The sequence below is a fragment of the Akebia trifoliata genome, chromosome 14, assembly GCF_017979445.1.
Source record: "Akebia trifoliata isolate Shusen 1 chromosome 14, ASM1797944v1, whole genome shotgun sequence".
Taxonomy (NCBI): domain Eukaryota; kingdom Viridiplantae; phylum Streptophyta; class Magnoliopsida; order Ranunculales; family Lardizabalaceae; genus Akebia; species Akebia trifoliata.
This window is the reverse complement of record NC_141388.1, coordinates 7,044,740-7,188,918: the sequence shown is the minus strand read 5'-3', so window position 1 is coordinate 7,188,918 and position 144,179 is coordinate 7,044,740. Positions and strand designations below refer to the sequence as shown.

The following is a 144,179-nucleotide window of genomic DNA, read 5'->3' as shown; positions in this document are numbered from 1 at the left end:
GTAATGATCTTGACTAAGCGATCCCTAAGCCTGCACAAGAACCAGAAAGACAGAAAAACATTAAACTAAGATCTAAAAATACAACAATGACAACTGCAACAACAAGCCTTATCCCAAAGATTTTGAGTTGGCTAAATGAATCTTGCCCCTCCGTTCAACTTTGTCCATAGTCAAGATCTTTTACGACCTTCAACTTGAATATTTCTTCAAACCGGTATTGTAATCAGACTTTATTGAAATACACAAACTAGATCTAAAAGTAACGAACAAATATTTAGGAATTTCTTGGTTTACACTACATTGTCTGTCCCAAGACTGGAAAAACGAGCATCGTGTCAAGGGTAGCAAACGGTGTAAAAAATCTTCCACCTCATACAGTTTATGCTAAAGCATTTATCCAAGGCGACACTGCAGTAGAGCTTGATTGAAGTAGTAGGCAAGGGTTGGCTGGGGCGGTAAGCGAAGACGTTGCTCTGGACAGAAGTGAATGGAGGAACAAGATCCATTCAGTTGACCCCAAATCTGTGCAATGAGGCTTCAACGATGATGATGATTACTTTTTCAACCAAACGGATTTATGCTATTTCCATGGTGCCCCGTTTTTCTTCTCTCAATTGTTAGAGGATTATTTTAGAAAATTTTGGAAGGTATAGAAGTTTTACACCAACTGTAATCTAGAGGTAAACCTCTTTAATACGGGCTTGGGACTGAATGTAATTGTCATCGTCATCAAAGCCTTATCCTAAAGGTTTGGGGTTGGCTAGAGACCAACAATGTAGTGTAAAACAAATACTAGAGGGCCGGAAATACTCCGAAGAGATCATTTTGTGAGCTTGGTTCAACTATACATAACGATGGATAGATTGTGGAGGACATTGTCAATAGAATTAGACATGGATAGCTAAAGCGGAGGTTTGCTTCTGAGTGCTACGTGACTGACACATACAAATTAAATTAGAAGGAAAATTTTGTAAGACGGGAATACGACTGGCTATGCTTTAAGGAGCTGAATGTTCGGCAATCAAGAAACGACATGTTCATAGATTGAGCATAGCAAAGACGTGACGCTAAGCCGGATCAGTGGAAAAAACTAAGAACGACAAAAGTATAAATGAATGCATTTATGAAAATGTAAAGACTAGCTCCAATAGGGTGAGAAACTAAGAAAAAAAGGGTTCTTTTAACCAAGGGAAGGTTGATTCAGATGATTTGGTCATTTGCAACAAAAGTCAATTACAGTCATAGAAAATTAGCAAGTTAAGGTTCTGAAAAAAAAAAACAAAGACCACAGATTGAGGTAATAAGAATGGACATGAACACCTTTAAGTATTAAAAGACATGGTCTCAGACAAAATTGTATGGAGGAAAAGACTCATTGAACTAACCCTAAATTTTAGGGATAAGACTTTGATTATGGCTTCTTCAATATAAGGAGGGGGGTCCTCTCATCTACACCAGCTTACTAATAAAAAAAGACTTCGGTGATGGTGATGGTGATGAGGAATTATTTAAGGAAATGTTGCTTATTGGTACGGTGATCTAGTAATGTTGAGCATCACAATTTCTTTTGTATGTGTGGAGCATGTGTCTCATCATATTCCAAAGATTTGGTGTCAGCTAAACGAATCATATTCCTCTATTTAATTCTATCCAAAGTAGTGCCTTCCTTTATCAAAAATGTGTTCATACTCATTTTTCACAATCCCAATCTATATTATCTTGGGTCTTCCTCTCGCCTTGTTACCTTCAACTTGCATGTGTCTAAAGAAATAAAATGCAGAAAAAGTACTATCTGTATAACGAAATTTTCATGGAACATTCAAGTAGGAATGATCATACTGACCGGGGAATATTCAAGCCATTTGGCACCATATTTACAATATAAAGCGGATCAAGATTACCAACCGTGTGCTCCAGTAACATGCCTACCTGTAAATTGCTCGAAACATGAACAAACATTTAAGTTGGTAATAAATACTAAACAGAAGCATGTACTTTCATATTTACATGTACATATACAGATAGGTGTACATGTAAAATGTACTTCAATCCACAAATCACATCTATTACATACCATTTCAGGTTTGTGAAGACACTGTTTAATTAGTTCTTGCCAAAGTTCATCGTCATGTTGCATACTCACGAATTCAATAGCCTGTATATCGTCAAAATGTGTTACCCGTCAATTTCAAGCTAAAAGATGCATCTAGAGATGAAAATAGCACTGTGATAAGAGTAAAATTGAGAGCTCGACTAGGAAAACCTTTCAAAATCAGATCAGCTGAAGCAGATTAAGTATACCTCTTCTATATCCTCTAACTTATTTATTATAACAGCAAGCGCTTGTTTTGAATTACCCATCCTTCCAAGGATGAAGACTTGTTCTCTCAAAAGATTTCCTCCAACACAAATTTCATATGCCTGAGAGACAATACCAAAGACATTTTTAGGTATTCATAAATGGTCCAACTGAGTTCTGTCCTAACACTACATGGTCATAGCACAAACCTTCTCAAGTTGATAATGCTGACTGCTACGAAGAAAAGGAAGAAGCATTTTGGGATCATAGACCGCATAGAGCTCCACCTATCACAGTAAAATAAACAATAGACAGTCATTAGGCAAAAGCTAACAAAATCTTATACATACGAAAACACATCTGCATTGAATTGAGAATGAATAAGAAGTGTTGAAAAAAACTAGCAGGAGGTTCTAAGAAGACAAAAGCTAACAAAATCCTATCCATCTGAAAGGCTAACATCTGTGATATAAAAGTATTACAAAGAAGGAACCCTAGAACAGATCCTGTAAATACCAACAAAGGGTTCTTATCAGCTCTGAAACACTGAAAAACGATAAAACCAACTAATTGTTGAGATCTGAGTAGCAGGGACATGGCACTCTTTCGTTTGTTCCATACCAAAAATGTACCAATACGGATACTCCACGTATTATTTTAATGATTTTCTATAATAATAAAAAAATGGCTTTTGGAAGATAGTTGGTGTAATCCATCCTCCATACATTAATTTATTCAGTTGTCAAATATAGGGGAAAGCAACGAAAAAAAAAAGTGCATGCAAGATACTTAAATTACGTTTCCATACCTGTTTTTTAAATAAGTAGTACATAGGGCATATCCCCATTTTGGTATTCATATATATTTTTCATTAAGGGGTGCCCAGTGAACTACAGTTTTATGAATTTACATTTTTTACCTTTCTTTTGAAATTTATACAAATGATCAACAAATACCCTTTTTGGAAGACATAATTCAATACCAAAACAGTTCTATACCCAATATGCTAAATATTTTTTAAAAAGAGTACGGCATGGTAATTTTGCCATCTTTCTTGCCTATTTTGGTAAGACACCCTTAAATATAACCATGGTTTTATATAAGAATTCCGGTTTTATCAAGTCACACAAGCATGCAAGAGCACACACAAATATTGGTAAGGAGTAAGCTTACGAAGAATACGATCATCTTCCTTTCTTCTATAAACAGCCAAAGAGAGACGAAAATAGAGGAGGCAATTTATTTATTAATATTATTTTGAACCTTTTTATTGGGACCGAGATGCAATGTTGATTCACAGGGTCGAGAATCAATAAAATTCAATATTAGAACCCTTTTTGGCTATTTATAGAAAGAATCATTGGTGGAATAAATTCCAATGTACCGGTTTGAATTGGATCGCTATACAGACCAATGCTTATCAATGCATCAAAAATAACCAAAACCATAAGCAGCTTTTCTGCATTTGGAACAAACTTGATTGCTATCTTACAATATCTCTTCTCAACAGTGATATTTTTCAGTCGATACATTCCGAATAGGAACCATGACTATGTCTTTGTTCATGATTCACTGGGGTCCTCGATGAGAAGTAAAAGGGTAATGATGGACGAATAATTCCACATCTACATAAGCCTTATTTGACTCTGGAAACAGGATAGGCCAGAAAGTTCAAACTAAGTGATTCACAATAAAGTGGAAGTATTTTTCAAAACTGGAATTGTGTGTGTATACCTGGAAAACACACATGATCATAGTTGTCAAAATCAGGGCCTAGGCACCAAAGCAGCCGCCTAGCCTACTCAGGCGCCCAACGCTTAAAGTGGGATTTTTTAAAAAATCTTTTTTTTTTCTTTAGTCTTTTCAGGAAAAAAAAAAAAAAAAAACCATGGTCTAGGAAGTCTTATTAGATTTTTTTAAACATAGGGATGTCTAAAATATTCAACAAAACTTTGAGGACTTTATAAAAAAAATCTTTTTAGTATTTATATTTCTAAGAATTCTCAAAGTTGAAAGCTAGGGCCCACTTTCAAGTAGAGGAGGGAGATGACGACGGCGATGATGGTGGTGGTGACAATGCCCCGGTCAATTGGAGGGATGAGGACACTATTGACTTCAGATTAGAGGATTTTTGTTAATTTAGTTGATATCTATGAAGACTAAATTGAAGATACTCTATTTACATATTTTTCTTAATTATTACTTTGATGGATTTTAAATTGCAATGTTAGGTTGACTTGTTGGGCTATGGGTTTTAATTGATTATTGACTTGCAAGTTTGCTAATTAGTTGATGTTATCTTGGCAATTGCATACTTTTCATTATTTTTTTTCCTATTTCTTATTTTTTATATTATTTTTAATAAATCTAAAAAAAATATACTGTTCTTTTTTTTTTTTTGTCGCCTAGGCCCCACTTAGTGCTTTTAACAACCTTGCACACGATCCTAGAGAAAGTGTCACACATACTGTCTAACACGTACCTGCATGTCATGGAAGTCCTTTCCAGCGTGTGGGTTAATTTCAAATAGTGAATGCAGATATAAGTGCAAGAAATATCTTGAATCACACTGTTTACTGGCACCCAAAAGTTGTGAAACTACTTCAGATGGAGTAATTAAATCTCTCTGCTGGATCAGTAAAGAAACTGCTCGTTTACAATCCAATATCATCAGTTGGGCAGCCTGCATAATAGGGGCATACATAATAGGATAAATAGTTAGGTAGTTAGAATAATGGAAAATAATGAAATATGAAGTCCGAAAATGACGTAGATTAAGGTAATAAGAGAAGATTTGAAAAGGCAAGCTGCGAAAGAAAATATAGATCTAGATAGAATTGAATGGAAAAAATAGATTCATACTGCTGAGCCCAAATAGTTGGGAATTGGGATAAAGCATTTTAAGTGATGATCATGAATATGAAAATACAAAAAATGAAGCGAAGAGGATATGATAAAAATGAACTAAATTTGGAGATAATCCCAAAAATTAAAAACACACTAATTGTCTCTAAATTTCAATTAAAAAATCCATGTATTCCTAAGAGGACTTTGACCAATATTAATATTGTTGAATACATGGGTAAATGGTTTTCTGAACGTCCATTTTTTTAAGTTGAAAAAGACCAAAATGCTTTAAAGATATAATTGTCTGAGTGTTTATAACTTTTTTTCTTCTTTTGGCAAGTTGCTCTCTAAAACTGTAAAATGAAAGTATAATGACAGCATTAAGTTGAACTTTTACCAATGATGATTGTTTTTTTTTCTTTCTTATGTGTCAACTCCTTTTCAAAAAAATATGTCCACCTCCATTTCAATCTTTAATATTGCACCTCTCCTTAAGCCAAATTTATCATCCGGAATGTTTTTCAAATCTCATTACAATTTCCAGAAACCTTTAAAAATGATAATCATACCATTATACTTTGCAAGGTTTTAATTTTTTTTTTAAAAGTAGACATGAAAAGTTTGTATCCCCTAGATACAATGTGAAACACAAACATGCATCTTTGACACCAGGATTGAAATCCGTATCAACTCAGAATTTCTTGATCGAGACATCTTAATCCTAGTAGTGAGTGGAAAAAGATATTGGAGGAATTTCATGAGTTTGTCTAGAATTGTCCCAGTTTTTCTCAGTGTATTGGTCTAGACAATCTTGGTTTTTCCACTAACCAAGGTAATGCCAAAAGATGAGATTTTAAACCACATTGGCACATAAAGGAAATCCACACTATGTGTGTCAGTCCTTACAGATATTCATATTGACATAAGATTTCTCCAACAGAGGATAACTAGGTCAACATTTTTCCTTCCCCCCCCCCCCCCCCCCCAATTACTATATTTGAAAGAACAGTAGCATGAGAATTTTCACCTTATATGGCATTACCATACCTTATCATGAACTGCATCATGCAAGTTGTACTTTTCGATGAAGTCGAATATCTCAGGCTTCATGAGCTGAAAAGTAAAAGAAACCAATTCAAATAAAAGCATGGGAAGGTGACCCAACTTCCACTTTTGAAGCCATAGGCTGAAAAAATGTGTTTATGCACGTGTGTGTGTGTCTGAGTGTGTGCATGTCTGTAGAGTACTTACATCAGCATACAAGGCTAGGGCTTTCTCATATTGTCCATTGATTATATATAATTCAGCCAGAGCCTATCATGGAAAACAGAATATCATTAATTTGAAAAAATACCATCCATGTGAATAAAAAACAATAATTGACAGTATTTAACCCAACCTCTTTGAGTGTATCAGTGATAGATGAAGTATTAAGCTGAGGCTCTATTGCTGAGATGACAGGCAAGGAAGAATATATCACTGATGGCCAAGATTTAACAGCTGACAAGAGATCCTTGTGGAAAGACGGATTTGTTGCCAAAGCTACAAGAGCAACCTGGAGCAGGTAAAATAATACTCGCAAAATTAAGAACAAAATCCTAAATAAAACAATCTTAGAGAAAATTCTCAATATTGAGCAAAGTTTTCAGACTCTTTGATCTCTGATTACAGACCTCATAAGCCGTGTCACGCAGCCTTGGATTTTCAGTTGGTATATATGGAACTAGTACCGGAAGTTGGCGGAGATGGGCAAAGTGGAAAACCCATCTGTACAAAAACCCAGTTATTAACAAGACAAGTACAGAGAAATCATAACTAACATCTAAGGATGCTTGTTTACCTCTCCCATGCAGCAGCAGATCCACGCAACAATTTGGGACACAAAGATGCAGCTTCAACATATTTCCTTTCCAAAATCAAATGATCTAGGTATCTTGATCCCACCTTAACATAAAAAGGAAAAGAAGCAGATTGAATGAAAAACTTTAGGGGAAGTACATTACGTTACTTTAAATGAGATTAAAATGGTAACATTTCTGGAGTTATCAGAGAGGTTAACAGGAAAAACAGTATCTCTGGTACCTCAAAATCAAGTAGATGAAATTTACATCGTAACCAACAAAATTGAACTTGCAAAATACCAATGGTTCACATTTTGGTGTCAGAAGTTGGAATCTGAAATAATCTGGGATCATAAAGCTGAACAGTGGAAATACTTATTCTGGAAAATAAAAAATTTCCTACCGACGATATGGTCTTGAGAACTCTTCTGTTAGGATTGGGCTTGGATTGCCACATTAACTATTACATTGAGGTCGGATGGATAAACTAACTTTATTTCAGTTACTAAATAAATTAAATCCCGCATACTTCAAGAAGAATTAAGTTAATTACTTTATTTCAGTCATTAGATCAAACATTAACAATGTCTCTGCTTAGTACACAGCAAATTTTTTGCAAATGCAAAAGATTTCCTGAAACACTTTTACGAGTGCTTTGCAAAGTTTTGCATTGCACATGAACCACCTAAATTCTTAAGAAATTTCAGAATGGTTTGTAGCACAATAAGTGCCCTGAACCAATTGCAATCGTTACCCTGTGCATTCTCTCGTCTTTCTCTCAATAGTTATAAAAAATCAAGCCTTTTTTCGATCAAGATTAATTAAATGATTACAATCACAATAATATTATAATAATAAACAATGATAATTATTATTGAGTTGAACTAATGATAACAATAGTAGTAACAATAATAGTGGCTATTGGTTCAAGAAATATGACATCCAAAAACTAATTTTGATGAATACCCTTTTGTCATATTAGCTGATTGTGATGGCATCAAAGATGACATCAGATACATCTATCAGTGGTTGGAATGACATTGGCCATTGGTTCAAGGAACATTTCTCACAACAGATCATTTTACATCACGTCAAGCTAAGAATTCTAAATTGGAAAAGATGAGCATTACAAACCAGATAAACATTACAAACATACAAAAGAGGCTATCGTATTCTTTTATTTAAAAAACCAGATGAAAACTTAAGGTACCTCATCAAGAAGCTCAGTCCGTCCCTGTCCTGCTTCAACCGCAGCTAAGGCTTTTTCATGCCATCCATGTTGAAGAAGCCATGAAATATGATCTTCCGCATCCCTAACAATCAGAAATACATTAGGTTCCACTACCAAACAAACTATGTTTCAATGAAAATAGCTCTAAGAAAACAACCAACCACAACATCACAAACTTTTCTCAACCTAATAAACATCATCACCTTCAAGCCATACTGGATTATGAACTGTATCATGGGTTATGAATGTATGTTTGTCCATAAATATTAAATTGCATGGTTACAGAAGAACATTGTATTCTAAACAAATTGATGAAATTATTGAGGGATATAATGTATGAACAAAAAATATTAACTTATCGAGGTTTAAGCAATATAATTAGTTGTCCGTTTCTTATTTATAGGTAGGGCTGGTCAATTTCTTCTTTATTTTACATGCCACACCAGATACCACCTTCTTAGTATTTTCTTAGGGAGTATCACTCCTTAAGATCAATAAAACAATGACAGTGGAGTTAGACGTGGCTTTTTTATCATAATAGTTGTTGTCATAGGCTGATCCGTCTTACAACCAGACCAAACATCGAATATCCTGACAGTGTCATCCCACCAAAGATTAATATAGAAACCATGGTTAAAAGCTATAGAACAACAAAGTTTCATTTTGAAACAATTAAGACTAACCTGGGCTTTGCAATGACTACATCCTTTGGAGATACTATGTAGTACAAAGGTTCGTCACCAGCGGCCCATTGTCCACCGGCATAGCTGCTCCCTGCATTCAAATGCATAAGCATTGATGCCATGTAAAGGTGCAACTCGCTGCACACTTAAACTATAATGGTTCAATAAGAAAATCAAGTAGAAAATTGAGATACCTGAGAAAGGAGCGTGAGCAAGGGAGTAATCCTTTGCCTTGTAATGCTCAAAGCCATGTACTGGAAGAGCATCAGTTGCAAGTTCATCATTTTTCCATGTGACAATACGTACTTCTGGCCTCTGTGCTGTACCCTGCACACGAATATTTGTAAATACTAAGAATAGCTAACTGGTGCTATAACTTTCTCCTTTTTCCATAAGAACAGCCACTATACCATAGTTATTTTTAATGTACCATGGCAATAGAAAATAGTAGCCTTCTTCTGCTGTGGTTCTAGTCCACAAAACAAATTAAGATCAAGAAACAAATTGATAGGTAATAGAAAGGAATTGTCCAGGACTTCAGGGAAAGAGAAATGGGTGCCTGGCATTATATTGAATCATGAACAGGCCAACAAGACTTCATATTAGGGGGAGGGACCAAATTGCTTTCCCTAGGGCTGGCAATGGATATCCACCTGCCCGACTCATCTGACCCGAATTATTTGGGTATGAGTACATTTTTTTATTTAACTAAGAATTCGGGTAAAATTATCTGTAATTATTTTATCCGATTTTTTTAGGGTCAGATATGGATATGCGTCGTATCCGATCCGAATATCCATTTATCCGAGTTAAAAATGGTAAATTCACAGTAAGGTATGTATATAACCCAAAATTAAGGTTCATCCATCCTCTTCACAATGAAGTATATATATCCTACTCGGATATCCACTTGAAATTTGGGTATGAGCCAGAGACGGATACCCTTTAAAAAGTTGGGGAATCAGATACAGATATTCTTAACAAAATCGGATAAAAAAATCGGATACAGGTATATGCTTCATTTAACCCACACCTGACCCATTGCCAACCCTAAATGGAGGTTGCAAAACTAAAGTGTGCAGGGAATGCATCCGTTATCTGCTTTTTTTGTAAGCCAGAATTGTACAAAGTATTATGTATAGAATGTCTGTGTTCTATAATTAAACCTGCATAGTAGTTTTGTTACGAGGCAAGCTGAGTCATTAGCAGTTGGAAAATCAGATATAGAAGAAGTTTCAGTACTTCAATTAATATTAAAATACATTTGAGGGAGAGAAGATACCTGGCGCGATGGAACAGTACTACTAAATTCTTTCTCTCCATCCTCTTTCTGAGGAATATAAGCAAGTACAACCAAAGCATCACCATAGGGAGCAATTCCAGAAATGAAATAGCTGGTTTGAAAAGATGCTACAATATCCACTTGTTTTGTACTGGACACAGCCACAGGTACATGAATTGGTGTACCATTCGCTCCTTTATAATGATTTCCTCTGATTGCAGCAATTTTTACAGATGTTCCCCATCCAATAACCAAGAGGGTATCGTCCTAAATGTGTTAAGAAGACACTTAGAATGCATTCTAGCAAACAAAAAATGCTAAATATTTTACAAACATATCTGTAAAAAAAAAAGAAGAAAAAAATATTTAACTAACCTGCCAAACTAAGTGAGGGAGCAAAAGCTCGGGGCGTGGGCTTCCTCGTGGTCTCTCAATAAATGTGATTCGCTGATCGGTAGCTGTATCATAAACTTTGACACCTGCATCATTAGCCCAAGCAATGAGACTTGTTCTCCACTTCACAGCATGTACTGGACCTTCACCAGAGTGTAAAACCTATAGAAAGACATATCTGAGTCATTCAGGCAACATAATAAATTGCTTGGGGTCTCTGTTTTCCTCCACCAGAAGAAATGAGCACTCAGAAAACTAAGTCAAACCTGGTCACGATATCCTAACCATTTCTTCGAGTTCAGAAACAAATGACCTGCCAAACCCCCGGCAACAAATCTTCGTGACGATTTTCTTGAATAATCTGGGTCTAGAGCAATGGTCTTCATGGGCCGATGATACTCAAACTTCATTTTCTCATCAGTAAAAAGGCTGTTTATTACTACATATCCATCATCTGAGCAGCTCCCTATATATTCACCTTCTATGTCAAAGCTAAGGTCATTAACAGTAGCAGTGTGAGCAGCAAATTCCTTAACCTGTAAGTGAAACACAGCCATCAGCTTTGCTGAAGCTTAAACTACTTTTACATACTTCATCTCAGGTTCCAAAAAAAGCACTACAAACTGTCTGGAGCCAAATTGAAAACCTTCCTCTGGAACCCTTAGAAAATGTCATCTACGCAACCTAATAAATTTTAACATTGAATAGAATAATACCATTGCCAAATAGATGGGTTAAACAAGTTATACTACTTGACTGTATTTTTGGCCAAAACTTTTCCATCCTATCTTTCCTCTCATCATTTTATCAGATATCATATTCTAAATCCAAACCCATGTTGATAAATTGCAATTGAGATGCTCCTTCTGTCATTCTTCTTACTCTATCTTCAATTAAAGCAGCAATTGTACAACTATTTTTTCAGGTCTCATGAGAAGTATTAGGTGGTCTTACTTTTATGATTCATAGAGAATTGTTACGAACACAATCAAAACACCAAAAATACCTAGGTGTTAGTAATGCGGAAAGTTAAGCACATATCTCTTTCGAGTTTTAACATGCCACCATGCACCGCAGCTGACATCTGCAATGACTCTAGTACCCTTCTTTCTAGTGCCCTAGGTTCCCTTTTCCCAGGTTGCCCCTTTCTACTAGCATCCCCAATGCCCAATTTGTGGTGGTTTTCACTCTAATCCCTTCTTTTTTTGGGCCCCCAAGCAGCCCTTTCCCCAATTGCTCCTTCCAAGGTTTGAACTGAAGATGTAGTGTTGGTTCTGATACCAAATGACATGAACCCAACCAATACACCAAAAATTACCTAGGGGCTAGTAGTGCAGAAAGTTAAGCCCATATCTCTTTGGGGTTGAAACAAGAATTCTTCCAAGCTTTTTACTCACTTTAACCGAGTTTGGGTGATTCTCAGCCAAAATATTAATATAAAAGAAAAAGGAATATTAATAACAACAAAGAGTTCTGGATCAACCGTTTACATTTCCATAATTCTAGAAGAGACGATCAATTTGGATCCAAATGAAACAGGTTTCAAGCAGAACCAAAGTAGTGCCTTGGTGGTTTGTAGTGTTTAACTCAACTGCGGACTCTTTGTCTTTAATTGCTTAATTTTCTGATTTCAGAATTCTCAATAAGGGCAAAAAAAAAAAAAAAAAAACAACCAACCAACAACCAAACTCTTTCCTTGACAATTGAAAACATACAAATTTTCATTAATATTAGAACACCTGAATCAATAGCAAACGTAAATTTATGCAGAACTAACTGAAGAAACAAAGATCTTTCAATCTAACATATTTTTGCGCTAATATTCTACACAATTGATCAAATAAATGGATCAAAGAGCTGAAAATTGGAGCAATTAAGCAATCTAAATCAAAGATGAACTAAAAAAACCTGATTTCCAAGAAAATCGAGGATGTGCACGGTTCCATCGTGGGTTCCAAGAGCGATCATCCGCTCTGCAACAGCGATACAAGAGGAAGCATCGTTGGAAAGAAGAGAAGGAACGCTACCTCCCATTCTCTGATACTTGAGCCTCGGCTCATCTTCTTCTTCTTCATCTTCTTCGGCTTCGCCTTCGCCTTCGTCTTCTTCTTCTTCATCTCTTTCATCATCTCCTTCAACACCGTTCTCTGATGAACTATGCGCCATTAACGCTAGCTTCTCCTTCTTCTGGTTATTGTTCTTCGATTCGAAGAAGAAGAAGAAGTAGAGAGAAAGAATAATTTACAAGATCTGATGTTTGTCGACTCTTCGGACTTTTTTGGTTTGTTTTATGGCTTCGAGGATCAGACTCGTTTGATGCTATTGGCTTCTCAGGTCTCATTGATTGCTTTTAAACTAATTATTTGCAACAAAACAAAGGTTTAACCACATTAATGTAGAATACGAGATCTGGAAAATAAAAAATGGAAAATGCTCCAATGACAAAAAGCATTTACTGCGATTCTCACAACTCTGACATGGGACGTGCAGATAAACATAGATGTCTTTCCTCGCGATACGAGTAAAACCCATCTACGGTTATGTATGCATGTCCACGTCAGAATTGTGAGAATCACAGTAAATACTGTGTCACCCCAGCACTACTCAAATAAGTTAATTAATTGTTTTATACAAATTAAAAGTTTATTTTGTAATTAATTTATCAAAAAAGTCTTAGATCGGTTGGAGCATGATTTAACTTGAAATAAATTTAAAAAATTAAATTACGTTTCTTATTTTTATAAAAATATGAGAATATATACTAATAAGATTTATTTATTAAATAAACATATAACTTATATGAATTATATTATTTTAATTATATGAATTATTTAAGCCAGACTAATTTTATTACAAAATCCACATTTTTTGGAGCTGGTTCGCCCACTTAGTGATTGGTTTGCTAGTTCAAGTAAATCCAAAGAAATTATCATCGATGACCACATGTAGGGAAACTCACACATGTGATTCTGGTCGAGATTTCCTTTGATATCTAATTGCTTCTCATCGTTGGCGCACAATAGTTATAGCCCATTTATTTCGGAATAATTTTTTAGAGATAATTTAGGCTATGTTTGATGATACTTATAAAGTCTGGAAGCTAGAAATTAGACTTCATAAGTTTAATCCAATGTTCCCTCCATCGTTGATTCAAAAATTTTAAATTTCGATTTTAAAATCTGAAATGAAACAAGCAGAAATAAAACTTTTGAAGTCTGAATCTTGAAGGTAGACCACATTCATTCATTCAAACTTCAGAAGTGTTAATGAAAATCACACTTAATTTTATTCTTAATACAATTTTTATTGACCTAAATAAAACAAATGACAAAATACCTACATAGCAATATATAAAAAAAATACAAACTACATAAAGAACTAATTTGTTAGATATTTGAAAAAAAAGTAACTACAAATGGATACATTTTTTTACAAATTAATGTTAGTGTAAATAAAAATGAGATGGAAGGGTTCACAATTACAATTGGTCAATACCATCTAGAAGGAATTAAACTTGATTCCATATTTATTTACTCTAATTATAAACATAGTAATCACCCACATTTAAAAAAGGAGTCGTGTTGGAGTAACATTAAAATGTACATTGCAGGGGACATTTTTGATGTGGATGTGTGTCAGAACCATTATGCTTTTCTTCAGATAAAAAAAATGCATATCCTAGTGTATGTTATTTGTAAATGACACGTTATTAGTTTGTGGACCAAAGAAGTGATCAACACAAAATTAGAACTAGGGGTAGAAAATCAAAGAACTATGAAGAAAAAATAAATAAAAATAGAATCAATATCGAGTAAAAATAGAATCAATATCAAGTATCTTTGGTGTAAATTTAGTTTTGACACTAAAAGATAGAATATCCAGTAAAAATTGATTATTTAAAAAGAGAGCTACTATTGACACACCAATTTTTGTTACTGCCACGCCAATATTCCTATGTAAATCACTAGAGAATTGCACACAATTGGTGTGGTGTTAACAAAAGTTGGCATGACAATTCCTAAGGAAAATTTTCTTGAGATGACAATAATATTAACTGCATTTTATGGAGCTGGATTTTGAGTGGTCAAAATGCATCATGTTAATTAATTGAGCATAATAAATGAAGATATTGAGATGAATAAGTGAAAATGTTGAGAAAAGTTTACATTTGAACACATTTGAAAAAAAAGGGTACAAGTAACTATGGTATATAATTATGGGTCAAGATACCTTGACTCCTAAGAATGACTCAGGAAAAAAACATATGATCCCAATCCTTAAATTGTAAAATACAATGATTGAGATTTATCCTGAAGATAAATATCTCCGAGATTTATGTTATCAAGATAATCATAAATCTCAACCATTGGATTTTGTATTTAAAGGGTTTGGATCTTGTGTTTTTTTTCATGAGTCATTACCAGCAATCATCGGATCCCAACCCTATAATAATAATAAATAAATAAAACATAAGGTCAACTAAAAATATTTGAGCATGGTCAATGAAAGGTTGAAGAAGTATTCAAGTTAAAGGCCAAAAAGGATAAGAAAAAAAAAAACTCATAAGAACACTTATAAATATAAAGATCAACACAATTAATAATAGAAGATGAGCTCTAAACAATGAAATGTAAAATCAAGAACCCGAACCTTTATAAAAAAAAATCTGACTAGTCTTACTAAGTAAGATTTCAACTAATTAAGAGTCGTCATGGCATAAAAAAACAGGATCCAATCCTACAGAGTTGCAGAGGACGAAATTCTATTTGCTTTGAAAAATAAATCCAAACTAAAAATTATTGTCAAATTTTAATTTTAATTTTAAAAATTAAATTCAGAAGATATGTGGAAGGTAAGTAGCCAACCTTTTCGAAAACCTTGGATCAAGCTCTTTTTTTTATTATTTTGAATTTGTTCCTAGAAATCTTAAGGGGTGTGGTGCTGGATTGCCAAATGTGGTAATCCATTTGAGTAAAACTTAAAATCTTACTCAGTTAGTAAGAAAAGTGTTTTTCTTTTGAAAATACTGATGGAATTGAGTTAAGAATCTGGATGTGACAACCGATGGTTGTTTAATACAAAAGTCCAAGAGATATAACATAATTTGGCCATCTTTTTACGGAAGACGTTCCACCACGCACTGACACCGCCTTTAATTTTTAAAAAGTAGGTTGCACGGTCCAGAATTTGAAAAGTTTGAATAACGGAGTAGTAGACTTCATGGGCCAACCCTCTCCCTTTAGTGCCGCGTGTACAAAACATATCATAGGTAAGCTAAACTAACCATGGCTTTGTGTTGGTTTGGACACAGTGCACGTTGAAGGGATTAGTCCTAGGATTTGACTGATGCGGTATGGTCGCATTAAAGTAAGACTGTCGATGGGATGTTTATTACAGGTGCAATTTCGTACCATTTAAATTTAGAGCCGAATCAAATCCATAGCTTTGTGGGTGGTTTGCTTCAATTTTTGAAATAAATTTGTATAGAATGGAATCAAATCAAGAATCGAATCCCCATGCAATATATATATATATATATATATGGGGGGCGTTCGCTCGCTAACGGATTGGCGAACTGTTTGGCAAACTTTTGTGGATCGTTAGATATAACGAGATCTGACGGACACAATTATATCTCGCACGATCGGTTTAAGTTATAAAATTATGAATTTATTTACACCGCCGTCCCTCAATTTATCACTATTCTGTGCTTCCTCCCTCTTCTCTTTAAACCGAGAGAACGAAATAACAGATCTGTCAAACCCTCTTTCTCACTGAAACCTTCTCTCTCATTCACTCTCGCTCTCTAGCTGCCTCTCTCTCACTCTCTCTCATTCTTTCTCGCTCTCGCTCTCGCCTTAAACCCTCGCTGAAACCCTCTGTCACTCTCTCATTCTCTCTCGCACGAAGACAAACGGCTGTTATTCCTCCTTGCAACTCCATTTCACGAACACGAACACGAACGGCTTGTTGCAACTCCATCTCACGAACACGAACGGCTGCAACATCGCTGCAAATCTCTTTGTAGTTGAAAGAACTGTAAGTTTTTTTTTTTTTTTTTTTGGAATTTTCTCAAACACTGTTATGAAATTATTCTGTGAACATGAATAATTTATTCATTCATGAAGGAAAAAAATCTGGAATTATTTATTGTGATATGATTTTCGATTTTATTTATTGTGATTTGATTTCCGATTTTATGAAGACAAAAAATCAGGAATTATTTTTTTCTGATTTAATTTTTTTGGGTTATTTATTTTCTAACTAATGAGAAGTGTTCATGTTGAGTTGTATTTTGAATTGGATTTCTATTTTAATAGGATAATTTGTGTGTGATATAGTGTTGGTATGTGTTGTTATTAGGGTGTCATGAGATGGTGTCTTGAGGCTTGATGAGTGGTAAATGGGTATGTTAGGTGTTTGATAATATGCCAAGACCAAGTAAATTACTGTTTTGTTTTGGGTATTGTTTTAAAGTTGAAAAGCTTTGGTGGTTTTTGGGTGTTGGGTTACTAATGATTTAATTAATTGCTAGGTAGGTTAATGATGGTGATGATATTATATTTTGGCTCTATTATTAATAGTTATGTTCGAGGGTTTAGTTTCAATTGTTTTAAGTTTCTATAATCTATAAGATTGGGTGTCGGATTTCGGATTCAGTATTGGTAAGTGATTCTTCTAATTCTAGTTGGATTCGTTAAATTGAATGGTTAGTTAGAGTCACTATAGTGAGGGTTAGTGTGAGGAAGGTTTGTCGTTAGACTTCATAATTATAGATTATTCTATGGTGTTTTAGTTGCTTAAAAACTTTGGTTGAGTTGAGTTAATGGTGAAGAATGAATATTATTGTGCATAGTGGGAATGTGTGATGAAAGAGAAAAACAATAGCTAAAAATTTGATATGAGGTTTGGTATTGTATTTCGTCAAAAAATAAAAATAAAAATGTAAGTAATTATATTTTATTTTAGGGTTCTGTAGATTTTAATTTGTTTTTAAAGTTGGTTAAATATGTTGGAAATGTAAGAACTTGCAAGAAATTAATGACTTCTTTTATACGATTATTTCATTCATAAACACTATGAATTTTGATTTAATATGTGTATGATTTACATAATTTAAATCATACATAGAATTACTTGTGTATGATCTTTTACGGTTTTGAATCTCATTTCATATATGATGATCAGATATAAAAGTTGATGTGATATGTATAGAATATTATTTGAAGTTGTGGAATTTTGATTTGATCAACTGAGATAAAATATCGGCCTATGGTTGTTAAAAGGACGGTAAACATTCCCTTGAATGAAAGACAGTTCAAAATGCTTCCTTTTTTTTAAGAACGATCTTGGCTTGAACAAGGGCGTAACGTGGGTGAGCATGTTATTCCATTGGCAAGGAATTTCAACAATATGAATATGGATGTTGAGTCTGGCAGCAATACTATGGTACATAACCTTCCGTTTGCATTGTTATTAAAATTCCATGGAAGCACCATTATGTCAATCTTTTTGCCACTTATGTTCTCTCTCTTTTAAATTTTTTTTATGCCATTATACAACCTCATTACTTGTGCAATCGTTCTGCTGTTGAATCAGGATATGGCTGGTGTTGAAATGAAAGCAACAACCAGCGTAGCCAGAGAGATTGGAAAGGGTAATCAATCAAAACCTTTAAGAGAAGAAACATGCAAGTACATCACAAACAAAGAAGAACTTGGGAAAAAATATGCAGCCGTAAGAGAACAGCTAGGTAGACAAGCATCCAATATCAAGTCGACAGAGAAGAATATAGCCCCTGCCACAGCCTCTTTGCTTAATGCAGGCGACTCTCAGAACCACAATACTAGGGGTTGGGAAGGTTTTACACTTTTCATTCTCTTATTTCCATACTGAAAATACGTTTACTTGCATTCATAATGAATTTTCAACTGATTTATGTTATGATACTTTTCGGCAGGTGTTCTTGGAATATATTGATACGTATAAGGCTTCCAAGGTGTGGGCAGGGCAGAATGGAAGAAGCATGTTAGTATGTTTTACTGCTGGTGTAAATGCTCAAAATGATCAAGAGATTGTTGAGGATCTTCAGTCGTTGCTTGTCTCACCTTTGCTTAAGAGAATAGGAAATGTGGCACTTCAAATGGAGGATAATCAAGTAGAGAATTAATTTCCACTAATATTGATTTCTATGCCTTTGTAAGAATGATTTTTTTTACCTATTTTAAATGTCTGATGATATTACATCTCATGAATGCAGATGAAGATTGTTTTCGACTGCTTTTATGAGATTTCATCTCAAATCGACAAAGAGGGTTGTGAGCACTACGCGATTCAAATGAATTAGTCTCAATTTCATTTTATAGGAGTTTCTATGAACCAAGAGCCACACGATACTATTTGCGAGGTTTCAAATTCTGGTATCCTAACTTGGTGACTATGTTTATTTTAAGCCTTGCCATTTTAAGTCTTGTATCCTAACTTGGTGATTCTGTTTAGTAATACCTTACTTAGTTTGATAAATTATTTGTAGGGGTTGCTACTGGTCCAGATCAATGTATAGAACTTGATAATCATGAGGTTCCTACTATGTATTTTCATTAATTAGGAATAAACAAATTGAATAATAAGGGGATTGTATTTGTTGAATTTGTTATTCAGTTTTATCTTTGCTTCTTTGATTTTCATAAATAAAACAATTATATTTGAATGATTTTCAAAGTGCATGGAGATCACGGGAGTTAACTTATTCGATCATATTTAGTGTACTGGACTTGGAATTTCAAATGGTGATAATATTCGAGTGTTTGGTGAAAAGGTTCCAAATGGTGATAATATTAGAGTATTTGGTGAAATTGAATATACGAGGCATTTGTTTTCTTCATGAGCTGAAACAAATGGGTACATTTTCATCCTATAATCTCATAATTTTGGTCTTCCTTAGTGTTCACAAAAATGAATCCGAGGCTTTTGAGATCAACGGGAAGCTATAACCCATCCCTTCTTCATGAGCTGAAACAAATGAGTACATTTTCATCCTATAATCTCATAATCTTGGTCTTCCTTAGTGTTCACAAAAATGAATTCGAGGCTTTTGAGATCAACGGGAAGCTATAACCCATCCCTTCTTCATGAGCTGAAACAAATGAGTACATTTCATCCTATAATCTCATAATCTTGGTCTTCCTTAGTGTTCACAAAAATGAATCCAAGGTTTTTGAGATCAACGGGAAGCTATAACCCATCCCCAAACGATGTGTCAAATGCAACCCAATCATCCAAGTCATTTGCCACTAAGTCCAATTCCATACCCAAGTGGATATGAACACACTTGACGTTGAATGGAAAAGCAGGCGTTCAGACCCACAAACTTTTGGTACAAGTGTGTATGATTAATGGCTGCAAGATAAAGAAACTAAGTGAAGTTCTTATCATACAAAGGCAATGGTCCATTAATATAACACAAATGAGTTTATACTCATCGATATAGCATGAACACGTTCATCAAACCTACGCTTGTTTATTAGCAAAAATGCAGACTTTCATTCAAATAAAGAAAAATTAGAATTTGTTACTATAAAGATCAACAATGAGGAAATCATAATTTGCAGCTAGTTGTGACAAATGTCTGTGCTCAACTCCTATTGCGACCTCATAATACAAGTCATTGATGATGGATTTTCCTATATATCAAACTTCAACGGAGTCCGGGTCAAAACCAATGGGCCATTGTAGAAAAAAGTTGGTGCAGATCCTGTGTAAACCAAGCGCCTATTGTGGGACACATATTGGTATATAATGCCATATAGGCACTGCTTGAGGCCCATGACATTGAATGTTTCAATGAACTTCATATCGGTGACCCTGGCTTTGACACTGACAAACTGCTGGTACTCCTCCAATATAGAAGATAGAAAAAATCGCCGATCTTTCCCATTCTCTGCCTCATCAAATCAGAGTTTTGTAAACCTGTCATATTGGAAAGAAACAAGGATGTCACATCTAGTTATTTGTTACTATAGCTAAAAACTTAAAAGATACCATACAACATAACAAACGTGAAATTATGTCCAAGAGTAAGTTATGGCTAGGGAAATTAAAGCAAATAAATCACCATGAAGATGATAGGGGGTGGGAATAGAACATGTAAACGTACACATTCTTAATGGTCTGTCCATACCAAAATGTACCTCAAAAGGAGCATGTAACAATTGATATTTCTATAAAACAGAAATAAAATTGCACACATCTTGTTACTGCAGTAGATGCAAAATGTTTAACTATGATAGATCTACGAATCTGTGATATATTTACACACTCAGTTTTAATGTTTTGCTTACACACACAGTTGATTCTAGAAAATTTGGTTACATTGACTCATTAAAGCCCAAACAGTACAAGATAACTGCATCAGCTTTCCATGAACTCTGAGCTTTGGAAATTACTGTTTTTGAACAACCTTGGATGCCATAAGGTGAGCCCAAGGAAGGACCCTTAGTAAGGGTGAAATCCTTACTTAGTAAGGCTAGTCAGATTCATATATTAATAGAAATATTGGAGAACTAGGAAGGTAGAATAAAAAGTTAAACTATGGGGACATCATCCTTGCCCAAAAAAAAAAAAAAAACAGGTAATGAATCATCCCCATGTGAGCCCAATGGCCATGTGTGAACATAGACGTCTATGTACTTTTATTTAATAAGGAAATCTAAAGATTGTTATAATATTCTTAAAAGGTTGTGGTTATGTACACCATGTGCATCAGAGATATATATCCTTGTGAGAATTGTAATTCTCTGTGAAGTAATAATAAATTCATTAGAATAAAACAGATTTTATTTAAATAAAAAATTAATTAGAGATTCGCCAGTACGCGTTAGCACACCACACCGCCCAACTCAACACGCATGTGTGTGTGTGTGTGGGAATAATGAGATGACTCAATGGAGCATGGTTCCCCCCATGGTGGAACAACTTGGATGTCCCGTGTTATAGACTAATGAAAAATGACCTAAATGGCTCTCACATTCTCCCATTCTCTTTCATCACACATTCCCACTATGCACAATAATATTCATTATTCACCATTAACTCAACTCAACCAAAGTTTTTAAGCAACTAAAACACCATAGAATAATCTATAATTATGAAGTCTAACGACAAACCTTCCTCACACTAACCCTCACTATAGTGACTCTAACTAACCATTCAATTTAACGAATCCAACTAGAATTAGAAGAATCACTTACCAACACTGAATCCGAAGTCCGACACCCATCTTATAGATTATAGAAACTTAAAACAATTGAAACTAAACCCTCGAACATAACTATTAATAATAGAGCCAAAATATAATATCATCACCATCATTAACCTACCTAGCAATTAATTAAATCATTAGTAACCCAACACCCAAAAAACACCAAAGCTTTTCAACTTTAAAACAATACCCAAAACAAAACAGTAATTTACTTGGTCTTGGCATATTATCAAACACCTAACATACCCATTTACCACTCATAACCCAACACCCAAAAACCACCAAAACTTTTCAACTTTAAAACAATACCAATACAAAACAGTAATTTACTTGGTGTTGGCATATTATCAAACACCTAACATACCCATTTACCACTCATCAAGCCTCAAGACACCATCTCATGACACCCTAATAACAACACATACCAACACTATATCACACACAAATTATCCTATTAAAATAGAAACCCAATTCAAAATACAACTCAACATGAACACTTCTCATTAGCTAGAAAATAAATAACCCAAAAAAATTAAATCAGAAAAAAAACCCTAAATAATTCCTGATTTTTTGTCTTCATAAAATCGGAAATCAAATCACAATAAATAAAATCAGAAATCATATCACAATAAATAATTCCGGATTTTTTTCCTTCATGAATGAATAAATTATTCATGTTCACAGAATAATTTCATAATAGAGTTTGAGAAAATTCCAAAAAAAAAAAAAAAAAACTTACAGTTCTTTCAACTACAAAGAGATTTGCAGCGATGTTGCAGCCGTTCGTGTTCGTCTTCGTGAAATGGAGTTGCAAAGAGGAATAACAGCCGCTTGTCTTCGTGTGAGAGAGAATGAGAGAGTGAGAGAGGGTTTCAGCGAGGGTTTAAGGCGAGAGCGAGAGCGAGAAAGAATGAGAGAGAGTGAGAGAGAGGCAGCTAGAGAGCGAGAGCGAGAGGGAGAGTGAATGAGAGAGAAGGTTTCAGTGAGAAAGAGGGTTTGACAGATCTGTTATTTCGTTCTCTCGGTTTAAAGAGAAGAGGGAGGAAGCACAGAATAGTGATAAATTGAGGGACGGCGGTGTAAATAAACTCATAATTTTATAACTTAAACCGATCGTGCGAGATATAATTGTGTCCGTCAGATCTCGTTATATCTAACGATCCACAAAAGTTTGCCAAACAGTTCGCCAATCCGTTAGCCAGCGAACGCCCCCCTATATATATAGGAGTGGTTCGACAGCCCTAAAGTTTGCCAAACATGGTGTCACACATTTTTTGAAAATTACTTTTGATGGGATTACAAATTTTGGAATAGGCTGTTTTTTTGTGAGAATGATCTCTACAGTGAAGAGATCATCCTCACAAAAAATCAGCTCATTTTGAAATTTTTAACCCAAGTTTACAAGTTGAAGAATCATGGACTATTCAATTTTTATAAATCACTTTTGATGGGGTTAGAAGTTTTGGAATAGGCTGATTTTTGGTGAGGATAATCTCCTCATCATAGAGATCATCCTCACAAAAAATCAACTCATTCCAAAGCTTGATGTTTTGACAAATGTGTGGCATCACGTTTGACAAACTTTGGGGTTGCTGAACAGCTCCCTATATATATGGGAGATGGTTTGAGGGACATCTTTGAAAACATATTAGAAACCCATGAACCTTATTCATTGAATTTTGAGAAACAAACGGTTGAGATGCGTTGTGACGTCAATTCCAATTTACAAAACGAATTTTAGAATTTTTCAAAAAACTCCCTCATTTTTATTTTAACTCTCTCTCTCTCTCTCTCTCTCTCTCTCTCTCTCTCTTTCTGTTGATGTTTATCTCAATAGAATTTTATTTCCTTCAAATGACTGAAAACCCACTCCATCGCTCCATCGTTTCCTTCTCTTCTCTCTCGTTCGACTGAAATCACAGGAAATAGAACGAAAACTCAACCCTTCACGCTCTCTCCTTCTCTCTCTCTCTCGATTCCTTCAAACCCTATAAATCCATTAAAGCTTATTCTTCATCTTCTCCTTCTTCTCTGCAATCTAACGAAGATCTCCCACCAACTACAAACAAAAACCTACAATATTTATTTACCTAATCCAAATCATAAAAATGACCTGACCTCAAGCTAATAATTTTTAAATGATGCATATTATTGCGATAAATACGACCTTACAACAAGGTGAACATGACCTTACAACAAAATCAATTCCATCTTAAACTAAAATTTTATAGAAAATATTTGAGGACAATTGATTGCAAGTAGGAAAATATGAAAATTAGGCGATCGAATCCATGTTAACCCGATTAAAAAACTCAAGGTCATTAGCCTATTTCGTCGACTCCTCCTAATCAATTTCTCAAATAGGTTTGGCCTCATTGTTTGACTCCCCTGTCGATTTCTATATGAGGTTCGACCCCCCTATCAATCGCTTTATGAGTTTTGGCCTCATTGTCCGACTCCTCTTTGTATTCTCTCAAGATAGCCAGCCTCATTGTCCAACCCCCTACAATTTGTCACTATGAAATTCGACCTCACCCCCTATTTATCACACAATGAGGTTCGGCCACTTTGGGCAAACCCTATTGTTTATTATAAAAGTTGGACCACTCCGTGTACCCTCCTTATTGAATCCTTTAAGTATTTGAATCCCTTAGCCAAACCTTTCTATTACTTCTTAATAGTAGCACAATCTTCTTGGTCAAACCTAATGTTCAATCTCTCAAGTTGATTTGAACCTTTAAGCCAATGATCAATCACAATGAAACAACTCCCAAAAGAGTTGCAGCTACATTACTTGACTAAGTTAACTAAAAAATTGATCAGTCAACAAGTTAAGCTAGTTATAAATTTATGGTCACTCCATGTGTACATTGTAGGTACCGTGAGAAGTGGGTTTCATTGTCATCAAATCATCATTGGCTTTTATTATCATAAATGTTAAAAAATATAGGTGAGTGGTTATAACTGAATTTACTATCCCAATTAAAAAGCCCATTCTATAAATAGGGAGGTTCCTTTCACCCAAACTTAAGGCACAAGCCACAAAGAAATCTAGTGTTTTTATTTTATTTTTCTTACTCTCTAATTATCAAGTACTAACATAGAAGACAAAAAAAAAAAAAAAACAAGGTTCTTTGAAGAAGACAACCAGAGTATACATTTATTGCAATTCGAAGTTCGAGGATTAATGAACCCATTATTACACATTTCTTAATGCATTGAAAATCTAAAAAAATCCCCCTCGTTTTTCATTTCAAAGATCGGGTAAGATAGGATTGCCAATTGATTCGCAACTGATATGAAATACAACCATTTTAATCCAATTGTTACAATTCTAGATCAAGGATTTGGGTTATGATAAAGATCCAATTGGATGAGAATTCCATTTCAAAACTTACAAAATCGATTTTGGATCAATCATCTCATATTCCTATAGGTTACTTATCTTGTAATGCATTTAAAATATATAAATGATGTACGTTTATATTTTGAATCATTGTATATATTATATGTATTTAAATCAAATTGGACTGATTAAAAAATATTGATTCTTGGATCGGATCCAAAACAATACATATCATATTGGATTGTGCCCAGGCTTAAAATAGTGCAATTGATCAGGTTGAACGAGGTTTTGGTCTAATAAAGTTTTTATTGGATCAACACCAATTCAGTACAATTTTGATCCAAACCAGGTCCCTAGACAATCCTAAGATAATCTTGGGAGAATAATGTTGGGACTTTTACACTTAAGCATGCCCTGATGAGAAAATAGCCAGTCTTCCCTCCATAAACAAAAGGGCATATTGTTGTGTTTAAAGGAAATCACACATAAAAGTAAATGAAAAAAATGGAAAATGTTGAATTAACTTCCTTTGACATTGCGCTCAACATTGTCCTGATATGGTAGTAGACGGGAAAAATTATATTAATGATTTTTGTTCATTGGCACGCCAACACAATGTTGAAGGAAGTCAATTTAGAACGACTCCGTAGAAATTATTATTTTACCTTGAGAATGTGAATGAAATTAACAAAATAAAAAGTTTTTTTTAATAATAATAATATTATTATTTTATCTTTTATAGGGTTGTCATCATTCAACGATATTTTCATAAATATCCGAGGCTCAAAAAGTTAAATAGAAAAATTGAAGATGAGGGAAATTTTGATCAGTGTGAAATGGGTACCCATTGACACCCCTATTTTGGATCTACACAAAGATTGAAATATAACAAAATTGAAAAAAATAAATTAAGTTTAGGTGAGAGTTTTCTCAACTTGGTGGGGGAGAGCATGTAAATGCCGGCCCAAGGAAAGATGAAAATTCAAATAAAGGATTGAGAACGTGATTGGTGATCTTTTTCCCTTGTGCATCCCCAAGAAAAAATCTATGATTCTATTTTATTGCCACGCTAGTCACGTATAGACCGCTTATGTCTTGCGGCGTCGATTTATTAAAGTTCAAAAAAAAAATTATATTTTAAACATCTTAAATAATTTTTAAAAAAATTAAATATAATTACAAAACTTAGATTCGAGTTTTTATCCAATTCAACGAGCTTCAAATTGACTTGGCCAAGTTTCTGAGCTGATTCAACAAGTTTCTTTAAATGAACAATCAACTTGAAATTAAATGTGTTGAGTGAGTTGAGTCGCCACTTTTAAAATCTCGGTTCAGATTGTAGAACTGTCCGAATTTAAAAAATTTGAAATTAAGTTTAACTTTTTAATAATTTTCATATTTAATTTTAAAAAAGTAAAATTACTTTAGAAAAAAATAATTTAAAATAGTTATAAATAGTACAATAGTAAATTTATGACCATTTTACTTGGCCTAATTTTTTTATATTTATGATTCTACTTTGTTTTATTGCAAAACAAAAATTATATATATATATATACAATTTAAAATATTAATTAAAGAGTGATTCTTGAGGATTATACAGTGAAAAGATTATTTTTATAATAAACTAAAACATCTTAAATCTTTTTCTCCGGGATACGGAGAATTATGATGAATGCACGCGGTTGGTACGCGAATGACGTTGCGTGCAGGGACACAGAAGTGACAGAACCATCTTTTTCTTCGGGATAGACAAGAAAAAGATCTTCGGCACATCTAGCTGTTACAATTTTATTATAAAAGCAACCTAACTTTATTAATCATGCTACCATGACTTACTTGGTAAGATTTCAAACCTTACTAAGGTTCATTTGACCCCATATGGATAATCAAATTAGCAATCCAACAAATACAGACTTCTAGGTTTCATAAAAAAAACTTGGATTTAAAAAAAATTTCCAAAAAAGTAGCACTTTTTGAACTTGATCGTAGGTGTTCAAAATGGATGGACACCGACCTCTCAAATTTAAAACTAAGTTTTGATGGTGAAAACAAATATATTTTTTTCAAAATTTTTCTCCAATTTCTTAGAATTTTTTTCTGAATAACATAGTAACATCAGATCGCATTTTTGGATGCCACGAATTGATGCCGTTAGATTCGACTCCAAGGTATGTTAAGTACCAAATTAATATCATAAATTTGACTTAAGATCTGTTAAGTACCCAATTAATATGATAAATTTGACTTTTATGACGTGGATTCAACTCCACCTCTGTGACAAACTTGATAAAATGAGGTTTGGTGAGTAAAAAACTTGTCGCTGTCAGAATTTCAAGAGAGTTTTTATAATAAAAATGCAACAATTGGGTTTGTCCCCTCTAAATCTCTTAAAAACATGGATTTAAGATGGGCATATTTTTGGAATATGATCCGGTATAATATTAGAAAATATCATATTAATCTCTATTTTTTTTAAAGATATCTTTGACCTTATAATTTGGTATAATTCCATTTTGATCTCTTAATATTGTGATAATTACACTTTCCTTTCCATTCATTATTGACTGGTTAAAATTTAGATGTTAGTTTATTATTTTCATTTTGACCCCCTAATATTTTTATAATTATACTTTTCTTCCCCTTTAGTGACCGGGTTAAAATTTAGAGTTCATTATTTTCCCCTCTTATTTTATGTTATTTTCATTAGAAAATACAAATTGTAAAATAATAATTAAAACAAATTGTGGGCTTTAGCCTGTCAAATTTTCTTGTCAAAATTTTAAGTTTTCATATAGTGAATAGACCAACCCTCCCCTCTTCATTTAGAGATGGGTGTACAAAACAAAACACATGTAAGTTAAACTAACTATGGCTTTAATCCTGAGGGGTTGGCTCAATGGCAATTTTGGATTGATAAGCAATTCCAGTGAGTACGCACCCTCACTTAGTTGGTGCATGTGATGTGGGGGCATTACATGTGCCCCGAGACTAGTTTTTGGATAAGACCATGGTTTATGGATTGGACAAAATCCAGACACGGGTCCGATCTCCTATCTACAGGGATACCCCGTCATTAAAATAAATAAATAAAGGAAGAAAAAGCTATGGCTTTGACACTACCTCAAAAATGTTAAAATTCGTTATTATTGTAGCGTTAAATTCGGCGGCCCAAGACCACCGTTTATTTTTTACTGGCCCAAAACTCAATTTTAAGCCCAAGAATAAATTTCGACAGCCTTGGCCCAACGAACCACCGATTTTTTTTTTCTTTTAACAAAATAAAAAAAGACCTTTTAACGTCTTAATAGTCTTCCTTCTCATTTCAGAGGAAAATCAGATCGAAGAAAATTGCAGACGAATCAGATCTCTCACACTCACCACGTCCCTCAATCTCCCATTTCGGATCGATCGAGAGCACCGAACGAGATATATCTCTCTCTGTAACTAAGAAAGCTTTTCTGCTATTTTAATGGTGGCTTCTCTTTTGCTCTGGAATTCATCCATGGAGAACAAAGTGGAAGAATCAAAGCGGATAACTGAGAAAAAAGGTTTGGAAGAGAGGATTACGAAAGTAGAGACTACGAAGTCAAGAGGGAGAAAGAGCAGTAAAACCTCACAGAAGAAACTTCCCCAGAGAGGATTAGGTGTTGCTCAGCTGGAGCGATTAAGATTACAAGAAAGGTTGAAGAAGATGCCAGAGGTCGATCAAGTTCAAACAGCTCAGAATCTCTATCCTCGGTTCCAGTTCTTCCCATTTTTAGATCCGAAGAACGAAGTTTTAGATTCGTTCGCAAGGTTCGCTCTTGTGAACTATGGTCAGCCAAGCTCGCATTCGCAATTTTTTGGATTTCAGCCGTATAATGGATTTGCAGGTGGGGTTACCGGTTGCTCCGGTGGAAATTCGTTGTTTCCAGGTCAGTTTCAGGTGGATCGATTACGGATCACGTCTCAAGAGCTCTCTTCAACCCAAAATATCCATTGTTTGTCCGATCGTTGCGATATCTGTCTTAAGGTAAGAATTAGGGTTTCGGAACAAAACATTGTCTTTCTTCCTTTCAATCTTTCTGTTATTAATTTTTTTTATGTTGTTTTCATGTATAGAAGAAGCATATCAATGGCTAGAATTCAGGTTTTAATGGAGGGAAAACCCAATATACGGAGAAGATGATGCCCATTGACTGTGATTTTCTCGGATTGAATCTTGGACGAAACAGCAACGTTGATGGATTTAAAGGTGTTAGGCGTGCTTGTCATTCTAGATTGACTGTTGATGAGGTAAATTTTCAATCTCTCTCTCTCTCTCTCTAAATTTCTGAGATTGTTAATGGAAATTAATGGCAGGAAGTGGAAGTAGTAGCAGTTCATAGAAAGGGAAAGTCTGTGGGTGGCAGTAGTGTGTTAATGGAGTACGAATTCTTCCCTCACAAAGGTATTAGTAGCAGCTCTTTTAACAATGAATCCTCCATTACAGAAGCAGGAGGAGCAGCATATGCTGCAATCATGGGTGAAGCTTCTTCTTCATCATCTAATACTAATTTGATTGATTTGTCTCTCAAGCTTTCTTGTTAGAAACTTAAGAGAGGTAGAAATTAAAGAAACTTACCTATATGCTTTCAGTTTTTTTTGTTCTTGCTTGAGTTAATCCAACTGAACCAAATCCAAAACACACTTTTGGTCTGCTGCATGGGTACTCTGTTCCAATAATGTGGATATCCCTGTAGTACTCTATTATTGTTCTGCTGCATGGGTACTCTGTTCCAACAACTTGCATTTGAGTAACTAAGTTGGATCTTTCAACTTTGACTGCAATTTACTCTTAATTGGTCTAGTAAGGTCATTTATTGATTGGCATATGGTTTAAAGTTTTGGTTTGTGTTGGAATGTATTGTATTATTTCTATAGCTTAGTATTGGTTTAAGTCTCAAATTAGAATAAAAATTTAAGTACCCATTTGAGAATTGAAACCAATGCTTATCCTTAATTTTTAACGGTATTAGAAGTCCAACATCATTAGTTCATAATTTTAAGGGTGTCTCGTCCCTGAATCTCCGTAAAATTTCTCTACTATTTACTTACAAAAATTTATTGACATTGTACTTGAGCTGTATTGTTTGTATGATGAGAGATTTATGGCTTATTGCGGACTGCTAATATTGTTGTATCATTGACATTGTAAGCTAAATGTTATCGAAGTCATGTTCATGAGGACTGCTAATATTTTTGGCTTATTGCGTTTTGTTATTGTATTTTACTCCTATTTTTAGTACTTATGTTATTAAATCTGTAAATGTTGCTTTGGCAGATTCATTGATTCTCTATTTTCAATTCTTTCATGATGGTTATCTTCCTCACTGGCTTGGTATCAATGATATTGATGCAAACACTTAGAAATGACTATGCAAAATATGCTCGAGAACATGATGATCTGGAGACATTGGTGACACTCCGCTTTTGTTTCAATTTTTTTATTTAAATTATTTGTTGTTCATTTTGTCGGAAACTCGCAATAAATGGGTGATTATTTTCAACAAATTGTCAGGAAAGAGATGTAAGTGAAAAGTCTGGTTGGAAACTTGTACATGGGGATGTTTTTCGTCGTCCTTGCAATTTGGTTGGCTAGGTCTCCACAGAAGAGAGATGTCCTTTTTTATTTTCTTTTAGAAGTGTCATTGCCTATATAAATATTAATTTCTATGCTTTAATAGTTTGAATTCATGGGGAAAAAATTCCCAAAACAGGAGAACATTCATTTTAGAGAAATTCACAATTGAAGCACATTTTAAGGTTTGTGCCATCACTGTCAGTGTGGTTGGGGACATATGCAGGGCATTGGAGGAGGTGTTGCCTTACTGTGGTTGGTTCCCACTCATTTCATTCTTTCCTCCAACACTACGAGCACTGCCACCAACACCACCACCACACCAACTCCCCCAACACTCTCCTTTGACCTACTCCAACAGCACTTATCTTCCAAAGATTTTCCCTAAAGTTGATGAAGAAAATCATTTTTCCTAGGAAAGATGACTCTTTCTAATTTCTTGTGTTATTTGAACATTAGGTAATAATAATTTGTTCTTTTGTTTGGCTAAGTGTGGTTGTTAATTAGCCGATAAGTGATAACAGAGAATAGCAACAGTAACTAGACTGAAATTTATATAAACTAGTAAATTAGCATCCCTCTTGTTGTTTCTTGTGTGTAGAGATTATTAGTTGAGCTAGTGTATTTACTCAGCTTACCTACTAAAAAAAAAGGTTAATTAGCATTTTTATTTTCCTAATGGGTCATTTTTATTCTTGTTTCCAAACAGCCATAGATATTTACTTTGAGTTTGCTTGGGCTTACTCCACTTGTTGAAAGAGTATGCTTTCTCACTGAGTAAGTCTTCATTTATGTTTTTATTTTTTGCTAATCAAGCAAAGAATTGTATGTTTAAATATAAATTTTGATTTTTTTTAATGGATTTTTGTTTAATTTTCTGTTACTTTTGCAGACAACTTGCGTATTATACTGGTCCAACAGGTATTTTCTACCAACACACACTCTCTCTCTCTCTCTCTCTTATTTTGGAAATTGAAATGGTGATTTATAATTCTTTGAATTTGAAGTTGGGAAGCTTCTTAATGCAACATGTGGTAATGCAACAGAGCTAATAATAGCATTATTTGCTCTATATGATAGAAAAGTTGATGTGGTGAAGTACTCTCTCTTGGGTTCCATCATATCAAACCTTCTTCTTGTTCTTGGGACATCTCTCTTTTGTGGAGGCCTAGCCAACCTCAAAAAAGAACAAAAATATGATAGAGTAAGACCCATCACTAATCAATTCATCACAGTTAAACCCAATTCATAGTTGTTTGTAATTTCATCACATGTCTTTATTGATTTAACAGAAGCAAGCCGACGTAAATTCACAACTCCTATTGCTCGGCTTGTTGTGCCACTTGCTGGCATTGATGTTCAGATACACAACTATTATGGCCAATGAGACTATCAGCTCCACTCTCCTGTTTTCGAGGGGAAGTAGCATCGTCTTGTTGATTGTGTACATAGCTTATCTCTTCTTCCAATTGAAGACACATCGAATATATTTCTCTCTTTGTAGGTGGTGGGGAATCTAAGAGGACACTTAGACTATTCCTTTGCATCGGCATGACACCCAGATGGGCAGATCCTTGCCAACGGAAATCAGGACACTACATGCAGGTTGTGGGACATAAGGAATCTATCGCAATCCCTGGATGTACTTAATGGAAGAATGGGTGCAATAAGAGGCATTAAGTTCACTTCAGATGGCAGGTTTATGGCCATGGCCGAACTAGCAGACTTTGTTCACATCTATGATACACAGTCTGGGTATAGCCAAAGACAGGAGATTGATCTTTTTGGGGAGATTGCAGGGATATCATCTGCCCAGACACTGAGGCTCTTTTTGTTGGAGTGGCAGGTCGTACCTAAGGAAGCCTATTGGAATTTAACAAGCGTCATCGTAACCAATGTCTGGACTCCATATTCTGACTAAACGCTTCCTTTTTATATCAACCTTGTAATACTAATACAGGATATAAATAGATGTACATGTTCGCTAAGGTTGCAACCTGCCATATGTAGGATTGAGGCCTGAATGTGTTTTGTGGTTGGTTGAAATTAGAGGTGTTATTTTTTGGACTTCCAGATTGGGCGAGTCCTAGTTGGGGACCAAATATTTTTTTTTAAAAAGAATATCCTATAGCGACGGTCGCCGACCGTAGTTAAAGGCTTAATATAAATTTTTTTAATAAAATACCCTATAGTGACGGCCAATAGTGGCTGTCGCTATAAGTACATATTTGCGACGGAGTTTTCATCTATAGCGACGGTCAGCGACCGTCGCTATATCTCTAAATTCTATGATTTTTAACCGCCGAATATTTTTTCGACAAGGTCAAATTCGATAGACCAATTCGACGGTCAAGACTGTCGAATGATCCCATAATTCGACGGTTTTGGACCGTCGAATTTTGAAAATTTTCACGTAGTGTGAGTTGGTTTGGACACGGTGCATAATGAAGGGTGTGATTTGGGGGCATTGCATGTTCCTCGGGACTAGTCCTTGGACAAGACCATGGTCTACAGACTGGGCAAAGCCCAGATATGGGCCAGGCCCCTATTAACAAGAACACCTGATTATAGAAAAATAAAACTATGGCTTTGGGTTGGTTTGGGCACAGTGCACACTGAAGTGATTGATCCAAGGATTGGTTATTTTGCTCAGGAAGATCACAGACTCCTCAGTGCGTGCCAAGCATGATAGTTTTGTAATTGACAAGGGTAGTTTTGTAAATTAGGAATGCATTCAATACACGTGGGTACATGTGGTTGGTGGATTCCAGATTCCTATAAGCAATTTTTTTTTTCTTGATCAAAGTATACTCTGTCGATGGGATTAAAGTTACAAGTCTCGTTGGTTAGAGCTTTGAATAACTAATAATGCATATTATTGCAGTGAACATTATTTTACATCAAAATTAATTCCATCTTAAATTAAAAAATTTATAGAAAATATTTGCTGATGATTGATTGCTTTGCAACTAGGAAAATGTTGAAATTAGAAGATAGTTTTTCATTTTGAAGATGAGGTAATCTAGGGTTGCCAATGGATTCGGAATTGATGCAGTGAAATCCAATTGTTACAATTCCAGATCAAGGATAGGCCCAATTTGATGAGAACTCCATTTCAAAACTTACAAAATTGGTTTTTGATCAATCATCTCCTAACCCTAAATGATGTACGTTTATATTTCATTTATATATATATATATATATATATATATATATATATATATATATATAGAGAGAGAGAGAGAGAGAGAGAGAGAGAGAGAGAGAGAGAGAGAGTAGCGTTCAATGGCCAACAGTTTGGCAAACACATTTTTCAAAACATGGGTTAGAGGTCTTGGAATGGGCTGATTTTTGGTGAGGAGATCATCATCACCAAAAATCAGCCCATTCCAAAACTTCTAACCCCATCAAAAATGGTTTACAAAAAATGGACGGTCCACGATTTTTCAACTTGTAAACTGGGGCTAGAAGTTTTGGAATGAGCTGATTTTTGGTGAGGATGATCTCCTCACCGTAGAGATCATCCTCACCAAAAATCAGCCCATTCCAAGACCTCTAACCCATGTTTTGAAAAAGTGTTTGCCAAACTGTTGGCCATTGAACGGGACCCATATATATATATATCGTGATAATTTGACTATCCCACGTGGCATACTCAATTGACTACTCTGACATGACAAGTTCGAGAATTGTAGATATATGCTTCTCGGGATACACTTTTTTATGGGAAAGTGCAGCTGTGTATCCCAAGGAGCGCAGATCTACGATTCTTAAACTTGTCACGTCAGGGTAGTCAATTGAGTTTGCCACGTGGGGTAGTCAGATTATCATGTATATTATACATATTTTAATCAAATTGGATGAGATAATAATTGATTCAAAAATATTGATTTTTGGATCGGATCCAAAACAATACATATCATATTGGATTGTGTCTTAGCTTAAAATGGTGTGACTGATCAGGTTGAACTGGGTTTGGATCTAATAAATTATTTATTGAGTAATTGGGGTTTAGGAGAGTCAATGGGTCACTTCCTAAGACACTTAGAATCATAACCATTATATTTTTTTGGTTTTTGATTCTTGACGATTCTGATATCAAAATAAATGGAACTAGTAGAAGCACTTAAAAACCGGGCAACCCTTGATTCCAATTCTCAAGAATGGAATGAAAAAAAAAAAAAGTATTTCAAATCATTATAAAAAAAAAAAAAACTTTTTTCAAACAAATTAACATATTGTTTATAAAATTATTAACTTCGTTAGCTTTCTTATTTTTATTTTTTATGATATTAACTTAGTTATAATTTGTTCTACAAAAAAATATAAGTTAATGATTTTTATTAAAAATAAAAACTTATTTTCTATAAAAGAAATAAATTTTTAGAAGAGATAACTCATTTTAATTTTGATATCCATAGTTTATATGAAAAAATTGAAGAATTTTATATAACATGCATTAATTTTAAAATGAAATAATACCTTAAGTCATCTTAATTATTATTTTTTAAATAATTAAATATAATCACACAACTTAGATCGAGTTCTTATCCAATTCAATGAGCTTCAAATTGACTCGGCCAAGTTTCTTAGCTGATTCAAGAAGTTTTTTTTTGGAAGATAAGCTGGGGGTTAGGCAGACCCCGACCAGCTAAATTAAAATAATAAAGAACATTACATTCTCAAGAAAGGTTGCCCAGAGGCATCCCTCTCAATAATTTTACTCAAATCCCTAGACAGAGGGGAGGACCATTGAATTATATCAGAAGACAACATAAATGAAGCTAGGTGATCAGCAGCTCGGTTGGCCTCTCTGTAGGTGTGTTCGTAATTATGCCATTGGAACTTGATTGCTATGGTTTTGATAGTATGCACTATGTCTTTGACCCTCCAAGGGACCTCCCACTTGCCTAATAAGCAATTTATGGCAATGAGAGAGTCGGCAGTAATGATGAGCCTCTGCAGGTTCAAATTGATCGCCATTTGCACCCCTTCTTTAATGGCTTGGAGCTCGTGGTGGAGAACCGATACCCCCTGCCCTCTTCCAACCATGACTCTGATTACTCTCCCTGTGTGGTCTCTAAGAACAGCTCCAAAACCTCCTATGTTGCCTCGGAGAGATCCATCTGTGTTTAGCCTATGAACTCCAATTGGAGGTGGATTCCAGTAGCAAGTCGAGAAGGCTGGAAGGGTAAGTCTTACATTGATGCCCCATCCCTCTACAATATGTCTGTTGATGTCGCTATCTCCCATGGTTATGTTTAGGCCATCTATTCTTCTCCTTGTGTCCTCGAGAATCATGTTACTTAAGCTTCTACTATCCATACTTGTATTGTTAAAAATTCTTCTACACCTCTCCTTCCATATGTGGTAGACAAAACCAGCAAATAAGGCTTTCTTGATTTGAGATGAAGTGTTGCTACCTCGGCAGTGGTCCATCATCCATTGGACTTCGTCATCCCAAGAACCAATTTGCTTCACTATGAGAACTTTGGCTAAGACAAGGTGCCAAACGTCTCTGCTTAATTGGCAGCCAAAGAAGAGATGGTTGATGTTTTCCCTGTCAGTATTGCAGAATATACATGTAGAACAATCAACTATGTTTCTGTTTCTCAGCCAATCTTTGGTTTTCAACGCATTGTTAAGGGCTAGCCAAAAAAGAATTTGTGTCTTGGGGCAGCAATTCTACCTATGAGCAGGCTGGTCCATGCGGGTTGATAGTCATCAGCGTAGCAGCATTCAAAGGCACTCTTGATAGAGAAAGTACCATTGGTAGTGCCAGTCCACACTACTGAATCATAACCTTCATTCCTTAAGCTTATTTGCTGCAGTTCGTGTAAATTAAAAGCCCTCAAAGATGTAGCTAGTCTTGTTTGCTGATACCGTTGGTAGTGTTGACGCCATTGCCCATTGTCTATCAAAGCTGAAACCATAGCTTCACTGTGCATAGTTGAGTCATACCTTAGCTCTTGAGGGAACCATTGGAAGAGAATACCTTGGTGGTGCCAAGGTTCATGCCACAAGGAGGTGTCGTTGCCATTAGCAATGGAGTGTTTAATAATGGAGGAGGCTAGGAATCGAGCTTTAAGAATCTTACGCCATGCCCAAGATGCTTCCCTCGGACACTCCATGGTCCAAAAGTGCTTTGTCCTCACCTTGAATTTTTGTATCCACTTGACCCAAAGGTTATCCTTGTTAGCTGCTATCATCCAAACTAATCTTAAAATGGTTGATTGGTTCCATTGCTTCATGTCTTTAAGCCCGAGCCCTCCTTCTTTTGTGGGCTTACACACTCTCTGCCAACTAACACAGTGCATTGCTGAAGTCTTGTTAGTCCCAGCCCAAAGAAATTTAGCACACATCGAGTTTACTTTCTTAGTTATCTTGGTGGGGATGATGAAGGTACTGGACCAGTAGATATGGATGCTGTTGAGCACAGATCTGATCAACTCCACTCTCCCCGCAAACGATAAGAATCTTCCTTTCCAAGACTTGATTCTAGCACCCAATTTATCCAGTATAGGCTCACAATCTTGGCTTCGAAGTCTCGAAGAGATGAGGGGCAGCCCCAGGTACTTGACAGGCAGGCTGCCTTCGGAACATTGAAGGTTAGCCTTGATAGAAGCTTTTAATTGCCCATGCACAACAGCGAAAAAGAGAGTGCTCTTAGTGGAATTCATCTGCAGCCCAGAGTAATTATTAAACTCCTCTAAGGTTTCCCTGATAGCTTTTGCTGATTTCATATTACCTTTGGCGAATATCATCAAGTCATCGGCAAACATAAGGTGGGTGATGGTGGGTTCATTACAGAGGGGGTGCAGATCAATCTTCTTGTTCCTTGCCTGATTCTTTAGGAGGATAGACAGCACCTCCATCATGAGAACAAATAGATAAGAGGATAAAGGGTCTCCCTGTCTCAAGCCTCTTTTCCCTTCAAAGTAACCTTTCAGGCCACCATTAATACTCACAGAGAATTTAGGAGTGGAAATGCACATAAGAATCCAGTCTACAAAAGTTTCAGGGAACCCCATTTTAGAGAGACAGTCTTGCAAGGCTCTCCAGTTTAAGCTATCAAACGCTTTCCTTAAATCAACTTTCATTGCAAACCTGGGACACCCTTTATTTCTATGGTAATTTCTGATGATTTCATGGCTTAGAAGGATATTGTCAGCGATTCTCCTACCCTGAATGAAGGCTGATTGGCAGGGGCTAATCATCTTATGGGCAACTTTCTGAATTCTGTTTGCAAAAACTTTGGCAATACACTTGTATGTAACATTGCAGCAAGAAATGGGCCTGTACTGGTCGAGGTTGATAGGCATTTCGACTTTAGGAATTAAGGTGATAGCTGTTGCATTGACTTCATTGAGCAGCTTCTTACTTCTGAAACAACTACTAATTGCCTTAGTGAAGTCTTGACCCACCAAATGCCAGGTTTTTTTAAAGAACCCCGTTGTGAATCCGTCAGGTCCAGGGGCTTTGTTCTCATCCATTTGGAAGATAGCATGTTTTATTTCCTCCTCAGAAATATCAATGCCTAACATTAGCACATCTTCATAGTTCAGCCTGTTCTTAACCTCAGAAAGATCAATATGGGAGAAGTCTCTTTCAGTTTCATAAGCATTCCCAAGAAGATTTTTGAAGAAGTCTATTGCTGATTTCTCAATGTCCTCTTCATCTGTAACAATTCTACCACAGTCAAGTTGAAGGCATTGAATACGGTTCCTAGCCCTTCTGCTCTTAACTGACTGGTGAAAGAAGGCAGTATTTGAGTCCCCTAGTTGAAGCCAATTGATTCTAGATTTTTGTCTTAGAATTGCCTCTTCACATCTAATCAGGTTGGAATATTCTCCAGCAACCATTCTCTCCTTCTCAGCTAGGTGTTTGCAAAGGGGAGCTTCTTGTAGTGCAATCTGAGTTTCTTCAAGAGTCTTTTTCAGCCTGGATGTATCCGTAGATAAATTCCCAAACTTAAGCCTACTCCAAGTCTTGAGTCTACCTTTGACCTCTTTGAGCTTTTGGGTAAGTCTAAACATTGGAGTACCATAGGTTTTTACATTCCATGCTTGCTGCACCACACCAAAAAAACTAGGATCATCAGCCCAAAAATTGAAGAATTTAAAGGTTTTACCTTTGGGGATGAGAGGATCTTTTAGAGACACCACTATCGGACAGTGGTCAGAAATCCCAGGAGCACGAAAGGCAACTTCAATATCATTGAATTCGTTAATCCACTCAGCATTCCCCATAGCTCTATCAAGTTTGGATACTATTCTGCCTTCAATCTGCTTGTTGTTCCAGGTGTATTTGTTGCCAATTGCTTTCAGGTCATTCAAGCAAGCAAGCATCAAACACACAGTTTTGGAAGTCCTCAATCGCTCTCTTGGCTGTTCTAAGTCCTCCAATCTTTTCTTTGTTAGAGAGGATAACATTGAAATCCCCACAGACTAGCCAAGGGGCTGTCATTTGCATAGATATCTGCCGCAGGTCGTCCCAAAGGATTCTTCTCTCAGTTGGATTATTCTTAGCATATACCACAGAAAAGAAAAATGATCTCTCATTTTTTGGATCCACAAAAACATGCATTAGCTGGGAAGTGATCTGGATGACCCTGACTTTAACCACTTCTTCATCCCATATGCACCAAATCCTCCCACTGTCTTCTCTGATTCAAGAAGTTGCTTTAAATTAACAATCAAATTGAAATTAAATGAGTTGAGTGAGTTGAGTGGCAGCTTTTAAAATCTTGATTCAGATTGTAGAACCGACTGAATTTAAAACATTTGAAATTAAGTTTAAAATTTTAATAATTAATTTTTTAAAAGAACAATTACTTTAGAAAAACATAATTTAAAATAGTTATAAATATTTATCTCCAATTCAAGCATAAAAACCAGGATGTATCCATATATATTAAATTTATGACCATTATATTTAGCATAATTTTTTTTACGAGATTCTCATTGTAATCGATTTACATCACATTTTATATGATAAATAATGTTCATATTTAGGTCAAAGATTCTACTTTATTTTATGGCCGAATAAAAATTAGGGTGATTTAGACATACCTCCCTATGTTTTGAAAATGATGACATGCATCTCTTGACCTCAGTCTTTTAAATAGACTAAAGAAAAAAAGATTCAAATGACCTCATTTTTAATCTCTTGTCAAAAATCCAGATTTTTCTTCTTCAAAATCAATTATTTTCAAGCTCTTCAACCTCCAAGATAATTTTAATCTATTCAACCTTATTTTCATCCGTCATGTTCTATTTTACCTTTTTTTGTAAAATATCATAAATTTTTCTATCTAAAATTTCATTATTTTATACTTATTGAAAAATTGTATCTTACTTCTATACTTGAATGTTGAAGATTTGAAGTAAATATGATTTTAAGATAGATGACGAGAGTTAAATTTTTTCATCTAAAGAAGTTGAAGATCACTAGTTTTTTGACTAGAGATAAAACATATCATATGTTTTGAAAAATAATAGAAAATATCGTAATAAAATAAAACATCTCAAATTTATAAGAGAAAAATGGAAAATGTTTGAATAAACTAAAACAACTCAAATTTGTGAAGAATAATGAATAAACAAAAACATCAAATATTTCATATTTGTTGTCAAATTTATGTTTATTTATTTTTATTATTCCTATCGAAATAAAATTTGAATGTATATTCTGAATCATGCTCGAATTAATCATTCGTAATGTTCGAATTCTTCTACTTCTAGGGCTTTCCACATTGCTGATGTGGAGTTGTGTATAAAACATATAAATATTTCCTCGAGATACCAGTGGCTATTTTGTATAATCTTTCTCGTCAGTACAGTGTGAAGGGCAATACGCTCCCAGTAACTCTTTAGATATTTTCCGTTGTAAAATCTGACACGTCACTACGATTTTAATGCATTAATTAGTGTGGGGTCCACTTAAGGATAAGCCAAATAGACAGAATTATTCGGACTCATTGGTGATAATTTGATTAATTTCGTTATAAATATCCTTATCAAATCGAAATAGGATTTAGAGTAGTAGTAGTTTATTCCAAATTAACTTCGTATGAGTAAAAAGCGGGAGGGAACTGCCACGTGGCTTGCTTTTGCAGTAAAAGTTCCGAATTATTCTCTTATCTTAGATAATCGGAATTACCCTCTAAGTCGAACTTATAAAAGATATATTTTTTATTTATAGTTAAATTTCTAAACCCCTCTAATAGTATTCTTCTCTTCCCTCTAACTCCAGACGTTCTTCTCATCTCTCTCATCCCACTCGACGTTCGATAAAGTTCCAATTCCTTCAAGTATTTTTTTTTTTTAAAGTTTAAAAATAATCAATCAACCACCAATCATGGCTGCCACTTCCTCATTAACGAGGGAGGAAGAACGATTAAAGTTTCCTCCTGGTTACAGGTTTGCTCCTCAAGACGAGGAGCTTATCGATTCCTATCTCTTCAAGAAAGTCATGAAAGAAACGTTACCTCTCAATAAAATCCAAGAAGTCAATTTGTACAAGTATAATCCTGATGATCTTGCAGGTCTCTACAATTTTTTTTTTTTTTGGGTTCTTTCTTGTTATTTTGGGTTCTTTCCTGTTATTTGAGTTTTCATGTTTTTATGATTGAGAGTTACTGTTGCCATGCCAATTCTTATATAAATCATCAAAAGAATTGGTGTGGCAATAGTAATTTTCTTTATGATTATGATGGGTTCTGATTCTGTGGGTTTTTGTATAAAAATATATATCTTGAGCTTTGCTACAGTGACTCGAACATTCGAAGTAGGACTAAGTTTGCAGAGAATCATCAAAAAAAAGCAAGCGTACATGGTTTTCTGCAAACTCAAGTACACTATCAAGTCACTATTGTTGTATGATGGGTTCTTGTTATTATCAGCTTTTCTCTTAGTTCCTTCTTGTATTAAACAAGATATGTCTGTTAAAAAAAAAAAAAAATCTTTTAAAGATCTGTTTTTGTTATTATTTGCTTAAGCTTTTCAATAAAATTATATTGATTCTGTGGGTTCTTGTATAAAAATATATATCTTGAGCTTTGCTACAGTGACTCGAACATTCGAAGTAGTACTAAGTTTGCAGAGAATCATAAATAAATAAATAAAAAAAACAAAAAAGCAAGCGTACATGGTTTTCTGCAAACTCAAGTACACTATCAAGAATTCACTATTGTTGTACGATGGGTTCTTGTTATTATCAGCTTTTCTCTTAGTTCCTTCTTGTATTTAACAAGATATGTCTGTTAAAATAAAAAAATAAAAAATCTTTTAAAGATCTGTTTTTGTTATTATTTTCTTAAGCTTTTCATGTTTATATATTTATCGATTGACAGTAATATTTAAGGAATATGGAGAGAAAGATTGGTATTTCTTCACTCCAAGAGATCGAAAATATAAGAATGGAAAACGTCCGAATCGTGCCGCGGGAACCGGATTTTGGAAGGCTACTGGAGCAGATAAAATAATTCATAGTAAAAAAAAGGGATGTATTGTTGGATACAGAAAAACATTGGTGTTCTATAATGGAAAATCCCCCAAAGGCGAAAAGACTAATTGGATCATGCAGGAGTACAGAATACATAATCCGCCTCCCACTCATAGGACTTCGCTCGATGATATGAAGGTGTCTTCTTCTTCTTCTTATTTTTTTTGTTGGGTTAATTCCCTAATAATTACAAAAAGTTTTCGGTATTTCCAAAATTTTGCTAATGTTAACACAACTACCAGGTAATGTCGACAATCCCCCCCCTCTTTTTTTTTATTTTCTTGTAATAAATTTTTAACTAAATTGCTAAAGTTTGATTTAATTTTTTTTTTTTCTTTGATTGTTACAGTTGGATGATTGGGTCTTATGTAAAATATATAAGAAAATTTCAAAAAAAGATGAGAAAAATGAAGAATTGTACCCACAACTAGAGTTAGCAGTGGAGGAACCCCATGATACTTACGCAATTGATAACTATCTTGCTAGTTCTGAGATTGAGGAGGCCAACAATGCCATTGTTGTTTATGATGAATCCGCTGCTTTTGAGTTTCACCATGATCATCACAATGCCACCGGTGATTCAGTGAATCCAGTTGCTGTTAATAAATCTGCTCCCACTGCTTCTGAGATTGACTATGATCATCACAATGCTGCCGCCTTGACAACACAGAATCTCGTTGCTGTTAATCAATATGCTCCTTCAACTTGTGAGATGAAATCTATGACACATCAGAATACTAATTGTGATTCAATGGGGGTGATGGTGAACAATGATGTTGGTCTTAATGAATTTGCTACCGATGATGCCAATTATTATCCACTCTCGTTGGATGGGTTTGATAATAATATTCTTGGAGATTATTGTCCATCAATGGATGACCTCATGAACATCCATTCTTTTGGCTTAGAAGACCTTGATGATAAATTTTGGGATATTGGTAAGATACCAAAGCTACAAGATGATGATCCTACCCCCAAACCGCCATGTTTGCCATAGTGAGTTGGCGTTAATTGGTAAAAAATTGAGTGGTGAATTCTCTTGCTTTCCATTAATCTTAGGGTTTTTATTTTTATTTTTTATATATTTTTTATTTCACCATAAACAATAATGCATGGCTTATCCCAATTCTGAGTGCATGTTTTGGTTTGGTAAATAATTTTGTTGTGATTCTTCTTATTGTTTAATCATCCCCACACTGTACAAATATTTGCCAAAACAAATTATACCATTTTTTTTTATAGAGTTGAATTGGGTTGAAGTTTTAATCAATTCTGAATAAATCTAAATAATATAAATTTTGTTTGGAAATAATATTTCACCATATTTTTGAAATTTTCAATTCTTGATAACCCTAACTTATATAGGCTAGGCTTTCGCGGAAAAAAGATCTTTTTTCCATGAAGGTGAGGATGATTGTGGGGGTGATTCAAATCTCAGTGAGCATTGCAGACTCACTGCTGCCACTAGTTCATCATGTCCATGAAGTAAACTAGGAAATAATTTTCAGCAATCCAACCCTCATATCTAAAACTACGACACTCTTCAGCATCTTCAAAATCCTCTACTTAATCATCCAATCAGAAAGAGTTGAGTTGAGATGCCATGAAACTTTATGTAACCCGAAGAGTTGATAGGATTGTAGTTGCTGGAAAGAGTTAATATGCCAAGAAACTGTAAGGGTTGTGCAGCAGTTGTCTATGATAGTGGACAGAGATGAAGTAGAAGAATTACGATTATATTGGTGATACTTCATCAACCAGTCTCAACTCAATAAAATAATTGGGTGAAAATAGTGATTTGGAATAGTTAACGTTACCGTAGATAATAGGGATGGACAACACAATGGATTGGTTTTATCAAACAGTTACCGTAGGGATATCGTAGTTAGGGAAATGTTCAGCACCCACTATTTGTCCTATATGGGTAAAAAGTTTTGGAACGGGCTGATTTGGTGAGGATGATGTCTATGATAAAGAGATCATTTTCACTAAAAAATTAGTTCATTCTGAAACTTTTAACCTCATCAAAAATAGTTTATAAAATAAAGGACAATTCACGATTCTTTAATTTTTAAATATAGGATTAAAAATTTCAGAATGCGTTGATTTTTGGTGAGAATGATCTTTATGTGGATTGATTTTTGATGAAGATGATCTTCTCATCATAAAGATCATTCTCACCAAATATAAACTCATTCCAAAACTTCTAACCCATGTAAGACAAAAGAAATAGGACAAATAGTAGAATGTTGTAAAGGCTGTAGCAATTGTCTATGATAACCGGCCGAAGAATTACAATTATAATGGTAATACTTCATCGACCAATCTCATCTTAGTAAAAATAATTTGGTAAAAATAGTGGCAATGTATTGGTTTGGTACATATCCCACTCAATAAAATAATTTGGTGAACTAGTGATTTGGAATAGTAAACGTGACTCTCGATGATAGGGCTGGAAATTGATTGATTTGGATTAATGTGATACCGAATCTGTTAACTGTAATGGGTAATTGTCTATGATAATGATGAGAAAGATAATTAATTTATGGATTATTTATTACCTATATAAAAAGAGAATTGTTTGGCACAACTTTTTCTCTTAATTAAAATACCCTTCATTAGAAACAAATTTCTTTTATATCCTATTAAAAACCTCATCGTGTTCTTTAACTCTGCACCTTTTCTTCTGGAACTCATTAAAAATTATATTATCTAATATTTATCTTCAATGCGCATTGATGTGTCATCAGTTCCTTTTATATCCAGACTAGTACGTTACGAAGCGCCTCCGAAACTGCACCAGTCATTGTCGATCGTTATCTTTTCTTGTATATTTTGTTTTTGGGTTAGTTGGGAAGATCAGTTTTGATCTGGGTTTTTTATATTTGATTTCTGCTTATTCTTTATAAAAATATTAAAATAAATCCTACTAACAGATCTAGCTACGTTTAAGTCTTCCATCTTCTTAATTAATAGATCTACCAAATAATTTTATTTTTCATTTTTTATACTTATATTTTATTTTATATATTTTTATTTTCCTTGAGTTTAGGTTGGAAATGCAGGAGGAGAGGAGATAAGTGGAAATCGATGTCAAAAGCTGTTAAGTAAATAATTATTAGAAAAGTAGATGAAGTAGTTTTAAGCATCATTTCCTATTAATCTGTTTTTGTTTTTTAATTTGTACAAATAATAACGATTCATTTTCTATATTTTTTGCAAAAAAAAAAAAAAAAAAAAATCAGGAGAAACCTCCTTATTTGGCAAAGGTTGAGAAAAGAAAAGCTGAATACAACAAGAACTTGCAGGCTTCTTAAAAAAATGGTAATTTTATTTATTTATTTTTTAAATTAAAGTACTTATTTTTCTGAAATTAAGCTAAGAAAAATCCAATTACCTTTTTTTATAAGAATTCATCTAAGAGATTGAAGAGCTTAAAGATGATTGATTTTTAGAAGAAGTTTTTGACGGTTTTTGACTAAAAGTAGAAGATGAGGTCATTGTATGAAAGTCATACAAACAAGACCATCGTCAAGAGAGGGCCATATCATCAATTTGATTGGTTATTTACTTCCTCCTCATCACCAATACCTTTATTGCATTTTGAATTAGTTAGTATAATAATATAATATAATTCTAAATCTTTTTCTTATAAGGAGTAATCTAATAAGAAGAAAATCGAGTAATGTCCTCATTAAACTTTTTTGGGCATTTTAGATACCCTTGAATTTATGTTTAAATTTGAGATACCCCTACATTTTAAACTATTGACATGCCCCGTTTGACCCTGTTGTCCCCACTCCTTCATCTTCCTCCAATTTTTGCCTCCTCTCCCTCCAATTAATTATAAGTTTGCCCCCACTAAAAGAAAATCGTGGCTCCACCCCTGGTCCCGTGAGAACATCCCAATACACTAACCAACAAGTAATTACATATAGTTCATACATTTTTTTTTAAATTTGTGCTCATTTTTTTTTTATTTTCTAAACTTTCTGCAATGCATCTTGTATATTAAAGAAAATGCCTCAATAATCGTTGAGCCAAGTACAATTTTTCACTTGTAATGTAAAGAAGGATTGCTGGTATTTATGGGAAAAAATCAATTGGATTTGATGACAATCCACATAACATATACATGGGAACCCATGTATATGAAAACATTCAAGTTGTGGTATCACTATAGATCTTTCTTGTTTATTAAAAGAGATTCTATTAAAATAAATTGATTAATGTTTGATATGGGAAAATGATTGGGGCCTTCTGCACTTTCATTAAAAGACCAAAATCAGTAGCAATGTCACCAACTTTGCAGGGATTTCTTATTGAATTTTTTCCAACACTCACGAATTTTTTTTATCGTGTTTCTGATTACGAGACATTTGTTGGGAATGCCTTGATTATATGTATGCGAATGTTCTGTTTCATCAAATCCTTAAAGCACTTTAAATTCTCTCTTTTGAACATCCAATAATCATATGATAGTTATTGTGGGGTTTTGGTCGAAATGGAACCCCCCCCCCCCCCCCCCCCCCGGTGTGTGCGCACACACAGACACACACACAAAACACAATATGAACGAACCAAATGCCTACGACATTGGAGTAAACCACTAGACGTGCCGCATGGAAATGACCTAGAGTTGATTGTTGAGGATGTTTGTGTAGTTTTTATGCTTTGTTGAGTAAAAAATTTACTTCAAAAAATAAATGATCTCCCTCGGAAAAATTCATGATTGTTGCCAACTAACATGGATCACTTATTTCTTTTATTTTAAAGCTTGAGTCGAAGAAACTTTTTAAATGCATGTTCTATGGAAGTTGTTTATTTCCATCGTCAAGTGCTAAGATGGTGATCGATATTTACAGATTAATCTTTTTTTCTTTACTTTTGTGAAATATTTTTTTAAATTATTATAATTTAAAATTTATATAATATAATAATTATATGTTAGTCCACATGCAAGCCACGTGCACTTTACTAGAGAGATTTATCTGGCAGACCTGTATGTTATAATTTTACTACAAAAACGCCCGTACTTCATCAAATTTGTTACTTGAGCAAACCTTATTTTACAAATCAAATTAGCATGACTAACTTAGTAAAAGTTGAAATCTTACTAAGAAATGTTACTAAGGGTCATTGATCCATATGGATTATCAAATTGGCAATCCAACACTACAACTTTCTGGCATAATGTGAAAAAAAACTTATATTTGACAGCCCCAAGGCCATAGAATTTCATAAAATTTGATAGACCAAAGCGTCAAATTTTTCATTGTCAAATTTTTTTTTTTGACAAACCAAAACCATTAAATTAATGGAGGATGGGAGACATTTGATTACTCTAAGCTGTCAAATTGAGGATCATAAAAAATTTCAACACTCACAAACTGTCAAAATTCATTTTCTAAAATTTGTGGGCTTTGGCCCGTCGAATTTTCTTGTCAAAAATTCAGTTTTCACATTGTAGATTTCATGGAAAAACTTAGATTCAAAAGGAAAAAAATTAATTAAAAAAAAAAAAAATCATTTTTGAGCTTGATCAAAGATGTTGGAAATGAATGACTACTATACTCTCAAATTTAAAATTCAAGGGTAAATAATTTTTTTTTTTTTCAAAGTAGTTTTTTCAAACTTCTTAGAATTTGTTTCATTTATAAACTTGTGGCATCACATCATGTTTTTTTTTTTTTTTTTTATATGAGAGAAGTTGACGCGGTTATGAATTTTATATGAGAGAAGTTGGCGTGGTTATGAATTTTATGATGCGGATCCCCATTCCGGGTTTGCCCAGTAACAAACGTGATGAAGTGATGTGTTGGAGGACGTGGTTCAACTGATGGGTATGGAGAAGAGAATGAAACTGAGCCAACAAAGAAGGAGAAAAGAAACCCTAGCTTTCTATTTTTCTTTGAAAGAGAAAAGAAGATGGATATTGATAAATTTGGGGTCCAACTCAAAAATAGGCCATAAGTGAAAAGGCCCAGGATCTTGTGAGGAGAGAGTCAAGGCAATTTATGTTTGATGTGGGACTATACTCAACAGATATAATAACTTTGAACATAAAGTCGTGATGATATGACCCCTCCCCTAACATGAAATCGATTTATGATTCTATGTATCCTGAAGCAAATACTCTATGATTCTTTGACGATGGGAGTGTATGTTAGAGGAGGGCATCAGAAAATCAACACACTTGAACATATTATATGAATAATGATTTTCTAACTAGAAAGTCTTCAATCGCTCTATACTTGATTGACGTATTACGGACTTGGAACCATACACTTGCTTCTTTAGGATACACAAATGCACATCTTTTATGGGGATTTGCATCGATGTATCTTGAGGAAACAGTTCTATGATCCGTGTCACTAACCTATCAGCCGAGCATTGATTGAGTGAGGTCTTTCTAATTAGAATATCAACACTCATGTTATATTGATAGGTCTTGTTAACGTGTGCCTTAAGTCACACGTTTAAGTGTAATAAATACACTTTTGAAATTAAATATTGTACCAAAAGTACCCTTAAAATTTTACATTTGACCGAAATACAAAAGATTCCAATTTCTAAAGTGTATTTATTGCACTTCAACGTGTGCCTAAAAAATTCCCAATTACATTAGCTTCTTTTTTTTCACTAAATAGCTTCTCTTCCTTCTGAATCTGTACCATCTGTTTGCCTTCTTCATAGCTATTACTATCTGTTCGAGTGAGGCGACATCTATAATCAGATTTTTGAATTCAATCCGCACGGCCAATTCACAATGCAAGGTCCTTGAGAACCAACCAAATCATCCCATCTCTATCTACAGCTAATAGAGAGAACATGGTGCATCCCCTAATTTTAATTTTAGAGTCTACCAATAGGAGAAGGAAATATTTAATGTATTTTAGAAACACTCCCCTATAAAATTGGTGATATGCAAATGCAAGATTATGTTTACCCCTTGACAGTAAGTCAACATTTTTTTTTTCCATGACGATTCAAAGTGAAGTTTTGAAAAGAAAAATAGTCAAAATTTCAATGTTAAATTGTCAAAAATCCTTGACTTATGGTCAAAGGATAAGTTTAATCTGGCATTTTCCAAGGGGGTAAACCTAACATCGTTAATTTTATCGAGATGTTTCTAAAATATCCACATATTTATATATATAGTATCAAGATCCTTAGACAAATAAAATTACAATGCATTTTGACTTATATGGGCAAAAAGGTTCAGAATGGGTTGATTTTTTGTGAGGATGATCTCTATGGTGGGGAGATCATCCTTGCCAAAAATCAGCATATTCTTAAACTTCTAACCCTATTTTTACAAGTTAAAGAATTCTGAACCGTCCACTTTTTATAAATCACTTTTAATGGGATTAGAAATTATCCTTTAACTTACCTTTTGTTAAAGGTAACATAAAAAAACCAATCCTTCAACTTACCTTTAGTTGTCCTTCTATGTTTTGCCAATTGTTCGCTTTCCAAGCCAAGGAAAACTTGGGTTAGTTTCATATGATAAGTGCTTGATGGTGAAATTGATTATGTTTGATTGATATAAAGGATCTGTATAGTAACTATATCAAACCAAGTATGCAATCATGCTATAGCTAAAATTTAAGTTCACATTAGATGTGTATGAGAGAGAGAGAGAGAGAGAGAGAGAGAGAGAGAGAGAGTGTGTGTGTGTGTGTTTTTTGTGTTAGGGTGGTTCCTTTTGTTCCCAACTTAATGTGTGAAAGATATTTGCTTAACGAAGAAGACTATGCTAGCTAATTCTTATCAATGATGATTACCCAAATTAGAAATACTTAATCTTGAAAAAAACGAACTCTTCATTTAATTTTATATAGGAAGGATGAATGAATTTTAATCTTTCATTCAATTCTTTCTAAAGGCACACTTTTTATTAAAACAAACGTCTCTACATTTGTTCAGGAGCAAATCTTCTTACAACGTGAAAAAAACTTATATTTTACAGTCTAAGACCATCAAATTTCATAAAATTCAATGGGTCAAGATGTCAAATTTTTTTTTTTATAGACCAAAACCATCAAATTAATGGAGGATGAGAGAAATTTGATGGCTCTAAGTAATCAAATTGGGTACATAAAAAATTTCAATAATCATGAACCATCCAACTTTGATTTCTAAAATTTATGGGCTTTTAACCCATCAAATTTGCTTGTCAAGTTTTTCCGTTTTCACATACTATCTATAGTATGAATATCCTGTAATTTCCTACCTTAGATTTTAACTCATATATAAGAATTTGTTGGAAGGAAACTTAAAACTTTTATCATGTTAAGATCATGGAGGAGATCAGATTTAAAATAAATAAAAAAGTTGAATTTTTTTTTAAAACATGTTCAAGACTTTGAAGATGGATGGTCCCTGAACTTTGAAATTTTAACGACGAAATCATTGTGCCTATTTGATATGACGTTTCTTCAAATGTCAAAATCCACTACAGATAACTACAAGGGAAAAGTATTATAGAGGATCCGGTCCCCATTTGTTCTCAATACTCTAATCTACATATCTTTTTTGAACTTTACTTTTGCCAATGAGAGTGAAGGGTGGTAGGTCTCCCTAACCTCTTTAGCTTGTTTCGATTATAATGTCTATTAATCCTCCAATGTGTGGTTTATGCGTTTCTTTTATCCTTTGAGGTATAACCTTATGAAGTCGGTAAAGTCGGTTGATGTTGACTTTAATTCCTCTCCGCGATATGGTCAACAAAAATAGTTTTTACTCATTGACTTTTTAGTCACTAGATCTAGACTAGACTAGGATCGATCAAATACATTATTAGCCTTGCGTGTATTGAAGGCATTTCCAATTTACAAAACTACCCACGTTAGGTTCCACATGTCACGCACGAGAAACTGTGAAATCTGTGAGAAAAACGTTTCTCCTTGAGACATCCCATCCTTGACCTAGGTCTTCACATTCAAGATTAAGTAAATGATCTAAATGCCCTTTTCAATTACTAACAAAAAAAATCACTTGATGAGTTTTTCTCTAGACAAATTATCTTCGACCTCTTTTTAAGATTACGAATTTGCTGTTGAGAAAGTTTTGTGTGTAAGCTGATGAATATTTGGTAGGGCTTGATAATCTGACTACCCCACGTGGCATATTTAATCAACTCTTCTAATGTGACAAATTTGGGAACTGTAGATTTGTGCATTTGGAGATATACATTTTTATGGAGAATGTAAGTTTGTATCTTGAGACGTACAGATATACAATTCTTAAACTTGCTACATTAGGAGAGTCGATTGAGTGTATCATGTGAGATAGTCAAATTATCATGATTCTATTTAGTATGATGCTATGGGTATTGAAAAAACAAGTGTGATTGGTTGTCGACGAGAATTTCTAAGTTGTTAGGAGTTTTGATTGGAAAATACTGGAGTGACACTAAAATTAACATTGTTCCATGCATTGCTGACCTGGATGTGTGTACGTAACCATAACTTCTTTAATACACATGGCATCATATCATTGGTTCATCAACTTAACGTATACATTTCTTAACAGTAAATTCGTACTATTTTTTACTCTCAAATTTTAACCATAAGATTCCGTTTTCTTCAACCTTCAAATCTTAAGAAAAATATATAATTTTTAAAAAAATGGATTTTTACAAAACATTGAAGACTATGAATTATTTAGAAGTTACCAACATGAAGATAATAGATTCTCTAGAAATTATAAATAAGGGTATTTAAGTCACTTCACATTAGTCTACCTAACTAAGCATAAATCAAGGCGCATGTCATCTGATTGAAAACACAAGGGAATATCACTCGTATTGATGAAGTGACTTCAAGATTGTATCTAATAGTGCACATCTTAACCTCAAAGTGTAGAAATTATAAATATTTTTCATCGAGATACGAGTAAAAAATATCTATGATTCCTACACATTTTCAAATCAGGGCGTGGGATTTGAGGTCCAATCTTGGGGTCACTCCAGCACGGACTCTAAAATTAAATACAAAACACCATAAAAATAAATAAATGATCGACAAATCAATTGTCTCTATCTTTTAATTTAATTTTTCAATGGAACCCACTCTTTTAATATGATTTGAGAATAACATTAATTTCCTCTTTGACTGGGAAAGGTAGGCGCTACTGTAAGGACGGTGGCACTTCATGTATATTGCTTCCTCCAACACAAGATGGTGCCAACACACCATATGGTTGATGGTCTGATCAACGTCTGTGATCATCCTAATTGTCTACTCCCCAGTTGTTAATTAGAAAGTCTAATATGTAAATGCATTAATTATGTTTAATGCACACATAATAAGTTTTCCTTTTCAATTTGAAAATTGATAAATATTATTTATTAAAAAAATGATCAAATAGGTAAAATAACTATATTTCTTAGATAATGCTGAAGTAACATTAAAATGTACATCATCGGGGATATTTCTGACGTGAATGTGTCAAAACCATAAATGTTTTTATTGAGATTTCATTCGTATCTCAATGAACATCGTTTATGGTTTTGATACACATCCATGTTAGAAATGTTCCTCACGATGTACATTTCAATGTTACTCCCACAGAACTCATATTTCTTGTATGCGGAGCATTTAAAGGCCTTAAAGAGAATCAAACATTGTGCCAAATGTTTTTCACTATATTAGTTAGAAGTTTCAGAATATGCTGATTTTTTGTGGGAGTGATCTCTGTGATGAGTAGATTATTCTCATAAAAAATCAGCCAATTTTTAAATTTTCAATTTACAAGTTAAAGAATTGTGAATCGTCAATTATTTGTAAACCACTTTTGATGGGGTTAACAGTTTTAGAATAGATAGGTTTTTTGTGAGGATGTATACTAGATCTATAGAAAATTTGTTTTTTGTTTTTTTTCCTCTTACCACAACTGATTATTTGATGGAGAGCCTCAACCATCTTGAGTAAAACTATTTATTTAATAATAAAATATCATTGTAGAAATATTCAAAAAGCTTTATGTCAATTTATTTTGAAAAAAAAATCTAAAGTAAGACAAAAGCATTTAAAGAAAGAATATTCTTAATTTCAAATAATGTTTGATGCACTCCATCTAGCATTTGGTTGAGATGATAGGGAAAATTATGAGGCTAATATTTTCCATGAAGAAGATAAGAGATATTTGTGTTATTCTCTGGAGTATTGATTTCTTATGGAAAGAGAGAATAAGTTTGAAATAATTTCTGATTTTCAAATTAAATGTAATAGAAAAATTTATCTAAAATTAATGGTTGAGGCATGTACAGAGTACTACTTTAAAACGAAATTCGTCACTACTACAGTACTACAGTTTATAGGCATTCGTTCTTTAGAATACAATAACCTACGTTTCTAAGAGAATATTCTAATTGGAACGTAACTTTGAACTTGACAAAGTTATGTGTTCTCACAACGAAGAATAAAAGTATATTGAAAACTCTCTTTTATCAATTTTAAAGTTATTAGAAGTATAACTATTTAAGAATTGCAAATTTATTATTCTCCTACTTGATGTGGAACTAAAATTACGTAAGGCAAAAAATCAATATTAACAACTAAAACTTAAAGCAATAAAGATAAAAACATAAAGTATAAAACATAAAATATAAAGAAAAGTTGAGATTGATTTACCCTATAGTTTAAAGATTGGTTTACCCTATGTTTTAAACCTATTTAATATTAATGGGTTTTCAAATTCAACCCTATACATTTTAATAATTTGTTGCTAGACTTATGAATGATTTGCATCATGTGAAATTACTAAATAAAATTCAAAAGGTATTGCAAGCTTTTTAATTTTATTCAATCCCTACTCTTTGATCTTCTTTTGGAGTAATGTTGTGTGGAGTTTTTGAATATCACATGGTCGCACCGATAAATATATTCTAGTAATCAAGTCAATTTGTAATTAACAAAATTTCAAATTGAAATAGAGTAACTTATGTATCTTTGCCTTCGTTAATTATCTATTTATGTTCTTGGGGTCTCTTGTTGAACGGTGCATATTTGTGTGAGTGAAATAGCATAGTAATGTAGACATGGTGTCAGCATGGGAGCTTCACATGCCTCATAATTAATCTATACTATCATTCAGTCATGTTCCAACGTGGGATTTGCATTTGACAACCCACATGAGATGGGCTCACATGATTTTTTATTTTATTTTAAGAGAATAGGCTTGCCACCATTTTCATTTAAGGCTCCCAATCCCTATATGCTTTCTTTATAAAATGGAATGTCGTGTACATGGCACATTTTGGTTGGAATTTTAAACACATTAGACATCTAACCAAGTCATTTTTTACGTGGCACACATCTCCACAATGTATTTGATCTTCAATAAAAATATGTCATGTAGACAACATATGTGCTATAGTAATAGGACATGGCTGTGGATCGCGACTCTAGAGCAAAGTGGGGATATAACAAATGGTCCAATCCCAATATAATGATCATTGGACCCACATTAACTGCCACATGTGGTGCTGCCTATGCTACTTACTCTTGCCTGGAACAATGGATAACCATTTCCAACATTTTGTGGATTATAATTATCTTCTATAATCACAGAGAACCCTACATTTAATTGGTCCCACTAAAGTAGATCAATGGACCATTTTTGTGGATCATAATTATCTTCTATAATCAATGATCACCATACATCTAATGGGTCCCACTAAAGTAGATCAATGGACCATTAGACTAAATGTCTGACTATGAAAACGAGTCAAACATCTGGTGGCCAAGATCCAACAAGAGACAAATGATCGACGATCACATGTGCCGCTGTTCATGGGAATAAGACCGCGCTTTTGATAGTAAAACTAATCGCAAGTACAATATCTCATAGGTGGGTCCCACACGTAATCCCAACAAAGAATTGGTCACGCGACAACAACAGCTGCGTTTGAGACGCTTTTTGGTAGGCCGCTACAAAATTTTGAGGAAACCCACTTTGTTATATGACACGTGGCGTTTAAAAAATTTATTTCACGTTTTAAATATCAGCCGTATTGGAAATGCCACGTGTAATAAAAGAGGAGATGTGGCTTCAAAAATTTGAAGCAGCCTACCCGCTTCAAAGTTTTTTCTGCAGAGTATCAGGTTCGAGGTTGCCGTCTTCTTCCCATGAAAATAAGCTTAACCAAATTTCACACTTAAATGACGATATTACCCTTCATTTGGTTTCTTGAATATTCAAGTACCCCTGCCGACTTTAATATGTAAAATTTATTAAATTTCAGGGGCAATTATTATTAAATCAATTGAGCGATTAAATCAGATGAGAGAGAGAGAGAGAAGAAACCGAATCAGATTCATTCATGTCGAACCACTCAGCTCTGTTCCAACTCTCACAGTTCGAGGAGTCTCTCTTCTGGCGTTCGTCGCTAACATGCGCTTCTCCCGCTATTAGCACCACCCGAAGCTTTTCTTGATTTGCTATCTTTCGATCGAAAGAAAGATATACAACTAGATGGGAAGAAATTCGAAGAATCCGGAAACTAAATCTCCAGTAGAAGAAAATAGCGATCTAGGGTTTAAGTCGATTCGAGATAGATTCCCGTTCAAACGAAATCCTCACACTGAGAACCAGAAAGATCACGGCGAAAATGGAGATCGTAGGCCCGATCGGCAATGGCGGAGTCGATCTCACCATAGTAGAGGCGTTCGCAAGGGTTTTTCATTCAAAGGAACGTATTTCTTCTACATCGCTGTTATCTTATCTATCATGGTATTCATCTTGGCTTCGATAGGGTTGCAGAACTCAATGCCAGGAAGAGAAAACGGGAGATCTTTTCGCGAAGGATTGAAGTTTGGAGGTTCTCTGAAATTCATGCCTGTTAGATTATGGACGAGATTCGCGAAACAGGGAGGTCTTGATCGGTTGCGGGCGGAGGGAAAAATCGCTATTCGATCACCAAGATTGGCTATTGTGAGTGTTCTTTTTTTACTTAATTCACCAAAATTGGCGATTCTGTTAATTGTTTGTATTAGCTATTCTTGTAAAAATTGGATCCGATTGAAAATTGAAATTATTTGAATTTGATTCGTGAAATGTTTTAGGCGGAAGTGAATTTTACTTTGCCAATTTATGGTTCTTTGTTGATTTACATATCAGATCTTAGGGAACACAAAGAAAGATCCATCGACATTGATGCTGTTTACTGTGCTGAAGAGTCTACATGGACTTGGGTATGTGCTTAAGGTGAGTGGCTCTTAGGAGCAGATGTTGCGAGTAGTGTTGATTTTCTAATATAGTCCATTGTGTTGGCATTCCATATTTAACAAATAGCCATGATTTGTGAATTTTGGAATATATGTTAATATAACCCTAAAAATGGAATAAATATTGGTATGTCAAATTGTTTGTGAGCTTTGTGCTGTTTATGTGCAATGCCGATTTATTCAATGCATATTTTATAATTTTTAATCCTTTATGAATTTATGAATTTGATTTGTTATGAGCTAAACATATTCTCATCATTTTGAAACATGATATGAGTATCTGGTTAATTTTTGATAGATTTTAGTGCCACACCAACTTTTGCTAATGCCACCCCAATTCATATGTAAATCACCAAAGAATTAGCACGCATCTTGGGGTGGCGTTCGCGGAAGTTGGTGTGGCAATAGAAACTCTCTCTCTCTCTCTCTCTCTCTCTCTATTATTATTATTATTATTATTATTATTTTTTCTGTGATTACTCTTTTTCCCTTTATATTGGTATCGATATATATTGACTTTTAAAGACAATTGAGGTTGGTGTGGCAATACAAACTCTCTAATTTTTTTTTTTTTTCTGTCATTACTCTTTTTCCCTTTATATTGGTATCTATATATATTGGCTTTATCATGAACACATTTGAACCTTTTAATGATAGGACAATATATGATTATTTTAACCCCTTTAATGAATTGTATTATCTTTTGACCAATTTCCCTCGTAATATGAGATGGTAGTGCTAGTTCACATGTCCACGTGGGAGGTTCTCTCCTTCTTAATGAGACATTGAATATAAATAGATCAACCTTTCTTCCTTATATGATTTCTTCAACCCTCTTCTTTCATTTCTTCAGCAATATTATGATATTTTTTATTTCCAATACTATCAATTTTGTGTGATTGTTGTTCTGGTGCTATCTCAATTGATGTCTGGCAAGTCAAGGGGGTAGACTCAAGTAACTTATTACCATAAAAGGAAATAACTATGCTACAAGGGTGGAATCTACCTTCAAGGGACAATACTTCCAACAAGTGCTTCGGTCTGCAATTCCAATAAATGTATACGCTTAACTCATTCAAACTATTTTCTGCACAGATTACCTCCTCTCTTGTTTGGGACACACCTAGAAACTTCCATTGTCTTAGAACCAACTATGGTGATTCTAGTTACAATTCCAACGTGCATGCCATGTGATAGATTGGCACTCTTTTTTTTTCTACCCACCAAATTAATTTTCTAGGGAGCTTATTATATGTTTATGTCATTCAATAAAATTCGTGTACATTTTTATCCCTTTTTCCCTCAAAACTTCTCTTGCAATTGACCTAGTAAAAAAAGATACTCTTGGTAGTTGACCTCCTTTGATGTAGCCAACTTGGTTATTTGATGTTTTGTTTCTTTTCTTAATCATTTATCCACCACTATCCCACAATTTCACATTTTCCTTATAAGCTTTATCCCACTTTAATTTTGACAACTTTGCTCATCTATTTTGTTCTTCTGAATAGGTACCATAGTGCTTATCCATCCATTAGGCATTTTCATAGTCTCAAAAATCTTGTTAAATAACTTAACCAACAAAATTGACCATGTTTTTAGATGCACTAAGTAAATAACATAAAAAGATATCAAAGAAGGCAACAAGAATTGGATGCTTGTAAACCTTTAAGCCACACCTCGAGGCATAAGCGCCTCACACTTGTGAAAACTATACAATTAGTTTCTCCTATGCACTTCCAAACCTAAATTAGAATATCATTTGGCCCACAGACACACACGCACGCGCGTGGACACACACACACACACTCATATATATATATATAGGGTAGTGTTCTTTTGACAAAATCCTAGACAACATTTTAGACAAAGTTTTGTCTTATATGGCTAAAAAGTTTCGAAATGGATTGATTTTTTGTGAGGATGATCTCCATAGTCAGTAGATTATTCTCACAAAAAATCAGCCAATTCTGAAACTTCTAACTCCCATGAAAAGTGGTTACAAACTAACGGTAAAAATTGACGGTTCACGATTCTTCATCTTATAAACTAGGGTTAGAAATTTCTGAATTGGCTGATTTTTTTTGAGGATGATTTTCTCACCATAGAGATCACCCTCATAAAAAAATCAGCCCATTCTGAAATTTTTAGCCCATCTAAGATAAAATGCTTTGTCTAGAATGTTGTCTAGGATTTTGTCAAAAGAACACCACCCATATATATATATATATATTTCTCTATCACAAGCCAGCTGCTGGACTGGTCAAGTTACCTAGGCCACCGCCCTGCTATATGCAAATATTATAGAATGATAGATAGATTTACTTGGATCATGAGCAATTACATGATAACATTCTGCGTATCTTCTAGTAGTTTGTAGTATATGTGAATTGTGCGCAGTCTTCTAGGATTACTTTACACATACTACATAACTATTCTAGGTGGGTTCTCTCAAGTATACACTTTTTTTTACTAATGCTTCTACAGATATATGCAGCAGAGGATGGTGAGGCACATTCGTTGTGGGAACAAATAGGTCAACTTTCCATTTTAAGCCCCAATAGCACTGGACATGTTGATTGGTCAATGTAGGTTTCACATGTGATTTATTTCATATTTTTTTGTTCTTTTGCTGATATATTTGCTAATTTAGAGAATTTTTTTACAATCCAACCTTTTTCAAGGTACATATCATATTTTCTTATGATGCCTTTCTCATTGTGGCTTTGGCCTTTCTTTATGCTTTATTCACTTATTGAAGTTATGCAATATGTGAATACCTTTTGCGGAGATGCTTATTTTTAGTTAATATAGATGTCTCATTCTGTTTTTTATTTCTTACAGTTTTGAAGGTATTATTGTGAACTCTCTTGAAGCAAAGGAATCCATTCCAAGGTATGCTTTGCTTGATTTAATATTAGTTTACTCATTTGCGCTCCCTTGTATGTGATGGCTTAAGAGCGTTCTTCTGACTGATCCAAATGGTGGGGCTGAGGCTCTGTTGATGATGATTATTCTGAGTTGTTCTTTCCTTCATCGTAGGATCATGAGATACAAACAAATTGGCAAATTAACTTTAAAGCTATAAAATGGCTTATCTATTTTTAAAAGTAGAGAAGCATTACATGAATTATTCTTTAGGTGAGTTGAGGAAGAAAATTGGTTTCTATGAAATTTAATTCAGAGTTAAATGTTATCATCAACATTCATGTCCTATCCTAATACTTTCGGTGGGTGCAAGGATCCGTTTGGGGCATCCTCCATTATTATGTATGCTTCAAACCATTTCTCAATACCTTGACCCATGCCATTTTCATCTTTCACTTCCTAGTTTTTAGAGCCGTAGATCTACACCACTGTGGTCCTCAATCCTCACTGGTGCTATTGGTTCGCTTTCACTGCACGTAACCAACCATCTTAAGGGACTCCCTTTTAGGTAATTGGGGGGATATTAACCAAGTTGAAAGGTTGCAAAATGTCATGAATTTTGTCTTAATTACTAACAAGTCCTTAAACTTTCCTAAGGGGATTAGAATCCAATACCATTCTAGATTATCCATTGTTGATTGTGCCTGTGTGCCATGTAATGGCTGCATAACCATCAATACCTATTTTCAAATATTCACCAAAACGTTAGGTTAGGGCATTAAGCTCTAATGTCTCTCAATTGAGCCCTCTTGTTTTACTCAGCATTAAAAAGGTCCATCACTGTTTTATCCTCCTGTATTGGGATCCATTTTCAAGAGTATATTTTTTGTATTGTACACTTCTTGGGGATATATAGAGAATGCTCATGCAATTGAGTAGGCCTGTAGCTTGGATGTGGGTATTTTTAACAAATATAGTTTTTAGTTGTTCATGGCTCATTTAAGAAGAGAGACGCATTTCAGTCCTTTTCATATTCAATACAAGGTCCAGCAAGGTGGTGTTATAGTTAGTTTGTTGGATGTATGGAACTCCATTCACAAGCTTTTTGTAGTTTTTTATGTTCTTTCCAATAAATTTCGTTAGCTATCAGAAGTATGAAAGAAGAACATGCATCTGAAAAATTTGGTTAAGTGTTGTTTTATTCACAAATGATTGTAGGGAGATTTCTTTCACCATTTCTGAATACTGCTTTGCTTTACTTCCTTTATACATTGCTTTATTTTGAATGCATGCCCCCACATTATGGGGATTCCCTTGCACTTTGATGTCTTGCATTGATTTGGCTTGGGCCTGGTTATTTCATAATGGACTCTTTCCATGACCCTTAATAGCCATTCTACATCTTTTTTCGGACATTAATGTTGGCCTGTGTCTTATGGCGTATTTTTATGCTATGGTTAGTGAGTTTTATATGGTATGCAGCCTTATGCAGGAGCCTTTTTGTTCCATACCGCTTATATGGATAGTTCAGGAAGATATCCTTGCAAAACGCCTTCCAATGTATCTGGAGATGGGCTGGGAACATCTTATTGTAGAGTGGAGAAGTGCTTTTAGAAGGGCTGATGTTGTTGTGTTTCCAGATTTCTCTTTGCCGGTAGATCCCCTTCTTATAAATTGTGTTGATTATATAAACATATGTTGCTAACTTCGATTTAAGAAGCTTATCAGACAATCTAAATCTCTGATGCATTTGTCAATTCATTTACTGCTGCTTCCTTTGTCAGATGTTATATAGTGTGCTTGATACTGGAAATTTCTTCGTAATCCCTGGCTCCCCAGTGGATGTTTGGGGTGCAGAACACTATATTAAGTCCCATTCCAAATACCAGCTAAGGACGGACAATGGACTCGGTAAAGATGATCTGGTGGTTTTGGTTATTGGAAGCTCTCTCTTCTACGACAACCTATCGTTGGACTATGTTGTGGCCATGCATGCCATGGGACCTCTGCTGTTGAGATTTACAAGAAGCAGGAAGGTGGAAGGATCATTTAAATTTATCTTCTTATGTGGGAACTCCACGGATGGATATGATGATGCTTTGCAGGTATTCAACCACTGATTGATGCATTGGATGCTTTATACTTTTCTCCTGTGTGTACGGCATTAAATTGTTCCTGCCTTCTCCATCCTTCTTTGTAATTGGCTTTGTACTGGAATTTAAAGGTTGACAAATAACATCTGTACCACAAGAAAGCTTTCAAACATCTTTTCATGGATTATTGAATGGTCCAAGCATCTCAATGGATCAATAGTCTTACATTAAGATGGAATTGAATCTATTATCTATGAAAAGAGCAATTGGTATATTTTATTTGTAAAGGTGATTTCGGTTGGTGTGGTTTTATTTTGCATGAAGGCTCCTCAATTCATATACTGTTCATCTCCATAGGTAATTTCACCATCAAGGGTAGTTCAGTGGTAAATTGGTATGGGTTAGCAAGTAACTTTTGTGATACCTTTTCCTGTAAAGGGTCACCTTCTGATGTTGTCAAGTAAATAGGTTTTCATCAGAACGGTTGATGCCTCATTCAACCCATTAATAATCCATATTGATTTCCTCATTTCAGTGGAGGTAGTTGAGTAGTCATAGGTGTAGGAGATACACAGAAAAACAGAGGTAGAAACCTACTTTTTTCTTAGAAACTATAACCATCTAGATATCCACACTTGAATGTGAGCCTACGTACGTTTTAGACTGAATCTCATATAAGAACAGTCATGTTACACTTCCTTGCCTCTAATCCAAGACACCAGCTTGATACTAGAACTCATTTACTGAATTGGTTGTATAGTTAAGCTCATGGATGACTTCCACTGTCAGGATCGCGATAGTAATATATATGCATTAATGATTTATGAACTTAATGAAATCCATCATTTAAAATGTTGTACCCATGTTGGCTGAGAGATTCCATCCATGAGTGGACATGTCATGCTAATATGATGAGCATGTTAATCAACCATCTATCCCAAAAGGTCCGACACGTTAGGAAAGGGGCGCACAAATGAATGTAACAGGAAATTGGGCTAAATAGGGGTACGATGATGTGTAACACCCGGGAGCAGGCGAATCCCGCACTCAACACCCCTCTCACTCAAAGGTTGAAAAGAATCAAACATGCCCACTTTCCAAACTTTTATAGCCTAATAATCTTCCAAACTTCCACTTTGTGTTCCAATAACTTTTGTAATCTATCACTAATTACTGTTTATTCTGCTCTCTTTGTTATAGGTCTTATTTTTTATATTGTACACATACTTTGGTTGGAATTCTTCACAATAATTGCCTGCTCCAATACAGTGGCACATTGATTCCAATTTAAATTTTTGCTAGATTCTCTTGATCCTCCTATTGCTTATTCTCTGATGTGTAATATGTGAATGGTGCAGGTAGTTGGTTCACGTCTAGGTCTTCCTCGTGGTTCTTTAATGCACCAGGGTCTGGATGGTGATGTGGACAGTGTTTTATTGATGGCTGATATTGTAATTCATGGATCTTTCCAAAATGAACAAGGTTTTCCTCCCCTATTGGTCCGGGCCATGTCCTTCGAAATTCCTGTCATTGCACCTGATTTGCCTATCATAAAGAAATACGTGAGTTTATTCTGGGGTACCTTATTCTTGTAAACCTTTTGTCTAAAGCATATATGGTATTTTGCACTATGTTCCTTATTTTCGTAACACAATTATGACATTACAGGTTGTGGATGGAGTCCATGGATTAATTTTCCGAAAGCGTGATCCAGACATGCTGGTGAGAGCTTTCTCACTTTTAGTGACAAATAGTAAACTTTCTAAATTTGCTCACCTGGTTGCTTCCTCTGGAAAGTTGCTTGCTAAGAACATGATGGCATCAGAATGTGTATCTGGTTATGCAAATCTTCTAGAAAATGTTATCCATTTTCCATCAGATGTTGTGCTACCTGGTCCTATTTCTGAGCTTCAGCAACGCACATGGGATTGGAATTTGTTCCGAAAGGAGATGGAGCCGAGAGAGAACGAAATTCCCAACTTTGATCAGGACAGTAGTCATATGAGAAAATCCAGTGTTGTATATTCCCTAGAGGAAGGATTTGCCACCCTCAACAATGTGAGGAACACTACTGAGGATGAAACTGATATTTTGACTCAGGAAAACCCAACCGAGTTAGATTGGAAAATTTTGAGTGAAATTGAAAATTCTGAAGATTTTGAGAGGCGTGAAACAGAGGAGGTATGGTATTTTTCTGGTATAATTATCTTTTTAAAAATCTTATCTTCTAACAACACTTTAATAGAATATCATTCCATGACTGCAGCTAGAAGAAAGGATGGAGAAACCCTCAGATTCGTGGGATGAGATATATCGTAATGCTCGAAAATCTGAAAAACTTAAATTTGAAGTAAATGAAAGAGATGAAGGAGAGCTTGAGAGGACTGGCCAGCCATTATGTATTTATGAGATATATGCTGGAGCTGGTGCCTGGCCATTTTTACACCATGGTTCTCTGTACCGTGGGCTAAGTCTTGTGAGTTTCCTTAAGTTAGTTTCTATAAATCATTCCTTTCACCAATTCTTCTATTTTCTTGTTCTCTTTTTTAAGTTTTTGGACAACTCTTACAGCTAGATTTCAATTATAGTTCTCCAAAAATGGAGCTTATCTGAGTCTCTATTTCTACATCATGCTTTATGTTTGGATTTATATTAAAATGTCGTTCTTCAGCTTCCCAATATTTAGGATGTTATTCTGATTGTTATTTGTTTGCTCTTAATTGTTTCAACCATCATGGTTTTTGACCTTGTCGTTTCCTTGTTGCTTATATTTTACAATTTGCCGGTCCAGATAAAACTTAGGCTGAAGTAGTTGTTCTCTCTGTTTGCGGGTTGCTTGTGTATATGGAGATGAAACATTCATTTTTGGGTTCGTGTCATTGTCATTTGTAACAGATTAATTATCACATTTTCCTCTTTTTTTCCTATTAACTCACCGTTCTTGTAGTCCTCCTATGTGTTCAATATTGCCTGCAACAATTCACAAGCCCTGGGACTTAGACTTCAATCTGGTCATTGGCTGTCATTTCTTTCGGTTTAGTACTTGCTGATAAGATGCTGTGTTCAAACTTTCTAATTTAGCTTCCGTTGTAAGCATTTGAAAACAAATATCCCTTATACAAAGACCCTCCTCCCTCTTATTTGATGTAAAATGAGGTTATTACAATTGCCTAAACTGCGTGGAAAAATGCTAGTTACTGTAATTGAACTTGTGTGTTCATTTTCTCATAATCAAAGCCTTTTATTTATGTAAAATGAGCTTATTACAATTGACTAAACTGTGTGGAAAATGTTAGTCACTGTAATTGATCTTGTATGTTCATTTTCTTACAATCAAACCTTCTTACCATCAGTCAACAAGAGTGAGAAGATCAAAATCAGATGATGTGGATGCAGTTGGTCGGCTTCCGCTCCTGAATAACACATACTATAGAGATCTCCTTTGCGAGCTTGGGGGCATGTTTTCTATTGCAAATAGAGTGGATAACATTCACAAAATACCTTGGATCGGGTTTCAGTCATGGCATGCTGCTGGAAGGAAGGTATGTCTTGTTTTGGAGATTTTCTTTTATTTTGGCACAACCGTAGGTTGAGTGTTTTAGTTAATCAGAAACATTAAACAAATGAGAAAGAGAAGAAGAAATAGATTAAGTTGTAATGGTTTGCATTGCTTGAGCAAGATATGTTTTTTTATTATTATGTGGAATTACAAGTTCATGGTATCTTCTTTTCTCCCTTTTCCTTACTTTGATCAGATGGCTTGATTTTCTTATCAATATCTTGTTGATGGCTATTGTTATTTAAACTCCTTACCTAATATCCTGTCTTAGCATTTGGGGAAAGTTGCAATTTGCAATGCAATGATTCCTTGCACATAGTTTCCTAGGTCTGTAGGTTACACATAGGTTATAACAACTTTGCCTAGACAAATAGCACACAAGCTTTCGACAAATTGTCCATTATGAAAATCCCTAATGATTCAAACACTTGGGCATGTTAATACAGAAGTAGGCTAAAGTAGCAATTTATGGATTTCTTTTCTTCTTTTTTCTTGTTTCTTCATTTATAAAATTTATATTTATCAAAAAAAAAAGAAAAAAAAGAAAATGTCAATGATAAAGTTCCCCCCCTTAAAACAGGTTTCTTTATCTATTAAAGCTGAAACAGCTCTGGAAGAAACTATACAGGCAGAAACTGAAGGAGATATTATCTACTATTGGGCTCGGTTGGATCTAGACAATGGAGTTGCAGGAGGCAATGATATTCTTACATTTTGGTCACTGTGTGATATTTTAAATGGTGGTCGCTGCAGGTAGGTTTTCTACAACATCAGAATGAATCACATCCTTGCATGTGATTCGTGTTCACGTGTTGGATTGGGTTTTGTGTTTTGACTCTGGTTGATTTGCTCCATGCGTCAATATGGTTCTTATTTGATAATGACTTGCATATAAAATTTAAATTATAGACAAATAAAATTTTATATGTTCATAAAAAAGGGTATTCTTTCTTTGTCCAACCTTACCTAATGTCTTGTCTTAGTGGACCGAAAGGGTTGTGTAGTTAATGAACTACATCACTTGCAAAATTTTCTAAACCCTCTTTGAGGGTATAAAATGACAGATATTCAACCAATAAAAAAATTGTCTTCAGAGATATTCTTGTACCATAACAATGCAATTTTCCTGAAGGTTATAGTGGAGTGCAACTTTCCACAATATTTGTAGGATCTCCAATTATAACAATTCTTTCATTCTAAATATATATATATATATATGGGTCCCGTTCGGCACCCTAAGTTTTACCACACACTTTAACAAACGTGTTTTGTCCTACATGGGTTAGAAGTTTTGGAATGGGCTGATTTTTGGTGAGGATGATCTCTATGGTGAGGAGATCATCCTCACCAAAAATCAGCTCATTCCAAAACTTCTAACCCCATCAAAAATGATTTACAAAAATGGACGGTCCACGATTTTTCAACTTGTAAACATGGGGCTAAACATTTCGGAATGGGCTGATTTTTGGGGAGGATGATCTTCTAATCATAGAGATCATCCTCACCAAAAATCAGCCCATTCCAAAACTTCTAACCATGTAGGACAAAAAACGTTTGTTAAAATGTGTGGTAAAACTTAGGGTGCTGAACATTTCCCTATATATATATATATATATTTGGGGGGGAAAGACACCTTATATTTAAATGCATGCAGAACTGTTTTTGGGGATGCTTTCCGCCGGATGTATGGTTTATCACCAGAAATAGAAGCTCTCCCTCCTATGCCCGAGGATGGCGGTCACTGGTCTGCACTGCATAGTTGGGTGATGCCAACACCGTCCTTTTTAGAATTTGTAATGTTTTCGAGGTAAGAGTGGAGATAACTTCAACCATGACTCTCATGTCTCTCGAGTATTGTTTGAAATTTTTCGATTGATATCTTCCATTACTGTATCACAGGATGTTTGCTGATTCACTTGATAGCTTGAACAATGAATCGAACAACACTAATACATGTTTGCTAGGATCTTCAGAGCTAGAGGTAAGCTACTTGTGCTCATGTAGACTCCAATTTTTAGGTTTTGGATTTGATTGTTGAGATTTAGGGCTTTATGTTTGTCATTGTTTTGTGATATTCAGAAAAAGCACTGTTACTGCCGGATGTTGGAACTCCTGGTCAATGTCTGGGCTTACCACAGTGCTCGAAGGATGGTTTACATAGACCCAAGATCTGGAACACTCAAGGAGCAGCACCCAGTCGAGCAACGCAAGGGGTTCATGTGGGTGAAGTTTTTCAACTTCACATTGTTAAAGAGTATGGATGAGGATCTGGCAGAAGCAGCAGATGACAACGACCATCCAAGGGAGGGATGGCTTTGGCCCTTCACTGGGGAAGTTTATTGGCAAGGGATTTATGAGAGGGAGAGAGAGGAGAGATATAGACAGAAGATGGATAAGAAGAGGAAGACAAAGGAAAAATTATTTGAAAGGCATAAACATGGGTACAAGCAAAGAACCATTGGAGGATAGAACGCTGAAATAGACAACACAGAGAGGTCTAACACCTAACCATCAAACTTTTCTTTTCTTACTCCCGAACCCATAAGTCATATATAATCAACCAATCAAGAGACGAAGAAGAAGCTCATACAGATTTGAGGAGAGAAAAACCATTTTTCTAACAGCACCACGACAGTTCACATTTACTGAAGCCTGGTTCGCATTCTTTCATTTCTACCTGAATTTGTTTCCATTGGAGTGGAGAGGAGACATAAAAGGAGTGCGGCTGGCAAACAATTGGTTATTTCGAGTGACTTCGAACGCCACATAGGTATTGAAGGGTCGATAAAAATTTACATGCACGCTAATTAACATTCATTGGTTTTTTTTTTTTTTTTTAACTATTCAAATACATTGTTTAGTGGGAATCTGTATTCTTTTTTCCTCATTGTAAATTCAGTCAACAATTTTAGAGGCAATGCCAATGAGAATGTGAGTCGTTGTTGATGGTTGGGTTGTTTCTTCATTCCATGCATAGTTGCAATGATTTCAGGGTGATCCCATAAGTGTTGGTCGTGGGGCTCCTATGATAATCAGCCCAATTTCCCAAGAAATTGTTATACTCGATTTTTCTCTTTTTTATTATGGCAAGTAACTTTATTTTCATTCCCTAAGGAAAAGAAAAAGAAAAAGAAATTTTCTATGGGATGACACGCTCCCTTCTAGTTTTTGACCCAGCTCGTCTTCTTTGCGAACTAAACGTAAATGACCCCCAACTTCCTATATGGAATTTACTTCTATGAACTGGGTTCGTTCTAGAGTGGTGAACCGTGAACCTGAATTTTAACTAAGTCGACTGACAAACCAGATAACATAGGTCCTCAACTTTCTGTGGTCAGTTTTATATTCAATCTATTTTCTTGTTAAATTTTTTCTAATAGCAAAATTCTCTGAATTTTTCAAAAAATTAGTAAAATTCTCCAAATTAAGGGTAAGTTGATTAATTTGGCGTATTGATGAATTAATTGACGATCCCTCGAGTAATCATGGAATATGAAATATTTTTACCTTTTACCTCTAAAATTTTAGTTTTATTTTTTAATTTTTAACATTCAAACATCAAGAAGAAGATAGGATTTAGAAAGAAGTTGAAGATGATAAATTTTGATAATAAATCCGATAAAATATTTTGTATAATCTTCGAAATTTTCTCAAGTTTTTAATGAAATTTTCTCGAATTTATCTGAATTAACGGAATAATTATTGATTTCGAACTTTGTTGCTATACTCTATATCACTGTTCACGCTTTTATATATTGAGGTTGAAGAAAAATTTGAAACTCTTGGCTCTATCACTGTTCATCCTTTTCAGATTTCATGTTTCAGGGCTTGTGAATATTTGCGTGACTCTTAAAGATTACACTAAAAAAGTCAGCTTGATGGAGGATTTCCAACCATTGAAAATATCTACAAAGCTTATGCTGAAAAAATTACTTCAACTAATGACAAGTGACTGAGTTCTGGTGCGTAAGTCCATTTCAAATTACTGACTGACTGACTTGGATGTGCGTACGGAACCATATATATTTTTTTTCACCTTGTGTATCACGAAACACAGGACAGGATAAAAACGTAATGTCATCATCCCCACGACAAAATGCATCGTGGAACACCTTTCAATCAGCTTGATGGATTTGATGATTACTAATCATTCGATTTGAGTTTTTTAAAAAAAATGATTTCTAACAAAGATTTTATCATTTTTGGGCAAACAAATCAAACTACTTGATTTCACCAATTAGTAAAAAACTTGATGGGTTTGATGGTCTAAAATGTATTCCAGATGGCTTTTTGTGATAGGGTAACATCAAGATTTTGTATCAACCTAATATACTCGATAATAAATCTTTGTATCAAGTAATATCTATAAACAGTACTTAGTAGATGTAGATGAAGCAAAGTATACTTAGTTTGAACACCAATTAACATTTTGAGGTCTTTGGGTAGCCAACGCTCAACAGTGTATCTCACTCGAAGCACAATTCCCATTTACACTTTGATCAAATCATCAAAACTAAACACACGTTTTGAAAAGTCGGAGAAGCTGTAATTTATATATACTTTTTCTAAAACAAATAAATTCTAACAAAATCTATTGAAGAGTACCCAAATTTATAGGTGTCAGATCTGAATCTCTGGAACTAAAACTTATTCTCAAATTATCCCAATTAAGAATCAAGATTGCAGTATCTATGCTATGCTTTTCCCCTGTAAACAATATAACCCCAGTTAGGCTCAAGAGTCAAAATGCACAAGTAGCTTACTATTATTATTATTATTATTAATTGGTCTGTTTGTTCTTTGATTTTCGATCTCCTCCTAGTTGATGTTGATTAGATTCCTTGATTGTGTGGTTGCTCTTGCAAACACACTTCAACCAGCAAGTCAGTCTAAATTTCAATAGAGTTTAGGGGAGTTTTCAATTAAGATTGTCCACTTTTGCCTTCTTTGATTATTTATTTATAGATTTTCAAATTCTTGGTTTTATCAGATGATGTCTTGATTATCACTCTTGAAGATGTTGACACGTATTACCTTTCAAGGTGTGTCCTTAATCATTTTGCACATGTGATTGTTCTTTTGGAGGATGCACCCACTCGGCTTAAACTCAGAATTTAATTTGTAATTGGCTTTATAATCGATTCAAAAGGTAAGTTGATAAAATTTTTGCTATTATGGAGAGTTGGCCAATCAACAAATGTTCTGAACTAGGTAAAATTCATTCTTTCTCCCACTACTATTATTATTATTATTATTATTATTATTATTAGCTCATGAATAGGACTTCTGCCGTTTTATTCAATTTTTCGCTGATCGAGATGCCAAACATACTAGCCATCAATCACGCTCAAGAAAATTAAGGTCAATCGACTGATACTAGGTCATTAAACCTCACCTCTTCACAGTTGCTGCTAAGCAACGACAACTGTCTGGACAACGTTTCCAAATGTGTCCCTAGTTCTTTGTTGGTCCCAGTGTGCTCGTACGGACATCTTTTGCAAATAGTTTTCTTCAAAGATAAGTAATTATCCAAGTATCATACACAATTGCATTAAGTCACCCATGAATGACTTTTTACTCTCGCACAACATGAAATGTATTCTAGAGAAAGAGGCCTCTAAATATTTTTTTTCCCTTCAAAACTTCTATTACCTCCATCAACTTTTGCATATAATACAATTAATAAAGAATAATGATGACTGCATGTGGTTTAGATACACGGTTGGGTATGTGGTTGATGTGAGAAGGGCATATAATCACATAACTTTTTTCTATGTATCCTGATGAAAAAGATCTATGATTCTGTACCCTTACCATGTCAGTCTCGTATCAAAATCGCGTGCATTCATCACAACTCTTAATAAAATTCCAATACACACCTCTATTTCTAAAAAAAACTTCTTCGGATATCAGGAGAAACACTAGAAAAAAGAAAAAACACACTAAAAGAGAGAAGGTTGATGGGAGTCAATGTTTGCTGACGTTAACATGTGAAACCGATATTTGCATCGTCTCACCGTGTTTTGCATGGCAGTCTACTCTTTTTGACTTCATGGATGTGTAGCGCTAGGGAGGGGTTAAACTTGACACCTACATAGGTTGCTAATTTTTGTTTTGGCCATCTTGACCTACACTTCTTTAGTTCTCTATTAAATATCATTAATGAAAAGGAGTCAACTATGTTGGCATGCCATCTTCTCTTTCTCTGCTATCCTCTGGTCCAAAGAAAGTGGATTTGACTCCAGAATTCTTTTGTGGTCCTATGTGCATGTACACCATACTTGTTACACATGTCTCACCCCTTCAAAAGGGGTCAGGGCTCAGGACCATATGGACACAAGTATGTGATTATCATTTTGATGTATTCTTCTATTCTTTCCGCATTTGACTAATTTCTCTCAAATATGAATTTTTGTGTGCTCATAGAGCCCATAGAAATCTGGGATCGACCAATCACATGTACCCATGTGTATTGAATGGCATTCTTAATTTATAAAAATATCCTGATTAGTTACAAAACTACCCTTATATGCTTGACGTGGTCTGTGAGCAAAAAACGACTCATCAAATTCCCTTGGACTTTCTTTCATACCTCTCCTTAAATTCCTTCAAAACCCTGATAAACAACCCATTACAAATTCACAATCCTTCTCCCCCACCATCTCTTTCAAATTAGGGTAAATTACCATTTCATGTGCTGAATATGGGAAAATTCATATTCCACTACATTATTCATTTTAATTCCCAAAACATACTTTTTAGTGAGATCATCATTTTTATAAAATTTGTGAGATCGTCCCTTTTAGAATAAAGAGCAGTGATCTCGCTGTTAAATATAAACCTGATTTATTTTTTAGAGAGATTGTTACTTTTATAAATTAACGAGATCATCACTTTTAGAATAAATACCAATGATCTCGCTACCTTTATTGAAATAATTAGTTAATGTGGAAGGTTTTTTAGGCCACACTCTTCGAGATGTGTAATGCCCTTGATCATGCTTGATGGATCTTGATCTGTCGACTCTACTGCTTTAGTGGATGTTGCTTTAATCTTGCTCTTTTGCTTCACGAGGCAAGTTCGGATCCGAGCTCCCGGCGATGAACATGGTGAAGAACGAGGCCCAGTGTGTCAAGTTAGATTGGGAGATAGAACTACATTTAGATACCTTAGAGAGGATGATAAATAGTACACTTTCCAGGGAGATTTTGTTTAAGCTTAATTTGTTTTGTAAAATCTCCAACTCTTTGTCTTACTTTGAGTGGTTGTTTTATAACTCATTGATTGAACATGTGTCATGATATAACTTACCTAGGTGTACAAGCTGAGTGGGTTGTGAGTTGATTGCGCTCTTGGGTTCTATTCCCATGTCTCATTAATGATTGCACTCGGGTTTAATTAAAAATATCCCTACACATTAATCGCTGAGTTAAATCGATTTCATGACTTTGAAGTTGGTGAGTCAGAAGATGTCGTTGTCAGCTCTGTCATGATAACTATTAGTGGATATCACATTAATTTTGAATATATCTTTATAATTTTTAACTTAGACCGCCTTGAATTCTTTGTCATATTGGTTCTGAGAAAAAAGCTCAGGTGTTACTAACTTTTCTTCCTTGTGATGAATATTTCCATGGATTCTTAAGCTAGGTATTATAATATCTTAAGACTTTTGGACACGTTTCACTTCTTTGTGCTGTGACTAAAATGAGTTCCACGATTATGATGCATTGTAATAAGGTGTATTGCACTACACCGTATAATATTTATTGAGATTATGATAATGTTAATGTGATTGTGATCAAATTTCTTAGGGATAGAGTTTATCTCTAGATAAGCTTGGTTTCAATAAAACCCTATTACGGTTGCTAATAGCTATTATAAAGGGATTCAATTAATCATATTTTTTTTATATCAGGGTATCAGAGCCTAGTCTCTCTTGAGAGATCCGATTTAACTAGTTCACCTTCTGCTGTCGGTGGTGTTATTCATCGACGAACAAACACTATTTTATTCTTTCATTTTATCAAATGATTTAAATAGGTTATTGTAGTATTCAAGGAAACAATTGATCTTCATTCTTTTATATGGGAAATCAATCATCCGATCTTCATGTATTGTTTATGCATTTTTTTCTTCATTCCATAAATAAAATCTCCAACTCCTATCCTACAATTTTCATGTCCTTGATAGTCTTCATTTAAATTTCATACATTCGTAATCTCCACCGAGATATAAGGATCAAGTCACAATATCCAATCAAATAATTTTGGGAGAAATCATGTGATCTTATTTAGTGACCACCGGCTTTAACATACTCCACGATGAGCGGAATACGACAATGATAGTTTCATAGGCAATCAATGACCATTGAAAGCAAAATGGATGCTCGTTGGCAATGACACACATTTAATAGACGAGATCTCAATGATCAATACTACCTAGTTGTACGTTCTTTATTCAAAGGAACATGTGATTGAGGGAGGGTATTTTAGTAATTAGTTATGATGCATTGTAATAAAGTGTACTGTGATACACCGTATCATATTTATTGAGATTGGGATAATGTTAGATTGATTTGGATAAGATTTTTTAGTGATAGAGTTTATCTTCAGATAAGATTTGTTTCTATAAAAATCTTATTAGGGTTGCTGTAATTATTGTAATTAAAGATATTCCTATTTTTTATCAACCTCATGTTTTAACTTTATTAGCGAGATCGTCATTTTAAAATTAGAATGAAAACTTCAGATCTCAATCAGAATTAAAATGAACAATTTACTAAAATAAGATTTTGAATAAAAGTTGCACATGTTTTGAAAATTTTCTCTTCAAATTATCCAATTGAACAATCATAATACCCATTTCTACAAAGAATGATTTTCTGACACCCCCCTCTAACACATGCCTTTAACGTGACATGTTCTAGAACCATAGTTTCTTTTCCTTGAGATACACAACTGCACATATTTATGGGGATGTACAATTATGTATCTCGAGGAAATCTATGGTTCTAGACCATGCCAATTCAAGGGGCGTGAGTTAGAGGGGGTTTCAAAAAATCACGACTTTCTCCAAATCGCCAATAACTTTCAAAATTCTAAATCCAAATCAAATCCCAATGCATCAACTATTATAAGAGCATTGGACTCCTATGTTTCTGGGCCATCATCAAAGGCGGAACTCCATGACCAAGTTATTGATCTCACTAAAAATAGGCTTACAAATAAAAATAAAATAAAATAAAAATTATTTGATCATGGATAGATAAGGTAGCCAAGGCGATATTTTATTTACTTTTCATTCATTTCCATCACATCAACATAGTCGTCATAATAAGTAGCAATCGAATCGCTAGCTTCACTTCCTTGAATGCTTATTCACAAATAAATTGGAAAATGAACTAAAAGATTCAATTCTACCTTCATAGAGTTGACGTTGTTGTTGCCTGCGCGTACAAGCATCCCCACTTTTATCTCGACATTTAAGGGGATTTTGTTTTTGGAATGGTAAAATGACAACTTCGACTCCAAAGGTAAGGTAGGGAGTCTTGACTTTGAAGTGGCCATGCCGCTTCCAAATTTATCAGGAACCCTCCTCATAACAAAGCAAATGTTTTTTTGTATTTATTTTACGTCCTTATTTTTTCGTTGATATTTGTGATAAAGTGAATTTTTGCTCACAGACTCTTCAATGTGTGCCACATCAAACAAGGAAGGGTAATTTTGTAAATTAGAAATGTCATTCAATACACATGGGTAAATGTGATTGGTGGATCTTAGATTTCTGTGAGCTCTGTAAGCAAAATTTTTTCCTTTGCAATACTTCTTTGAAAATGCCACGTATAATCCAAAGATGAGGGTTCTACCAAAATTTTGAAGCGGGAGATTCAAAGTTTTTTCCCTGGTTAGGTACCATATGCAACCATATATCCACACAAGTTCCATTGGGATTTTACATTAATCAAATCACGAGGGATGTATGATTGGCACATGGTATAACATTCCTAATTAGTTGATACAACAACTAAATGAGCTTTATTATTGCTTAATCGAGAATTAAATTTTGCCAGACATTATATGCTGCCTGAAAGTAATGAGAAAATCTTCTCGTGACCAAACCTAAACGTCAGCATATATACCACATTGTGCAATTAAGGACATTTTGGTAAAATCATTCCTTTTTCTTTCCTTATTTGACCTCCGTGTCATCTTTTTCACTTCCCAGTATCTACGTCATACCTACAACAAACAAAATCTGGGGTCCATTAAAAATGGACTGTCTATAATTTGCCACGTGGAAGATTAAAACACGTGGCAACAATTTGAGAGGATCGTTTTCGTGATCAGCTTCTCGGCTCATACGTAGGCTTGTTGCCGACCTTAGCTTCCGAAGAGACGCAAAGAAGAACCGAAGCAGCGTAAGCGCCAAAATAGCTTCTCTAATAAAGATTCAACGGCAGATAAGGCCACTAAGCAACCAAAATTGATATGGACCGTTAGATGGCGTAAGAAGAGCATATTTGTTTACATTCCTGTCCTTCGTCTAGGCTTTGTTTTGTTGTTGAATTCTAAGTTGCAGGTGGGTTAGGCATCTCTCTCTCTCTCTCTCTCTCTTCTGTGAATTTGCATATCCATCAAGAAAATCCAACGGTTGTCACTATAACACCAGCATTCCTTCAAGCTCTCATTACCCTTTGATCGGCCTCGATAATGGTAACATTGTTTTGTTTTAAAAAAAGATCAAAATCATAAAATTCTCACTGTGTGTCTTGGTTTCTTCACAGGGGTCAATGTTGGTTCCCCCATGGCTTGAACCATTGCTATCGACGACTTTCTTTGCGGTCTGTCGAACTCATGGAGACGCACCGCGGAGCGAATGCAACATGTTTTGCTTGGATTGTAATTCCAATGCGTTTTGCTTCTATTGCATATCATCTAGACACAAGGATCACACTGTAATCCAAGTGGGTAGAGTGGAATTTTCTCTTAATTTCTTTTTTCTTTTTATGATTATATATATACGTATTATTTTGGGAAAAAAAAAATGTTAAAGTGAAATGGGTTTTATACAGATAAGGAGGTCTTCATATCATGATGTGGTGAGAGTGGCTGAAATTCAAAAGGTGATAGACATCAGTGGGGTACAAACCTATGTGATAAACAGTGCTAGAGTTTTGTTCCTTAATGAGAGGCCTCAACCTAGAACTGGGAAAGGAGTCTCTCATATATGTGAAATATGTGGTAGAAGTCTCTTAGACCCTTTTCGATTCTGCTCATTGGGTTGTAAGGTTAGTTTTCTCTTCTTGTTTTTCACCATTATCATCAATAATTCAACATCACTTCATAACCCAATCTTAATCATCCATCCATCATGACCCATTGTTCATCATCATCAGGGTTTTTTTTTTTTTTTTTTGCAAGTTTTTATTTTTTATTTTTATTATATATATATTTTTTATTAATGCTGGATTAAATGGGTGGCTTCACTTTTTTTATGGGTCAACTTAGCTTAATCATCCATAACCATTTGACCCATTTTTCATTATAATCATAGTTGTGACATTGTTTTATTTTGTTAATGTTGATTAAAATGGGGTTGCTTCACTTGATTGTATTTTTTTTTGGTTAACTTAGCTTGTAGGGATAAAAAAGAATGGGGATGCGAGTTTTGTGTTAGAGAGCAAGAATGAAGTAATGGAAAGAGAAGAAGGGATGTCAAGAAGAGTGTCAAGAGAGGAAGAAGAATTGCGTGAAGGCATACAACACGACATATCACCATCCACGCCAACTTCTAATTCAAGGAGAAGAAAAGGCATTCCTCAAAGGTCACCTTTTGGGTCCTAAAACTCTCCTAACCAAACACATTTCATCCATCCAAAATCCCACCAATATGTCTTCAACAAAGTTATGGTTTACCCATTTGGATTCTCTCTCTCTCTCTCTCTCTCTTGTAGAGATAATAAGATAATCAATAATGGTGAATTATTATGGTAAATTGGAAGGTGTGAATGAAATTTATTAATTTAAAGCAAAGTCATTGGGCAATCCGTTAGAACTTAGAAAGCATTTGGAGGCCCACCAACCACATGACCTGTTTATATATATTATATTAAAGAAACGACAGCATTTTATATTTATTATTATTTATAAATAAATGCAAATAATGGACCATGCTTACTTTCTAGTCTAGGAATGTAAACGGTGTTTGGGACTTCGGGCCTTCGGGCCTTTGGGATCTCCATGAATGTCGGGCGTTTCTTCTTTATCCTTCTTACAAGGAAGAAAGCGACCTCTTCGAGCTGTAAAGCCATTTTTTTTAATAATAATTTAGGCTTACCACTACTGTTTTATATGAATATTTGAGATAATCCTGCATTTTCAAACTTAGGAGATACGCCTGGAGTCTAGTCTTCAATGAGAAACAACAGAAATGACCGAGATATCCTCATCTTCAACCTCTTCTTAAAAATCCCTGAATTGTTGTTCCCCACAAATCTATCTTCAAACTTAGATTTGGTGATATTTGCCACTTAATACTATTCATGCTTGATTTGATAATTTGCTCAAATTTCCATCTTATTTTGTCATTTAAATAAGAGTCATGATAATCTAACTAAAAAAAACATACTTAACTTAAGTGGCATCCATGTCAATTGAGTATATTTGAGTATTTTTTTTTTTCAGTAAAATTTATCACTATTATTTAAGGAGTCTTGTTGGAGTGACTTAAAAATTTATATCAATTCACACTTTCCGGACATGGAAGTGTGCACGGAACCATAGATGCTTTTCACTCATATCGTTTATAAACTGCCGCTAAATCATATTAATATTATTAATAACATTATTAATGATAAATCAATTAACCGTCTCTAATAGATTACCTTTGCAACAATTTTTGAAAAAGGCTGTTATTGTAAACATTGCCGGAGGTTAATCGTCAGTAATAGTTAAAGAGACTTTGCTTCACGCATTATTAATCTCTAGCGAAATGTAAACTGCTGTTTTTGGCCTTTCTCGATGTTTTCATTACTTTTCGTGGCATTTTTGGGCCGCCGGTAAAGGCCTTTTATTTTGTAGTGTCAATATTATTCTTCATTAAATAATCGAGAGGAAAATAAATAAAATTTTAACCTTTGTCCACACCCTTTTCAATACGTTCTCCATCCCAAGCCTGGATGTTGTGAACTTGTGATGTCTAGTATGCCTAACTTGGACTTCAAGAGACTAAACAAGATAGGGGCATTTTCCATAGGCTCAAGGACTTGAAAACAAGTAAGGGGCCTCGCAAGATTTACGGCGGCTGAGAGAGTTCAGAGGTTTGAGAGCTTGTAATCAATCTTTATTATTGATAATGGACTGATTTCTCTCTCCCCCGTGGACATAGACAATTGCTAAACCATGTAAATCATTGTGTTCTTTGTTTGTTTTTATTTTAATTCGTGCTCTTATTTCGCTTCCATACCACACCGGATAAAAAGGAAATTAAGGAAAGTTGGATCATGAATCTTATCAGATATTTTTCAATCTTTGGGATAAGACTTCTGTTTTTGATAAAGTGGAGGCTTCTAGAGGGTATTTTGATAAATTTTATTAGTATCTCATCGAAGACCACAATTTGTGGGGTATGCCATCAGTTTGATAAATGTAAATGGTAAGGTGGGTGCAATAAATATAATTCTTGCCTCAATTTTTGTGACTTATTTACTACGATTAGATCTATGACTATTTGATCCAAGCTGTGTTGGTGGGCACCATCTATAGCACTTTTGACTATCTGGTTAATTTGCAAAATTTGCGTTAAGTTTACCTTCAAATGATCTGTGTATATTTTGGTGAATATTTGAGATACCTCCTACATTTTCAAATTGAAGACATGCTTCGTAGTCCTTGATCTTCTCCGCTAAATTGAAGAAAATTAAAATGATCTAAATGCCCTCATCTTCAATCTCTAGTTAAAATTCTATCATCTTAATTTTCAAAATCAATCATCTTCAAAAATCTATGGTTGAAGTTGATAAAACCTTAAGGTTGAAAATGAGAGTAAAAACCTTTACCCAAGTGGTTGAAGATGATTGATTTTTGAAAGACAACTTAGTAGTTTTTAGTTTGAGGTTGAAGATGAGGACAATGTTATGTAAATGTCTTGTAATTTGTTGCATTACGTGATGCTGCGGGGGTGCAAAGGTTTTCTAATTTTGGGGGTTTATGTTTTGAGGAGTTTTACATATTTTAGTAACTCTCGGTTATATAAATAGAGATATCTAAGACTCTAAAACTTATGAGAAAATAATGATTGTCCTTGTTTTGTTCAATGGATGTAGGCACACTGCTGAATCACGTAATTCCTTATTTTGTGCGGTTGTGTTGTTTTTGCTATTTCAATTTTTTCACAGATAAATTACTCATTTTCCATTAATTTATTAAAAAAGACTTATCAGTTTGAAACCATAAATTATCTCAAATACATATTTACCAAAAGGTGGAGCAGTAAGTCTATATCATCCATATAATCTATATTTGTTGAAAAATATCCATATACCTAACGCATTCAAACAAGGCCTTAACCAACTTAAGTAACCTCTCTCCTTCAATCAAGGAAATGAAGTTCAAAGGACATCCTTCGGGAGGAGACAAAGAAGTTAAGTAAGACTGAGCTCTCATTCCACCTCACCAAAGCTATGAGTACTACGTTGCATGTGGAAAAACTATAATAAAAACATCTCTATCAAAAGTTTGATTAAAGATAATAAACTTTTCATCAACCCATCAGGTAGTTGTCCTTGACACAAAATATCAGAATGATTAACGTATTTTAGCCGTTGGATTCAAGTATTTTTCACCCATGATTTCTTCTTATTTGATTTGAGCATTTTTGTATGTTCATGACCAGTTAAGATGTCTTTTTATCAAACTTAATTTTGACAAAAAGAAGTTTTTACCCACATTTTTGTCTATAATTATGGGGACTTCATTAATTAACTAATCCAGATGTAGCTGGGAAAACATTGGGGTAAAGAAAGAGTAATGATTTTCTGGCTCCCCCACATAATATGCAAATATGTGTATCTCGAGGAGAAAAGATCTATGGTTCAAGCACACGTCACGTCAGGAGAGTATTTTGAGTATGCCATGCGAGGGAGTCAGATTATCATGACTCTTAAAGAAAAGGAAAACACGCAGATTTGGAGTTAGGATTTTGCCCACGTGGGGGCAACTTTAAATGATTTGTTAGAATCTAATTTACCGATGTTTGGTTGCATTTTGAAAATTATTTGCATGAACCTCTTTAAATCTTTCACAAATTTTAGCAAATAGTTTGCAAAAGTGTTACAAATCATTTGCGGTGTAAAGCTTTTGCATTTGCAAATCATTTGCATGGTACTATTTTTGGTGGGGGCAGTAGAATTTTTAAATTACGAATCTTCTTATTTTAGAATCATTTTCCTTATATCATATAAGATCAAACATCAATCATGTCATTTGGCATGATAAATGGGACCAGTGAAAATATTGGGATGGTAGCTAATTTATCATTGGGATATGTTTTGGAATTAACCTCAAGGAGCTGAAGCCAAGCCTTGAAATATAAGCTCCTCAGGAAGGTCAGGTTGGGTGTTCGAAACTCAATGAGGTGATGAATTCCTTGGGGCCACCGTCTAAGGTCTGGTTGATTCAACCAGTTGCATGTAGGACTTTTCGCGGGGGGTGTGTATGTCACTGTGGGATTCACTAAGTGAAAATTGAAGAATTTGACAAAAACTTCTGACGGGCCAACGGCCACAAATTTTAGTTAACCAAATTTTGACGGCCCATGGCTGTGGAAATTTTTATTATTCCCCAATTCGACTAGGATTGTCAAATATTGGCCTTTTTCACATTGTGATTAGTTTCACGCAAAGGGCGGGGATACCCACACGATAAGAAAAAAAAAAAAAAAAAAACTGCTGGAAAATTATAAATTATAAATAAAATAAAATATATACTTTTTAATTTATAAATAAAATAAATGTGTGTCACTGATATAAAAAAAAAATTAGTATATTATTGTGTTGGAAAAATCTGCACATCTTCCTCGGGATTTACATTGCCACAGTCCCAAACCTGCAAAAAAATCTGTCTAAGCATCAATGTGGTACTTGGCAAAAAAAAAAAAAAAAAAAAAAAAACTCCAATCTCAAGCTAAGTCAAATTTAAAGGGAATTTTTAATTGGTATCGAATCAATCTTAAAATAATAAGTTTACCTCTATTTATACCTTAAGGTTCTCTTTTTTGGTATCTTTCCTTCACATTTCTCTAGTTTGATTCTTGATTGGATTTAATCATGATTAAGCTTAAGCATGATCGAAACCCTTGACTGTCGAATTTCAAAAAAATTTGACGGACTATTACGTCATAGTCGATTTTTTTTTTTTTTTTTTTCTTTTGACAAGTCGAAACCATCAAATTAATAAAGGGTGGGAGAAATTCACAGCTTTAGGCCATCAAATATAGGGAACATCACAAATTACAATTGCCTTAGTGTCATGGCCGTGTTCTTTCGAAGCAAAGTCGTGCAGTGCAAGGGGGTCAAATTCATTTGCAAGCCTGTAAAAATGATCATACACTATAATACGTAGCTAGCAAACAAGTAAATGGGGCAAAGTCCGGAGGCAACTTTGTTGATATAATATTGATTACACGAGGTAACGCGTTACAAAAATATTAAGGTGCGTTACAAAGTAATAGATGATCCTATGACACGCGGGACTTTTACGGAGTTGGGCTTGAGGACTTCAATCAACGTGGGTGTAAGCCAGGGATTGATAAGCACTAGACACCCTTCCTACAAAGATTACGCTAAGTCTTTCCTAGGTTTCCAGAAGGAAACATCAAAAGTGGAGGTCGGTCATACTCCTTTATTACAGAAATGCCACTAAGCTAACAGATATGCCCTGGCACGGGATTGACACGGCTTCATAACGAACCTTACATGATATTACATGGGTGCTCCCGGATAGCTTCGGGGCGAGCTTACACCTAACTCTAGGCGACAGAAGTTATGACTGTCACACCTATGCTGTCGAATTTTGTTTGTTTTTCTAAAATTCATAGGCCTTGGCCCATCGAATTTTCTAATTTTCACATTGTGTTTTGCATTTGTTTTGTCTCCTGACTATCGTTGTGGCTCTCCATACGCTAACTTCTATTATTCTCTTGAGGTTGACCTTAGGGATCTCTTCTGATATTCCAAATCCAAAGATAATCCTTTGCATTGTCCAATTTACAATGCATCAGACAATCATCCTAAGATTATGTTGATTATGTAATAATTTTTATTTATTTGAAAAACATCCCAACTTTATTTTCTTCTTGGAAATGTAACAACCATCATTAAACATCAAAGAATAAATAGGATGAACTGGATTTAGACACCAATGAAGAGAGTTAATCACGATTTTCATCACAATTTCATCGAAATCCTTATTATTAATTTCAATCATTCTTTTTAAATAGGTTTATCACAGTCGTTAATTATTAGATACATTTTTTTATATTTCAAAGTCCACTCTCCATGATAGAAGAAAAGATGTAAGCACTTAAAGCGAGAGGGAGACCACTTAGCTCTTTAATCAGTTTCGGCCCCCACCCCTTCTAGGGGGCCGAAGTGTCTCTGGAGACCAATAGAAAGACTAAAAGGGCATCTTACCACAGCATCGCTAAACTTGTGGTCTGTGTCTTGGTAGAACTGATGGGCCCTCAGGTTTCACACCACACAAATCTCAGACTATCAATTAGTTTGGGCTTTTCGGACATGGATGGGTCAACCCAACACAATGTGAAAAAAAGCCCAAATTTGACGGTCTTGGGCCATCAAATTTCATAAAATTCGACGGACCAAGAGCTTGAATTGGGGTCGAATTTTCATTGTCAAAATTTTTTTTTTTGACAGGCTGAAACTGTCAAATAAATGAAAGATGAAAGAAATTTGACAGCTCTAAGACGTCAAATTCAGGAACATCAAGAATTTTGACGGTCCTAGACCATCAAAATTCAGTTTCTAAAATTTGTAAGCCTTGGCCCGTCAATTTTTTTTGTTGAATTTTTCAATTTTCACGTAGTGCAATGGGCCCATGAGTTAGGGTTCAATTTAATTTTGAATTTTTTTTGTAAGTATTGTGATAATCTGACTACCCTACGTGGTAAACTCAATTGACTATCCTGACGTGACAAGTTCACAAACTGTAGATCTACGATCCTCGAGATACACTGTTGCACTTCCCTATAAAAAGTGTATCTCGAGAGAATCGTGTATCCTAAAGAGTGTAGATCTACGATTCCCAAACTTGTCATGTCAAGTAGTTGATTGAGTATGCCACGTGAGGTAGTGAGATTATCATGACTCTTTTTATAATTCTTTGTCTTTTGGTTCTTTTATTATTTGAACAAAAAATAAAAAATTGGACTTAACTAAGAGGCCCCCATGTTTGTGTACTTGAGTGCACACATGAATAGGAATGATCGATTGTGCCTTTTTGCCGATGTATTAGACACATATATGCATAGGGACGGAGCCATGATTTTATCTACGTGGGGGCAACTAAGATCTTTACAGATTTTTCAATCTTCTGAGAGGGTAATAGAGGTGGAAAATTTTGTTGTTGTTATTGATGTCGTTATCTGTCGTAGTAGTATATAAATTCTTTCATTTTTTTTTCATATTTTATAATTTTAATAAATAATTATGAAAAATCATTAGTGCACACCATGATTTCATCCCACATTGATCATTAACTGATTAGAATGTTTTGCCAAATTCAATATGGGGTTGTACATTAGTAAATTGTGAACTCTAATCTGATTTTAATGGGTATCCCGTATTGGACCTAGAGTGGGGAGGTCGTATCCTCGAGATTTTTATGGCAAAGAATCTGACCGTGTGTAATGGTATCATCTTTCAGTCTCCAAATCTCGAGGATTATCTCAAAAGTTTGTACATTGTACTGCAAATACCAAATCATTTGTTTTTGTCAAATAGTTGGTTAGCGGTGAAAACCAAGTTATGGGTTTGAAGGCACTTCACGTGCAATGTGCATCAATCATGGTTGGTAACCCAATTCCAACCCCCACGTTTACTAGATATATATATAGAAGTTGGTAGAAAGATGAAAAGGATATCAATGACATCACCTCACCTCCCATAAGGCAATTATGTGGATCACTCTTCATCTAGTTAGAATGTTCGGTAAATATTTGAGTTACCACGTTTTCAAACTGATGATATGTGCCTTTGGACCTTGGTCTTCTCTAATAGATTGAGGATAAATAATTAAATGCTCTTGTTTTCAAGTTATTACCATAAAATGCCCTTATTTTTCTTCCAAAGTTGGTATTCGACTAACATGGTAAGGGCACAGAATCATAGATCTTTACCTTGTGTATCCAGAAGAAACATCCATGGTTATGTGCACTTCCACGTCAACTGAGTACAAATTAAATAAAAAAATCACGACTTTTGATAAAATTTATTTCAATTTTCAAAAAAAAAAAAAAAAAAAACCACTCTTCAATAAAACCTCTAAATAATTATATCTACTTCAACCTTCAAATGTCAAGAATAAGATAGGATTTTCAAAGTAAATTTTGATGAAATTTTGGATAAAAAAATCAAAGATTTATTGTAATGAATTAAGATAAGATTGAAAATCATGAAGGTTAAATAGGATTTAAAAAATTAAAAAACTCAAGTATTCATCAAAACGTGTAGGAATGTATCTACATCACCCTAGATTTAATTTATTAAAACCCATACATCAAAGTGATTGTAATTGTATAGGCCCACTAAAATCTAGATTTATAAATTTAATGGGCCCCATGTTTAGAAAAATATATACGAGAGCTTCGCATCAAATTGGATCAAAGTCAACATTGCTAAGGTATCCAATGCACGTTCGTTTGGAATATATTTAAGGAGAGATGGATGAAGAAGATAATGGTGATGGTTGTTGCTGTCATGCGTGCGTAGGATGAAAAGCTACACATACCATCCTCTCCTTCTCTAACGTAAATACTACGTTCCTTACAAGTGTCCATCCCTTGCCTAATAAAAAGTCCATTATGTAGATCATACGTACATCACATGATGCATACACACAACAAAGTTTGAATTCAACGTACCAATAAAACAAGGGGTACCTCTCTAAGTTTTGATGAATTTTAAGAGATACTGGCTTTGAATTTCCAAACTGATGACATGTCCCTTTGACTTAAATTTTTGACTGAAAGACTATTGTGAAATGACATAAATACTCTTGTTTTCAAGCTCTAACCAAAACTACTTGATTTTATATATATGTATATATATAAATGCTCATCATTTAAAAGCTCTTCAACCATTGTAGGTGCAGTTATTTTTAACTCATTCATCATCCTCATCTTCAATCTTTCAATCCTTTTTATTTATTTATTTTTTTGTATGGCATTACCTTAATTTCTTATAGAAAACCTTTAATATATATATATACTAAATCTTTTTCTTCAAGATATACAAAGAGAAAGATGTGTGGTTCTGTACACGCATCCACGCTAGTGAGTGAATTTCAGAATGAGTAATTTTTTGTAACGAGATCATCTTTACAAAAAATCAGCCTATTCTAAGACTTTTAATCTTAGTTTACAAGTTGATGAATCGTGGATTATTAACTTTTATCATTAATTTGTAAACCACTTTTGATGGGATTAGAAGTTTTGAAATGGGTTGATTTTTTTGTGAAGATTTCTTCACCATAGAGATCATCCTCACAAAATCAACTCCTTATGTTTGATTATTTTTCTTTGTTTTCTTTATATCCTTATTATTTTAAGTAACTACCTAACCCACCCCTTTTACAATTACTAGAGTTTGTCTGTACTTACGACACAATCGTCCTCGTTAGGATTAGAGGATAAAAAATGAAAGATAATAAAGTTATAAGAGTATTATTGAAAAATAGTAGAAAGGTAAAGACAATAAAGTTGGAGGTGTATTATTAAAAAAGGATGATGAAATGTAATAAAACTAATGAGACATTTGTTGTAAGACGAGTAGGAGATGAAATGTAATAAAGTTGAAGAACATCCTTGTATAGGAAGAAGAAAAAAAACAATTTATTCTCAAGATTCGTAGAGAGATTAATCCTATACCTTATTATGTGGGGGATAAACATTGGGATGATGACTGTTATGTTTTATTCTCGACGTTTGTAGGTTTGAAGAAGACAATCTTAAGATTCAAGAAGGATAAGATGACGGGTTTTGGGGAGAAAATGTAAGAGGTGGGCAGCTAAAGAATCAAAATGAGGACATTTAAGTCATTTACATTAGTCTCACATAGAATACCTAATTCAAGGGGGCATGTCATCAATTTGAAATCACAGGCGTATATAGCTCTAATATTGAACCTAAGTCATGTCTAAATTCTAAATATATGTACTTTTTATTAAAAAAAGTCTCCCACTGTTCCCTCTATTAGCCTCTCGTTTACGGCTCTTTCTCTCCTTCATATAGATAGTTACACCCCTCTTTCTCTCCATCCGTCTCTCTTCCTCCACAAACCTTAATTCATGTCTACAGATCTTGAAATCCGCCAATCTAAATTGGCCAAGATTAGTCTACGACCTATTGAGGTTCGAACGCGACAATCGAACAACAAAGAAGACATTGGAGCAATTCAATCAGCGAATGGAGATGATGATGAATGTGTGACACCAACTTCAGATGAAAACAAGATACCTATCATCAAAAGCTGTCCACCACCACCGCGAAAGCATAATCGAGTGACTTTGTGTAAGAGAAAATTATCGGAGCTGCAATTTTTCGAAGTCTTGGAACGTGATCAGATTGAATCATTCTTTCCATCCAACAACTGCTTGGACTCGTGTTCGATTAATTCTCGCAAGATGATGAAGAAACAACCGAGTCCCAATCAATGAAAATGTTGTCTTTGATTTATTTCATACTGTCCAAGTACCCCATGTATTATTTATTTAAAACATACCCTTATAGATGCAACTTTGATTAGTTAATGTAATCTGTACTTATTTAAATCCATGGGTACATCTCTTTCTTCAATGAGAATTGAGAACAATTTCTTCTCCTTTTTTCTCTTCTCTATTTGATTGATATTGTTTCATATAGTTCATGAATATGGGTATTAAAAATTAATGTGTTGAAGGTTCATTAATGGTGGATGATTGGTAAGATACTAGAGATGATGAGGTAGATGTGGTGGTTGGAAGTTTGATTTCGTTTTAATTAGCTTTTGCTACTCTATTTTATATTAGACTTTTCTATTGGAGCTGAGATTTGAGGGGCAAAAAATTACAGATTTTGTTAGAGATTAGTGATAGATTATAAGTATCAATTTAGGTTGTAGGATATGAGGGTGATATTTTTTGTTGGGTAGCGTTCGGAGGCCTTAGAGAGAGCCAAACATTTTTCGAAGTTGAAGAATTTTGGACCGTTAGATTTTTATAAATCACTTTTTATGAGATAAAAGTTTCCAAATGTAGTAATTTTTTGTGAAGCTGCTTTTTTTTGGTTTTATGTTTGATTTGATATATTTGTTGAGTGCTTGACAAGTCTTGTAGGATCTAATAAATACTCCTACAATTTATACAAATCCCTAGAAAAAGGAAAATTTTTCTATGAAAAGTTGTTGGAAACTAGAATTTTCTATTTGAGTTTCAAATCCATGCGTCTAAGTAATTGAGTTAGGTTAGGCAACTCCATCTTTCCTAGGGCCTGGTCCCACACTCCTTCAAACCCACTGTCCCATTACGGATAGGCCCATTTTTTGGTGGGCTCCATGTCCCGTTGAAAAGAGCTTAATTCAATATCAAAGGTAAGACAAAATATTCATGTGTCACATGGGCCCATCCTTGCACGTGTCTTGCTGTATTCGAAGTTTCTTTACGTATAGTTCACGAATTCGTATTTCTAAGTTCTAACCAAGGCAAATGTCAATAAATTTGTTTAAAAATCTAGTAATAATTATAAATATTATAACAATAACATATAAAAACAAAAGGCTAATTATTTTAATGAATTGGGGTTTTTAGCTATAAAAAAAGTGAATTTTCTTGAATTTTCAAAATATTGAATTTATTATAAGCTTAATAAAGAGAAGTAACAAATAATAGGACATATTAATAATGGCGATGAACGGACTTTAAGGCAAATCCGTTGCATTGTATAAGTTTTTCTATGGTATAAGTGTATCTCAATGACATACAATACAATACATGAGGTGTGATGCTTTTGCCTAATAAGGTGTACAGCTCTACCTTCCCACCACAAACAGCTCTATGGGGACCTTAGCGTAATTCACCATCTTTCATGTTGTAATTGGTATAATTTTCTCTAGTCCTTCTCATTGATGTGTATTTCAACCAAAAGCTTGTTGTTACCACGTGAGTGACGGAAGTTCAAGAGAAATAGAAAATAGAGGACGCATCGCCCATATGACATAAGGTGGTAAAGTTAGTTCTATAACAAGGACAAAATGTTTTTAGGGCTTTTTTGGTTTCTTTGGCTGCGTATAGATACATGACACATCCACATATGTAAAGTAGCGTCACACTTAATTTTAAGAGTCATGATAATATGACGTCCCCTTCTGACAAATGCCCTATACGTCTTCATTACAAAACCGTAGATCATTTGTCTTGGGATATGCAGAACCATAAATCTTTTTCTAATGTATCCCAAGGATTTTGATTTACGATTTTGTGATGGGGGCGTAGGGGGTGCTTGTTAGAGGGAGTGTCATATTAACACGGTTCTAATTTTAATGACCAAAAAGAAATTGTGAAATTTATCAAGTGGTTATTTAGGAACAATTTGCTTGTTGTAGTATGATTCCAAAAATCAATTAGGCTTTGGTCCAAGTGTGTGTATTTTTGGGTTGGTCTAAGGTAATTTGGTTTGGACTTGTAACTTCTGTAAGAGACACACTTATTGGTGTTTCTAAAAAGGATTTTATTCTTTTGTAAGGAGTTTAATTTCAAGTCCAAGTTTTTTCTAAAAAAGTGAGTAGAGAAAAAAAGAAACCTAAGAGATGAGAGGTGTGAGGTGAGAGGTTTGGGAACATTGAGATCTAGAAGAAAGTAAATCTAAATGATAAAGGGAGTCCTTATATCGATTTGTCCCGTTTTCTTCATAGTAAATTCGAACTCCAATACTCATACCTCTATGGATGTAATCTTTGGGTGAACCACATAAAATCTCGTTCTGTGGATATTGTGTTCTTACTCTTTTCTTTGTATGTAACACATAAAGTAATTGGTTAAGTATCCAGTAGGCGTTTGACCAAATTACTAAGTGAGTTTCACAAGAGTATTCACATACACAACAATGCTTTGGTAGGTCATCTCAACATCATCTTTTCTTGTACATTCTTTCTTTTACTTACTGAAACTAAGTTATTAGTTATGGTTTACATAAATGTCTCCTTTTACTTTGTTTTTTTTAATGAATTTATTAAGCTATTTTTATTATAAAAAACTGAACTAAATATAACTACTTATTTCATGTATCATATTTCTGATGCTGCTGATTCCGCTATCATTTTATATTGCACCATGGAACAAACCTAGGTCCGTTTCTACAGACCCAATTCTGCAATCTCCTCTTGAGATCATAAATCATTACAACCCAGCAAACCTAGAAGTGGTGCACATTCGGTTTGGTTTCTTAGTAATTTCTTCTTCTCTAATGTCCATTAATTTCCTTAAAATGACTTCCTATAGGACCCATTCGGTCATCTTCTTGATCTGTTTACGACAATGTCCCCGCCTCATAATCTTTGATTAATTCTGGCCTGATGGAGCAGGTTCAACTCAGTGGTACCAAACAAAAAAAAAAAAATGAAGATTTACTTGTATCAGCTCATAATTTAATCTCTAAAGATCCAAGTTCTCGAACACTATCAATATCTTACTAGAGTGGCATTATTAGAGAAGAAATGATTAAAAAATGTTACAATTTATTATTACAGATTTCAAGTAAATATACAAAATTGATTTAAGAAAAAGAAGGAAAAGGAAAAAAAAGAAAAAAGAATGAAAGAATGGGAAAACTGAAGTATATAAATTCCTCCATTTACGTGTCAGGTGCAAATGACAGACAAATGCTTCCACGTCTGAAACCACCTTATTTTAAATTTAAGCAAAGAATCTCTAATTTCTTCGAGTGAAGGCAAGTCTACCTCTATTTAATAGACCAGTAACAAGAATGGAAAGCCACCACATATTTGCCAGAAAAAGAATCAGTTTTGAGTTTCTTCACCAAGAACACCACAACCAGAATTGTGGTCCTGTTGTTCTCCCAGATGTCATCAATCCCATCCAACCCAATGTTCCTCACTTTGGCTTTTCTTATTCATCTCTCCTCCACTTTTTCCCACAAGAGATGCTGATTTGGGACTATCTGCTCCCCAATCATCCCAACCTTTAAAAGATGAGTCATTCCCTTTACCTTCCTCACAATGATGTCCAACGTCACCATTGCCAACCCTATCTGCTGCTTGTTTGGAATGCATCTCCGCATTCCACTCAACCCCATCTCTAGTATATTCCTCGACTTTCTGAGACGCCATTGTCATTACGTCTTTCATGATTCCCCATGTCTTCTGTCCAAGTTCTGTGGTCATTGTTGTTACTACGTTCACAGTCTCATTCATCTTGGCATCGTATGAACCTTCTGTCACCTTTTAAATGTAAAAAATAAAATAAAATAATTTTAATGAGATATTTGATATAGGGGTTAAGATGACGTGGGTATTCTTTCAAGCTGAGCAAATACCAAAGCATATTACATTCTTTTTTGTAGGATTAAAACCCATTAGTTGGGGTTCATATTTTATTTGTGTATTCTGCTATTATGAAATGGAGGGGGGGAAAGGGATCCACTCATAGGGTAGATATAAATCTTTTGGATTCTTGGTTGGCTGACTTGATTCGTCAATTTCAAACTACAGATAATCTAGATATAGAAGCAAAGAATGAGAGATAAACACGTAGTTACCTTGGAAGTAAGCTCCTTCGTGCCTGCTTGGACTGCACTAGCCGCAGACTGTACAGCAGATGATGCAACTAACGATAATCGACCAAAGCCCTAACAGATGGAAAGAATGAATCAAGTTAGCTTATAAGAGGATGGGTAATTAACTCTTTCCTTCACAATATTAGAGAACAGATACTTGGGGCGCACAAAAAAATCTATAACTTATATTTTATAGCCTATGGCATGAGAAAAGTAACAGGCAGTACAAAACCACAAGTTAAAAGAGAAAAATGCATATAATTGAATTAAAACAAAAGAATTGCATTAATGCCTCGTTGGCACAACCTAATGCTCAAGTAATTTTACAAACCCGAGGTAACGCCAATGGATTTTACGAAGTGATCCATCTAAAAAGCCCACCAAAGTAATTATGGTTTTGACTTGGAATTGATTTTTTTTCTCGAGGGATGAGATTTATATACCCAAACCAGGTAACCAAGCTTAGAACAAGGGGCAAAATGACATATAACAAACTAAAAGATGTAAAAGGATAACTTAGCATTGAAATTGAATTCATTGAAGCAAGAATCTGCCTTGACATCCGGTTGTAGAGTCACAAAGAAATTTATCAAAAAAAAAAAAAAACGTTGAATTACAAAGATGATCATACGTTTATTTCAATTCTGTCGGAGGAACCCTGTCCCCCATTTTAAGGCATTGATCCGTAATGCCTTGTGAAGAATTACTGGAATGAATCTATGGGAGTCAACATACAAGAAAACTATCTTTGTAAAGCTAAGAAAGAAGGTGAATTTACTTGGGATCTACAATTTGTTAAACTAAGAAAGAAGGTGAATTTGCTTCACTTTTGTTCAAGGAATATGAAACCTTAGCACTAGAGTCTCAAATTCAACCCTAAAATCTAACAGTGGAGACAAAAAAAAAAAATAATAATAATAATAATAACAAACTCATTCCTTCAACTACTCGTAAGAACAGAATCATCCACATTGACGCAATGCTAGCGAAAATCAACTGTGAAGAACATCATGAATTTAATCCGTAATGCAATATAAGTTTCATAATCCAAGTAAAATTATCACCCAAGAAGATCTAACAACCCAATGAATCAAGAAACTAATCATCCAAATAAATAAAACTAAAGAAACCAGATTTTTTTTTTTTGAAAATTTGAGAACTTGTTTATGATCATTCCCTCACCTGGGAAACTGCTTCCAAAATAACATCTCCCTGAGAACTAGTCCTCGAAATTGGCCTCGAACCGGTCGATCCAAACCCAACATACTTCCCACCTTGTGAAGGCGGAATTCCAACTGGCCTTCCTTCATTCTCAGCAACCTTTTCGGCAAAAAACCTCTCTTTATTCGAAGCCGAAGCCATCAATTTCCCATTAATATCCTCAGAAGACCAAGATCGACTCGGCCCATTAAACTCAACATTCGACCTAAAATCCCCAATAGAATGATTCCTCCGAACGTTACTACGGTTATCATCCCATCCGTCCCATTGCCAATCAGAATGATTCGAGTTCGAATTGGGTTTAGGAGGTTTTCTCGAAGGGACGGATTCTTGAACAATTGGGGGTTCGTTCCAAGGGCGATTCTCTGCTAAACATTGAATCTTTTCTCGGAACAGAGAGGCTGCATTGGTGTTGTATTTGAAGGAGATTTCGGTTTGTTTGGGGATTCCTCGAGCAGAGAAGAAGTTGTTTAGGGCTTCGTTTCCACCTGGGTTTGATTCCATTTTCTTGAGATAGGGTTCGGTCCAGGAATCCATGGTGACAGAGCGGACGAAACTGAGGTGGACACCAAGGCCGCGATGTTTGCCAGAGCAGTCGAGACAGATGAAGACACCGTAAGAAACAGAGGCCCATTGTGGGTTCTTTTGAGAGCAATCTACGCAGGTTCGATTTGCTGGGAGAGATTGTAGGACTTGAAGACGACGAGACGCCATGATTGCAGAAGACGAAGAAGACATTTGGGATTTGGGAACTACAGTGATGGAGTTCGTTGGGTTTGATGTTTCGTTCTGTATACTAAACCGTATAAAATGGCGGGTTTGCGTTTGGTAGTTATTGAACGCTTCCCTGCCAATGTAAATGGCTTCCCTATGACCAGCGAATCTTTTAGAGCGTTGCTATTGTCACTCCAATTTTTACTTATTACACTCTAATTTCTTAAATTATTTATTTAATAAACCCCAATTAAGGATTAAAAAACACTCTTCAAACAAAAGTTTGTCTAAATTATAATTTCAACATTATTAAAACATTATAACACTTCTTCAAACAATTTCATTAGCTCATTACAATTATGATTAGGGTAATATAACATCGAAAGCCAAAAAATAGAAATCTAGTGCTTTAAAAAAAAAAAGGAGAGAACTTTTGTTTGAACCCCAACTTTTACTTATTTTGAATCATTCACTTATTTTCTTTATTTTAAATTTGGGTGCAATAAGTAAAACTTGAGATGCCAATAACAATTCTCATCTTTTATTGTTTTAATGGTGATAGGTGACCCTAGGCATAAAATGTAGTCCTCTAATTTTTGTAAAAGATACTCTAATGATCAAGTCAACTGAAAATATGATAGAATTTATGTCTCGAAGAGAAAATTGTATAATTTCAACTTTAAATTCATATTTATTTGTTAAATTTAAAATGTCTAGATGAGTTGTGATATTTTTATTTATTTATTTGTAAGTTGGACTTAACCCCACGACCTCAAAGTTGAGGTTGCAATATGTAAACCAACTGAGCTATGGATATAAGCCAAGGGTGTTACTTATATGATATAAGTAGTCATCTACTTGACACTAAAAAGAATAGCATGTCCTGCTTAGGTTACCTATCTTGGCAGATTAATAAACTTCGTTTGTTTAACCATCACGACAAACAGGGCAGAGTTAATAGGGAGTTGGTGGGGGCAACTGACCCCCACAGAACTTTGAGACACCCCTATATTTTCAACTACTTACATGCGTCATTTGCCCCCACACCCTCACCTCTCTCCCCATTTGCCCCCACACACCCTCACCTCCCCCCCCCCTCCCCCTCTTCAATTTTTTTGTTGATGACATTGCCTCTTGACCTGGCCTTCTTATATACTAATTGGATTGACCTAAATATTCTTTTCTTTAACTTCTAACCAAAAACCTTCTCCCTAAGATCATTCATCTTCAAGTTCTTCAACTACACAACTAACCATAGTTTGCCCCCACTACAAGAAAATCCTAGCTCTGCCCCTAATGACAAAATCTTGTCAGTATGTATGGTAATTTTTTTTTTTTGCTAAGCTTATGTAAGGTGAAGTTAACTATCCTTTTCATAGTGCATGTGTGGACAATTGGCTGCTAAAACTTCGTGGGATTATCCAGTCTTTATCTTTCTACGTTTTACCTTATGTTACTAGAGGTGTTTTGGGATGTGATTTCTCAAACTCAAACTTTGTGACTTTTTCTTGTACTCGATAAGGATTTTTTATCCTACCGTCACAATGCATTTTGTATAGAGAACAAGATACCTCATAAATTAAGACTAATGATAAATTGATGCTCTAAAACCTCACGTTCTTTGACGTGGCAATGCATAGAACCATTTATCTTTTCCCTGTGTATCTCGAAGAAAAAGATCTATGATTCTATGCACTGTCACATCAGAGAGCGTATAATGAGTGTCAGTTTATCATGACTCATAAATTAATGATGACCGAGAAGAAAGGTGGATGTCTTTTTGTTGTATTTATACAACAAATTGGGTACAATGGTGTCTTGATTAGAGCTATTAGCCCCACACTAAAGAACATGCATAGTCTACTTACTTAAAGACAATTTGATTGGATCCAGATGTGATCAAATGTAGTTCCATAGATAAAATGTGGATCTATACGGTACATACAAACTAAATATACAACATGAAATATATATACTACTGGACCCAGGCCTAATTTTTCAAAAATCAATCCATCAATTATCAAATTGGATCTTTAATGGGTCAGGTCCTTATCCAAGCCCTAATTAACTTATCAACACGTAATGGAGGAATTTTGGATTCACCCAATCTCAAGATCTACATCATCAGTCAAAGGCGAAACTTGCGTTACCCAACTTCTCATAAAACACAAATTTGACTATTGAATTAAGAGTCATGATAATTTGACTACCCCATGTAGCACACTCAATTGACTCTCTTGGCGTGACAAGTTCAGGAACCGTAGATTTGTACGTCTCGAGATAAATGGTTCCCTTGGGGTACACATTTTTATTGGAAAATGCAGTTTTATATCACGAGACGTACAAATCTATGGTTCCCGAATTTATCATGTTAAGAGAGTGGATTGAGTGTGCCGCGTGGGGTAGTTAGATTATCGCAATTTTTGAATTAATACAAAATGCTTGACACATCCAATATTGAAAATATCTTGTTTTTCTCGCATTTCAATCCCATGCTTATCTAGATTGTCTTGTTAGACCTATAAACTTTATTAGAGATACCTACATATGCCGTAAAAAATAATCGAAAGCTTCTCAAAAGGTGAATTACTATCAAGTAAAGCTGAGTGTTTGAATAATAAAACCTTAAAAATGTATTCAACAATAAATTGCAAGCCATGACATCAGTTGGTGAAACCTACTAAATCTCTACACTCAACTTTAGTAAGAACCTAAATAAGAAATTGATCACACTCCCGTTGTCACAAATCCGTAATAACAATGTGTAAATCACCCTCAAGAACCTTAAACATTTATGTTTTACAAGAGAATAAAATTACATATATATAGATATTCAATGCAATTTCACACAGTCAACAAAAGAGAAAATCCCTTTTATAGACAATGACTACAATCTAGGAACCCTTGTTATTTCTCATAAGCAAACAAAAGGAAATACCAAAAATAACTCACATAAGTGGAAAGAGCCATCAACCTATTGAAACAAAAGAATGATCATTTTATATCATCAAATTCCAACAATCTCCACCTTGATAGAAAATCACCTACATGCCATTGCTAAACCACCAAGCCTACATTGACTTGAAACCTAGAGAAGTTGATCTCGTTTTCAACTTTTCTACTTGAACCATCTTCATTAGCATATCCGCTAAGTTCTCTTTGGTTTTCACTTTTATCAACGGTATCATGCCTTCTTCATTTATATGGCCCAACTTCCGATGTCGTAATCAAATAGGAAAGTCATCATTTCCTCTCACATGTTTACATTTCCAACCATCGTTTCTCAAACTAACTTTTACAAATTGCCAATCCGAACACCCTTCATAACAACCAATGCTCTTTTTGCTATCTTGAGAACTCTACTGTAGACACCCAAATTTGAGCGGGCCCTCGACGTAAAATGCCCAAAACGATAATAAAAATTGTATTCGGCCCTCGAAGCCCATACCTCCAAAAGTCCTATTTTCTTCTCAATAAATGGTTCAAGCCTACTCACGTAGCCCACGGACCCAAAACCATTTTTCTATACTCCTAAACTCAACCCAACATAAACCCAACCCAACCTAAGCCCATCACCTAAAACCCAATCATTCCTTAATCCAATCCACTACCAAAGCCCAAAGTCCAACTCATTATCCAAGCCCAACCTAACCCATAAACCATCATCCACATCAAACCAATCACTAATTTAACATCAAAAGATGACACATGTCATCATCCCCTTCCACCTCCCTCATCTAATCACCTATCCCCATTACTTTTCTCTCACAATTCATCTACCACATCACTTCTCTCCAAAATCACCTCAACCCATACCCTACCCTAACCTAACCTATCCCCATTCTCCAACACCATCAACCATCCAACCACCCACACACCCTAACCTATCACCATTCTCTAACACCATCAACCACCCACATCACAACCCATATCTCCTACACCATAGAAAATCACCTTTCCTTAAAACACTCCCACAAAATCACCTCAACCCATACCTCCCACCATCATCACCAAGCTAACCCATACCTTTCTCTCTTACCAACCAACCATCATCACCAATTAATTCATCTCGTCACCACATCATATCTCCCCATTTGCCATATGTTATCATCCCCTCAATTCTCCCAAAATCCAACCAACCAACCTCTTACATTACTCATCCCCCTAAATCTAAACACCTCACTTCTTCACCCAACCTAACACTCATTCTCCAAACAACTCCCTTACACCCTTATTCTTTTAATCAATCATCACTCATTTCACCCCACCAAACACTCTACCCAAATAGATTTGGGTAAGATCCAAACCATTTGGGTCAAAATACAACTCATTTCCCTCATTACACAACTACTCTTACTTCCATTTCAAATTTCATACCCTTCATCTCTAAAACACATGTCATTATCCATTATTCCAATCCTTCACCCCATTATACCCCTAAAATAACTCCTCAACTTCTATAAAATCCCCTCCATTCTCCTCTCACAAGAACTAATGAAAAATCCCACATCTAACCCTCAAAAAGATTAAAAAGAAATCACTCTCTCAACCTTTCTCTCTTAACCCATCCTACTACCTCTATTATCAACACTCAACTTTCCACTCATCTCACAAATCTAAACTCTCAACTTTATCTCAAGCAAATCAAGAAAAGAAAAAAGAAGACTCATCAAGGGGTACATCTTTGAAGATCAAAGAAGATCAAGATTAAATCAAGGTGGGTTTGAAAAAGAACACCCCCTTTAATTTCCCTCTTCTACTCACCCCCATTCTCTAGACTTTGCACACACCACAACGGTAAATGACCCCTTTTTCAATAAGGGTGCCCTTAATGGTTTGAATCAACATTAAAGCCCTTCATACTTGACAGCACACATCTAACTTTTTCGATTTTATTTATATTTTTTACTTTATTTTAAAAAAGGACTGAATCCGAGGTTACCACCTATGGTGGATGGAGTGGGGTGCCTAACACCTTCCCTACTCCATGAATGGACCCCCTTACCTTGAATCAAAGGTTGGACCAAATGTACCTTATCCGTACGAGAGTCATCAAATGTCAAAATGATATAATTTTTTGAAAATGTGACATCGGGTAACCATTCACACCTTTTACCAAATTTGAATGGTGACGACTCCAAAACCCCTCAAAGTGGAGGGATATTTCAAAATGATGAAAATCCCGTGACCACATCCACCTTGCCTGATGAATTTGTAGCCACCCAAATCTAATTCGCAAAGAGAAACGAAACTCTTCTTTAACTTCAACACATGTCTAGCGCCTTCTAGTGTTCTCACCATCGCATCAACCATTTTCAACCTTGCCGTACCAATTCCAACTATTTTACTAGTTGAGGTATCTCCCATCAAAATCAGACCACCTTCACATGGTTCATATGAACTAAACCAAGATCATTGGGGGCACATGTGATAAGTAGTATCACTATCAAGAATCCAAATTTATTGGAACATGGGATTGTCTCGAGCCATGAATATTTCATCTTTTATAAACTCGGAAGTAAGTCCTTTAACTTGATTGACTTATTTCTTTCCTTTGGCATTTTATTTCTCCTTACCCATCTCTTTGTCGGAATTTAAATTTTTACCCAATTCCTTCCTTTTTCAACAATCCTTTTTTATGTGTCTCATTTTACCATAATACCAACAACCTCCTTTGTCAAAATGACCTTTAAATTTTGATTGATATTTTGATTTTCTTCTTGACATGTGAGCCTTTATATCTAAGTTTCTCAAGCTTTCTAAGGATGCCTTTCTTCGAAGCTCATTGGCAAGTAGCGCACTACACACTGCATCCAAGTAAATATCATTTTCTTTAGTGCAACTCAAAGTAGTGACTAAATTGTTGTAAGACTCTGATAATGTGCATAACAAAATCACTGCCTTATCATTCATTTTAATCATCACACCAATGCTTTTAAGTTGACAAATAATGTTGTTAAAATCATTTAGGTACTCTAAGATCTTCGTGCATTCTTTTATTCTCATAGAATATAATTTTCTCTTCAAGAAAATTCGATTTGTTAGAGACTTGGTTTGATACAAGCCTTCTAACTTCACCCATAAGTCTTTTGCTATTTTCTCACCGACAATATTGAATAACAATTCATTCGCTAAAAACAAATGAATGGTTACCTGTGCCTTTAAATCAAGTTTTTTCCAATTATCTTCACTCATTGTTTCTGCCTTCTTATCTCTCCCGTACAAAGCCTTGTGTTATCTTTGTAATTAACAAGTCATGGATCTTCATTTTCCATTATTCAAATTCTTTTTCCTATCAATTATCTCCACCTCAAATCGAATATTTGTCGTTTTTCTTGCAAAAATCTCTTACAAGCAATTTGTCAAACACCTTGCATACACAATTCAGATGCTTTGATACCAATTGTTGTGACTAGATCCCAAGCCACACATAAAAACTAAATTATTGAAATTAATCTCTTTTAACATCAAAATAATTAATTCCAACAACCAATTCTCTACATCCAACTTTGGTAAGAACCCGAACACACTCTCGTTATCACAAACTCGTAACAACAATGCGTAGATTACCCTCGAGAACCTTGAACATCTAAGTTTTACAAAAGAAGAAAAGACATACATAGAGACTCAATGCTTTATCACACACTCAACAAAAGAGAAAATCCCCTTTTATAGACAATAATTACCATCTAGAAATTCTTTTTATTTTTCATAAGCCAATAAAAGGAAATACCAAAAATACTCCACATAAGTGGAAAGACCCATCAACCTATTGAAACAAAAGAATGGTGATTTTATATCACCAAAACCCAACATGATCTCTAGAACTTGATGAGATAATAGGGTAGCTTTTGTAGTAGTTTTAGTGAAGTACAAATTCATATTTGTTCCAGTGTGAAGGTCTTTCTCTAAGAAGAATAGAGAAACATTAGGATCATCGTGGAGATCTTCCTTAGAGGCAGCACGAGTGTAGATATGCATTTTTTTCCGTTAACTGTAGTACTAATCTTCTCTTCTTCAAAATCTGCAAAAGATACTCAAAAATTTAATTGGTGGTAGATTATTTATTAGATGATGAAAGAACCACTTCAAAGTTCAAACTTGATTTTATACTTCAGAATGTTAAGTAGGAGCAAAGAAGATCTTTCCTTCGTTCCACCCTGCAAATACTCGCCCTGCTTCTCTTTCTATCTTCAACTGTACTCAACAATGAAACGACATACATAAAATAAGTAAATAAAATAGTTAGATATGTAAAAACATATGAAGTAATAATGTTGAATTTCTCTCCCAATATTGCATGTTTAATAGATTAATATATGAGAGTCCAAGGTCAATCATATTCAATGAATCCTACCACCATATGATACATATTTCTCATTAACTCATTGATCTCGACCATTCAATTGGTGGATCTGCATAAAGGGTAGGGTCCCTGCATGAACTCTTAGATACCAATCAAAGTGAGATATTGTGAGGTTGGCTTATTGGTAAAACTAGCGATAAGGATTTGCTACTTCTGGTTGAGTGTTTAAAATTGGATGGTCCTCTGACTTACCTTATTACATGTGGAGACTTCCTTGGGGTCAGGGCGTGCGATTGTAGGGACTAGTCTCATCCGAAATGGGTTGTAGGATATAATACATTGAGTCAAAAAGAATAATGATATTTGGAGAGTTATTTATTTGGTATGGTTTTTTAAGTGGGGTCTATTTTCCATGACCATCCAAATGATATTGATGAGGATCAGATACACTTATAAATATGCATTAATAAATAAACCATTAAAGTAGAGAGAAGCATCCAAACCTTATCCTTCAACAGGAGGGCATCCCAGTCATTATCTTTCAAAAGAACCCTTGTTTCTTCATAACTTAGAGACACGATAATTCAAATCTCCAAGCCAAATAACTCGGCTGAAAGGTTTGGTACATCAAATAAAATGTCGCCATCCATAAACTTACAAAAAGATAAAAATAATAATAATAAGGGAAAATTACTAAAACAGCTGTATATTTTGCCAAAATACTGAACCAGCCATTTTTTTTAATATCTACAAAAAAGATCTCATACCTGCTTTCACAATTGTTATTTTTATACGAAAAACATTTACAGTTCATCCAATGTAGGTCATGGTACATATAATTTGATTCAGAAAAGGTAATCAACGTGACCATATAATGTATAATCATTTTGATAAGAATCTTGATAAAATGACTCCCCCACGTGACACACTCAATCGACTTCCCCTGATGTGACTTGTGATAGAATTGTAGATCTGTGATCCTCGAGATACACAATAAATAATCTACCAGGTGGTACTGGTAGTGGTAAGTACTTAAGGGAGATGGTTATAATATCCATTATTAATGAGGGTTGTGATTTAAAAAATCCTATATTTTTTAGCAACTCGGCCAAGTAAAAACCATAAAATGAGATGCCCTGAATCTTGAACCCGCAGTTTCAAATGGTTCAGTGATATTGAGACATATATATATATGGGTCAGGCTCAAGGGCCATGTGAGAAAACATGTGAGAAAACTTTCGTTTTTCAAAATAAGGGTTAGAGGTTTTGGATTGAGCTGATTTTTTGCAAGGATGGTCACTATGATGAGAAGATCATCCTCACAAAAAATCAGCTCAATCAGAAACTTCTAAATCCATCAAAAGTGATTTACAAATTAGTGATAAAAATTGGTAAAAAATCGACGGTCCACATTCTAAATCACTTTTAATGGGGTTAGAAGTTTCAGATTGGGCTGATTTTTTTTTTTGGATGATCTTCCCATCATAGAGATCATCCTCACAAAAAATCAACTCAATCCAAAATTTCTAACCCATATTTTAAAATTTTATTTACTTTCGAAAGTTTTCTTATATGTTTTCTCACATGGCCCTTGACCCTGACCCTATATATATATGTAGGGAGCGGTTCAGCAGCCCCTTATGGTGCCCCATATGGTGCCACGCATTTTTTGTAAATCACTTTTGATGGGGTTGCAAGTTTTGGAATAGGCTGATTTTTTGTGAGGATGATCTCTATGGTGAAGAGATCATCCTCACAAAAAAACTGCTCATTTTGAAACTTCTAACCCTAGTTTACAAGTTGAAGGATTGTGGACCGTCCAATTTTTGTAAATCACTTTTGACGGAGTTAAAAGTTTTGGAATGAGCTGATTTTTGGTGAGGATGATCTCCTCATCATAGAGATCATCCTCACAAAAAATCAGCTCATTCCAAAGCTTGTAACCCATGTTTTGAAAAATGTGTGGCACCATATGGGGCACCATGATGGGGCTGCTGAACCGCTCCCATATATATATAGGATGGCGTTATTACGACCCTATTTCGACTCACATTGCGACACACCGTTTGTCTTATATGGGCAAAATGTTAGGAATGGGTTGATTTTTTGTGAGGATGATCTCTGTGATGAGAGGATCATCCTGACAAAAAATCATCCCATTCCAAAACTTCTAACCCCATCAAAATTGATTTACAAAAATTGGACGGTCTAAAATTTTTCAACTTGTAAACATGGGGATAGAAGTTTCATAATGAGCTGATTTTTGGTAAGGATGATCTCCTCACCATAGAGATCATCCTCACAAAAAATCAGCCCATTCCAAACATTTTTGCCCATATAAGACAAAACGGTGTGTCGCAATGTGAGTCGCAATATGTGTCTACGGAACCCGACCCATATATATATATATATATATGATTTGGGTTTGAATTGAACCAGGTCATAAAAGATCTTGAACCGCTTTCGGCGTCCGGGTGTTTGGCAACATTGTCTCCCAATAAACCCCAGTAAACACAAAACCAGAATAAAAAAAATAAAATTTTTAAGGAGAAACAGAGAAGTGGGTGTATTTATTAGTAATTAAGGATGAGGAAATCATCCTCGTCCTCATAATTCACAAGGCTTCGAATTCAGAAAGCTACACACTAACAATAAGAACCACTGGTTAAAGTGTTTTCTTAAGAAAAATACTTCCCTTACAAACTTAGTAAGATTTCAGATCTTGGTATAAAACGTTGAGCTCAAATGGATTATCACATTGGCAATCCAACACCAGTTGTCTATATTTCGTGGAAAAACTTAGATAAAAAATAAATATTTCAAAAACAATTATTTTTTGGACTAGATCCAAGGTGTTGAAAATGGACTGTTACTGAACTCCCAAACTTAAAATTCAAATTCAACGGTGAAAAATAATTATTATTTTCAAAGTCTATAGAATTTTGTCTTCTACATCCTTGTGGCATCCGATCATGATTTTAGATACCACAAGCTGAGCTCAATGACCCTTAGTAAGATTTTAAATCTTACTAAATTCATGAGACTGGTCTCACTCTTTTGTAATATGTGCCCTAAGGGCACATGTTAAGGTGTATTAAATGCACCATGGAAATAAGCAATTAAGGGCATTCTGCTAGAGAATTTTTTAAGACATTTTTGGTAGAAAAGTTAATTTCCATGGTGTATTTAATGCATCCTTAGCATGAGCTGTTGGGGCACATGTTAACGAAACCGGTTTAATAGCTCTACAATGAAGTTGGAAGCCCACATGAACAACAATAAGGACAACTGGTTTAATATTCACAGATGTTCATGGCTTGTCAGCCCTGGCGTGGGCATGGAACGGGCGGGCTGCACTTTGAAATTCATGGCACATGCCTAAAAACTGGTTAAGGCCACATAGTGTTTTGGGTTAACGGAGCCAATTTTTCACCTGTACCCCCTATTTTATGTAAGCATACAAAGCTCCATCAGTTTTCTTACAACATCGAATAACCTAAATACCCCCTTATTTGCTTGAACAACCTTTTTTGGGTTTGAATTTGCAAAATTTATGTTTCTCGAACATGTATTTGATTGACTCTCACTTTTTGGGGTTTTGATTGGTTAAAGCCTCGTTTCTTGAATTTTGATTTGTTGGGGCCTCATTTCTTGGGCTTGGATTTGTTGGAGTAGCATTTCTTGGATTTGAATATTTTAACGCCTTGTTTCATGGATTTAGGTTTGTTTGACATTTGATTATTGGGATTAGATTTGTTGGAGCATTACTTATCATGCTTTGATTTGTTGGACCCTCATTTCTCCGACTTGGATTTGTTAGAGTCTTCTTTTTTTGGTATTATATTTTTTAGAGTCTCTTTTCTCGAGTTTGAATTTTTTTCAGACCCTCGTTTCTTGGGGTTGGATTTGTTGGAGGCATGTTTCTTGAAATTGGATTTTCTTGAGTTGATAGGTCCTCTTTTCATGGTTGATGTAGTTAGGGATTTCGAGAAGGGTAGGTAGAAGTCACAATGTGAAAAAAGCCAATATTTGACGACCTTTTGGGCGGTTGAATTTCATAAAATTCGACAGACCAAGGTGTCAAAATTTTCATTGTCATTTTTTTTTTTTCGACGGATTTAAACTGTCAAATTAATGGAGGATGAGAGAAATTTGATGGCTCCAAGCCGTCAAATTGGGAAACATCAAAATTTTCAATAGACCATTGAAATTCGATTTCTAAAATTTGAGGGCTTTGGCTCGTTGATTTTCTTGTCAAAATTTTCAGTTTTCAAATAATGAGTGTTGGATCGAAACAAGCCCCACTTAAACAGACACAAAATTACGAAGAAAATTCAACAATAAACTCAAACAATGAGGTTTATTAATTGAAAGATAATCATAGTCGCCAAATAATTCAACTGCCCTTATAGTTTGACTTTAATCTCCTTCCGTTAACTGTATAATAGTCTTGGATCGCCATCAAGACCGATCTTTCGATCTAGTGGGCTTGATGCCTAACACCTTTCGATGCCCGTAATCTGACCCTTTATCCATTGTCTTTATCGTAAATCGACGCAACTTCTGTTTTGAGTCATTTTATGGTTCCTAGACCTAAATTAGATGACAACTCCAAAACATCGGGATCCACATACACCATGTGAATATTTCCTGGGGGCACTTTCAGTTACTTAGATAGTAGAGTCACCGACTCTAATCTAACCATGGAAACCAATAACATAATGAATAATGATGAATGTGCAGACTTGGTATGTGGTTGGGTATGCTGCTGATGTGGCAAGGGTGCAAAACCGCACATCTTTTTCCTGTGTATCCCAATGAAAACTATCTATAGTTCTGTGCCCTTGCCACGTCAGACCAACTGTAGGGAGGGTGAGACAGAGAGACTGAAGTAATACATCCAACAATCCTACGTGAAATATTTTCCAATCGAAGCAAACCTTGATATAAGCCTATACCAAGTCCATAGCATATATTTCCTAAAATTAACAGCAGGAACATAGATAAAAGCTGTACATAGTAAATTTACTTGTTTTGAGCCCAGAGAATGTGATCCTCAGGAAGGAAGTGGCAGATAGGACCAATCCCAGGCTTAACCTTGAGTACTTGAAAAGCCATGTGCTTTGGGTTCCATGTCGATGTGTCTATATGGCACACGGCCACGGCCACGGCCTTGGCCTTTGTCATCCCATCAATGCCGACCAATGGAACCACGTAGGCCCTTGTGTTGTGCGTGGCGTGGCAAAAAAACAAAGCATAGACATAGTTCATGCCATGACAGACCACAGAATTGTTACCAACCATCTTTTGCACTCCAGCTGCAATGGTGTAATATTGTTGCTTATTTTTTTTCTGCCCCTTAATATCTAGCTCGGTTGACATGACCTTAACATTCTTCCCCAACTTTGAAGTGCTGAATTCGATCATAGACTCTAATGATGTTGCACAATACTTGTCCTCTCCCTCTTCTGCAGGCTCTTCACAAACTTTTATTGCCTCCTTCATTAACTCCGCTTCTTTTGATTGGGGCTTGACCGAGAATCGATTAAGGATTTCCGGTAATTTCTTGGAGGAAAAGGGCATGGTCTTTTCAACTTGATGAGGTAAGAAGGTTGCTTTTGAAGTAGTTTTAGTGAAGTGAAAATTCATATTTGTTCCAGTGTGCAGGTCTTCCTCTAAGAAGAATAGAGAACATAAGGATCATCTCTCAGGTCTTCCGTATAGGCCGCAGTATCGTAAAAAAGAAAAACTTGCTTGGAATCAACTTGAGTACTTTTCTCTTCTTCCAAATCTGCAAATGATACTCAAAAAATGGTGGTAGATTAATTGATTTGTGAAAATTGTCAAAAAGTTCCACTTCAAAGTTCAAGTTTGATCTTATGCTTCAGAATATATATAGGGAGCGGTTCAGCAGCCCTAAAGTTTGCCAAACATTGTGCCAAACATTTTTCGAAACATGTTAGAAGTTTTGGAATGAGCTGATTTTTTGTGAGGATGATCTCTACGGTGATGAAGACAATAAAAAGACTTATATACCCTTGTCTTTTTACTAAAAGACAAGGTGTGTTGGGTGGAGAATGCTAACGCCCCCCATGAGGTCTTGATGTTAGTATTCCCTTATATATAATAAAACATAACTGTGAGTCCCACACTTGTTATAGTTATGGGGATAAATTTCTCATCCAGCCCTTTGTGTGGGATCTAATTTATTGTCTTTCTTATACTCCCTTTCCTCCTTTCTTTTTTTCTAATAATGTCCGAATAACTACTATTATTTCTCTTTTAACTCCAATTTTTTTTAATAATACCCTTCTTATTTGATTATTTTTCTCTTTTACAATCTTAAAGTCCATAGAGGATGCATGTGCCTATTTTGTATAATAAACCTAACGGTAGGGTTCACCGTTGTTACAATTAAAAAGCATATTTTTGGAAGAGTTACTATTCGCACCCTAACTTTTGCTTATTACACCTAAATTAAAAATAAAGAAAATAAGTAAATGATTGAGAATAAGTAAAAGTTGCGGTGCCAATAGAAGGTCTACCATTTTTTTTTAAACTAGATTTCTATTTCTTGTGTTTAGGATTTAATATGAGACTAATCATTTTTTATTTTGCTATAGCGGACCGCACGTACCATCCCACCCAGCATGTGTACAGCATTAATGAGCCACCTTTTGGTGGATGGGTATCTAAAGTTTTGAAGACATGACCAATATGAGACAAATCACAATTGTAAACAACTTCTAAAATTGTTTGAACGAGTGTTATCTCTTATAAAATTTAAATTATAATTTGAGCTCAACCTTTGGAATTTTTGAAGAGTGTGTTTTAATCTTTAATTGGAGCGTGGTACATTATTCAAGAATTGAGGTCTAATAATTAAAAGTTGATGTGCCAATAGCTTTTCTCTTTTTTGGCCTAAATTTGAAAAACTTTCTTTTTCATGTTCTTGGATACCATAATGTATTAAGCTAGCTCATAATTTCTGGTCCAACTTACGCAAGCAAAATTTCATGTAGTGGCTCAATTGGATGTCTACAAAGTTGGAATGATCAAAGTCTAACTAAGAACACGTTTGGTGGATGGATTTCTTAAAAACAATGTGATAATCTGATGCTCTTTTTTGTGTGCTCCCTCCATATAACCGTAGATCCTTTGCTTTGGGATATAGAAGGATAAATATTTACAGTTTTGTGACGTGCCAGGTCGGGGAGTGTACAAAAAAGAGTGGTAAATTATCGCAAATCTACATTAAAAAAAGTAAGGGTCTTGTTAAAGTGTGCCCTAAATATACTTTAGAAATTGTATTTTATATCGAAAATGCCCTTAAAATAATTATTTTTTACCAAAATACCTTGGGATGCCTATTCCCAAGGTTTTTTTTTATTACACTTCAATAGAACATTTTAATAATAGCAAAATATATATACATGCAAAGGATAACGACTGGTGGGGAGCTAGAACTCACTTAGGAGGTTCTAATCTTTGGTGAAGTATCCACAAGTTTATGGACGGCCCAATGTATAAATCAAGAGCTCTAACTCTCAATGGAAATCAGACATCCTCATTTCATTTCTCTATAGGAAAAGAGTGGTGGAGTAACATTAAAATTGACATCGATTCTCACATTGCTGATGTGGAGTGCACACATAACCCCCATGTCTTCTTGATTCTGAATGCACATCCACGTCAATAATGTGTGAAACGATGTCAATTTCAATATTCTCATAGGAAAATGTTGAAGTAACATTGAGAATGACATCGTTTCACACATTGCTGATGTAGATGTGCATACAGAACCATATATGCTTTTCATTGAGATATAAGTGAAAAGCATCTATGATTTTGTGCACACCAATGTGTGAAATGATGTCAATTTCAATGTCACTCCAGCACTGACTCTTCTCCATAAAAGTAAGTTATCGAAAGTTGTTGAAATTTGGAGAAATGTTGTCTGAAATGCATGGTTTTTAAATTCGGTATCGTGTCTCGTCTTGTTCAGCTCCGATACCAAGTCGTCTCGGACGAGTTTTCCGATACGTTTGAGACGTCTCGTGAGAAAACTCAAAAAATTGTATGTGAGACGTAAAACTTGGTCAAAAAAATGACTTTGTGAGTTGGTCTCGTTCAGCTCTGATACCGAGTTAACTCGGGCGATACGTCTCGGTCTCAGACGAGTTTAAAAACCATGCTGGAATGAGATTTGTCTAAGTGATCTTCTCGTCGGCACTTGAAAAAAAAAAAGGGTACTCCAAATCAAAGTTGGAAAACAATCTGGAGCCCAACCAATCGATTTGGTTCGAAAAAGGTGGGGTATTAATCTTGCCTCAGGTACTCGTGTTGTGGCTTGGATTGGATGAGGAGTCCATAGACGACACCACGTGTAATCCAAGGAAGAGGGTTGAACCAAATTTTTTCCTACTCGGCTAAGTAAAAACCATAAAAATGAGACGCCCAGAGTGGGCGTCTTGAACCTAAGTTTCACATGCTTCAGTGACATTGAGATACATATAAAAACAAAATGATTTGGGTTTGAAACAAACCGGGTCGTAAAAGATCTTGGATTGCTTTCGGCATAGGAGTGTTTGGCAACACTGTGTCCCAGTAAACCTCAGAAGGTAGAGCAGCATGGCTTACTGCCAGTGCAACCTAAAACACCAAAAAGAAATAAAAATTATAAAGATATTATATCTTCAAAGGGTAAATTTACTTCTTGAATGAAACCGAAACTGAAAGACTTGATTATTAATTAATTACCAGAAAAAAAAAAAGCAAAGAAGGATAGAACACGTAGCATCACTGCAGGGTTTATCTGATACTTAGATAGATATCAGTGGACAAGGAAAGAGAAGACTTCACGGAAAAAAGCAGAGATGTGGGTGTATTAGTGGTATGTATTTAAGGAGGAGCTACCACCTTATCCTCATAATTTACAAGGCTTCAAAATACAAACTCCAAATTAGGAATGGTGTCGACGTGGCATGAGTTAGTTGGAGTTTTAGTGACCTCGGACTCCTAACTAAATTGTTCACGCAGCCCAATGAGTTTATTCTCCAATCAAACATTCCCACGTAGACACCATTCATATGCATAGGAATGGGACACCGTACTGGATCATGACTCAAATAAGCTGGAGACACACACACACGCAAAACTACAATATGGACAGCCGGTTTAATATTCACGAGCGCACCGCAAATTGCGTTGCAAATGACGTATGTAATAAGGGTGATTTTTTTCTCACAGCACAACAGCCGTTTGGCATGTGGCGCAAATGACATTAGCATTGAGAGAGAAAATTTCTCTCTCCTGCCATATTGAAAAAAGAAAATTTTCTAATCTAATCAACATTCAAAAACATGATCCAATGCAATGTTGTTGTAGACTTGTAGAGGAAAAAATTATATGAATTTTAAAAGAAAGAAATTAAAAATTATTATTATTTTTAACTCATGAATTTTATTTTGAAATTTGGGTGCTACCTTGGATCAAATTCAAATTTTTTTTTTTTTTAATATGAATATTTTCATGAAATCTAGAAGGTTCTTTTGTTGGATAGTCAATGTGATAATCAATGCGGGCCCAATGACTCTTTTTAAGATTTAAAATCTCAAAAAATAAAACAGAGGATATGTGGACAAGAGAAAAACTTTTTCTCTATTATTAATGTCATTCACACCACATGTCAAATTGTTGTTGGGCTATGATAAAAAAATCACTCAAGTAATAACTAATAAGAGAGTATTTCTCTCCTGTTGACAGTGGAAAAAAGAAATTTTTCAATGGAATCTACTTCTTGCATTCAAAAATATTATCCGATGCCACACAGTTGTAGAGAGCGGAATTGTATAAACTTCAAAAATTAATGAAAAGTGATCAACTTTTGACAAATTTACGATTCTGGCTCACTGTTCATTTTAATTACCAAAACATGAACGATAACGAATGCAAAGGCTTTTAGAGTGACTATTTCGTAGGTTTAAAGTGACAATTTCGCAAGTTTAAAGTGACTAATAGGAAATAGTTTTTTCATGCAATCTAGAAGACTGGCCACAAGGATTTGACCTCTTAAGAATAAAATTTGTGGACAAAAGAGTCCAGGCAGGAGAGAAATAGTCTAGCTTTTGCTAGGGTTTTCTTTAATGATTGGTTAGGGTTTTACCAATAATTTTATTTATTAGTTAGTATGCTTATTTTATTGGGCTAATCTGAAACGGTAACGCTAGAAATCAAGAAATAAAAGGTTAATCATTGATCATCTTGACTCATTTTTATTGTTTAAATTTGGTGAATCTAAATTATAAAAGGGATTACAAAACTAGAAATAGAAACCAAGAACTTAATTTTTATTATTGAGTGCTATTCTCCATCATTCGCATGATCAAACATCTTACAATCTTGCACGTCATATTTCCTGCTGGAGGGAAACCTTGATATAAGGCTGTACCTAGTCCATGGCATTTATTTACTAAAATTAACGGAAGGACCTTAGATTAAAGCCACACATAATATTGTAAAATTATTAGAAAAGATCCCAAAGAGGGAGATCCTCAGGAAGGAAGTGACAGACAGGAACAGTCCCAGGCTTAACCTTGAGTACTTGGAAGGCCGCATGCTTGGGGTTCCATGTCGATGTGTCTGTATGGCATACGGCCACAGCCTTGGAGTTCGTCACATCAGTGCCAACCAATGGAACCACGTAGGCCCTTGTCACTGTTCTTGGCATGGCAGAAGAGCACGACATAGGCATAGCTCATGCCATGACAAATCACAGAATTACCACCAACCATCTTCTGCACTCCTGCTGCAATGGTGTAATATTGCTGCTGATTTTTTGTCTCCCCACTATTATTGATCTCGGTCGACATGACCTTAAGATTTTTCCCCAACTTTGAAGTGCTGCAGTCGATCATAGACTCTAATGATGTTGCACAATACTTATCCTCTCCTTTTTCTTCGGGCCCTTCACTCTTTTATTGTCTCCTTCATTAACTCTGCTTTTTTCGATTGCGGATTGATCGATAATCAATTAAGAATTTCCGGTAATTTCTTTGGAGGAAATTACACTATGTCATAAACTCCTTAACAAAATGAAATTTCAGAAAGAAGAAATAGGACTTTGTTAGATATAACTAGGTCAATAATGACATACACTACATCACCATTACATTTTTGGGGAGAGGCACTCTCCACTGCAACATATATCTTGAATCAAGTATAAACAAAATCGAGAGTCCTCACTCCTAGTGAATACTGGACATGAAATAAACCTAATTTATCAAACCTCAAGGTTTGGGGTTGCAAAGCCCATGTTCTCATTTGCAAACCTCTTAGAGATAAGTTGCAATAAAAAACTTGGGAATGTAGATTCATTGACTATGTTCAAAATGGTAGTGGATATAGATTTTTTCATTCAACACAAGTTATACTCTTGGATGAACAAGATTATATGATATGTGCCACTTTACATATATGCTACGCACACACTAGACCACAAAGACTTGGTCTAATTTGTTTTAGTTATTGTTGGTTGAGTCTGATATTGAGTGGCATAGTGGGTGGTTGAGTATGTTATTGAGTCTGCTTTTGAGTTCTGTTATTGAGTCTGCTATTGAGTGGCATAGTGGGTGGTTGAGTCAGTTATTGAGTAAGCATGAGTGGCATAGTGGGTGCCATTCTTTTTCCTATTCTTCAGCATTTCCTGTTCCTTGTTGTTACTAGTGTATGGCTATATATAGCCTGAATGAGTTCACTAAATTTATGTTGTTATTATTCATCAATCAATCTTCTCTTTCTCCTATTCCCTTTCTTTATTTAAAATTCCTTCTTATCAGTGGTATCAGAGCAGGTTCTGTCATGGACACTCGCGACAAAACGAATGCAGAATTCCGCAACGATGTCAACCAAATCTTGGCACAACACGAGAGCAGTTTCGATCAGGTGAACGTAGCCTTACAAGCAGTGTTAACCGAGCTTCCCGTAGTCAAAACAATAGCCCTCTCGAAACCAACCCATTTGCACGTGATGAATCCTCACACTCACATACTTCTCGTTCTAACACTATCAATGACCACCCTCATCAACACCTCAAGTTGTCCTTCCCAAAGTTTAACGGAGACGACCCAGCTGGATGGATTTACAAGGCAGAACAATACTTTGACTTCAAGAACATTGCATCAGACCAACAAGTTCAGTTGGCCTCCTTCCATTTAGAAGGCATCGCCCTACAATGGCACAGGTGGTTGACGAAATTTCGCGGACCACTCACATGGGATGAGTTCACCAAGGCTGTACAACTTCGATTTGGTCCAACCGACTACGAGGACCCGTCAGAAGCTCTAACTCGTCTTAAACAAACCACAACCGTAGCAGCCTATCAAGAAGCTTTTGAAAAGCTTTTCCACCGAGTTGATGGCCTGCCCGAAAATTTTCTAATTGGTTATTTTATTGCAGGACTCCGAGACGACATTCGCATAGACGTAAAAATTAAACAACCTAGAACCCTGGCAGATACAATAGGAGTGGCTCGGCTTATCGAGGAACGCAACCAACTGCAAAGGAGACCAAACCAGCAACTCCGTTCCCAACCAACCTTCTTGGCACCAAAGGCCTCACCCAACCCAATAGCTGGTGTGTTAGGACCTCCACCAACCCAGCGCATGAACCAAAGTTCTAATACTCAACCAGCAACCTTCCGCCGAAATTACTAATCAAGAGGCACGAGAACGTCGAGAGAAGGGGTTATGTTATTATTGTGACGAGAAGTTCATTCCAGGCCATCGTTGCGAACGACCGCAATTATTCATGATCGAAGATTCAACCCATCTGAGCATTGAGGATATCGAAAGCGTTCAACCAGAATCGGAACATCATGAAGCTATACCTAAAATTTCTTTCCATGCAATTGCTGGTGCCGAACACCCACAAACCATACGCATCTTTGGCAAGTTGAAAAACAAGAATGTAACGGTGTTAATAGACGGTGGCAGCACTCACAACTTCATTGATCAGGCTATCGTCTCTAAGTTCGGATTACCAGTAATCCATGATAAGAAATTCCAAGTTATGGTTGCTAATCGGGAGAAGATAGAATGTGCTGGACAATGTCGAGCGCTCACCCTCACCATTTAAGGACTTTCTGTCACCGCCGATTACTACATTCTTCCTGTCGCAGCATGCCAGTTGGTATTGGGAGTGCAATGGCTTTCAACTCTCGGACCCATCGAGACTGACTACAAGTAGCTAACCATGAACTTCAACGTGGTAGGAACTTCCCACACCTTCCAGGGATTGGGACGAACCGGCATCGAGGCCTTAACCGACAAAGAATTCAATGGAATACAAGGCACTGGGTTATTTTTTCAAATAATTCCTACCAACAGCAGCAGTCAACCAAATTCCTACCCACCTGAGATGGGCCAATTCTTAGCTAAATTCTCTCAAGTATTTGAATCACCTACTTGCTTACTTCCGAGACGATCACATGACCATCGCATTCCATTGCAGCCAACCGCGGGACCAGTAAGTGTGAGGCCATATAGATACCCCTATTACCAAAAAACCGAGATAGAGAAAATGGTAAAAGAACTTTTGCAATCTGGTTTGATACGGCCAAGCCACAACCCGTTCTCATCTCCAGTTCTATTAGTAAAGAAGGCAGATGGAGCTTGGCGATTTTGTGTGGATTACCGAGCTCTAAATGACATCACAGTTAAAGATAAGTATCCAATTCCTATTATCGATGAACTATTAGATGAACTCCACGGCGCCAAATTTTACTCCAAATTGGATTTATGGTCTGGATATCATCAAATCCACGTGCAAGAAGATGACATTCCTAAAACCGCATTCCGGACACACGAAGGGCATTACGAGTTTATTGTGATGCCATTTGGCCTCACTAACGCACCGGCATTTTTCCAAAATCTCATGAACGATCTCTTCCGTCCCTATCTTCGAAAATTTATTTTGGTTTTTTTTTATGACATCCTAGTGTATTCGAAATCATGGCAAGACCATTTCACACATTTGCAAATTGTTCTACAGATCCTATCAACTAACAATTTATTTGCAAAAGAGTCGAAATGTCGATTTGGTGTTTCACAGGTCGACTACTTAGGTCACATAATTTCGGAGCAGGGGGTATCGATTGATCCAACCAAAATACAAGCTGTTATTGAGTGGCCAACACCAACATCAGCAAAAGGAGTTCGTGGGTTCCTCGGTTTAGCAAGCTACTACCGAAAATTTATCCGTCATTTCGGATGTATAGCAGCTCCTCTAACCCGTCTCTTGAGTAAGGAAGGATTTCAATGGAATGAGGCAGCAGAGATGGCCTTCAAACAATTAAAAGAGGCATTGACATCACCACCAATTTTACGCCTTCTCGATTTTACTCAACGATTTGTGATTGAATGCGATGCCAGCGGAATCGGACTCGGTGCAATTCTTACCCAACAAAATCGACCAGTGGCGTATTTTAGCGAAGCATTGAAAGGTTCGACCTTGGCATTGTCCACCTATGAGAAAGAAATGTTAGCTATCGTCAAGGCAATCAAGAAATGGCGTCCTTACTTGCTTGGGAAACCATTTACAATTCGCACTGATCAAAAAAGTCTCAAGTACCTACTGGAGCAACGAATTACTACACCAGCACAAACACGATGGCTGCCAAAAATACTTGGTTATGATTACGAAATAGAGTATAAGCGTGGGCCTGAAAATCAAGGTGCAGACTCTTTATCACGTGTAGTTGAATTCCAATTTTTATCCATCTCTCAACCACGTGCAGATTGGTGGCCAATGCTTCAAAAGGAGTCCAACAAGACTCATTTTATGAAGAATTATTACAAAAAAAAAACCCCTCTCAAGCCGCCCACAAGCTGCTCCAACGTGATGGAGTATGGTTCAAAAGAGACAAAGTTTATTTGAGCCCCACCTCACCCTTGATTCCGAAGATAATGGCTGACTGCCATTCGTCGCCAATTGGTGGGCACTTTGAGTTTCATAAAACCCACTCCCATATCAAACAGAGTTTTTTTTGGTCTAATATGCGCCAGATGGTGAAGGAATTTTTGCAGCAATGTGATGTCTGTCAGCGGTTCAAAATCGATTGTATGAAGCCTGCTGGGTTGCTTCAGCCGCTACCCATCCCTACTCAAATGTGGACTGATGTCTCAATGGATTTTATTGAGGGGTTACCATCTTCTAATGGATATACTGCCATCATGGTAGTTGTCGACCGATTGACAAAATATGCTTACTTTGTAGCCTTGAAACACCCGTTTACCGCTGTAATTGTCGCTAAGGCATTTGTTGCCAACGTGGTTCGCCTGCACGGTATTCCGACATCAATCGTTACCGACCGAGACAAGGTGTTTTGGCGAACATTGTTTCAGCTGCAAGGAACCAAGTTGTGTATGAGCTCAAGTTATCATCCCCAATCCGATGGTCAAACTGAAGTTGTCAATCGAACTTTGGAGCAATATTTACGATGTTTTGCAGGTTACCAACCACGAAAATGGCTCGAATGGATTCCCTGGACTGAGTTCAGCTACAACACTTCAGCTCACTCCTCCACCAAGATGACACCCTTCGAAGCTGTCTATGGTATTCCACCTCCAAGTCTACTGGCTTATGTACCAGGCACTTCCCGCGTCCAAGCAGAGGATGATTACCTACGTGATCGAGATGCCATCCTACGTGAGCTGCGACATAACCTTCTACTGGCCCAGGATCGGATGAAATGTCAAGCGGACCAACACCGGCATGAGGCCTCATTCCTTGTGGGAGATTATGTGTATGTGAAACTCTAGCCATATAGACAGACTTTTGTGGCTTTTCGAGCCTCCATGAAACTCGCCCCACGTTTCTTTGGTCCATACAAAGTCATTGAGAAAATTGGTCCGGTGGCTTATAAATTGGCTTTGCCTCTTGGCTCTCAAATTCATGATGTGTTTCATGTCAGTTTGTTAAGGAAACATTTGGGAGCAGTCACTCCAACGTCTACCCAACTTCCCCCTATCTCAGATACTTCAACTATCCTTCCACAACCCGAAGTTGTCTTAGATAGACATGTGATCTGCAAAGATAAATACCGCCCAAAATCTGAAATCCTGGTGAAATGGGTCGGTGTACCAGCAGAAGACGCAACCTGGGAGAATGAGTGGCGTTTCACCAAGTCATATCCTGATTTCATCCTTGTGGACAAGGATCCTTAAGCGGCGGGGAATGATATGTGCCACTTTACATATATGCTATGCACACACCAGACCACAAAGACTTGGTCTAATTTGTTTTAGTTATTGTTGGTTGAGTCTGATATTGAGTGGCATAGCGGGTGGTTGAGTCTGCTTTTGAGTTCTGTTATTGAGTATGCTATTGAGTGGCATAGTAGGTGGTTGAGTCAGTTATTGAGTAAGCATGAGTGGCATAGTGGGTGCCATTCTTTTTCCTATTCTTCAGCATTTCCTGTTCCTTGTTGTTACTAGTGTATGGCTTTATATAGCCTGAATGAGTTCACTAAATTTATGTTGTTATTATTCATCAATCAATCTTCTCTTTCTCCTATTCCCTTTCTTTATTTAAAATTCCTTCTTATCATTATATTATCCAATAAATAATAACGAATTTTGTTCCGCCAATAGATACACAAGATGGGAATAGTGGGAGAATTATTGAATCTCTATTAGATTTGCAACTTGAGAATAGTGGAAGAGGTAATAAGCACCACAGGAAACCTTTTGTAAGGTTTAAGGATCACTACATTTTTGTTGCTAATGAAATCTTGAATATAGGATTAGAAAATGATCATAAAGATTTCAAAGAAGCGATGAAAAGTAATGAAGCAAATGAATGTCTTGAAATTATGAAGGATGGAATTTCCTCCATAAAGAAGAACAAAGTTTGGAAACTTGTAAATCTTTCCAAAAATAGAAAAGTCATAGGTTGCTAATGGGTCCTTAAGAAAAAATTAAAATCAAATAGTACATTGGAAAACTATAAAGCTCAGTTAGTTGTAAAATCACACAACAACCACTAGTAGCTAAATTTTAATCAATAAGGATTCTCATGACTATTATAGAAAAATTGGACTTAGAGCTACATCAGTTGGATGTCAAAACTACGTTTCTTAATGGAGAACTCAAGGAGGACATCTATGTGACTCAACCTGATGGTTTTCAGGTTAAAGGAAATAAGAATAATGTCTACAGTCCTCAAGATAGTGGTATTTAAAATTCCACCAAGCCATCATTAATATGGGCTATGAAGTTAGCCCATTAGACCATTGTGATATATGGAATATTATTTTATCTCTTTATGTAAATGACATTTTGTTAGCATCTAATTATTTAGACATGATAAATTCTACAAAAGAATATTTAAGATCTAGATTTAAAATGAAAGTTATGGGGGAAGCCTCATATATTCTAGGGATCAAGGTAATTAGAAATAGAGACTCCAAGTTACTTTACTTGGATTAAAAAATATATCTAAGTCAAGTGTTGAAAAAGTTTAATATGGAAGTCAATGAGTCCTCGAACAGAAGATGAGGTAAAAGAAATGAAAAATATACCTTATGTTCAAACCGTAGGAAGTCTAATGTATACAATAACAAGTACAAGACCTGAAATCTGTCATGCAATAGGATTGGTGAATCATTACCAATCCAATCCTGGTAGACTATATTGGCAAACAATTAAGATGATTCTAAGATATCTTAAAGGCATTTTGAAATTTAAGTTAACCTTTAGATTGGATGATCTAAAAATTATAGGATACACTAATGCGAATTTCGTAGGTGATGTTGATGATGGAAATTCTATAAGTGGTCATATATTCTTTTTTGGAGGAACTGCAATTTTTAGGTTAAGCAAGAAATAAGGTTGTGTAGCAAAATTCACCATGGAATCAGAATGTATAGCCTATAGTACAACTGTGAGTAATGTTGTATGGATAAAATGTTTTGTGGACAATTTAAAACAAAATATATCGAATAGGTCGGATGACATGTTATGTGATAATATGATTGCTATATCATTGTTAAAAAGTGGAGCTAATATCTCCAAAAGAAAACACATTGATATTTAGTACCATTATATTCAAAATATAGTGGAAAGAGATGAAGTAAATTAGTTATGTTTCTACCAAGGAAATGTTGGACGACCCTTTGGCCAAAGGGTTATCTCTCGAAGCATTCATAAGGCATGTAACCAATAGGAGATTGAGAAATATCTAGATATCTAGTTCATATGTTTCATAAAAATTAAAGACATCTACAAATAGACTTCAAGGACGCCTAAGGTAAAATTGTAAATGTGACTTTATCACTTGGTCTATAAGATAGAGGATACTAGTAGGGATCTGGGATTATTGCAGTACTCATATTGTAAAGTTCACTAATTAAGACACTATAATGTTATTGGATAATTGCTAAGATGCATGGTGTATAAGTCATCACTAACATGATCAAATGAAATTCTGGTGATTAAGAATTTTTAATCTAAAAAGTGAGCGTAGGTCAATATATCTAGTTTCATATATATATGGTTGAAGTCGTCGTTGATATTAAGTCGTGGGTACAATCCCTAATATAGTAGCTTCGATGCCTCTTGTTTGAAAGACAATAAATGAAGACATTTGTGTTTGTTAAAAATAATTAACATAGGAACAAATGCAATAAGATGTATAGTAAAGTCGTGCATGTAGATTATAACTACAATCTTATGATAATTTGTATAATTACAGATTAAGGTTAATGACAAGAAAATAGTTATTAAATTGATTCCCATAAGTCATTAATTGTAAATGGAAACTGAAGGAATTTCATAGTCTCATTCAAGATTTGATCAAGTGGGAGTTGTTGGATCACGTTAGTGATCAAATTAAAATGAGTACACGTGAAATAGTTTCCCGCTATAGTGTAACTCAAAGGAATCTAAAAGGGTGCAATTAAAAGATGGGATCATCTTATTATTATGCATCCAGATGCGTTGGATACAATCTAGACACATTGAGTAGGTGTGTTGGTTCTAGAAAGTTGTAAGGAATCCATACATATTGAATAGGTGAGTTAGTTCAAAACAGTTGTGATGATTTGAAATGAACCATTGTGACCACTAGGGATTGTATCAAAGTTAGATATATAATTTATTATTTTCTAAAAAGATTTCATATCTCTCTTTGTATTCATTAATAGCGTGATTCATAGCACCTAACCGTCGTAATCCCGCTATTCCCATATGATCCGAAAATTTTGTCCATGATTCCATGGGTGGTTTTTTGGTGCATTTGGAGGGCGAGAAATGATGTTATTTTTTAGACCATCACTCCTTTGGCTTATTTGACTATCTCAAGATGTATAAAGTGGTTAGGGAAGCTGGATATCACATGGAGACCGAGCATATCTTCAACCCAAGATGAAGCCAAAAGGCTGATGGAGTTGGGTATTAAACCTCATGATGCTCCTCCTTTAAGGGGAGTTTTGATTCGTTGGGAGCTTCCTTCTGTGGGATGGCTCAAATTGAACATCGACATGGTTGTTAAATCAAACCCAGGTTGGTCGGGTGGTAGTGGTTTGCTTAGAGACGATAGAGGTGTGCTAATTGCAGCAACATCTTGGGCTTTCGACATTGGAACTAATAACTTGGCTGAATGTAGAGCACTCATTGAAGCTTTGAGATCTTTAGGGTCTACTGTTTACAAAAACCAACTTCTAGAAGAAGAAGAATCCTAGAGCCTGAAAGCTACATCCAACATAAGCTTTTTCGTTAGAAAAACACATAAGCCAGAAATTAATGTTCGTTTGACAATTTTTTAATGTTTGTTGGACAATTTTTTATTGTTTGATTGTTTCATTCTATATATCTAGCCGTATAAAATGGCGGATTTGCTATTGGTAGTTATTGAACGCTTTCCCGCCAATGAAAATGGCTTCCCTATGACCAGTGAATCTTTTAGAGGGTTGTTATTGTCACTCCAACTTTACTTATTACAATCTAATTTCTTAAATTATTTATTTAATAAACCCCAATTAAAGATTAAAACACACTCTCCAAACAAAAAGTATGTCTAAATTATAATCTCAATATTACTAAAACATTATAACACTTGTTCAAACAATTTCATTAGTTCATTACAATTATGATTAGGGTAATATAACTTCAAAAGCCAAAAAATAAAGATCTAGCAACAAAAAAAAAAAAAAAAAAGAGAAAACTTCTATTGGCACCCCAACTTTTACTTATTCTAAATCATTCACTTATTTTCTTTATTTTAAATTGGGGTGCAACAAGTAAAACTTGGGGTGCCAATAACAACTCTCATCTTTTATTATTTCTCCATTTGTTTTAATGGTGATAGGTGACTTTAGGTATAAAATCTAGTCCTCTAATTTTTGTAAAAGATACTCTAATGATCAAATCAGTTGAAAATATGATAGAGTGTAATAGGTTTCTTTCCAGTAGGGAAAAAGTGATGTTCCCGATTTAATAGCTCTACAATGAAGCTGGAAGCCCATACGAATAACAATAAGGACAACTGGTTTAATATTCACAGATGTTCATGGCTTGTCAGCCCTGGCGTGGGCATGGAATGGGCAGGCTGCACTTTGAAATTCATGGCAAATGCCTAAAAATCGGTTAAGGCCACATAGTGTTTTGGGTTAACAAAGCCAAATTTTCACCTGTACCCTTACTTTATGCAAGCATAGAAGGCTCCATCAGTTTTCTTACTACATCGAATAACCTAAATACCCCCTTATTTGCTTGAACAACCTTTTTTGGGTTTGAATTTGCAAAATTTATGTTTCTCGAACTTGTATTTGATTGACTCTCACTTTTTGGGGTTTTGATTTGTTAAAGCCTAGTTTCTTGAATTTTGATTTGTTGGGGCCTCATTTCTTGAGCTTAGATTTGTTGGAGTAGCGTTTCTTGGATTTGAATATTTTAACGCCTCATTTCATGGATTTAGGTTTGTTTGACATTTGATTGTTCGGATTAGATTTGTTGAAGCATTACTTTTCATGCTTTGATTTGTCAGACCCTCATTTCTCAGGCTTGGATTTGTTAGAGTCTTCTTTTTTTGGTATTGTATTTTTTAGAGTCTCTTTTCTCGGGTTTGAATTTTTCCGGACCCTCGTTTCTTGGGGTTGGATTTGTTGGAGGCATGTTTCTTGAAATTGGATTTTCTTGAACTGATAGGTCCTCTTTTCATGGTTGATGTAGTTAAGGATTTCGAGAAGGGTAGGTAGAAGTCACAACATGAAAAAAGCCAATATTTGACGACCTTTTGGGCGGTTGAATTTCATAAAATTCGACGGACCAAGGTGTCAAAATTTTCATTGTCAATTTCTTTTTTCGACGGATCTAAACCATCAAATTAATGGAGGATGGGAGAAATTTGATGGCTTCAAGCCGTCAAATTGGGGAACATCAAAATTTTAAATACACCATTGCAATTCGATTTCTAAAATTTGAGGGCTTTGGCCCGTCGATTTTTTTTGTATAAATTTTCAGTTTTCAAATAATGAGTGTTGGATTGAAACAAGCCCCACTTAAACAAACACAAAATTACCAAGAAAATTCAACAATAAACTCAAACAATGAGGTTTACTAATTGAAAGATAATCATAGTCGCCAAATAATTCAACTGCCCTTATAGTTTGACTTTAGCCTCCTTTCGTTAACCGTATGATAGTCTTGGATCGCCATAAAGATCGATATTTTGATCTAGTGGGCTTGATGCCTAACACCTTCCGATGCCCGTTATCTAACTCCTTACCCATTGTCTCTATCGTAAATCGATCCAAATTCTATTTTAAGTCATTTTATGATTTCTAGACCTAAATTAGATGACAACTCCAAAACACCGGGATCCGCATACACCACGTGGATATCTCCTTAGGGCACTTTCAGTTACGTAGGTAGTTAGAGTCACCGACTCTAATCTAACCGTGGAAACCAATAACATAATGAATAATGATGAATGTGCAGACTTGGTATGTGGTTGGGTATGCTGCTGATGTGGCAAGGGTGCAAAACCGCACATCTTTTACCTGTGTATCCCATTGAAAACTATCTATGGTTCTTTGCCCTTGCCACATCAGATCAACTGTAGGGGAGACTGAAGTAATACATCCTACAATCCTACGTGAAATACTTTCCAATCGAAGCAAACCTTGATATAAGGCCATACCAAGTCCATAGCATATATTTCCTAAAATTAACAGCAGGAACATAGATAAAAGCTGTACATAGTAAATTTACTTGTTTTGAGCCCAGAGAATGTGATCCTCAGGAAGGAAGTGGCAGATAGGATCAATCCCAGGCTTAACCTTGAGTACTTGAAAAGCCATGTGCTTCGGGTTCCATGTCGATGTGTCTATATGGCACACGGCAACGGCCACGGCCTTGGCCTTTGTCATCCCATCAATGCTGACCAATGGAACCACGTACGCCCTTGTGTTGTGTGTGGCATGGCAAAAAAACAAAGCATAGGCATAGTTCATGCCATGACAGACCACAGAATTGTTACCAACCATCTTTTGCACTCCAGCTGCAATGGTGTAATATTGTTGCTTATTTTTTTTCTGCCCCTTAATATCTAGCTCGGTTGACATGACCTTAACATTCTTCCCCAACTTTGAAGTGCTGAATTCGATCATAGACTCTAATGATGTTACACAATACTTGTCCTCTCCCTCTTCTGCAGGCTCTTCACACACTTTTATTGCCTCCTTCATTAACTCCGCTTCTTTTGATTGGGGCTTGACTGAGAATCGATTAAGAATTTCAAGTAATTTCTTGGAGGAAAAGGGTATGGTCTTTTCGACTTGTCGAGGTAAGAAGGTTGCTTTTGAAGTAGTTTTAATGAAGTGAAAATTCATATTTGTTCCAGTGTGCAGGTTTTCCTCTAAGAAGAATAGAGAAACATAAGGATCATTTTTCAGGTCTTCCTTATAGGTTGCAATACCGTAAAAAAGAAAAACTTTAGGACCAGGTTTCCGCTGGTCTTCCTTATAGGCAGCATGATCGTAAAAAGAAAAAACTTTCTTGGAATTAACTTGAGTACTTTTCTCTTCTTCCAAATCTGCAAATGATACTCCAAAAATGGTGGTAGATTAATTGATTTGTGAAAATTGTCAAAAAGTTCCACTTCAAAGTTCAAGTTTGATCTTATGCTTCAAAATTCTATATATATATATATATATGGGTCAGGTTCAAGGGCCGTCTGAGAAACCGTCTAAGAAAACTTTCGACGGTAAATAAAATTTTAAAATATGGGTTAGAAATTTTGGATTGAGCTGATTTTTTGTGAGGATGATCTCTATGATGGGAAGATCATCCAAAAAAAAAATCAGCTCAATCTGAAACTTCTAACCCTGTTAAAAGTGATTTAGAATGTGGACCGTCGATTTTTTACCACTTTTTATCACTAATTTGTAAATCACTTTTGATGGATTTACAAGTTTCTGATTGAGCTGATTTTTTGTGAGGATGATCTTCTCATCATAGTGACTATCCTTGCAAAAAATCAGCTCAATCCAAAACCTCTAACCCTTATTTTGAAAAACGAAAGTTTTCTTAGACGGTTTCTCAGATGGCCCTTGAACCGCCCCCTATATATATATATATATATATATATATATATATATATATATATATATATATATATATATATATATATATATATATATATATATATATATATATATATATCTATGGGTCCCGTTTGGCACCCAACCATTTTTGTCCTACATGGGCTAGAAGTTTTGGAATAGGCTGATTTTTGGTGAGAATGATCTCTACGGTTAGGAGATCATCCTCACCAAAAATCAGCCAATTCCAAAACTTCTAACTCTTTAAAAAATAATTTACAAAAAATGGACGATCCACAAATTTTCAACTTGTAAACATGAGGTTAGAAATTTTGGAATGGGCTGATTTTTAGTGAGGATGATCTTCTAACCGTAAAGATCATCCTCACCAAAAATTAGCCCATTTCAAAACTTCTAACCCATGTACGACAAAAATGGTTAGGCCAATGGTTGGGTGCTGAACATTTCCATATATATATATATAGAATTAATCAAGAAGACAATAAAAAGACTTATATAACCTTGTCTTTTTCCTAAAAAACAAAGTGTGCAGGATGGAGAATGCTAACACCCCATGAGGTCTTGATGTTAGTATTCCCCTATATATAATAAAACACAACAGTTAGTCCTACACTTGTTATAGTTATGGGGATAAATGTCTCATCCACCCCTTTGTGTGAGATATAATTTATTGTCTTTCTTATCTTCCCCTTCCTCCTTACTTTTTTCCAATAATGTCCGAATCACTTTTTTTTTTTTCCCTCTTTTAACTCCAATTTTTTTTTAATAATACCCTTCTTATTTGATTATTTTTCTCTTTTACAATCTTAACATCCATAGAGGATGCTTGTGCCTACTTTGTATAATAAACCTAAATGTAGGGTTCATTGTTGTTAAAGTTAAAAAGCATATTTTTGGAAGAGTTACTATTGGCACCCTAACTTTTGCTTATTACACTTAAATTAAAAATAAGTGAATGATTGAGAATAAGTAAAAGTTAGGGTGCCAATAGAAGGTCTACCATTTTTTTTAAGCTAGATTTCTATTTCTTGTGTTTAGGATTTAATATGAGACTAATCATTTTTTATTTTTTATTTTGCTATGTCGGACCGCACGTACCATCCCACCCGGCATGTGTATAACATTAAAGAGCCACCTTTTGATAGATGGGTATCTAGAGTTTTGAATGCATGACCAATATGAGACTAATCACAATTGTAAACAACTTTTAAAATTGTTTGAACGAGTGTTATCACTTATAAAATTTAAATTATAATTTGAGCTCAACCCTTGGAATGTTTGAAGAGTGTGTTTTAATCTTTAATTGGAGCGTGGTACATTATTTAAGAATTGGGGTGAAATAATTAAAAGTTGTTGTGCCAATAGCTTTTCTCTTTTTTGGCCTAAATTTGAAAAACTTTCTTTTTCATATTCTTGGATAACATAATGTATTAAGCTAGCTCATAATTTCTGGTCCGACTTACCCAAGCAAAATTTCATGTAGTGGCCCAGTCGGATGTCTACAAAGTCGGAATGATCAAAGTCTAACTAAGAGCACATTTGGTGGATGGATTTCTTAAAAACGATGTGATAATGTGATGCTCTTTTTTGTGTGCGCACTCCATATAACCATAGATCCTCTGCTTCGGGATATAGAAGGATAAAGATTTACGATTTTGTGACGTGCCAGGTCAGGGAGTGTACACAAAAGAGCGGTAAATGATCACAAATCTACATTAAAAAAATAAGGGTCTTGTTAAAGTGTGCCCTAAATATACTTTTGAAATTGTATTTTATATCGAAAATGTCCTTAAAATATTTATTTTTTACCAAAATACCTTGGGATGCTTATTCCCAAAAGTGTTTTTATTGCACTTTAACATAACATTATAATAATAGCAAAATATATATATATAAAACCATTGGTGGGGAGCTAGAACTCACTTGGGAGGTTCTAATCTTTGGTGAAGTATCCACAAGTTTATGGATGGCCCAATGTATAAATCAAGAGCTCTAACTCCCAACAGAAATCAGACATCCTGATTTCTCCATAGGAAAAGAGTCGTACAGTAACATTAAAATTGACATCGATTCTCGCATTGCTGATGTGGAGTGCACAGATAACCCTTGTGTCTTCTTAATTTTATATGCCCATCCACATCAGCAATGTGTGAAATGATGTCAACACTTCAACATTTTCCTATGGAACATTGACATCATTTCACACATTGCTGATGTGGATGTGCGTGCATAATCATAGATGCTTTTCATCGAGATATAAGTGAGAAGCGTCTATGACTTTGTGCACACCAATGTGTGAAACGAAGTCAATTTCAATGTCATTCCAACACTGACTCTTCTCCATAAAAGTAAGTTAACGAAAGTCGTTGAAGTCTGGAGAAATGTTGTTTGGAATGAGACTTGTCTAAAAAAAAATCTGGAGCCCAAACCAATCGATTTGGTTCGAAAAATCTTGCCTCAGGTACTCATGTTGTGGCTTGAATTGGATGAGGAGTCCATAGACGACGTCACGTGTAATCCAAGGAAGAGGGTTGTACCGAATTTTTTCCTACTCGGCTAAGTAAAAACCATAAAAATGAGACGCCTAGAGTCTTGAACCTAAGTTTCACATGCTTCAGTGACATTGAGATACATATAAAAACAAAATGATTTGGGTTTGAAACAAACCGGGTCGTAAAAGATCTTGGATTGCTTTCGGCATAGGAGTGTTTGGCAACACTGTGTCCCAGTAAACCTCAGAAGTTAGAGCAGCATGACTTACTACCACTGCAACATAAAACACCAAAAAGAAATAAAAATTATATCTTCAAAGGGTTAAATTACTTCTTGAATGAAACCGAAACTGAAAGACTTGATTATCACTTAATTACCAGAAAAGAAAAAAAAAGCAAAGATGGGTAGAACACGTAGCATCACTGCAGGTTTTATCAGAGGACAAGGAAAGAGAAGACTTTATGGAAAAAAAAACAGAGAAGTGGGTGTATTATTGGAAATTAAGGAGGAGCTATCATCCTTACCCTCACAATTTACTAGTCTTCAGATACAAACTCCAAATTAGGAACGGTGTCGACGTGGCATGGGTAAGTTGGAGTTTTAGTGACCTCGGCTTCCTAATTAAACTGTTCACGCAGTCCAATGTGTTCATTATCCAATGAAACATTCCCACGTAGACACCGTTCATATGTATAGGAATGGGACACCGTACTGGATCGGGACTCAAATAATATCACGAACGAAGCTGGAGAGCCACACACACAAAACTACAATATGGACTTTGCGTTGCAAATGACGTAAGTAATAAGAGTTATTTTTTGCTCACAAAACCAACAGCCGTTTGACATGTAGCGCAAATGACATTAGCATTGAGAGAGAAAATTTCTCTCCTGCCCTAGTGGAAAGAGAGAATTTTCCAACCTAATTAACATTTGAAAACATGATCATGGTGTCGTAGACTTGTAGGGGAAAAAATTATATGAATTTTAAAAGAAAGAAATAAAAAAAAAATTTGTTATTTTTAACTCTTGAATTTTATTTTTAAATTTGGGTGCTTGGTAATCGTCCTTAACAAAATGAAATTTAAAAAGAAGAAATAGGACTTTGTTAGATATGACTAGGTCAATAATGTCATACGCTACATTACAATTACATTTTTGGGGAGGGGCACTCTCTACTGTAACATATATCTTGAGTCGAGTATAAACAAAATCGAAAGTCCTCACTCCTTATGAATACTAAACATGAAATAAACCTGATTTATCAAACCTCAATATTTGGGGTTGCAAAGCCCATATTCTCATTCCCAAATCTCTTAGAGATAAGTTGCAATAAAAAACTTGGGAATGTAGATTCATTGACTATATTCAAAATAGTAGTGGATATAGATTTTTTCATTCAACACCTCTAAATCAATTTATACTCTTGGATGAACAAGATTATATTACACAATAACTAATAATTAATTATGTTCCACCAATAGATTTACAAGATGGGAATAATGGGAAAATTATTGAATCTCTATTAGATTCGCAACTTGATAATAGTGGAAGAGGTAATAAGCATCACAAGGAACATTTTATAAGGTTTAAGGATCACTCTGTTTTTGTTGCTAATGAAATCTTGAATATACTATCAAAAAATGATCCTAGAGATTTCAAAGAGGTAATGAAAAGTAATGAAGTAAATGAATGGCTTCAAATTATGAAGGATGAAATTTCCTCCATAAAGAAGAACAAAGTTTGAAAACTTGTAAATCTTTCTGAAAATAGAAAAGTCATAGGCTGCAAATGGGTTCTTAAGAAAAAAAATTAATATTAGATGGTACCTTGAAAAAAATATAATGCTCAATTACTAGCAAAAGGGTTCACACAACAACCGGAAGTAGACTTTGTTGACACATATTCACCAGTAGCTAAATTTGTATCAATAAGGATTCTCATGACTATTTTAGAAAAATTGAACTTAGAGCTACATCAGTTAGATGTCAAAACTATGTTTCTTAATGTAGAACTCAATGAGGACATCTATATGACTCAACCTGATTGTTTTTAGGTTAAGAGAAATGAGAATAAAGTCTACAATCCTCAAGACAGTGGTATTTAAAATTCCTCCAAGCCATCATTAATATGGACTATGAAGTTAGCCCGGTAGACCATTGTGTTATATATGGAAGTGCAAAAATAGTATTTCTATTTTATCTCTTTATGTAGATGACATTTTGTTAGCATCTAATTAGTTAGATATAATGAATTCTACAAACGAATATTTAAGATTCAGATTTAAAATGCAAGTTATGGGTGAAGCCTCATATATTTTAGGGATCTAGGTAATTAGACATAGAGACTCCAAATTACTTTACTTGGATTAAAAAAGATATCTAAATCAAGTGTTGAAAAAGTTTAATATGGAAGTCAATGTGCCCTCAGACAGAAGATGAGGTAAAAGAAATGGAAAATATACCTTTATCTTCAAGTTGTAGGAAGTCTAATGTATACAATGACAAGTACAATAGCTGATTTCTGTCATGCAATAGGATTGGTGAGTCATTACCAATCCAATCCTGGTAGACTATATTGGCAAAGAATTAAGATGATTCTAAGATATTTAAAAGGCACTTTGAAATTTAAGTTACCTTTATATTGGATGATCTAAAAGTTATAGGATACACTGGTGCAAATTTCACAAGTGATATTGATAATGAAAAATTTATAAGTGGTCATATATTCTTTTTTAGTGGAATTGCAATTTTTGGGTTAAGCAATAAATAAGGTTGTGTAGCAAAATTCACATTGAAATCAGAATGTATGGCCTATAGTACAATTGTGAGTAATGCTAAATGAATAAAATGTTTTGTGGACAATTCAAAACTAAATATACCGAATAGGCCGGTTGACATGTTATGTGATAACATGACTACTATATTATTAGTAAAAAGTGGAGCTACTAGCTCCAAAAGGGAAACACATTGATATTTAGTACCATTATATTCAAAATATAGTAGAAAGAGATGAAGTCAATTAGTTATTTCTACCCAGGAATGTTGGAAGACCCTTTGGCCAAAGGGTTATCTCTGGAAGCATTCATAGGGCATATAACCAATATGAGATTGAGAAATATCTAGATATCTAGTTAATATGTTATATAAAAATCAAAGACATCTACTAATAGACTTCAGGGACGCCTAAAGTAAAATTGTAAATGTGACTTTATCTACTTGGTCTATAAGATAGAGGATACCAGCAAGGATCCGGGATTATTGCTATACTCTTATTGTAAAGTCCACTAATTAAGACACTATAATGTTACTAGATAATTGCTAAGGTGCATGGTGTGTAAGTCATCGCTAACATGATCAAATGAAATTCTGGTGATCAAGAATTTTTTATCTAAAAAACGAGCACAGGTCAATATATCTAGTTTCATATATATATATATATATTGGTTAAAGTCGTCATTGATATTAAGTTGTGGGTACAATCCCTAATATAGTAGCTTCGATGCCTATTGTTTGAAAGATAATAAATGAAAACATTTGTGTTTGTTAACAATAATTAACATAGGAATAAATGTGATAAGATGTAAAGTAAAGTCGTGCACATAGATTATAACTACAATCTTATGACAATTTGTATAATTACAAATTAAGGTTAATGACAAGAAAATAGTTATTAAGGGGGCGATTGATTGCGCTTCAAAACGCAATTTTACCGGCGTTTGCATCAAAACGCGGGATTTTTTTTTTTTTTTTTGAGTGTTTGATACAGCGTTAAAACGCGGCATTTTGAAATTTTTAACGCAACCTTGTAATTTTTATCGATGTTTTGAAAAGCGGATGTGAGGAGTTCGCGCAACAGCTTTAAAACTCGATGATGTGAAATGACTGTTATGCCCTTCGACTTTTTTAACATTTACATCACTGTCCGCGATTTTTACCTCGTTCACACTTCACCCTTCAATTTCACAGCCGACTAATCTCATTGAAGACGATGACCACCGAAGCACCGATCTAACCCTTTGACGACAACGACGACGCCGGTATCTTTGTTCAAACGAAACCCATCGACGATGACGTTAGCTTCGGTCAAACGAAATCCACCGACTTGAAAAACCCACCGTCGATCGACACCATTCATCTCTATGAGCTCTCTCTCTCTCTCTCATCGATTTCACTATCTCTTTGTTGACAAAATTGCATATTAACAGAAAATTATCTGTTAGGGTTCAAGTGTTTTTGGTTGATTTTTATTAAAATAAATTTTTTTTTATAAATTTTTGTGAATGATTGTTCTTGATTAACGCCTTTTAGAAAAAAATTGTTAGAAATTGCATCGATTGTTGTCGATGAACGCCTTTTAGCAATTTTTTGTTAGGGTTCAAGTGTTTTTGGTTGATTTTTATTAAAATAAATTTTTTTTATAAATTTTTGTGAATGATTGTTCTTGATTAACGCCTTTTAGAAAAAAAATTTGTTAGAAATTGTATCAATTGAAGTCGATTAACACCTTTTAGCAATTTTCTGTTAGGGTTCAAGTGTTTTTGGTTGGTTTTTATTAAAATAAATTTTTTTTATAAATTCTTGTGAATGATTGTTCTTGATTAACGCCTTTTAGAAAAAAAATTTGTTAGAAATTGCATCGATTGAAGTCGATTAACTCCTTTTAGCAATTTTCTGTTAGGGTTCAAGTGTTTTTGGTTGATTTTTATTAAAATAAAATTTTTTTTATAAATTTTTGTGAATGATTGTTCTTGATTAACGCCTTTTTAAAAAAAAATTGTTAGAAATTGCATCGATTGAAGTCGATTAACGCCTTTTAGCAATTTTCTGTTAGGGTTCAAGTGTTTTTGGTTGATTTTTATTAAAATAAATTTTTTTTATAAATTTTTGTAAATGATTGTTCTTGATTAACGTCTTTTAGAAAAAAAAATTTGTTAGAAATTGCATCGATTGAAGTCAATTAACGCCTTTTAGCAATTTTTGTTAGAAACAAGCAATTTTTGTTAGAAATTACATCTATTTGGAAAAATAACTTGGTTTTACTTATTTTAATTTTGTCGATGAGAGTTTTATAGAATTATAAACATTTTAAAATTAAAATAATTATTTTTTTAATTTTTTATATAATTTTATTATATTTATATATATTTAGTGTAATTATATATGTATAGGGGTATTCTGGTAATTTGTATGCATTCTGGTTGCATTATCAACCTTAAGGGCATTCTGGTCATTTTACCTTATTACAACAGATTTTAGAAGCTGTATCAAACAGTCCACAGACAGATTCTAGTCAACAGCACAACAATTTTAAAAAGTTCTATCAAACAAGTTTTTCAGCTTTTCAGATTCAGACAACAGATTCTGACAACAGAAGCTTACAGTAGTTTTAAGAAACTGAATCAATTAGCACCTAAACTGATTCCCAGAAGTCATTAATTGTGTTAATAGAAACTGAAGGAATTTCATAGTCTCATTCAAGATTTGATTAAATGGGAGTTGTAGGACCATGTTAGTGGTCAAATTGAAATGAGTACACGTGAGATAGTTTCCCGCTATAGTGTAAGTCAAAGAAATCTGAAATGATGCAATTAAAGGATGTGATCATCTTATTATTATGCATCCAGATGCGTTGGATACAATCCAAACACATTGAGTAGGTGTGTCGGTTCTAGACAATTGTGAGGAATCCATAAACATTGAATAGGTGTGTTAGTTCAAAACAGTTGTGAGGATTTGAAATGAACCATTGTGACCAAAACATTGGACTCTCTTCTCCGTTATATACACTAGGGATTATATCAAAGTTAGATATATAATTTATTATCTTCTAAAAAGATTTCAGATCTCTCTTTACGTTTATTGATAGCGTACGTGATTTGATCCAAAATTTTCGTCCATGATTCCAGGGGTGGTTTTTGGGTGCATTTGGAGGGAGAGAAATGAGGCTATTTTTGAGAGCATCACTCCTTCGGCTGGTTCAACTATCTCAAGAGTATAAAGTGGTTAGGAGAGCTGGATATCACATGGAGACTGAGCATATCTTCAACCCAAGATGAAGCCAAAAGGCTGATGGAGTTGGGTATTAAAACTCGTGATGGACCTCCTTTAATGCGAGTTCTCTGATTCATTGGGAGCTTCCTTCTTTGGGATGGCTCAAATTGAAAATCGACAGGGCTGCTAAATCAAACCCAGGCTAGTCAGGTGGTGGTGGTTTGCTTAGAGATGATAGAGGTGTGCTAATTGCAGCAGCATCTTGGGCTTTTGGCGTTGGAACTAATAACTTGGCTGAATGTAGAGCACTCCTTGAAGCTCTGAGATCTTTAGTTCCTGCTAATGTAAAAATCATCATTGTCGGACTCTGCTTTGCTGGTAAATGGCTTGAAGGGTGGAAAGTTTCCTTGATCTCTTGATCATTGGTTCTGCTCGATTTTTGACGCTCTAAAGCCTCTTAGGAGTTGGAGAAGGAATAAAGTATTTTTCGTATGTATTTTACATTTATTGTTATATTAATAAAATTTTGTAAAAAAGAGAAGAATCTAACAGTTAATTTAAAATATAAATAAATTAGGGAGGCCTTAAGAGTCATCTAGACTAATTCATGTTATTGCAATCAACAATCCCCGACAGCACAAGAACACCATGTTGGCCTGATCTTTATGAAGAATAATATTAATTAATATGATTCATGAACTTTTTATACAGATGAATCCAATATCAACTTTTTAGGTTAAAACCATCTTCTCAACGGGGAAGAATTCCATTTGTGGGGCCACTATGACCTGATCGAAGCCGTGAAAAGGATTTTATTAGCATGGAAGATGCACGATCCAAGTGTCTGGAAGACCCTACCCTATGTGAGCTACTCCGCAAAAGAGACCCCCTCGAAAAAGAAGAAGATGATGATGGTGACGATGAAGAGGGCTCTCTCTCATGGCCTACTTGCATCTTAAGGTTAACATAAGAGTAATCCATGGACAAGGATCTCTTAAGTGAGACCGGTAGCTGTGGCGTTTTTTTCTCCGTAGGCACTACAAGTGATGCACAATGGCGAAGTAAACCAATAGATTTAACCCGAGTTATAGAAGCACTAGCATCATTGCCACCACTATCACTTTGGTCACCATGTCGGGGAAGAAGTTGGGTTTCATCATCTCCCTCAACCACAAGTGGCATTGGTGTCAAAATTGGTGAGATGGGTGATCGGCAAATGGGGCAATTCGAGTGGGAGAAGAACCATTCATCGATGCATTGGACATGAAATACATGTCGACAATTAGGTAATAAACGAACGATTTCCTCTTCTTCCAATTCACCTAAACAAACAGCGCATTCAATCTGATCCATACGAAACAACCCTTCTTGCTTGCTCGAGTAAGTGATAATCGGGATGCACTCGAGGACATTCTCATCCACCCCGGCCGCCCTTTCACTCCTTTGTATAGGTTGCGAGATCAAATTTTGTCGTCGAACACAATATTTCATTAAAATGTAATGGTACACCACAATTGCTATAGCTGTGGACATAATACCAACCATGGAGATCATCAAGGGTGTGGAGAGAAATTGTTGAGGTGGTGGGAGTGGTGGTGGTGGTTCCATATTCTCCATCCCATGAACACCAAGAGAACCTTGTGTTTGAGATGGTTGTGAGCTTTGGTTTTATGAAACCCTGAGATGGGTTTGGCAATTACTTCATGGACTATAGTAGTTGTTTGTGAATGTGGATCTTCTGATACCATTCGGTCCGATCAAGATAAGAGACTGAACTAGTAAACTATCTTAAATATTGTATCTGTCCTCACCAAATGAATCTTGTTTGGTTCAAGTGGGAATTAAGATTGCTACACGCGTATGGTGTGTACACGTGGAGAAATCTAACAGGTTCCTCTATTTTATATAGGGTTGAAGCTTGGACTTATGGATATGGTTACATCAAAGTTAGGTGTTGAAGTAATCTAAGGTAGCAAGAATTTGATTTGGTGGCATCGATCATTTGTCATATGTGGACTATTTTATAGGTAAGGTAGGTGATTGGTGGCCCCATTGGAGGCTGTACATTTGTGAAGGTTTGACCTGTTTCATTTTTTTATTATTGGTGAATATTAATTTGAGAGATGTCCTTGTATTTTGGAAATGATGATATGACCCTAGACCTTGGTCTTCCACAAGAGACAAACATAAATGACCTAATGCTCTCATCTTCAATCTCTAGCATGGTTTTAAAACTCGTTTTGATGTCTCGTCTCATTAATGGACGAAACCAAGTCATCTCAGATAAGTTTTCCGATATGTTTGAGTCGTCACATTCAACAATGAGACAAATGAAGCATGGTTTTAAATATTGTCCGATACATTTTGACTTGTCTATCTACATCATTGGTGGACAATACCAAGACATATTGGATGAGTTGTCTCGGTTTCGGACGAGATTTAAAACCATAATCTCTAGTCATCCTCCTTTAATTATCTTTTTAGAGAAAAATCAATGATTTATGACCAGAATTTAAAGATGAGGTTATTTAAATCATCTTATAATCAATATTTTGACTTGTGATGGTTTGGAATGGTATGTACAAGGAGATAGGCTAGTTGCTTAGATTCAAGGGGAGGCCCAATAGATAGATCAAATATGGATCTGATAATTTATTGGGTCTGGTACTTAGAATAGTTGGATCTAAGTCCCATTCCACAACCAATAAGATTCACATCGAATCTCGATGTCATTCAATGCGCATTTGACCATGTTCTTTTTCTAATCTCAATATCAGTATCCAAATCTTATTAAAAAATGATCCAAAATAGATTTTATTATATAGTTGGATCCCAATTCTAATATTACTTATTAGATTAGCAACTAATTTATTAGATGATATCCTTGCCATATCATATAATTATCATATATTAATGTTTGGATCCAAATTTGATCCTTGGGTACCTCAAGGATTGGACATGTTATCCACGATCTGTCAATAAGGTATCAGATTAGATCCCAAATCATCGATTCAGATCTTAAATCATTGGATCGGGTCAGTCATATTTAGATCCTTCGACTAAAACCAATGATCTGATTCAGACCCAATCAAATTGTCATTGTGTCGGATTTGGATCTAAATATTAAGATCCAATAAAGAACCTATCAGACTGTATGGGCATGCTCACTATCAGCACATGATCTCTGTGCATAGGTTCATCTATGGTAGACAGTAGTGTGGGTCCACTCCACATGATCTCTATGTCATCGCATCTTGCATCAAATATCCATGTTATCGTATAGGTCCTCATTAATGGAAGAGTCGTTTCAAGACTTGGCTGAATAGATTCAACCTCAATAGAATTTAAAAAAAAAAAACTCAATTTACGAAGTTAAAAAGAGTCGATTCACCAAGCAAGCATGAAACATGGTTGAATCAACTCTAATTGATATTCTTCTTATCGTTAATATTTTATATGTAATATAGTTTTGGATTTTGGATAAAATAGCAGATTTTTATGATTTGTGAAACCTAATGGGATATATATTTTCTTTTTTTGGTGAAAGGGTGTAATTTGTAATTACTAGCTTTTCCTTTATAGTGGAATCGATGTGATTTGTGGAAGTTACCTCAATCTTGAAGGGAATCAAGTAAAATCTTTATATTTTTTTGTGTGATTGCATCTTGTTTCTTTCCTTTTCATTCTCCATTATTTTTATTTATTCTTTTGTAACACAGATAAATATGATTTTAAATTTTAATCATTTATACCCACTCACTTGTAATTGAGTTGAATCAACTCAAACGAGTTGTAAAGATTTAAGTACCACTGATTTAGGTGGTGTTTGTTTGCGCTATTTTTCAGCGCTTATTGCTGAAAAAAATTAAATTCAGCACTTTTGTCAAAATAGCGCGTTTGTTTACTCGTGCTTATTGCTGAAAATAAGTGAAAAAAATTCAGCACTATTTTGATGCTGAAAAAAAGTGCTGAAGCGGTAAGCACTTCGCTTTTTTCAGCACGGACAAGTATGCCCTTTGTTTTTTTGAGCATGGACAAGTATGCCCTTATTCTTAAAAGGATATTACCTCTTATATCCCATGGATAAGTATATAAACACCCACAAATTAATAAACCCACACCATAGCTAAATTATTTTGTCTTATATGGGTTAAAATTTTTGGAATGAGTTGATTTTTGGTGAAGATGATCTTTATAATGAGGAGATCATCCTCACAAAAAATCAGCACATCTTGAAACTTCTAACCCTATCAAAAAAAGTTCAAGAACCGTAAATTGTCCTTTTTTTTTTTTTTTTGAAATCTATTTTTAACGAGTTTGGTGAGGATGATCTCTAGACCATATAAACCATACTCACTAAAAATTTGCTCATTCCAAAAACTTTAATCCATATAAAACAAAACAAAAAATGGCTATAGTGTGGGTTGCCCTTATTAATTCATAGGGTGCTTTTATAATTACACATCCTTCATTTCCATCGAAAATTATTCATCCAAAATTAAGTTCTTTTTAAATTTGATTTCAAATTTTGGTGACATGTATGACATTATTATTTTTAATTTGAAATTTGTGGGCTTTTATAAATAGAAATTATTATTTATAAATTGAAGATTTGAGTATTATTTATTATTTAAAAATAAATTGTATTTTAATTTTATAAGAAATAATATATTTTATTGTGTTTGATAATAAATAAGCATTTGAAACATGCAAACAATGTATAATATGATTATAAGGGTAACAAAGACAATTTATCAGTTTCAGCAATGTGTAACAAACATAATTCAGCATCTAAACAAACAACTTTTTCAGCACTTAAATTCAGCGCTTATAAGTTTCAGTACTTAATGCTATTCAGCACTTATTTTTTTCAGTTTAACAAACAGCACCTTAGTAAAGACTTGTCAGTGTCCAAGGAAGTTGCAAACTATGTGTCCAACACTCCAACTAACACTTGAGATTTATTTGAACACTAGAATTTTTCATTTATGAAACATTTAAAATAGAATAATGTTGAAGTGATGTCAGGCTGGAACCTCATATAACACTTCTTGACGGGAAAGTATATAGGAACCATAGATACTTTTCACCAATCTATGATTCCTATCGACTTTCACATCAAGAAGTGCGATATTAGCCATATAACCTGGCTTGGCCCAACCCAAAAAAAAAAAAAAAAAACCAAGGTTTAGGCATTGAGCTTGAGCTTGTAAAGATATTGTCTTAGATACAGGCCGCTTTTGATCCCGGCTCTACCATATTGTAAGTGTATTATAAATAGTTAGATAGTTTTCATTAAAAGAATAACAATAAAATATATCATAAAATCATAAATTTACTTTCATCTCTAACCATGTTTCATCTATTTTGATGAAAATGACATTAATAACTCTAAACGAATTGAAAGGATGCACTTATATTTCATCTGAACCTAACTTGAGTCCGTTATGGTAGAGCTTGGGCTTGGTCAAGTTAGGCCTAATACAAATTAGAGCTCAACCAAGCCCGGCCCAACTTCATCCATTTACAACTCTAGCACTAGCAATATCTAAGGTCTAGGATTGGTACAGACTTCTGGCAGATCCGTTCTGTTAGGGGGAATATATTCCAATCTGAGCGATTGGACACTTGGCATAAATAAAAAAGGGGGAATTACTCTTATAACCACATTTCTTAAAATACGGATAAAAAATTCCTAGATAATAGATATAGAATATGGACCTTTAGAAACCCTATTTTTGAAACGTCATCCTTTAAAAGGTCTTTTGAAATTTCCATCTTATTATCGTTATAAAATACCTAAAGTACCCTCTTTTAACTAAAATACCTAAATTAATATTTTAAAAATCTAAAATACCTAAATGGATCCTTAAACATCTTCTCCAATTATCATTGAAATCAAAACAGCAAAACTAAAAACTCCATTAATCTTCTTCAACATTGTCTTCATCGAATTCTAAATAAGTATGATTTATTCTAATTTTTTATTATTTTAGATGCCCAAGAATCTCTCTCTCTCTCTCTCTCTCTCTCTCTCTCTCTCTCTCTCGGTTTGTGCTCCTCTGTTAGTAATATGGACGGAGCTAATTAGTAGGGACGATTGACCTTCATAGAAAAAAAAGTAATTAAAAATTAGTGATTCATACTTAAATTTTTATAGATATTAGAAATGCCACCTCATGTTGTCAAACAGAGGACATCATGCTTACTGATCTTCAAACAAAGAGAGTTTTATGGGTAGATCAATTGTTGTATTTTTATTATTTTTTTTAAAAAGTGGTGTTGGAGTGTATTTCACACTTAGAGTAGACTCAACTCATATTACAATATTGAAGAGTTAAACCTAGCCTTACTAACTTGGTAAGTTACTATAGCATCAAAGCTATATTATAAAATCTACTATGGCATTCCTAATCAAAAGCAATGGTTGTAGGGTGAAGGTTTGGGAAAAAAATGATGTTCCGACTAACATTTGAAGCCACAACAATTAGACAAAACTATGATGAGAATACCCAAGACGATTAATTTTATCTTTTGACCTCGCATTTGCATGTTTTCTTGATTATTGAATCAGATCAACTTTTCTTTAATTTTTTACTTTTCAAGTTTAGATGAATTTTGTCAACACTAAGAATTCTTCTTTTTCCTACTCTTGAGTATTATTGTGTTCTTGGTGGAATATCTATTTTTCTTCTTTTCTTGAAGAAATTAGATAAGATTACATGAATCTTTTCTATTAAAAAATTGAGTTCTATATCATTAATCAATTGTATAAGTTAATCTCCAATAAGATAAAGAAATTCAAATGAAGACTCTAATTTTCAGGTTTTTTCTTTGATTATTGATCCAATATTTTCTTCTTCCACAAAGAAAAAGAAATTCCATGGAAGACCTAATTTTCAGATTTTCTTTGATTTTTATTCAATATTTTTCTTTTATTATATTTCCTTGATGATTTTATATGTTGGATGAAAGCATGAAGCTCTCACTATTTATTTATTTTTGATAAAAAATTATTATTGCATTATTGAGATTTCAAATTGTATATTTCATGGCATAACAACTACATTTCAATTTGTGATTTCATTTATTAAATATCCTTTATTTCTTGCACAGGTTATGGTAAATGTCTACGAATATAGTAACTAGCTCAAATCAAGTCACTGAGAGAATAAAACTATTGTTGTTCACAATATGGGAAGAAGGAATTGAATGTGTAAAACAAATATTTAAAAGTGACGAAGATTTTTGATTGACGCTGAAGAAATTTTTTACTACTCATCGATTTGTCTACTCTTTCATCAAGAATAATAGAGAACGTATTAAGGTAAAATGCTCTGTTAAGGAGTGTGATTGGAAGGTATTCACCAGTAAAATTAATATGAAAAATAAATTCACAATTTACAAGTACATGAGTGTGCACACACACACACACACACACAATGTAGAAGATAATGTCACTACAGAGCAAAAGATCTCGAAGAAGTTGGTTGTCAATGTTATGAGTAACAAAATTAGGGATACGCCAGTTTATGCACTTATGAAAATAGTGAATAAAAGTTGGGGTGCCATAAGAAACTCTTTCATTTTTTTACTAGATTTATTTTGGATTTAAGATTTTATAAGCCTAACCATGATTGTAAACAACTACTAAAATTGTTTGTTTGATGTTATAATAGTTGATAATGTTGAGATTATAATTTGTGCAAAATCTTAGCGATGTTTGAAATGTGGGATTAAAAGATGAGATAACAATTTGCAATTGTATAACCAATAGAAAGGTTGGATTTGTAATTATTGATTAATAATAGTAGATTCTCAATTATAAAATCTTACTTTAAAAAAATGGGTCAAACAATAAAACTCGATGGTATCAACATTTAAAATTTGAACCAATAAAAAAAAAAAAAAAAAACAAATTTAAGTTGAGATGTGATAAATAATTTAAGAAACTGGGGGTAAAAGTTGGGGTGCCAATATCATCTCTCTTCTTTTAATAGATTTGAGAGAGGGGAAGAGAAACGTAAAAAGGGTTAGGGCATTTTCAATAATTTATTAAATAGTAAAGGACAAATTAATATCTTAATATAGATGAAGGGTATTTCTTATAATTTTGGATAAAAATTGTAAGGGATGTTACATCTAATAAGAAAATGTTTCTAAAACAAGGTCCTTAAAAAGTCCAATAATTAGGGATCTGTTGGTCCTTATTTGAATAAATGTGGTTCTAAGAGTAATTTTGCAAATAAAAATGCAATTTGCCTTAAAATATTCTGCGCTCACAAAGTGATTCTGTTCATATCTGATCCCTAGTAAAGTTGTCTTTATTCCCATCTCATCCATTTGTTGGACACTCATTGTCCAGCGTCTCTGAACCGTAGAAAAGTCCTTTTTCTTTAAAGCTAATCCAATTCCCAGCAGTCAAAAAACGCCCACTCGCTCTCACCACAAAATAAGGTTAGAAACAGATCCAACCAACCAACCAAGGTGAGCCTGCTTTGATAGATTCCATACATCTGAATCTTGGGAATCATGGAATCTAAGTTTCTCAGCCTCCGTCCCCACACCTCCCCCTTCTCTGTAAACCCACCAAAACCCTTACTACCCCCTCATGTTACCACCACTCATCATCATCATCTCTTTACAACTAGCAAATCTACCATCACCCATCACAAACAACACCCCTTGTTACTACTACCTACTAACAATCTTAGATATGGTCCTTCTTCAATTGCAATGGCATCAAATCAACCCACCGTTGGATTTCGATCCGAATTCAACGAATTCGAATCCGATCCCAACCTAACCAATGATGATCTTCGGCCGACAAAGCCGGAGCATCGAACCTTTTCGGGATGGGAGATGGCCAGTCTTTGGATAGGCCTAGTAGTCGGCGTACCATCCTATTACCTTGCTTTCAGCTTAGCCGATCTCGGCATGGCATGGTGGCAAGGAATTGCCACCGTTGTCGCCGCCAACATCATCCTCTTATTCCCATTAGTCCTCACAGGTCATCCCGGGACCCGATATGGAATCTCCTTCCCAGTACTAGCCAGGTCAGCATTTGGCATCCGAGGTGCCCATGTTCCGACTCTCCTCCGAGCGTTAGTCGGCTGTGGTTGGTATGGCATCGAGACATGGATAGGTGGTGAGGCCATTTTCCTTCTATTACCATCATACCTTAAAGAAACTGCCCTCGCCCACACCCTCCCTTGGCTCGGTACCTCCCCACTAGAATTCACATGTTTCATTGTCTTTTGGCTAGCCCAATTGACCATAGTATGGAAAGGAATGGATGGAATTCGCGAGCTCGAGAAATATTCGGCCCCGATTTTAATAGTATTAACGTCTTTGCTTCTTGGCTGGTCTTATGTTAAGGCAGGCGGCTTCGGACACATGCTTTCCTTATCTTCCCGTCTCTCGAAATCTGAATTTTGGTCCCTCTTCTTCCCTTCTCTCACTGCAAATATCAGCTTTTGGGCTACTCTTGCACTTAACATACCCGATTTCACTCGCTATGCGAAGAGTCAAAAAGATCAAATCCTCGGTCAAGCCGGACTTCCTATCTTCATGGGTGCATTCACATTCGTCGGTCTTGCTGTCACCTCTTCTACGGAAGTAATCTTCGGCCGTGTGATCTCCAATCCAATTCAACTTCTCGGACAGATCGGGGGTTCCTTCACTATGATCCTATCCATCTTTGGGATTAGTCTTGCCGTGATCACAACCAACATTGCAGCCAATGTTGTCGCCCCAGCCAACGCCCTTGTCAATCTTTGCCCTTCTAAGTTCACCTTCCAAAGTGGGGCTCTCTTGACTGCACTTCTTGGCATTGCTTGTCAACCTTGGAGGCTTCTCAAATCGAGTGAGAGTTTTGTCTATACTTGGCTCGTCGGCTACTCTGCACTATTAGGCCCAATTGGGGGGATAATTCTTGCTGATTACTATCTCCTTCGTCGCACCAATTTAAACATTAATGCCTTGTATTCAACTAATCCTCTTGGGATTTACTATTACACTAGAGGATACAATCTGGTGGCAATGACAGCTCTGATTATTGGGATTTTGCCTGTGATCCCGGGTTTCCTTCAAAAGGTTGGAATCCTAACTTCAGTCCCGGACGTTTTTATTATCTTGTACAACAATGCTTGGTTCATCAGTTTCTTCTCTTCAGGAATTGTTTATTGGATTCTATCATGTTTAGTAGGAATCCAAAAGAATTCTCAACTTGTAGATCCTCTCCTGCCCACATCATCCTAGTGTTTTTCTTGATGTATAAGTTGTAATAAATTTCTAAAATAATTTATAGAGAAAGCAATTGTTAGACACAAAAATAAACTCTTCTGTTTGGTGACTTCAAATTCTTACATTGATCCAAGGGCTAATGGGGTAATGCTTTGTAGTTCTATCATACATAGTCTATATTTGTTTTTTCATCTTTTCAAGCCTATTTGGTTTCTAAGCCAAGTTACATCAATTGGTATAAAAGGTAGTAAAAAAAATGTATCATATCCTAATAGTTCTTATCTTCTAAGGATCTTTTATTGTCCTCATAAAGATCACTCTAGGAATACAAGCAATTCATCGGGCAGCCCGACCTCATCGAAGGTGGCCTTCTTAGATGTGCATTGTGCAACTCAAAGGAAACTAATCTCCCCGTGGCAATGCCGTTACATCAAGTGAATTCAGTTCACTTTCTTTGTAAGATCTTTATTTGCGAATTAAAATCTTATGGGAGCTTCTAAGTTCTAATTAGGAGTTCTTGACCAATAAAATTTGAATCATACCAGATGGCAATCTTGGGAGAACTACAATAAAAAGAGTGAGATAGGAATATTACGAATTGTTAATGGCATTGATATTATAGGAAAAAAGTAGCCAAGTCTTACCGCACACCTAACTTCCCCACATTACCTAACTACAAATATTTCAACACCATCGTCATTTAGACCTTCAAGTCTTTGTACAAATCTTAGCTTCAGAATACAATGTTCTGCCGTGCCTAACAGAGGTGCCTACCAAACTAACCTAACACATGTATTGCGTCCTCAAGGGCATAAACCATTAGCATAAGAGTATTCGATGAAGCTTTAAGACTGCATTTGATGCCAATGAACTTCATGTCTAGATCTACTAGCACTGAAACTTATTACAACTTAGCTGATCAATAAATCAAAATAGCTCTGTCGTAATAAACAGTAGAAGGACCTTAATTAATATAAATGGCCATCTTGATGTGCTTTACAAATTTTTTTTAATACAAGAAAGTGTTAGATTGATAAACCAAAATGTGATAATAACACAATGTAACGAAAACATGAAAAATTATATTGATTGGTCTAAATGTCGCAACAATGTATCATTTTCTAAATTTTTTAAAACGGTTTACACTGAAAATGCAATCGTTTAATACAAAGAATCAATTTTGGTTGCCGAGAGTTTGGTGAGCGTTAATTTAAATAGACAATTATTTTTCTTTGCTTCAATTTAAACAATCTTGAAGTCATCCTCGATGAAACCTGGATTGGATAAGTTCTGAAATCACTGCTACATTGGTTACAATTGAGGTCTTTTAGAAAATAATGTTCAAATTTGTCCTCAAATAAACAAAAAGAACCATAACTTCCTTAGATTCTGTACTTTGGAAGAACAGAATGCACATCAACTTTGATGTGCAAGGATACTCATCTTATGGTTGCAACGCTCTTCAAGTCTTAATCTAATCTTAG

The 144,179-nt window shown here is 35.0% G+C and overlaps 12 protein-coding genes and 1 pseudogene across 23 annotated transcripts in view; 6 read left to right on the top strand and 7 right to left on the bottom strand.

The window, feature by feature from the left end:
* Window positions 1-12,894, bottom strand: part of VPS41 (vacuolar protein sorting 41) — a 13,626-nt gene extending 732 nt beyond the window's left edge. The window contains exons 1-18 of the mRNA XM_086422269.1: window positions 12,485-12,894; window positions 10,843-11,112; window positions 10,559-10,738; window positions 10,184-10,450; window positions 9,096-9,228; window positions 8,902-8,992; window positions 8,198-8,300; window positions 6,987-7,090; window positions 6,820-6,913; window positions 6,546-6,701; window positions 6,398-6,460; window positions 6,194-6,259; window positions 4,782-4,982; window positions 2,509-2,586; window positions 2,302-2,421; window positions 2,075-2,155; window positions 1,844-1,929; window positions 1-30 (exon numbers count right to left, since the gene is read on the bottom strand). The exon at window positions 1-30 is cut by the window's left edge and continues 52 nt beyond it. Of these exons, the coding sequence (XP_086278395.1) occupies window positions 1-30; window positions 1,844-1,929; window positions 2,075-2,155; window positions 2,302-2,421; window positions 2,509-2,586; window positions 4,782-4,982; window positions 6,194-6,259; window positions 6,398-6,460; window positions 6,546-6,701; window positions 6,820-6,913; window positions 6,987-7,090; window positions 8,198-8,300; window positions 8,902-8,992; window positions 9,096-9,228; window positions 10,184-10,450; window positions 10,559-10,738; window positions 10,843-11,112; window positions 12,485-12,742 (2,381 nt within the window). The 5' untranslated portion in view covers window positions 12,743-12,894. The remainder of the gene's footprint in view (window positions 31-1,843; window positions 1,930-2,074; window positions 2,156-2,301; window positions 2,422-2,508; window positions 2,587-4,781; window positions 4,983-6,193; window positions 6,260-6,397; window positions 6,461-6,545; window positions 6,702-6,819; window positions 6,914-6,986; window positions 7,091-8,197; window positions 8,301-8,901; window positions 8,993-9,095; window positions 9,229-10,183; window positions 10,451-10,558; window positions 10,739-10,842; window positions 11,113-12,484) is intronic.
* Window positions 12,895-16,375: 3,481 nt separating this feature from the next.
* LOC147385916 (uncharacterized) lies at window positions 16,376-19,158 on the top strand. Of its 4 annotated transcripts, none has more exons than XR_015172059.1 (5): window positions 16,376-16,615; window positions 17,863-18,025; window positions 18,176-18,428; window positions 18,537-18,734; window positions 18,837-19,158. XR_015172059.1 is itself a non-coding variant. In XM_086423635.1 (5 exons), exons 3-5 carry the CDS (start codon window positions 18,396-18,398, stop codon window positions 18,921-18,923), a joined length of 327 nt encoding a protein of 108 aa, XP_086279761.1. In that variant the 5' UTR covers window positions 16,376-16,615; window positions 17,863-18,025; window positions 18,176-18,395; the 3' UTR covers window positions 18,924-19,158. The 4 variants fall into 4 exon arrangements, 3 of the variants coding, with proteins under 3 accessions (XP_086279761.1, XP_086279762.1, XP_086279760.1); XM_086423635.1 differs by having other exon boundaries at window positions 18,176-18,437; XM_086423636.1 differs by lacking the exon at window positions 17,863-18,025.
* A 9,340-nt stretch (window positions 19,159-28,498) lies between these two features.
* On the top strand, window positions 28,499-32,888 carry LOC147385915 (uncharacterized). 7 transcript variants are annotated; one of them, XM_086424144.1, is made up of 8 exons: window positions 28,987-29,197; window positions 29,400-29,460; window positions 29,527-29,614; window positions 30,488-30,622; window positions 31,494-31,561; window positions 31,677-31,705; window positions 31,792-31,988; window positions 32,077-32,888. In XM_086424144.1, the coding sequence occupies exons 1-4, from the start codon at window positions 28,998-29,000 to the stop codon at window positions 30,571-30,573; spliced, it is 435 nt and encodes a 144-aa protein (XP_086280270.1). In that variant the 5' UTR covers window positions 28,987-28,997; the 3' UTR covers window positions 30,574-30,622; window positions 31,494-31,561; window positions 31,677-31,705; window positions 31,792-31,988; window positions 32,077-32,888. The 7 variants fall into 7 exon arrangements, 4 of the variants coding, with proteins under 4 accessions (XP_086280270.1, XP_086280269.1, XP_086280268.1 ...); XR_015172231.1 differs by adding an exon at window positions 28,499-28,980 and having other exon boundaries at window positions 29,100-29,197; window positions 29,527-30,622; window positions 31,494-31,705; XR_015172230.1 differs by adding an exon at window positions 28,499-28,980 and having other exon boundaries at window positions 29,100-29,197; window positions 29,287-29,460; window positions 29,527-30,622; window positions 31,494-31,705.
* A 2,570-nt stretch (window positions 32,889-35,458) lies between these two features.
* Window positions 35,459-39,216, bottom strand: LOC147385914 (uncharacterized). The gene is made up of 2 exons (XM_086423201.1): window positions 36,552-39,216; window positions 35,459-36,432 (listed from the first exon to the last, which is right to left on the bottom strand). The coding sequence occupies exons 1-2, from the start codon at window positions 39,214-39,216 to the stop codon at window positions 35,459-35,461; spliced, it is 3,639 nt and encodes a 1,212-aa protein (XP_086279327.1).
* Window positions 39,217-55,449: 16,233 nt separating this feature from the next.
* LOC147385913 (UDP-Glycosyltransferase superfamily protein) lies at window positions 55,450-67,986 on the top strand. 2 transcript variants are annotated; one of them, XM_086422216.1, is made up of 14 exons: window positions 55,450-56,230; window positions 56,417-56,503; window positions 59,008-59,108; window positions 59,365-59,415; window positions 60,871-61,042; window positions 61,173-61,493; window positions 62,840-63,043; window positions 63,150-63,662; window positions 63,748-63,957; window positions 64,835-65,023; window positions 65,621-65,793; window positions 66,695-66,847; window positions 66,940-67,021; window positions 67,120-67,986. In XM_086422216.1, exons 1-14 carry the CDS (start codon window positions 55,772-55,774, stop codon window positions 67,507-67,509), a joined length of 3,105 nt encoding a protein of 1,034 aa, XP_086278342.1. In that variant the 5' UTR covers window positions 55,450-55,771; the 3' UTR covers window positions 67,510-67,986. The 2 variants fall into 2 exon arrangements, with proteins under 2 accessions (XP_086278342.1, XP_086278343.1); XM_086422217.1 differs by lacking the exon at window positions 59,008-59,108 and having other exon boundaries at window positions 56,089-56,230.
* A 7,485-nt stretch (window positions 67,987-75,471) lies between these two features.
* On the top strand, window positions 75,472-77,180 carry LOC147385912 (protein RGF1 INDUCIBLE TRANSCRIPTION FACTOR 1-like). 2 transcript variants are annotated; one of them, XM_086424453.1, is made up of 4 exons: window positions 75,472-75,621; window positions 75,827-76,006; window positions 76,115-76,330; window positions 76,677-77,180. In XM_086424453.1, exons 2-4 carry the CDS (start codon window positions 75,833-75,835, stop codon window positions 76,884-76,886), a joined length of 600 nt encoding a protein of 199 aa, XP_086280579.1. In that variant the 5' UTR covers window positions 75,472-75,621; window positions 75,827-75,832; the 3' UTR covers window positions 76,887-77,180. The 2 variants fall into 2 exon arrangements, with proteins under 2 accessions (XP_086280579.1, XP_086280578.1); XM_086424452.1 differs by having other exon boundaries at window positions 75,613-75,755; window positions 76,677-77,179.
* A 12,796-nt stretch (window positions 77,181-89,976) lies between these two features.
* Window positions 89,977-93,201, bottom strand: LOC147385911 (putative ADP-ribosylation factor GTPase-activating protein AGD6). The gene is made up of 3 exons (XM_086423923.1): window positions 92,287-93,201; window positions 91,087-91,176; window positions 89,977-90,769 (listed from the first exon to the last, which is right to left on the bottom strand). The coding sequence occupies exons 1-3, from the start codon at window positions 93,061-93,063 to the stop codon at window positions 90,398-90,400; spliced, it is 1,239 nt and encodes a 412-aa protein (XP_086280049.1). The 5' UTR covers window positions 93,064-93,201; the 3' UTR covers window positions 89,977-90,397.
* Window positions 93,202-105,268: 12,067 nt separating this feature from the next.
* LOC147385910 (BURP domain-containing protein 3-like) lies at window positions 105,269-109,016 on the bottom strand. Its single transcript, XM_086422034.1, has 2 exons — window positions 108,892-109,016; window positions 105,269-106,020 (listed from the first exon to the last, which is right to left on the bottom strand). Exons 1-2 carry the CDS (start codon window positions 108,923-108,925, stop codon window positions 105,371-105,373), a joined length of 684 nt encoding a protein of 227 aa, XP_086278160.1. The 5' UTR covers window positions 108,926-109,016; the 3' UTR covers window positions 105,269-105,370.
* Window positions 109,017-110,870: 1,854 nt separating this feature from the next.
* Window positions 110,871-111,659, bottom strand: LOC147385909 (BURP domain protein RD22 pseudogene; annotated as a pseudogene).
* Window positions 111,660-116,199: 4,540 nt separating this feature from the next.
* LOC147385908 (uncharacterized) lies at window positions 116,200-116,568 on the top strand. Its single transcript, XM_086423199.1, has one exon. The coding sequence runs from the start codon at window positions 116,200-116,202 to the stop codon at window positions 116,566-116,568; it is 369 nt and encodes a 122-aa protein (XP_086279325.1).
* A 5,963-nt stretch (window positions 116,569-122,531) lies between these two features.
* LOC147385907 (BURP domain-containing protein 6-like) lies at window positions 122,532-126,954 on the bottom strand. The gene is made up of 3 exons (XM_086424266.1): window positions 126,836-126,954; window positions 126,633-126,731; window positions 122,532-123,436 (listed from the first exon to the last, which is right to left on the bottom strand). Exons 1-3 carry the CDS (start codon window positions 126,876-126,878, stop codon window positions 122,610-122,612), a joined length of 969 nt encoding a protein of 322 aa, XP_086280392.1. The 5' UTR covers window positions 126,879-126,954; the 3' UTR covers window positions 122,532-122,609.
* A 6,246-nt stretch (window positions 126,955-133,200) lies between these two features.
* LOC147385906 (putative RING-H2 finger protein ATL37) lies at window positions 133,201-134,067 on the bottom strand. Its single transcript, XM_086423198.1, has one exon. It carries the CDS (start codon window positions 134,065-134,067, stop codon window positions 133,201-133,203), a length of 867 nt encoding a protein of 288 aa, XP_086279324.1.
* A 6,783-nt stretch (window positions 134,068-140,850) lies between these two features.
* On the top strand, window positions 140,851-142,830 carry NCS1 (permease, cytosine/purines, uracil, thiamine, allantoin family protein). Its single transcript, XM_086424463.1, has one exon. It carries the CDS (start codon window positions 140,983-140,985, stop codon window positions 142,708-142,710), a length of 1,728 nt encoding a protein of 575 aa, XP_086280589.1. The 5' UTR covers window positions 140,851-140,982; the 3' UTR covers window positions 142,711-142,830.
* The last annotated feature ends 1,349 nt before the right edge of the window (window positions 142,831-144,179 follow it).

Bases quoted from the DNA above. Each gene is read 5' to 3' on its own strand.
- LOC147385916 (XM_086423634.1), top strand. From the start codon at position 18,396: ATGCAGGCGACTCTCAGAACCACAATACTAGGGGTTGGGAAG. The intron at 18,438-18,536 runs GTTTTACACTTT...ACTTTTCGGCAG, and splicing joins CAATACTAGGGGTTGGGAAG to GTGTTCTTGGAATATATTGA. The intron at 18,735-18,836 runs GTAGAGAATTAA...TCATGAATGCAG, and splicing joins TTCAAATGGAGGATAATCAA to ATGAAGATTGTTTTCGACTG.
- LOC147385915 (XM_086424142.1), top strand. From the start codon at position 28,998: ATGGTCAGCCAAGCTCGCATTCGCAATTTTTTGGATTTCAGCCGTATA. The intron at 29,198-29,399 runs GTAAGAATTAGG...TGGACGAAACAG, and splicing joins GTTGCGATATCTGTCTTAAG to CAACGTTGATGGATTTAAAG. The intron at 29,461-29,526 runs GTAAATTTTCAA...AATTAATGGCAG, and splicing joins CTAGATTGACTGTTGATGAG to GAAGTGGAAGTAGTAGCAGT.
- LOC147385914 (XM_086423201.1), bottom strand. From the start codon at position 39,216: ATGTTATCCTCTCTAACAAAGAAAAGATTGGAGGACTTAGAACAGCCA. The intron at 36,433-36,551 runs GTACTTTCTCTA...TTTTTTGGCTAG, and splicing joins GTGGACTGGCACTACCAATG to CCCTTAACAATGCGTTGAAA.
- LOC147385913 (XM_086422216.1), top strand. From the start codon at position 55,772: ATGGGAAGAAATTCGAAGAATCCGGAAACTAAATCTCCAGTAGAAGAA. The intron at 66,848-66,939 runs GTAAGAGTGGAG...ACTGTATCACAG, and splicing joins GAATTTGTAATGTTTTCGAG to GATGTTTGCTGATTCACTTG. The intron at 67,022-67,119 runs GTAAGCTACTTG...TGTGATATTCAG, and splicing joins TAGGATCTTCAGAGCTAGAG to AAAAAGCACTGTTACTGCCG.
- LOC147385912 (XM_086424452.1), top strand. The intron at 76,007-76,114 runs GTGGGTAGAGTG...GGTTTTATACAG, and splicing joins AGGATCACACTGTAATCCAA to ATAAGGAGGTCTTCATATCA. The intron at 76,331-76,676 runs GTTAGTTTTCTC...TGGTTAACTTAG, and splicing joins TCTGCTCATTGGGTTGTAAG to CTTGTAGGGATAAAAAAGAA.
- LOC147385911 (XM_086423923.1), bottom strand. From the start codon at position 93,063: ATGTCTTCTTCGTCTTCTGCAATCATGGCGTCTCGTCGTCTTCAAGTC. The intron at 91,177-92,286 runs GTGAGGGAATGA...TCCATCTGTTAG, and splicing joins TTTTGGAAGCAGTTTCCCAG to GGCTTTGGTCGATTATCGTT. The intron at 90,770-91,086 runs GTAACTACGTGT...TACATTTAAAAG, and splicing joins CGAAGGAGCTTACTTCCAAG to GTGACAGAAGGTTCATACGA.
- LOC147385910 (XM_086422034.1), bottom strand. From the start codon at position 108,925: ATGCCGAAAGCAATCCAAGATCTTTTACGACCCG. The intron at 106,021-108,891 runs GTTTGTTTCAAA...TATTCTTCTTAG, and splicing joins CCAAGATCTTTTACGACCCG to AGGAAGACCTGCACACTGGA.
- LOC147385908 (XM_086423199.1), top strand. From the start codon at position 116,200: ATGAAACTCGCCCCACGTTTCTTTGGTCCATACAAAGTCATTGAGAAA.
- LOC147385907 (XM_086424266.1), bottom strand. From the start codon at position 126,878: ATGCTACGTGTTCTACCCATCTTTGCTTTTTTTTTCTTTTCTG. The intron at 126,732-126,835 runs GTAATTAAGTGA...TTTATGTTGCAG, and splicing joins TGCTTTTTTTTTCTTTTCTG to TGGTAGTAAGTCATGCTGCT. The intron at 123,437-126,632 runs GTTTGTTTCAAA...TATCATTTGCAG, and splicing joins CCAAGATCTTTTACGACCCG to ATTTGGAAGAAGAGAAAAGT.
- LOC147385906 (XM_086423198.1), bottom strand. From the start codon at position 134,067: ATGGAGAATATGGAACCACCACCACCACTCCCACCACCTCAACAATTT.
- NCS1 (XM_086424463.1), top strand. From the start codon at position 140,983: ATGGAATCTAAGTTTCTCAGCCTCCGTCCCCACACCTCCCCCTTCTCT.